Source organism: Lethenteron reissneri, chromosome 29 (assembly GCF_015708825.2).
Source record: "Lethenteron reissneri isolate LAM-NWPU_2019-01 chromosome 29, ASM1570882v1, whole genome shotgun sequence".
Classification (NCBI taxonomy): Eukaryota; Metazoa; Chordata; class Hyperoartia; order Petromyzontiformes; family Petromyzontidae; genus Lethenteron; species Lethenteron reissneri.
Window position 1 is genome coordinate 3,758,453 of NC_083807.1, and position 144,179 is coordinate 3,902,631.

Genomic DNA, 144,179 nt, shown 5'->3' on the forward strand with positions numbered 1-144,179 from the left:
ATTTGCGTTGCGATGTTAACTGCCGCGGCTTTGACTGCTGCTGCTGCGGTAGATGGACACAGATATTTTGCATAGGCTGCATTTTGCCCCGAATGCGCCCGATATCACTGAATCTGAGAAGCTAAGCTATCGTGCTGTGACGATTCCACCTGAAGACGGAGGCTTGTGTTGCCTCCGAAACGTCGTGATTTTTTTTTTATTAATTTTAATTTTTTACCTACGTAACTTTACCGAAAAAACCCAAGAATATGAATCCTATCAGTCACGAAAGCTTCAAATCTAGAATTAAGCTAAGCTGGGTTTGACTCTGGTTAGTACTTGGACCAGGAGGCTCTCTGTGAACAGCAGGCGTTGTTGGCTTGGCTCGCTGTACTTCTGTGAGATGGCGGTACAGCAAAAGATTCCTGAATCCATCCTGTGTGGAGCTTTGCTTGTTATTCCCCTGGCATTCAACAGGTAGACCGACTTCCTCCCACGTGATAAGCACACGATTAAAATCGACCAAACAACACCATCTAAAAAAATCTAAAGACTTCAGTGAAGATTTTCCTGGACCAATAAAGGACACTGCTGTGTTACAATAATCACGCTGCATTAATCCGCGAGGACACTTATCAGACAGTGCTCAAGAGACACCCGTACCTGTTTTCTCGTGTGTTGTTATTTGCGTCGCTTTAAGGCAAATACAAAGACACCCCCTAGAGCCTTAACAGACTTTTTGGCGCAAGTGCTGTTCGCGAACCACCTATGACGGCCGGCACGGCAAGTGGCGATGTTTACTACACACCACACCAGGTATTCATTTGAGGTTGAGTCGACCTAGGGGAGGGCCCAGGACGGGTTCAAATAATCGCAACCGGTGGTGGTCGTGAGTAGAAATCGAACTCGGGTCGCCGGGTTCGTAGCGTAGCGCGCTAACCGCTACACCAAAGGCACTTATACTTGGACGTTTCTTCAAGGTGCTTGGATAGTTTAGACAGTTTGTACAGGGTGGCTTCAAAACAATGTTAACACTTCTGAGAATTTTGCAACAATACCACGAGAGATGTGCCTCCGAGCTCTGGAAACCACCTGGAGAAGATTCCAGGCACGCGTTGACAACGATGGCGAACGAGTGGAGACTCTTTGATTTTTTGAAGCTATCAACATTCATTTGTTATCATGTTAAAGTGTATTATCTGTTTCTTTTCCCATTAAAAACGATAGTCCCATGTACGTGTTAATATTTTTTTGAAGCACCCAGTATAACCTCTGGCTCAGCGGTAGAGTGAGCAGCTTGCAATCTAGAAGGTTGCACGTTCAGATCCTGGTGTCGGGGTTAATCTAACCCACTGTCACTCCGGGATCGATGACATGAGTGCCATGTTATTTCTGTATTTGTGTGTAAGTCAACAATAATTGCTTTATTTCGAGAATCGCCCCTACCAGAGGAATGAGGAATTTCCACTTCGGCCTCAGGACCGTGAACTGGGGAGAGACGCAACCAAGTGCTCATTCGAGCCAGGTCATCGCTGAGACTTTTTATTTGAGACTTTGCGCACACTTGCACCGCCTGTTTAAAAATATGCAACAGAAAAAAACACATTTTTTTTCTGGTGGCCGTTTTAAGATCTCGTCTCGACCACTGACAGCTGCCAGACTTGGCGGGTCGCATCCGCTGCATAAAAATAGCATCGCGGGATTTAAATTACGCTATTTTATTTGTCTTCCGCGAAAAATATAAAAAGAACTGCCGTCTCGATCCACGTTGTAAGCGCCGTACACACGCAAAAAAAAGATTTTACAAGCACACACGCCTCGTTAAAACGATTAATAAATAATCACGACGCCTTCCAAAAACTAAATTAGGCGCTGAGAGTGCGTCACGCCCAGAGTTAATTTCCTCCCAAAAGCGTGCGGACATTCGGAGGCTCGGGAAACAGCTGCGGTCCGAATTTCCTGCGATAAAAGTGACACGCTGCTGTTGTTGTTGTTGTTGAGTCGATGAAAGTGACACGCTGTTGTTGTCGTTGTTGTTGTGTCAATAAAAGTGACACGCTGTTGTTGTCGTTGTTGTTGAGTCAATAAAAGTGACACGCTGTTGTTGTTGTTGTCGTTGTTGTTGAGTCAATAAAAGTGACACGCTGTTGTTGTCGTTGTTGTTGTGTCGATAAAAGTGACACGCTGTTGTTGTTGTTTTCGTTGTTGTGGAGTTGATAAAAGTGACACGCTGTTGTTGTTGTCGTTGAGAGATGTTGTTGACACCGCGGCCTGCTGCAGCAGACTTTGTATCCGGTAAACGGGCGGCTTTGCTTTGCCCGATTTTAATAAATAATAATCTACATTGGTGCCACATTCCAGAAGAGCGTTAGAATTGACACCAAGTCACGCTCCCCTTTGTGTCTTAGATACGCGTGCGCGTTGTCAATGTGTGCAGATAAGTCACGCGTGGGGTACCGTGAACGACCACTTCAGCGTACGGTATCCCAACAAACTGAATCACCAAATTATGAAAGAAAAAAATATCCACGCTTACAAGAGGTTAACATTCCAAAGGTCCACGCGCATTGTTTTCGGGAACCCACTTTGTTTCTTTGTCACCCCCTAGCCATCTCACGCTGCGATTGCTTGCGAGTTTCACAAATCTCCGTGTGCTCCACCTACCCTGGCCTCCAAAGCGCTGTATCGCACGCGTGCCCCACCAGCATGTATCGATAATAATGTCGATAACACTGTGCCGATTATAATTTACCCAGGAATAGCCTCGATTATTCTCCAGGACTGCCTTTTCAAGAGGGTCTCAAATTTGGCATGCTTGGAGCATTTTTCAATGAATCAAGAGTTTGGCTTCTCGCGGAAGGAAACGACTTTACCGAAAAAACCGAAGAGTATGAATCGAGAGGGCCCAGAGAAAAGCCAACACATACTCAGCACGGCCAGCTCCTGGCATAGCTCCAAGTCGCATTGTCTACAGCACCTGCCTGGTGAACGTGGTGGTGGTCGTGGTGGTGGTAACTCCACCATCAGCTCAGGGCGGGTGCGGCAATTGGTCAGGTGTGGTCCCCAAATTGTTGATTTGACTGGCATGGTGGCACCTCGGCTATTGTATATCGCGGACGTGTCTTGCGTTAATCACGTGATTAAGCATTTTCGTGAATGAATTTTTTACCGCGTTTTTAATTTAAAAAAATTGTTATTTTAAATTGGCTGTCAAGGGGGCTCAAACTAGTAGCTTTGGCCACCAGGCTCGTTACGCTACTGGGGTGGGTGGGTAACCGGTCCATGTCACTGACCAGGCTACACGGTGCTTTGCTTCCTAACTTCGGCGAGTTAGGCGTGCCCCATTCCGGTGATATGGTCTTAGGGGCCGTCCATAAATGACGTCACGCACCTGGGGGGGGGGGGGGTCAGACATGTGTGACGATGTGTGACGAGGGGAGGGGGTTTGAGAAATGTGACGTTACATAAAAATGCGCAACTTTTAATAAATATAGACAACACGTTCTACTTCATTAAATAGATGTTTTAATAAATGTTTCTCCTACAACATCAGAATGCAGCGCCACATTAAATACGCATTACAATGACAATAGTTTAAAGCGATTTGAAGCATGTTTTATTTTTGGTGGGGGGGGGGGGGGGGCAGAGCTTTGTGACGTCATATTTGAGGGGGGGGGTCTGACTTTTTATGACGCCGTGTGACGATGGGGGGGGGGGGGTCGTAAATCTTCCAAAATCGCGTGACGTAATTTATGGACGGCCCCTTAGTCTGTCTGTATATATGTATCGAGTTAAGGTTCATGCACAAAAACGATCTTTAGCGACGTGTATATGCAGAACCGGCCCTAGACATTTGGGGGCCCAAAGCAAAATTTGGTTGGAGGCCCCTTTGATGTATGATTTTTTTCACCCACTCGCCAGCAGTGACTCTAGGGGGCCCTCTGCTGGCCACGGGGCCCTTTGCAATTGCAAGGGTCGCTTAGTGGCTGGGCCGGCTCTGTGTATATGTTCATGTGGAGGTTGGTAAGTGAGCCCGTGGAAGACGAGCAGCAGTAGCCCTGGTGAACATCTCAAAGGCTGCCGACGTATGATTGAAGGTGGCAGTGGCGTAGCCGTGTGGTGCGTGGAGTGAGATTGGTCAACGCGGTCAGACCGTGGGTTCCAGGGATAAATCGCTCAAGGAATATGGCTTAACCTATCCCAAATAACCCCCCCCCCTCACCCCGTACGTTGCCCAGGAGTTGTGTGCTGAATATATTACTTTCCAGAGCTCAGCCCCGGACAGCTCCATCTGAATCAAGCGCTGCCGTGGGCTTCTCTGAATTGATTCTAGATTTGAAGCTTTCGTGACTGCAAGGATTCATACTCTTAGTTTTTTCGGTAATGTCACGTAGGTAAAAAAAATGAAATTAAAATTAATAAAAATAAAATAATCAAAATCACGACGTTTCGGAGGCAACACAATTCTCCATCATCAGGTGGGACCGTCACAGCCAGATTTGCTGTATCAAGTGAGGTCAGACCGTGGGTCCCTTGATACAGCAAATCTGGCTGTGACGGTCCCACCTGATGACGGAGACTTGTGTTGCCTCCGAAACGTCGTGATTTTTATGATTTTATTTTTATTAATTTTAATTTCATTTTTTTTACCTACGTGATTTCTCTGAATTGCCCCGAGGCGTAGGAGAGAGCCGCGTCTGTGCTGTGCGTGATGCATCAATTATTGGGTTGGGTGAAGTGGGGGCGTGAAGGGGAAGGGTGGGGGGGGAGGTTGGTAGCTGATCCACTCTAGAATGCAGCGTGTGTCACACCAGCCTCGCAAAGCACTCCAGCCCCCCCCCCCCCCCATTCAATCAACACGTTGCACGCACGCGCGCGCGTATGTTCGTGTGTCGTCTGCGTCGACGAACGGACGGATTGCTGCCAAACTCTTAATCATCCCTCGGCTCGCGAGGCAACACGAAAGAAAGAAGGTTAGGTCGACCGTCCAACGCCGTTGACGTCGGTCCCATTAGGGTGGTGAGGGTGAGGTGGTGGTGGGCAGCTCGATCAAGATGCGCCCGCTTCTAAAGTGTCGGTGCCACGCTGAAGGAGTCAGGGAGGGATGCACATCTCTCCAAATGCCCCGCACATCCCTCCGTGTCTCTCTCTCTCTTTTTTTACGATCAGTGGAAACAATGAGATGCTCGGTGTATTCGGCACTTTGCTTCGTTCATCATTTCGTAAAGAAGGTTTTTTTTTTTTAACTGGGCTTTATGTAACCCCCCTCTCTAGCTCACTCTCTCGCTCTCTCTATCTCTCCTCTCTCTCTTCCCACCGATTCCTCAATGGTCATCTCGTGAGTCTTTGCGCTCTTCGCAGGCCGGCGCGAGTGAGCATTGCATTGAGCCGAAGCGGGTCGCTCTGTCTGTATGTTGAACGGAGCGAGAATTAAGTTTCGATGTAAAGCTTTCGTGACTGCAGGGATTCATCTTCTTGGTTCTTTCGGTAAAGTCACGTAGAAGGGAAATAATAAAATAATAAAAATAAAACATCATAAAATAATTTATTAAGATGCGTTGACCATTTCGATTTAAAGCTTTCGTGACTGCAGGGATTCATCTTCTTGGTTCTTTCGGTAATGTCACGTAGAAGGGAAATAATAAAATAATAAAAATAAAACATCATAAAATAATTTATTAAGATGCGTTGACCATTTCGATTTAAAGCTTTCGTGACTGCAGGGATTCATCTTCTTGGTTCTTTCGGTAAAGTCACGTAGAATGGAAATAATAAAATAATAAAAATAAAACATCATAAAATAATTTATTAAGATGCGTTGACCATTTCGATTTAAAGCTTTCGTGACTGCAGGGATTTATCTTCTTGGTTCTTTCGGTAAAGTCACGTAGAATGGAAATAATAAAATAATAAAAAATAAAACATAATAAAATAATTCTCACGACGTTTTGGCCACAACGCAAGCAGCCGTCCTCAGGTGGAGAACAGGTCTGTCGAGAAGACACCTGAGGACGGCTGCTTGCGTTGTGGCCGAAACGTCGTGAGAATTATTTTATAATGTTTTATTTTTATTATTTTATTATTTCCATTCTACGCGACTTCACCGAAAGAACCAAGAAGAGGAGCGAGAGTTGTTTGTGTGTACGATGGAGGAGTTTGGTGGGAGACAGCCGGATGTGTTTTGAAATAAAAAGAAAAGTTGGTTTCTGTAAAAACTCTCCGTTTTATTTGACGGGGTCGAGATGCTGCCGTGGTTGTAATGATCAGCACACCGGGCTTGGAATCGAGAGGTCGTCGGTGAGGTCATATCTCCCGGCGCGGCAACCGAAATCAATGCGTAAATATCTGCGGACGTGACATTGCCACAGCGAGTCGATCAAAAGGTCCGCAAGTTGTGGGATAGATCGTGGGTGCTCCCATCTCTTCCAAGACGCCCGGTCAACGTGGAAGAGTTGGCCTCTGCAAGGGGCTGTCTAGGGCCTCCCTCTGGTGAAGGCGCCTTCCACTGGCAGGGGCGTGAGCGAGCATTTGCAGGGCTGTACCTTTCCCCCCACATCTATAAACCAGAGGTTGCAACCGGGTACCCGATACCCGTACCTTACCCGATACCCGGCTACCCGTACCCAGCCGGGTACTGGTACGGGTACCCGTTTGCGACCCTGGTGCGGCCGGGTACGGGTACGGGTAGACCGTGAGTCACTGGTGAGTAACTGTTTGTCACTCATTTCCCAACGTCTTGTCTCTTCTCACAATTCAAGGTCCTAGAATCAACCCACCCGCGCCTGCAACATGGCTTCATCCCAGAGGTCGGAATCACGTACCCGATACCCGTACCCTACCCGTACCCGGCCGGGTACGGGTACCCGTTTGCGACCCTGGTGCGGCCGGGTACGGGTAAGGAATCAAAACCCGTTTGCGACCTCTGCTATAAACGGACCACCGTGTATTATATGCACCGCGGATCGCTTCTGTACGCACACACGAGCGAGTGAAATTATTGGAGGTCGATTTTCATGCCCGGGGACATGTGACGCTGACTCTTGTCAGCAACCATGCAAGACACGGGCGGGGTTGGTGGGACACCCAGAGATCGTCGTGCGTTGGGAGCGGTCAGCGCGCAGCGAAGTCCAGAAAGCCGAGTTCGATTCCCACTCACGGCCACCAACACCAGCGACGATTATCTGAACCGGTCCTGGGCCTCCCCTAGGTCGACTCAGCCTCAAAATGAGTAACTGGTTTGGTGTGTAAACATCGCCACTGGGGAGACAAAAACGTTAGGGGCGTGGTGCTGGCCACTTACCCCCTAGTGTGCTCGCTCACAGTACTTGCCCCAACAGTTTGTTACAAGCTATACGGGGGATATTTGTCTTTGTATTTGTGACACCCACCTGCAGAGATAACATATGGCCTGTATGAGGCAGTGACATTAAGTAGTTTTTGTTAACCTAGTTGTGATGATCTGTTTCGTGTGCTCACATTGTATTAAGGCACACTGGTTTTCTCCCGCATGTAAGAATGTTTACTTCAGAAACGAACCATACGTGCTGAGCAGAGCCCTCTTCAAAAAGAGCCTCAGGAATTTCCTGGGGACATGATTAATCGTGTATTGCTTGCACCAATAGTGTTTTCAGGTCATCGCTTGGATCTCCCTGTGCAGAAGCTGAAGTCCATGGGCATGACTCTCAACGTCCCCTATCCACTGTTCACCTTGCAGCGTGGGTGGGTACACAAGTTTGTCGAATGGCAGGTAGCCTATGGTGGGGTGAAGCGTGGGCTACTCCCGTCTCTTTAAATATGTCTGGCCACCGTGGAAGAGTAGACCAAAATACCCGAGCTCCTTCTAGTGCGGTCTCTTTCACCAGCAGTAGCAGCAGCAAGAAATTGCAGGGCTGCACCTTTACCCATTCGCTGCATGAAGCAATACCTTGGTTAATGCCCTTACGAACACACCTATACTAATTACATACAAACTCAGCACGTCAATAACACGAGGAGCGGCCTCTCTAGGTGCTGTGACAAAGGGCCTTTGCCCGAAACGTCGCCTATTATATACATCTCCTTTGAAGGCCACAGTGAGTGTTCATGACGATTGTGTTGAGTTTTTTGTTGTTCTTGCTCGTAAACCACTTTTAATGCCAATATCATCACCGACATGACGTGGATACCATTACAGGACTGTTTGACATCCTGGGAATGTGCGAATGAGCGTCCGCAACTGTCCGCGATGATTTCTTACGGACGTCAAGCCAAGGAGGTGGACTTGAACGACGTGCCCTGCGATGGACCGGGTGACACAGGACTTATTAGTTATTGCCTTCAGTCGCGCCGCGTTTGCGTCGAATCAATTTGTTCTTATAACGCCACGTCGCAGATGTTCACGGTGGGGGGGGGGGGGGAGATTTTAAAATGTAGGAAATATACGGCTGCTTGTCTTGAGCTTTGTAAAAGGGGTAGGCGAATGCACTGACATTCCCCCCCCTCCCCCCTTCATGTCGTTCTGTATTGAAGTCAGGATTTGATGAGCACATTCAGCTCGAGATTTCGCTCGTGTATATAAAAAAAAGTATGTCGAATAATTTAGCAATGGTCATTTATTTGCGTAGCACGAGAGTAGTGGTCATCGTTGTGTGGTCGCTGGGACCACAGTGATCCGTGACGGTCCTCCAGGGGGCTCCGCGGGGCTGTGACGCAAACGCAGCTGGATCCGAATATAATGACGTTCACACCTTTTTGCTTGGGACATTCATATTTTGCTCATTATACTTAATTTAAAAAACGAAGTTAGGCAAACTACCCCGATTAAACTACCCTAACACTAAGATCTAAATGCCCTCTGTGGAAAGGTGGATAAAAAAAAAAACTTTCAGCTGTTAAAAAAAAACGTTTTATGTTTTAGTAATATGAATAATTTTGTAATCGTCATAGGTAGAGAGAAGCGAATGGGTGTTGTGACCAGGGTTCTGGGTGCTGGGTGGTCCGCGGAAATGTTTGCATCGGCTGAGCGGTCCGTGAGGCCTAAAACGTTTGAGAACCACCGCACTTCGAGACATAGAAAAAAAAAAGGCCGTGGGTAAACTCGTCTAGAGCGTGGGTGTGGGTAAGGGCATATCAGCGAATTAGGTATGGCCCCGGTGCAACGAATTTAATCAGAATATTTATTTCTACCAGAATCCGATGAGCTATAAACTTCTTTTTTTACGATAACTGGAGGCCCCCCCACCCCCCCCCCTCCATCGCCCCAATATCCGGGGACGCTTCTGGCCCCGTAGGTCCCGGTGCAGTTTCACCGCCTGCACACCCGATAGCTACGCCACTGGAACATCCTAAGAAGTCGTCGGCAACTGACAATTTTTACCGTCAGTTTTTACTGTCACTCTTACTGTCAACGAGTCTGGTGATTGTGCACTTAAATTTCGATTTAAAGCTTTCGTGACTGCAGGGATTCATCTTCTTGGTTCTTTCGGTAAAGTCACGTAGAAGGGAAATAATAAAATAATAAAAATAAAACAATAAAATAATTCTAACGACGTTTCGGCCACAACGCAAGCAGCCGTCCTCAGGTGAAGAGCAGGTCTGTCAGAACATTCAGACGCTGTCTTTCCTGACATACCTGTTCTTCACCTGAGGACGGCTGCTTGCGTTGTGGCCAGAACGTCGTGAGAATTATTTTATTATGTTTATTTTTTATTATTTTATTATTTCCCTTCTACGTGACTTTACCGAAAGAACCAAGAAGATTGTGCACTTGATTAGGCAATTATTTTGTGTGGGCACTAATTTGAAGTCTCCAGGTCAACGATAATTGCTGTGCTATCAAGAAGGGCTATTGCTCGAAACGTCACCTATTATAAATAGTTTTTCTTTTAAGGCCACACACACAGTACCATTGTCGAATGTTTAAAGTTCATGGTAACTGCTGATTGGCTATGGTACTCGTAAAGAAAAAAAATATCACTGATGTACAAAATGTCACGTTAATTATAATCAAGCACAAAATGTCAATAAAGGACACATGAACATATTTATATTGCCGATCACGATAATACTCAATGCCATCCTCACCATAAAAATCTACAGTTTTAATGAAGTTTGCAGTGCATTTAATGTGTTGTGTGTTTTTTTTCTTCTGCGAGCAAAGCCAAATGTAAGCATAATGTACATGTATTACAACCCTCTGTGATCGACCACGATGTTTGTGTTGTGAACTCAACAGGACTGGTACATACGCGACCTCTGTAGTGCAAGCAACATGACAAAGACTGCTTCGCATGTGACGTTTATACAATAGCCTTTACAAGTACAATGCTCATTTACGGCCAAACTTAACACGTATTCAGTCCACATTTCGGGTATCCTCCTCCTCCTCCGACACACACACACACATAGACAAAGGTCCCCCGAGTAGCATCTTAGACTGCTGGGGCAAGTGCTGTTAGCGAACACCTATGAAAGGCCAGTAGGACGCACGAGGGGTTGGGGGTGGTGGTGGTGGTGTAGTCAGAACCACGCCTGGCCGTCTTCGTCTCCCCAAACTGATGCTTTACACACTGCACACAGGTTGAGGCTGAGTCTGCCTAGGGGAGGGCGGCTTAGGACCGGTTCAGATATCAATCGCCACTGATGTTATCCGTGGCCGGGAAATCGAACTTAGATGGCCGGGGTTCGAAATGCAGTGCGCTAACCACTGCGCCACCGCTCTACCCCTGAGACACACACACACACACGGACACACACACACACGAAGTTATATGTATATATAGTACAAGCCGCAGTCACAGAATGGTCACGTGAAATGAACGATGGTCTATATGGAATATCTTGAGGCTGTCCAACTACCAGAGCGCGCTCGGGAATATTGCGCAACCCCCCGGGACAAGTTGATTAAAAATTTTGTTCTAAATTTTTTCCCATTTAATTTCAACGATTTGGTCGAGGCGCGCCTCTTTCCCGCTCTGCAGTCGCGACAACAACAACAACAAACAGCAAAGAAACAACAACAGACGAGAGAGAGAGAGAAAGAGAGAGCCTCCGCCACTATTTGCCGATATTCTCCATTATTTGGCGATTGGTGTGCGCTTGCTGCGCCAGTTGCTCAGCCTTGGCCATCTCGAGGACTTCTCGCAGCAGGTGAAAGGTCAAGTCCAGCGAGATGGGCGGCTCGTCCGACCTCTTCGCCGGACGCTCATCCGACTCGCCGCCCTCCACCGCCCCACCAGCGCCCAGGTTCGCCACCTCTCCCGCGGCGAGGACTTGGCCCACGCGCCGTAGAATCTCTCCCATCCGATGCTCGTTGTCGTCGTCGTCGGCCTTCGGAAGGACGCCGCCGGCCATCGTCTCGCGATGATACTTCATGCGACTGAGCAGGCGCAGCAGGTGGTCGTGCAGGGACAAGTAGGTCACCTGTGAGGTGTCGATGTGGCTCGGGCTCTCGCCCTGCTGAGACCTGGGCTCAAGCAACTCGAGGAGTCGCGCCGAGTCGCTCTCCGGGAGCCCCGGGGGCCACGGCTCCTGCAGGGAGCGGCCCGCCGCCTCCGGGGCGCGGATGAGCACGAGCAGAGAGGCCGCGGCGAGGACGAGAAGGCTGGTGGTTTTCATGGTCGCGGGCAGGTTCGAAGGAGCCTGGAGAGAAATTCAACGGCACGGAAGAGAGGGGAGAGAGAGGGAACATAGACAGAGTAAGGAGAGAGGGGGTGGAGAGAGGGGGGGTAGAGAGATAAGGAAGGTGTAAGAAGAAGGAGCAGAGCTTTAAATATTTCGTTAAATATTTTATTTCAACGGATGGGGGGGGGGGGGGCACATAAAGCAAAGCATAGAAAAAAAACGAAATGATGAACGAAGCAAACTTTCAACTACTCCGAGCATCTTCTTGTTTCCTCTGATCGTAAAAAAAGAGAGGAGAGAGAGATGAAGGACTGCGTGCAGAACGAGAGAGAGTGAGCGAGAGAGTGAGCGAGAGAGTGAGTGAGAGGTGGGGGTTTACATAAAGCAAAGTTTAAAAAAAAATAACGAAATGATGAACGAAGCAAAGTTTCAACAACACCGAGCATCTTCGTGTTTCCTCTGATCGTAAAAAAAGAGAGAGGAGAGAAAGATGAGAGAGAGAGAGGCGCGGGTGGATTTAGGTCTGCAACGCCAGGGGCGTGCAAATGACATCGCGACTGCGGGTTGACTGAGAGCGAAGCAGGAGAAGGAGGTCTTCACAATTGTGGATGTCGCCTGACGAAGCCGCTTGTTGTAATCACCAGCGAAACTTCGTACTCGGATTTAAAATGAGTTTAACGCGTAGGCTTTCGCAACCAATATTATTCATAGTAAAGGTGTTTGGGGTTAGATCGCGTAAGTATAAATGTTGCGTCGTAACCCTCCACCACCCGACACAGCCAGGAAGGTTTGTCACGTAAACAAAACGCGCCACTTAGTTTACGACTTCAGCCCACCGGTGTGTTGGAGAGTAAATCCACAACATTTACAATTTGAGTAGTACGACGTTTCGCTGGTAATAACATCCAGCATCATCGGGCAATTTGCCAGAACATTCTGCCCGACAAAACCTCACTGGCCGTGTCGGGTGGTGGAGGGTTTGACGATACATTCATACATTTGCCTTTCATTCCGGATATCGGTCCTGAAATCCTACGTGTTAAAAACTGGTTTTATCCACGTTGAACATCATCGCTTCATGCACGGAATGTTTTTATTTTTTATTTGAGAGAATGTTTAATTGGAGTGACGTTTGCGATTTTATCCGAATTACAGCCTCCCCGTCTTGCGCCGTGTTGGTTCACGGCGGTTCGTTTGATCATACTTCACCACGCTGGCATCAGTGCGGGCTGGTGAAGCTTGCGATGATATAACTGGCTTCATATTGAAGTGTAACATTACAGCAATGATAATATTATAGTTTGAAGTTGTTTTTTTGTTCACCGAAAACTTTGGGATCAAAAATCATTTAAACTCCCTCGCAGTCGAAACAACGCCATGCGATGTTTCCCTTTAACTTTGTACAATTATAAAGATCCCCCGTATGGCCTTAAACAGGCTGTTGGGGCAAGTGCGGTTAGGGAGCACCTATGAAGGCCGACGTGCCAGGCTGCCTTCGTCTTCCGAGTGAAGACGTTTACACAACGCACCACAGTTTTTCATTTGAGGCCGAATCTACTTAGGGGAGGCCCAGGACCGGTTCCAATATTCGCCACTGTTATACGCCGTTTGCGGGAATCGAACTTGGGCGGCCAGGTCGTAAATGCAGTGCGCAAACCACTGCTCTAACGCTCTCTCAGTGCATTCATTCACACGCACGTGTGCTAGTAACTCCGTCGCTTTTCTTCTAAACGCAACAAAGCATTCGCAAGGGGATTAAAGCTGCAAAGTTATATCCACGCCCCTTGAGGTTCGTTAATAGGCTATCACCAATTTTCACAGCAATCAACGCAACGGATCGTGACTCTTCACGCACACACGCGTGGATTGTTGGCATATGTTCACGTAAAACGTAACATTCACACACACACAAACACCGACCACACGTCACGAGGTGGAGGGTACACACACTCGTCGCTGAAAACCAAATTAAGCAATGTCGTACGATATGTACTTTAACCATTGCAGCATGTGTTAAAGTGCAAGTACGTATTTAGGAGCAAAACTTGGTCAAGCGTCTTTATATACACACTCTGCTTCTCTACGTGCTGTGAAGAAGGGCCGTTGGCCGAAACGTCGCCTCTTACATACTTTATTTTATATTCGGATCGCCCAATAAAGTTGTGGGCAAGTCCGTGCCATGAATCAAGCACACGCTTGAAAATACTGTATATGTTTCGGGTCGCCGACGCGGGAATAGACACGAACGGTTGGGTATAACTACCTCATTTGCCTGTCTCTTTCGCAATAGACGTCTCACCAAATTCCAAAAACCCCGAAGGTCGCTGTTGGTGAATTTACCAATCATGGAGCGGGTCAATGGGGGCTAAACTCGAAGCGCTGTCCAATTCAGCACCACCGTACGCGCTGTCCAATTCAGCACCACAATTCACGCTGTCCAATTCAGCACCCCCAACCACGCAATCCGCATCAAATTGATCGCGCGGGTTTCCTATCGGTATCGCGAGCCCTTTGCTCGGACTTTTTCTTTCGGGAGAGAGGAATGGGGGGGGGGGTTAGTTATGCATTCGTTTGATGTAACTTTTGCCAATGTATCCAGCTTCGTGAAGTCTATTATAATAATCTTCAACCCCCTCACCACCGCTATGACGTAGAAATGCCCTCATCCAGCAGTGGAGTGACACAAAAAAAGTACTGCACATGTCAATGTTGTAACGTTGTGTAATTAAGCCGCGGATGTTTCTTTAGTGTATTGCTTTGTGAAAAAACATCTCCCTTGAACCATACGTCAGGCCTCATTCGGCTCTCACCTGGTTTTATTTTAATGGCAACAGACGCATATAGGCTTGAGCCATGCTTTATTATCGCTCGGAGTTTCGTCAAGCACGCACAAGGTTGTGACTTCCTTATCCACACAATATTAAAGGCGGCGATCAATGTTGAAGTATGCCTCAATGAGAATGTAGAACAAAAGTAGGTGATGTGGTTAAGCACACATTATATTCTGTCCAAGCACGTTACCGTCATTATTCTCGATTCACATGGTGTTGCCTGGTTGTAACAAAAATGCACGCAATCCGCCACGATGTTCTATTCTGAAGGCACGAGTAATACAATTGCAAGTAACGCCTTCTCTCCAAACGTTGAAAACAAATATTGTAAAACCGTGCGACGCGATTAACTTTATAAAACCGCTCACCTCCTTCCTTTCCACGTTGTGAATGGTGGGTGGGTAGGGGGGGGAGAGAGTCGAAACTTGTCGTTTGATGGTCGCGATTTGTGAGCCCTCTTCCTTCACGCGAAATCGCGTCTCGGCAAGCTTGCAGCGTGGATTCAAAGAGCGCAAGGCGCGGGGAGGCGCGGGCACTTATACCAGGAGCAGCAGCAGCAGGGTACAGGGGACGGACGAGTGACGCCACCACCAACCACCACCAGCGCTTGTACGCACCCGTGACGGGCTCGCTTTTAAATCAAAGAATTCGTCATACATATTTCATTTGACCCCCCGGAGGAGTGGCATTTCCACACATTAGGGGAACACACACGCGCGCCTATTAACAAATAATAACTGTAACACCTGTTCGGTGATGCACAAGTTGTGAGTGGCAATATCTACACTGCATGCACAGCTGAACTACTCGGCTGTTTCATTTACAATCAAGTTTTGGGTGCGGCATTGCTTTGGAAGGAGTCAATGTTGCAATTGGATAAAGTTGATTTTTATTTTACAAACGTAGTCGTGGGGAAAATAAGTTTAAGAGCTGTCGTGTAAAGTACAAATGCTTCCTTGTTGGTGTGTTTGTGCAGCATTCACTGTGTGACGGATACTTAAGGTAAGACTTATCAAGATATTTCAGGAATTAGAACTCATCGTCGCTTTGATAACTGCCCCATTTGCTCTCGCATTATCAGCACGTGTGCAGTTTTATTTCTTAAATTGCCACAAGTGGGGGGAAGAAAATCACTGTTTACGAAAAACTTTGCATCTTCAATTTGGAACTGTTTGACTTATGATTTGCTGTAGGGATGCGTGTTCGGGTAAGCTAATAACCAGATATGAAAGATGCAATTAAAACACTGGACAGAAGACGATATATACAATTACGTGGCTATTAAAGCAACATTAGCGATGTAAGTGAAAAAGCATCAAAAATACAAAAATTGATGATCGAATTTGCACGAACCAAACAACAAGGTACAAATTAATTTCGCAGAATATTTGCAGCCCATGTTCACAGGTACATTTTGTTTTTGAAAGGGTAATTGACTTTAATCAATCCCCCCGCAATGAATAACGCCTGTTTTGTATGCTACACACATTCATTAACGCAGGGCACACTAATAACGCTGTTTGGCAATTACAGCTTCTGATTCGATGTTTACATGTGGAGCCGACATCTGTATAGGCCACAATTGCTTAAATGAGATCTCAGGTGAGTTCGAGCAAACTGCTGCAGTGATTAATTTAAACATGTTAAAGTTATCCCAAACAAAAAGTTTCGCATCATACAACACACTAACTGATTTCGTTCATATTTCTTCCAAAGTTAGTTTTTTTTTCAGTTTTGAACAAAAAAAAATTCCTATTATACATTTGTAAATTGTAAAAATATTTTTAACTTGGGAGGGGGGGTAACTCCGAAAATGTCATAGATATAATTATTATAATGAATACTATCATGAACATTATCAATGTAAAACGAGCATCATTTTTATACCGATAACATCCCCAGAAGTACCCAAACAACCATATACTAAATTGACAATATTTAGTTTTAGTTTACGATGAAATATTTCCTAGATAATTATCACGAGACACAAGACCAACGTGAATATTCACACGATAGCAACTTGTGAGACACTGGGGGGGGGGGAGGTAGAGAGACACGGGGGCCCTGTTTGCCATCGTAACGCAGCAGTATCTCTGGCGGGTTGACCTCACGATGAAAGAAGTTCGCTTTGCTAAACCCATTTTTTGCAAGGATCGGGTGAAGTGCACAGCATGGCAGACCAAGTAATAACTGTCAATAAAAAAAAACACATTAAAGAATGGGCACACAGTTTTGCCCTGTTGGGTTACCGTCAAGGTTCACGCTGAGTGGAGGAGAGGGATCAACGAAGAGACATTTGCAAGGGCACCCGCAAAATGATCGCTGTAGTGAAGGGAATACGGATGGCGGTGATGAACAATGCGTGGTTTTCTACCGTCAAAAAACGCATTGGAATTTTACGTGTAAATATTTTTGTAATACATAAAATTAGAATTCATCAATGGTACTTGTAATACATACATTAGTTCCTGAAGAGGGTTTAACTGTCAAAATGTAAATGCCTGCTCAATTGTTTCTATTAAAAAATAACCTTAATCGATTTACGTCAAGAAACCAAAATGTGTTCCCTCATTTAGCATGTCGGCTTTCGTGACCAATGCCACGATTCATAATTGTTTTGGGTCACATCGAGTATGTAACATGTGCGCGTGTTCGACACACATGCCACTTACGTGACCTAACCCAAGCATCAAATACAAACCCGTTCCTCCAATGTGTTCATAGTAACTGTAACACATTCAAATAAATTGCAGATTTAAAGGTTGTTCGTCCAAAAATGGGGTTAAATAGTTTCGTCTAATTTTATGACAAAATCCGAAAGTTATCATTTTTTTTATTGTCACATTTTAACACGCAGTACAACCCGAAAATTCGTCGCCGGAGCAAATGGACTAGGAAGAGAGCACGGTGGATAATGAAAGCGATGGCCGTCAGAATCGACCCAAAGAGCTTCTGAAATCGGGGGATGAAAAATGAATAAATTAAGCCGATGACAAGCAGTGACCACTCTCTACAGGGGAAACATCTCGTGTGTTTGCTAAGACGACCCTAAGGAAGGAGGAGGGTCTATTGAAGACATTTTAAGTGGCGCTCTGATGCATTCTGCAGCCGTTTGTTGAAGACGGTAAGCTCTGCTTATTGTGGAATATGCTAAGATGTATCGATAATACCTGGTTCAATCATGTACTAATTACAACCCTCGGGCAATCTACTGTCCTTGTCAGTCTCCTAGGCCAGGGGTAGTTTGGCCATAGTTCACCATTGTGTGGGTGGTTAGTGAAGGGGATTTGAATATCACTCGCCACCGATGTTAGCCATGGCTGGGAATTTAATTCAGGTAACCAGGTTCATAATGAACTGCATTACCACTCCCCAGTTTTCAATTAAGTGTCATTACTACTGCATTCAATTCAATTCATTGCATCAAATATCACTGATTCTTAGATATAAACACAAACCCTGTACACAGGAGGCTTCGTAAACAAGTTATTATTTATTTGCATTGCATCAAATGTCATCTGTTCATAGATTTAAATAAAGTCTCACAGTGGCTTAGTAAACAGCATTGCGAGTTACTTTCAAAGCATAGTTGAAACGCTGTTAATTTATGCAAGTCGTAAAAACAAAAGGCTATAGCAATGGAGGCACAATACATCTGTTTTCTTGGTTCTTTCGGTAAAGTCACGTAGAATGGATATAACAAAATAATAAAACTAAAGCATAAGAACATTTTTTTTTGTTATTCTATTGTTTTATTTGTATTATTGTATTATTTCCATTCTACGTGACTTTACCGAAAGAACCAATAAGATGAATCCCTGCAGTCACGAAAGCTTTAAATCGAAAAATATATCTGTCCTTAATGCTTGAAAACAGTCGTAACTTCGAGACTCCTCTTCGGTCAAGTGACCTGTGACATCTAAACTGAAGTGGCTGCTGAGCTGGCACTGCTGAGATCCTGAGAATGAATCCAGGGCGTTCTGCTGCCAATCTTCTCAAGCGTACTGAGTTGATGGTGACCCAATGCTTGCACACTTAAAGCCATTATATTCAATATGGTTTTGCATTCGATTTTTTTTTATTGCAGCTCAAATAAAACATTATATTTGGTTTTGAATTCGATTTTTATTTAATTGCAGCTCAAATAAAACATTATATTTGCTGGACCGTTATGTAACAATCTCACAGCAGAGCCTTTGGGAAAGTGAGGCCCCCCCCCCCTCTTACTGGGTAGATGTTGAAAAGGCCACCTGAAAGATTTTTCACGTCTTGTGAAAAACCCTTTTTGCGGCCAACTAGCTATCAGACTCATAGGGCCCACTGCTCCGCGAGATCTCCACACGGATTCTTCTTCTCGTGACATTTATTTGCAAACATTGTGGGTAAAAAAAAAAAAACCAAAATAATTATTCATAGAACAAAATCAATACCAACAATTGTAAGCATTTGTTTAAGGTGGGCTTTTCTGTACGTAACAACGTGGACGCATGCACATCAATTCCATTTTGGTTGGTGCAATCAGCATTATGGGATGAGCCACATTGACCCCTGGGCCTTGTTAGATTACGTTACGGAGTGGCGTCTTCATATGCAATATACCGCGAGTTGTAATGGCATTGCACAGGTCGTGAATTACTTTGTGATGACAAATGAAGCACAAGTGTTAAGAGGTAAGGCTTGAACCAGAGAAGACTTATTTCTTGTTGGATTTCCATGAAAGGTAGGCATTCCAAATGAGCGCCACGCACTGCACCACAGCAAGCCTGCAAACAACACAGAAAAAAAAACGCATTCGGCACCACTAAATAATTAGAAGCGGGGAGAGATTAATGTTTTAAACTACACTGGCCATCATAATAATATGGCAGTCACGGTACAAAGTGATGCATGTATTTTGTATTTGCCAGATGATTTCAGTTGTGACTAATGCACTCTTTCGTAATCGCCGTGAACTCTCCCACACCTCAATGAGGCCAACGACATCACAATTGATTTCTCTCAATCGTGTCGCCAGGTTGACGAGGTTTGATTCTTCGCGTACATTCCCGTACATTGTACGGAGCCATGGTCAAATACAGGCCGCATCCTCCTTTTTCTTTTACCCAGCGATCCTTGCCATACCTACTCGTACTCCCACCTTCCCACCATCATGTTCGATGAAATCAGTCGCAGGCGCCTGAGGCTCAACTATCGTTGCGGAGAGAGAGATAAGTGTTCATGCTTCACCACGATGGTCTCTCCAACAATCAGGCAAAGACCTTCAGATTTCAAGAGTACATCAGAGTTTCCCAGCCAACATTAAGGCCACGAGGGATGACTGCGAGAGGTGACAACAGCTTGGGGAAAACTTCATCCAGCAGTGGATAAATCACGGCTGATGGAAATAATTAACGCCCCGCAATATAATTCATTGAAATTGTCAAGAATGTTAATAATCGTGGTTTGATCTTCATACAAAAGCCACGATTGCCCTCCGGTTGTCAAGCTCACAACTCGGCCAAAAACTGAAAGATAAAACAATTAATAACGCGCACAATTTCCGGAAAAGGGAAGAACATCATTTCCCGTCCCGACCCTGGAGAGCCAGACTCAGGGTCCCTGCCCGTACGGCCGACGAAGCAATACGAGCCCGGGCCTTTCGACCGTCCTGGAAAAAAGGCGGTGTGGATTTGAAGCCGCTGCGGATGGGGATGGGGGTCGCGGGGGATGAGATCCCAAGCGTTTGGAGCAGCTACGGGGTAACGGCGGGATGGACTTGGTTCGTGGGACAGCGAGCGAGCCGTTGGGACGAGGTCCTTAGTGCCGTGGGGTTGACTGAGGCCCGCGTTTTGAGGACGGTCAGACAAAACTATTGAACGCTTTCAGCTAAAACTATTTTTCATAGTATAGGTTTTTGAGTTAGATCGCGTAAATATGAATCCATATTTAATATAAATATATATTTATTCATATTTGCGTGATCTAATAAAAAAACGATATTATGAATGACATTGGTCGCAAAAGCCTATGTGTTAAACTAAAACTATTTATTTTATTTTACCAGGTAAGGCCTACTGAGCTATAGAGCTATCTATTTGGTACTTGAACATCTTAACACCTTTCTTAGTGAGAAAGGGCAAAACATATTCTTATTTTTCATCAACTCTGTAGCTCTTTTTATCAGAAGTGAACTGGCCACGAATGATAGCTCAACGAAGTGGCTTATAGTGGGGAAATGTATATGGCAGGCACATTCTCTAAACGCACCTTTCTAAATATGGAGGGAAAAACTGGAGGACCCGGGGAAAAATCCACGTGGCCACGGGGAGAGAGACACGCAAACTCCAAATGTACAAGCGTCAGGGTCGCGACCGAACCCACAACCTCCTGTATACCAGGCAAGGTGTTTAACATCTGGCCACTGTGGCGAGATGTGGAAGATCATGTGGAAGGCCGTGGATGATGTTTATTAATATTCGAGTCAATGAATCCGGACTCGGCAATACCGACAGCAAAAGTCGTGCCAGTGTTGTTGGTGCATGCGTGTACGCGCGTGCTAGATGCGTTATCAATTTCTGTGCTTTGTTACAAACTTTTTTGTTACATGGCCAGAAGTGGGGGGGGGGGGGCTACAAAACACAAACTTTTACGATACGTCGCACGCATTCATCTGCAGCAATCCTCGGAGGTAGCAGAGAACCTATTAAACAGCTTCACTTGAGATTAAACAATCGATAGTCTGTGGTCTTACAACCAGATATCATCGATTGCGAGCTCCCCATAGACTGGCCATTGTAATGGATCAGCTCTATATATAGTCTTCAGGTGCTGGTGTCATTCTGCTGTGTGCATGTAATTTGCCTGGTCTGGGAAGGGGAGGGGGACGCTTTTGAAAAATCTCAATCTGTGGATTTTTCGGCGGCTACGGATGAGCAACTGCACACTGCGATGCTCACGGAGTTGGTAAGGTCAAGCCATGGACAATGTTCAATACCTCACCGGTGAGAACAAAGCTGTCCCATTCCCACACACTTATTAACGTGCACTGTCTGGAGTTCAGCCACTAAGTTCATGAGAATCTGATTAATGACTATTATTACGCGAATAACAATTTGGAATCATTTTTTTGTTGCAATTTGCAAATCCACTGCTGAACAAAAGCCTCCCCCCGTACTGCAGCTATCACGGCGTTATTTGACAATACTTCATTACGTTGGTCAGTGCGGGTTCAGAAAAGAGGACTGCCAAATCACCTGCCGCTGATGTCAGCTGTGGCTGGGAATTGAACCCAGGTTGCAGGGATGTTCGCTCGGTGCACTCAGCACTGCACCACTGTTTGTCTGCCCTCCTCTATTAATAATGTGCACAACTACGATGTTCGGCATTTTATTTAGTAGTTTTGGCTGTGGGTTTTATAAAAAATGTTGTGTGAAGCAAGTCTGCAACGCAACACCTGGACTCACATCACTGATGCACAAAGCAAATACTCAACATCAATGCACGCATAGTAGAACACAAGTTAATTCAGGCACCGTAATACATTTTCGTACATTTAAAAAGTCCAAATACATCTAAACCGATCATACAATCATTGTAAGTCCTAACATAATTCTGAACGATTTAGCGAGTAAATCTTGATTTGAAGCTTTCGTGACTGTAGGAATCCATACTCTTTGGTTCTTTCGCTAAAGACACGTAGGTAGCAAAAATAATAAATCACGACGTTTCGATCGCAACGCAAGCAATCGTGATCAGGCGGAAGAAAGATGACGATTGCTTGCGTTGCGATCCAAACGTCGTGATCTATTATTTTTTCTACCTACGTGACTTAACCAAAACAACCAAAGAGTATTTAGCGAGTCAATAGATTTTTTTTTATGTTAAGTTGTTTAAATAAAATTGCGGGAATTTCTTTCAAATGTGTGCGTGGTTACAAACCTGTGTTGTAACGGGATAAAGTAGAAGTTTGCTATTTGGACAGCTGGCCATATCTGTAACAAGATAGTAACAACGTTATTAGTACCATGATCATCAACAGCAACCATGATCGATCACTGCACGTATCGATGTCACAGAGGTCAACACTGCCCCTCAGAGTATCAAGAAAACGAAAGCTCCGGGAGCAGATTATATACCTTTTGAACATCTTCCAAACGGTGGGACAATTTGTAGGAACATAATTAGTGGAGCTATGTATTAAACGTAGACAGTTGCGAGATAACTAAATCATTGCAATGCAACATTGATCATTCGTGGAGGCCCGTAGCCGCACGTGTGGTGACCCACAGACTCAAGGAGACCCTTAGATTGATATAGCTGACCACGAGTTCACGATGTGGTTCATCACCGTTCCCGCACGTCGCAGTCACGTGTGGCAAGATTCCGTATATTGTCCATTTGTCAAGGAGATGACTGCGGCGAGGCGGATACCATGCGAGCCAGCAGCAGTTTCACTGCTTGCAGGGAGGTGGGTGGTGAGCTTCCGGATGGTTCGGTGGTGGTGGTGGTGATTGGATGTTCGGATGAGGGGCTTATTTAGGATGATGTTTGCATTCTCCCAACTGTTCTTCCATCGGCGTTCGATGCTGCCACTCCTAATAAGGGGATGTCTAGAGTCTTTTGGAGCACAGAGGTGGAATATGAATTTTTAAAAAAGTGATCGAGATGCATTTTGAAAATGTGATTTTAAATGCACGCAACTTGGAGGATAACTATTTTCGAAAGCAGGGCTCCTTTCAACTTACTCGTTCGGCATATCCAGAACCCTAAACGGCGAGTTGACGCGCCTTCATTTAGCCGTCTTATAACTTGCTCCCAAAACAGCAAACGAACCGAGAGGGCAACGATCGTCTCCCGTACACTCTGTACGTGCGCGCAGTAAGAATATACAGAATATGCCGATCCGGCACCGCGCGTCACGAAAGCCGCACGGGAAGCCGGCCCCCCGAGTATCTGGGGCGGGCAGGGGGGGGGGAGTTGCGGGGCCGTGCTCTCTCTCTCTCATCAGCGAGGCCACCCGCGCTGAACGCGGTAGCTCCGAGCCGGGGTCACTGCGACAGTGTGAAGCGCCAAGCTGCTCGCCCCGCTCAAACAAAAAACGCGCTCGTGACGTCACCGCCGCAACTCCCCGCTTGAGGTCAACGGCTCGCTTCTCGCCGCACCTCCCGATTGGCACGGTCGGCTACGAACGGCGCAAAAGAAGTTCAACATTCACACACGTGCACAGAATATGTTTACGATTGAAGAGCTGGTGGGATGAGGGCTTTCTCTCGCAAGGGATCACCAGCGGTGCACACGAAGGTTTGGTGCCCTCTTGTCGATTTGCTCCACACCTGACCGCTCCCCACCAATCTCTCCACGTCCTCCGGTGTTTCCCTCCACATTTAGAATCCACGTGCGTCGAGATTATTTGAGATGAATTTGCTGCTATAAACCTCCACGTGGTGATCGGTCACTTCATCGAGCTGTCACTTGTGGCCGGGTCGCTTGTGAAAAATAAGCTAATAGCTCAGTGGGCTTTGCCTGGTAAGACGGAAAGAGTTTAGTTATATTTTTAAAAGTGATTTGTTTACCTTCTTGATTCTTTCGGTAAAGTCACGTAGAAGGGAAGTAATAAAATAATAAAAATAAAACATAATAAAATAATTATATTATTTTTATTATTTTATTACTTCCCTTCTACGTGACTTTACCGAAAGAATCAAGATGATTTGTTTACCTTTATTCTACTTGGCATTTATCGTGTTTTTTTATTGATTGCTGTTATAACTCTCTGACCCGCCCCTATTGGACATCTGTAAAAGAAGAGCTTCGTAGCTCATCGGATTCCTCCAAGCTGAATAAAGATTCTCGATTCTGATTCTTGTCGCTCTTTTTCAACGGTTTTACTTAACTTGACCCCTATGTTTGTCGTGGTCAAATCTTGTAATCAAAAGTTAGTCTACTTCCTGTTGTGCAATCAATTCCAAATTCTGCACAAGTACTCAGATCCGGTGACACAATGCATGTCTGTATCAAAATCGGCATCAATTAATCAATGAATTCGCTACGGTCCCTAAACTCTCGAATCGCCACGCCCTAGAAGCAGGCGCCACGTGTCTCAGGCGCGCCTTGCTCCGTGTGAACGAGTTATGGGCACCCTCACTCCACATTCATTTATAAAGTCATCAATTAATTCAAGTAAGCGTTGATGTGGGAGCAGGCGCCGCATCATTGACGTACTTCTCGACTCGTGAGTTCAACGAAGTTGTGAATAAAACCGTTGTTTTTAACAAACTTTTTGAAAGGAGTTTTTATCTGTCCATCCTGCCTCTCTTCTGCCTCTCTCCCGCTCCCTAGGTCGGGTGACCGCTGGTTATCACAACGATCACACGTGGAGTTCACGTCGATCACTCGGAGGATCTATAACCCAGTTACTCGAGTTCGTTGCTGCGGTTGTTGTTGTTCTTGAAATTGGGGGAGGTAAATAAACAAAATAGCTGTGCATTTCTTATCAATTCTTTCCAACTCCACCCCGTCCATTGCTTTCAAGCGGCCTGGATGCGTGGCTCCGCATGTACATACTCACGTAGTAATTGGCCAGCAGTGCGTCTGGGTAATCCTGCAAGGGCGAGAGAGAGAGGAGAGAGAGCAGATGAAAAAACACGACTCAAAAACATCAACGCCGTGGCAAGCCCAGACAATTTGTATGTAAATTGCAAGGAAGCGCAAACAGGTTTTCCCCGATATTGATGATATGGAGATGAGCACATTGCAGGGTGCGTCCGGTAGCGAAAACCTGACGGTGGCTGGCACCGAGAGCCAATTTTATCTCGGCGATTTGACGTGAGACGGTTAATTAACGGTGCGAAACCGCGCCGAGATCACAGTCCTTTACGGGATTCTTTTTTATTGGCGGGAAAAAGTGTGACCGCGTGTAAAATTGAATTGCATTGGCAGCCGCGGAGAAAAGCCCAATTAGCATTTTTATAGTTAATTAGGAGACAACAAAGCCAACCAGGACCCGGCCGCCCGTCCCGGTGTGAATACTGAGAGCAGAGCGCCGTGCGGCTCTTCAGACGCCACTTCATTACTTACTCTACGGCGGAATTCGGTGGCACAAAATACATTTGAAAAAAGTTCAGAAAAAAAAATCACGTGCAAAACGTGCTTCTGAATGCAAATGAGTATAGACCCCGGCGAACGAGCACTAATTAGCGTCATGTAAACCCGTGACACTCTCATCCTCGCCTGGACATAGGTGACGCATTGAGGGTCACTCGTTTGTACATGCGGCAGAGGCTTTTAAACGCTATTTAGCAAGCAGGCTCGCCCACCCCCACTCAGCCACTTGTAAAACAAGTCGTTCAGATTTTTAGCCACACACTACCGCGGGCATCTTCAACTCCTACCGTGAGCATCTTCGACCCGTGCAGACGCACGCCGAGTAGCGGCGGTGCGAAAGCTCGAGAGAAGAAATCCTCATCCATAATATGGGGTTTTTTCTGGGTTAGATCGAGTAAATATAAATGTGTCTTGATTCAAAGCTTTCGTGACTGCAGGGATTCATATTCTTGGTTCTTTCGGTAAAGTCACGTAGAAGGGAAATAATAAAATAATAAAAATATCAAACAATTAAATTCTCACGACGTTTCGACTGCAAAACAAGCAATCATCGTCAGGTGTGAAATCCACAGCAAGAAAATGTGAAAAAATGTCTTTCTGTGGATTTCACACCTGATGATGATTGCTTGTGTTTCAGTCGAAACGCCGTGAGAATTGTTTTATATTTTTATTATTTTATTATTTCCCTTCTACGTGACTTTACCGAAAGAACCGAGAATATTAATGTGTCGTTAAACCCAACAAACAAGCCGCCGAACGCCGCACTTATTTTGCGCAACTTACTCCGACACGCCCATCGAGGGGTACTAGCCACGACGCTAGCGCTGCAGGAACGAGCTTGTGCAGTTTTGCTTATCCCGCCGCCGTCAAAGGGGTGCAAAGACTACGGTTGGTTTCCTCAGTGGTCCACAAGAGTACTTTGTCTTCTTGGTTCTTTCGGTAAAGTCGCGTAGAATGGAAACAATAAAAATAATAAAATAAAACATAATAAAATAATTCTCTCGACGTTTCGGCCACAATGCAAGCAGCCGTCCTCAGGTGAAGACCAGGTCTGTCGGGGAGTCTGACGATGCTGTCTCCCCGACAGACCTGGTCTTCACCTGATGACGGCTGCTTGCGTTGTGGCCGAAACGTCGTGAGAATTATTTTATTATGTTTTATTTTATTATTTTTATTGTTTCCATTCTACGTGACTTTACCGAAAGAACCAAGAAGATGAATCCCTGCAGTCACGAAAGCTTTAAATCGAAATTTAAGAGTACTTTGCTCGGCCACAATCGCACTAACTGTGCTTCTTGCACCATTGCATTCTGGGGACTGTCCCCCCACGTGAACACTCCACAAATCTGGCTGTCGCCTGATGATGCTCGTTGTAATCACTCGCGAAACATCGTACTCGAATTGTAGATGTTCTGGGTTTACTCTCGAACACACTGCTGTGCTGTACAAGTAACGATTTGGAATGTTTTGTTTAAGTCAAAAACCTTACTAAGTGGCTGTGTCGGGTGGTGGCGGGTTTTAACAACAACTTTATATTCACACGATCTAACCGAAAAAAAACAAAAAACTCTATTACGGATGATATTGGTCACGAAAGCCTATGTGTTAAACTGACTCACGTGGTATTTTGCACACTGCATTTTAAATGAGCCGTTGCATATATATACGAAGTACCTTAAGGCTAGCGCATCGGCAACTGCGGGTTTCAAGGGACCGCAAGGAATTATTTAAATGTTATTGCACGTTAACTGGGAGGAAAATGTTTTAAACATTTTGCGCTCACAGCCAAAATGGTTCATGACTTCAAAGACATATTTAAATTATTCTCAATTATTCCAAAACGTTCCAAGGGAATCTGTGCAAAATTATAAAAAAAATTTGACTAAACATCAGCTGACAATGCGTGACAAAACATTGACTTGAAATCGATGACTTGCAATCAATGAGAATCAATAGGAAGCTATTTAGAATCTTGCTGAACTCTGAATATCAGGGATAAGTCATGCACCTCAGCCAGAGGCGGGGGGGGGGGGGGAGAGAAAGACCTGACAGGTTTCAACGGATGTAGATTCAGCGAGGCCAGCCAAGAGGCACAAGAGGCAATCCACCGTTAAGCAAACTCGAGCAAAAACCCGGAGGGGTGGCGGTCAATACGGGAGTGGGGGTGGTCACACGTGCACATGTGGCAAAGGACGGAGATTAGAACATGAATAAGTAAGTCGCGTTCAAACGGTTAGGGTGACGCAAGCGATCAGGTTGGGGAAACTCGAGCAGCCCGCTAAAGGTTGAGGGTGCCTGTCAAAAGCTTGGGACAAGTGGAGAGATTCTTCAAGGCATCGACGGGGCATTGGGACCGTCACGTGCCTTTGCGTCTCGTTCGGTGGCGTTTCAATGCTGCAGCCTTGTTAGTGGAGGGTGGGGGCAAACAAGTTGGATAAGTGGCAATTTGCCCCAGGCTTCACACAATAGAGGGCCCCACAGCCAGGTCTCGTGTCACGAATTAATAAGGGGGGGGGGGGGGGTCCCTAAGTGGCATTCGGCCCCGGGCCTCCATCCCTGAGCCTCCGGGAAGCTCTGGGCACGCTCCGCTTGTCAGCGACTTCCTTACTTGGTTGGACACCATTAAGCCTGATAATGAATTCCCATAGATGGTAAGAAGCCTAAGGACCCCACGTTGGACAGGGAGAAGAATATTGAATGGAGCGGTTTCTGCCATAGGTCACCCTGCCACCGCGCCGTGATTGATGAAAGTGACGTGCGCCGTGCACGCGATGCGGTGTGGGCCGGAGAAAGGCGAGCGCGAGGCATCCGCGCAACGCATCTGTATACACGGCACAGTGGCAACAAATGAACCACAATGCCTTGCTGATCTCTCGTCAAGGAGCGTAAGTCATCGTCGCGTGAAACCCGGTCATCCTCGCAGCAGCTGCAGCTTTCGGCTAACCGTCGAACAAAGGTCATTTACCGCATCGCGCGATTTCAAGATGCGCTTCTGTGAACGTCTGGAACGCTCTTCATTCCGATATTAGGAAGCCACCGGAGTTATGCACTTTTAAATCTAGTTTGAAAACGAATTTCTTTAGAATTGCTTTTAGTGTTTTAGTTTGTTTCCCTTCCCACGCACCTCCGACTAGCACGGTCGGCTACGTATGGCGCGAAAGAAGTTCAGAATACACAGGTATACGTAACACTTGTGCCGACACACAGCAAGAAGGCCGAGTTTGATTCCCAGCTCAGGAACCCTTCTGTGTGTATGAGGCTCCGCATGGCTCTCCTATCGGTTCTACGTTTTTCCGCGCATAGCTAGAAAAAACATACAACGTACATACGTGTGCTGGACTTCTTTTGCGCCGTACGTAGCCAAACCGTGCTAGTGGAAGGTGCGGGGGAAGGGCGGCAAACTAAAAACGAAAAAGCAGTTCTAGAGAATTTATTTTTCAATCCTAACTGTAACATCCCAATGCTGAAAAATGACCTGCAAATTACTCAATTGGGATTACACATTGCAACATGAAATATTCCCAATCAGGGGGCAATCGTATTTAATGGGTTCAGAGGCGGCAATGAAAGCTGCGTTACACGCACGATCTTTTAAACTCTCAAATAATAGCGCCGGGGGTAAAACATTCGTGTTTCGTGTGGATAAGCATGTACCGATTATAATTATAGAAGTTAAATCAATGGTAGGGGTAAGGGGGTGTCGGGGGCAATGAGAGACGGTGGCGAGGCTAGCGCCGGTTCATTGCACATGCCGGCGTGTGTATCACAAACATGTGTAAAACAAAAATCCATAGAGTCGCCCAATAAATCATCATTAGCAGCAGCAGCAGAAGCATTTGCCTACCCGCCCCTGGGTGTAAATATGGTCGTGGCTGTGCTGTAAAGTTCTACGGTGTTGTACCACGTGATATTCAGCACGGTGTCCAACGTTTCGCTCCCAGCATGTGCAGCAAAGCCTCGGGCATGATTTTACTGTCCAGTGAACGCATTTAAAACATATGCAAAGAAAAACGCATACCTTTTTTTTAACCCTTCCAATACATTTTTCTTTCCACTTTTATTCCAATACACAGAAATTATTGGAAGAGATTTGGACACCTGGAGATGCGTGTGACTCGAGTGGTGTTTGTGAACTGCACTTGTGGAATGTGGGCACGAGAATGAATGGAGCCAGCCACGTGGCTTGGTGGTAGAGCGAAGCGGCTCGCAAAACACGAAGGTGGAAAGTACAAACCCTGGTTGGGGGTCTCACTCAACCCATCGTTCTCCCGAGGTGGACGAAGCGGGTGCCACTTTGTGGCGTCGGTCAACTGGGGTTGTCCCATGGACAGACTCGCCTCTAGCATAGGAATGGGGAATTTGCACCACTGGCTCAGGACCGTAAACGGGAGATGAGCATCGCCTCAATGATGAATTTGAGAGCAAGAAGTCTCCTCTTCTTGGTTCTTTCGTTGTGGCCGAAACGTCGTGAGAATTATTTTATTATGTTTTGTTTTTTATTATTTTTATTGTTTCCATTCTACGTGACTTTACCGAAAGAACCAAGAAGATGAATCCCTGCAGTCACGAAAGCTTTAAATCGACAGAAGTCTCCTGTCGACGTATGCGGGGGCTGACATACGTGGGGCAATATCCTACGAGGGTCAAGCTGGAGATGTGATGAAGAAGATCCTGCAGAGTGAAAAAGTATCGGGGGAAGAGGAAGGGAACGAATCAGCTGGTGGGACAATGTCAGCCGTTGTACGAAACTCTCTCCGTGAGAAATGCTGAACTGTACGATTTTATTTACCAGTTCAAGCCCACTGAGCTATTCGCTATTTTTCAGTGGTGACCTGGCCACACATGGTAGCTCATCGAAGTGGCTTATATCATCATCATCATCGACTTGTGGGAATTCATAGGAGCAGCCAATGTGGAGGGCAAAAACTGGAGGAACCGGGAGAACAATCAAAGTGACCACCACAGGAAGAGCATGCCAACTCCAAATATACAAAAGGCATTGTCAGGTTCGAACCCACGATCTCCTGCTAACCAGGCGAGGGAGATAACATTTCCTCACCACCGCGGCGCCCCTGAAGATCACGAAAGACAATAATAATAGTTAAATTTATAACGCGGGCAAATTTGCGGACGTAACCGCCGCAACTCAGAGACACGGAGCCAAGCTCAGAGTCGCTCGAAAGCACGTGGTTGTAGAGGTGAGTTTTTAAGTCTCTCTTGAAGGAGGCGATTGAGGTGATGCTGCGAATGTGCAGAGGGGTGATGGCGTTCCAGACTGTTGGGGCTGCCACCGAGAAGCGGCGCATAGACGTGACCATCCTGGATCTTGGTATCAAGAGGAGGTCGTGAGTCGCGCTGCGCAGGCATCTGCCGTGTGCTGAGTTGTCAATAATGAAGAAATGTAAACCTTTCGTCATGGACATCAACCCACGGTTATGAAGATAGTTGTGGGTTCGTCTTTTCAACGTGACATTGCCTTGTTATTTACAAGAACATCACCATTTTGTTTTGAACATTCGATTATCATTTTCAATTTAACTTGCATTGTTACATTTTTGTTTAATTTTATTTTACTCTCGTTTATTTTATTTCGCATTTTAAGTGGAATTTCTGCTCTTTTTTTAATTTAAATGTGACCTTTCACTCAATTAGCTGTGCTTTCAACAATTGTTGTAAATTATAACCGGTAATGTTTGTGTTTGATTAACTCAGTCTCTCGCTTGAAAGATAAACTTTTAGTTTTGATGAGCTCACACCTGGTTTAAATTATTTACATTTATAAATCATGAATATTTAGACCATACTTTTATTATCATTTATTAACGGTACCCTTCCAGGGAGTACACACACAGCATCATAAGTGGCCACCAATTGAAAGCTCTTTTTTCAATCCATGTCAGACAGGGTGAATGGGTGTGATGAAAAAACAAAAGCTAATTAATTCCTGAAAGTACAGCCCTTATGGAAACATTACAGGTACCAACATTTCTCGCGACTATTGACATTAGCAGCGATTGAATAACTTGAGCCAAAAAAAAAACATTTCACGTACAAGGGCGTTCCAAATTGGATGAAATCCTAATTGAGCAATGTGGAGTGCAATGACGACAAAAACGCGTGTTGCAGCGAGTGGCAGCCGCTGGCAGCTTTGCGGGCATGGCGAGGCTCTCGTGTTCCCGTGTTGTCGCGTCCGCGACAAACACCATTCTTTTTCTTCTTGGTTCTCTCGGTAAAGACACGTAGAAGGGAAATAATAAAATAATAAAAATAAAACATAATAAAATAATTCTCACGACGTTTCGGCCACAACGCAAGCAGCCGTCCTCAGGTGAAGACCAGGTCTGTCGGGAAGACAGCGTCTGAATGAAACACCACCAGGCTTGGCAGCGTATATTTAAGCTGGGTTGGAGGGGGAAGAGCGCCTTGACAAATGCATTTGCATATCAAGAGGAATTTAGCATATTTATGGGAAATGCAGATATGGGATTAGTCACTACTTGTGGAATGCGTAGGAGGTGGGCGGGGGGTTTCAAAGTCATATTATGCCCGTGCATTATGCAGGATTAGCAGCATCAAAGGGAGAGAGTAGGGTTAGCATTAATAAAGGCAAGGAATGTTAATAGTATGGAGCTGCAGCACCATTCTGCGATGGAGCCCTTGGCAGCAGATCTCCATCTCCCCGGAAAAAGGCAAAGTGAGGTGTCGGTGGGAATATCGGGCTGTCAGCTCCCTTGCCATTGCTCCAAACTGAACCAATAAGAATGTACTATCGCACCTTTTTTGTTTGTCCGATGTCGAGTTGCAAAAGAACAAAAAACATCTCCACGCTCACTTAAAGTTTTTGTTACTTTTTTTTAAAGCAGCTGGTTCAGCCGTGTGGCTGTATATAAGCTTCATCATCCTCAGCCATGATCGATCCACTCCTGGATGGTCTCCCAAAGTCCGCGATGTAACAATCCACCGAGCAACCGTACACGAGTCGATTTCGACGCTCCATCTCCTCGGTGGATGTAAACCCTCAGGGGCGTTCGACTCCGTGGCTGCCACTCCGTCTACTTTTCTTTGACCGTCGGCCATCCTATCGTCCCTTCGAAAAACGTGTCCCGTCAAAGCCCCCTCACTTTTCTTCACAGTCTTAATCAAGTCCTGTGTGTGACCTCTAATCCACGTGTCCCTCTTCCTGTCCGTCAATCTAATTCCAGCCGTGCATCTCTCCACGCTTTTGTGCACTTTCAAGTTTATCTCGCATTTTTCACAAACGAACGTGTTTCTGAGCCACATCGGGCAGCAGGTAGTTCCTACGCCGAATAAAAACTTTCTTCTTGAGGAACACTGCTACGTTACTTCTCATTATCAGGTTCAGATCTTCAAACGCGCACCTCTTTCCCATTATTTTGATCCCCGTCTGTCATCTTCAACAGCTGTTCCAGGTACACGCACTGCTGCGCTTTCCAATTTGTGTCTCCATGGCTGACATCTCCAATTGTTTAGCACGCGACCTATGCACCGCTCGCGTTTATTGCCCGGCCCAACTTCTCAGCCTTCGTGGCCGACTTCTTCCAGATGAGCCTTCGGTTCATTTCCATCAGATGCTACGATGGCCGTGTCGTCAAAAGAAATCCGAGACGGTTCGTTTTCTACGCGATTCATATGTATGCCTTAGTTTCTCAAACCCACGTATCAAAATTAATCAACAAATCCATCGGCTTCATTGGCTCCTCATCCGAGGTAGGGGGCGACGCTCAGCAACAACATGAACAGAGATTGTCTACAGACTACAAATGCACGCTTTTATAAAAAAAAGTGGCAACAAAACATCTGGAAGAGTAGGCCAAATACAATCTAAATGGGTTTTCTAGAGCTCTTTCAAGTGCAGTCTCTACTCTGCAGGCAATTTCAAGCAATAACCAAGCTGCACCCATACCTACCTTTTTAAACTATAAACGATGTTTTTATTTGACCAGGTAAGGCCCCCCGAGCTATGTAGCTCAACGAAGTGGCTTATCATCACGTGTGTACATTTATAGCAGCCAAATACCCTCAACGCACGTCTCTAAATGTGGAGGAGAAAATACCGGAGGACCCGGAGAAAAATCTACGCAACCACAGGAAGAACATGCGCACACTCCACATATACAGGCGTCAGCGTCGGGATAGAACCCAGGACCTCCTGTATACCAGGCGAGGTAGTTAACATCTCGCCATCGTGGCGCCCATTAAATGGGGGCCACCAGACATCTGGACCACCCTGAACAGTACATTTAAATAAATTCAGATTCATTTCTGGTGAACGACAAAGCGAATTAAAAGTTTAATTGTTATACACGTTTGTCTCGAGCAATGGACTGTGCTCGCTTGATGAGCAACCCCCATGGTCAATCCACTGCTGGATAAAAGGCCACATGTGCACGAGATGACATCATGGCCCCTTAACGGATGGAGGATATTTAGGAATGCTATAGATGCGGTTAATCATATATCTTGCTCTACCTCTCCTCTTTCAGAAGTCCAAATGCTGTGTGAATATTCGAGAAGCATCTATTGACAATTTGCCAGGACAGTGTCGGCACCAATTACATTAAAGTAATTGGTGCATTGCTAAAATTGCACTCACATCAATTTGCGTGCCTGAACGTAACCGTGAACATCCGCGATTCAAATAAATGGCTCACGTGCTTATGCTGTGTGGGTTTGACATGCGCGATTTAATCGTGGTTTCAGGTCGTGCCATAATTTTACCCAATTAACCCCACCAGTTTCTATTTTTCTCGAGGGCAAAGCAACTGCTCTCAGCTGGGAACGGCGCACTTTAGAAAGCAATTGAGAATTCTGCGTTGAGCGTTTCTAACATTACCGGGTCACGGCGGCAGAGGTAAACTCGCAGCATTAACACAAAACGTGAGTTGCCTCAGTAGTTGCTGGTTTCATGCCCGATGCAATGCGAAGGCACTTTCAGTGGTGCAGAACCTGCCGATGACTCAAGTCGCAATGAGGCAACTCATTCTCCCGCTTACTCCTAGCAAGCAAATGCGTTGCCGAGCTCATCGCCGGCTCCGTTTTCAAATTCCGATTATTCCACGTGACTCGAGGGCGATGGTCGACACACGAGAAGAGTCACCGGGGCGATCGCTTGGAGAAGACAATCGCAACGGGACGGCGCGACGAAACAGAACGGAACAAAACCAACGAGCAACGGCGAAGACTTGCACTCCGTGGCCGTGGGGCCGGGGAACTGTTCGGTTAAATTGGGAAGGAAAAAAAATAAAGTAAGCGGTGGGGGTGTCAGGAATAAAGACGTCACTCGCCCCGCTGAGCTGAAAATGTGGAGAGGCTGGCAAGGCCAAGCAGTGTCACCTTGTCACTGAGAGAAATGAGGCTTTGAGCGTCGGGCCTGCCCAGACAACTAACATCTTGAGCAAGTCTGCCGTGATGCACAAACAGCCCGTGGCGGTGCGCATATCGCGCGGAAGCATTTCGGTAAAACCTGGGACCAACGAGTATCACTCACAGCCAGCCATTAGTTTCAATCTCCCACCGTTACCATTCCATTAACTTACACGCCGTATCGCTCCCGCGTCTCATCTCCGCATCAGCCCTTGAAGATAAGGAAGCAAAAAGCAAAGCAATTATTTTTTAAATTAACGCTTTGCAACTTAAGGTTGTGAAGCGTGAATGCGTTTTCTTAACTCGCTCGCAACCGAAGCTTTTTCTCTCCTGATGTTTCTCGCCAGGCATTACTTCTCCCCCTTGTCGCGTGATGATATGCAGCAGCCTCTGCAATTGGCTGTTCAGATCATGCGATCGTCGTCACAATACCTATCCCCCCCCGACTTCATATCTGATCTTGTTTACATTCCTTCCACCAATCTTTACATCATGTTCAGCAATCACCAATTTCATGATCAATTTCTCCACACAAATCAAACCATCCGGATAAAATAAACGCAAACACCGCCTGCCCGACCCCCTTTCTGACAACTGACCCAGCCACAGACTTTTCCCTTTCATCTGTACTATTGCAACTTGGTCCAACTGCAGATTTCGCAAGAATCGTAGGTTTGAAGTAGATTTCACTGCATAGGAAAAGATCGGTCTTCTCCTTCTTCCCCCTCCTGTCAACTTTTCCCACTTTGGAATAAATGGGTGTTGAGATCGAAACATTTAAATGGGGTGATGTCGCTTTAAAGGTGTCCAGCGACATGCGCAAAAAAATCAGCAACCAAATGAACATTCGCTTCATCATACTTCTAGAATAAATTAGCCTTCTTTACAAGGACACACAACTCAATATTTTAGACCGCACAAGTGTGCACACGTGCATTTAAAATATCCTCCGCGCGGCCGTGCGTCGGACAGGAAGATGAAGATTTTATTATTCTGCAACAGAGCATGCTATTCCCAGCTTTACAAACTGCCTCCGCAGATGACGAGCAGCCAAAGTGACAGGTTTATTTCTGCGTGCAGAAATGTGTGCATGCTGACAGGGATTGAAATAGCCATGCAATCTGTCGGACAAGGATAAAAGCTGACGATCAATTGGCAGCGCAAGGGCAGAGGCACTGCGACACGGGGAAAAGCACCCAGGGTAATTTTGTTCAGGTAATTATGCGAGTAATTCGACGCTGACGAATAGAAAAGACTCGGGGCAATCATGCAAATGCGACAACTTTGGGACGTCCAAAATTGAGGATCCACAGAATGAGACGAGTCGCGTATTAAGCAGACGATCATCACGACGCCCATCACCTGTTGCCGACTGGGCTCAGTACTTTTACGTCTTACATGCGATGGTTCCGAGCTGCCGTGGTGCGACGGTTAATACTGGACTTGCAATCGAGAGGTCGCCGGTTCTATTAAATCTTTCCTACACGGAAGGTGAAACAACGGTGCCAGGTTTCTTAAAACGCCGCCCCCCCCCCCAACGCCTCTCGTCCACCCAGCAGTATAAATGGGTACAAGCAAATTTGGTTGAACGGCAAAAGCTCGCGTAGCGATGGGGTAAAGTGTCGGTGATGTCACCTCTTCCAGGACCTCCGGTCAGTGCGGAAGAGTTGACCAAATATGAGACGGGACAAAGGATGGTGGGAGACGTTGAGGGGGGTGTGGGGGTGAACTGTTCCATGGTTTGTAATAACAGTGTCCTGATCAGACCGTGGAGGACATTGTGAACCACTGCGAACTTCGGACACATTCAGCGAAGGCAATAAAGACTTCCATTCTGCTTCCACCCCCCCCCCCCCACACTGAGGTTGTGCTTTGGATACAAGACCTGGATATGAGTTGCGATATAAAGCCATAACTGGGCAGGGTGGCTCAGTGGTTGAGCCAGCGGCTCACAAATGGAAGGGTCTGAGTTCTAATCTGGGTTTGGGGGTTGCCTCAGCCCATCGTTCCTGTGTGGTCGATAAAATAGGTACCACTTTGTGGTCGGGGTTAGCAGTGGTTGTCTTGTTCAGAAACGCAGCCACTGTCGGAGCACTGGCTCAGAGCTGGGATGAGTTTCGTCTCAGTGTATATATTTGACATTTTTTATACATGTCAGTATGCATGTTAAACTTCTATCGCACCTTACGTAACCAACCGTGCTAATCGGAGGTGCAAGTACAAAGACACATGGAATAAGAAGGAAACGTTAATGACTGTATGGGCATTGAGGTCACTGCTAACACGTGTCCATAGTTGGGATATTTTAATGGGCAGTGCGTTGGGTATGGTAATTGCCATGTAAAAAATGAGCGTTGTTCCAATGAAAATCCAGGCCATAGGGGCCTTAACAAGCAGTTCTAATTTTAACGGCTCTCACTCCAACCCTTCCGAGACGTCCCGTAAATAGAGAAGATTTCGCACCACATAAAAAAAAATATTAAAACCACCGTTGAAATTTGCATCAGCATTCACGTCAGTGTCCGAATTTAAACATACAGCAGTGTACGAAAAAACTACGGCCTTGCTGCAAACCAGGCCGGCGCCCCCCCCCCATGTAAAATGACCGCTGATGAGGCGGTCACTTTACATTGACAACACGGCATCTGTGACGATTTTCCGAGAGCCCCAGTCGCTCAGCGCGTTCAGGCTGCTGCTAGAAAGCCGTGCCACCTTTGCCAGCAACGTTTCTTAACCGGAGTAAGTTCCGGCAAACGCGCGGAGCCCGAGTCTGAGGAGCTTGCCAAGCGCGTAGCCAGGCCGTTCGTGAACGAGCCCCTGGGCCTCCCGTGCTCTCCGGAGTCTGAAAGCTCACGACGACGGCACGAGGGTCAAAGGCATCTCACTAATGGTCCGGCTTAAGTGCCTTCAGTCAAACATTCCTTGTGTTATTCATGCCTACTTAACAATAAATCAAGCGCTCTTTAACCTTGACGCTGCGATGTGTTAAAACTCCCGGAAAAAAAACCGATTATAGCCCACTACGTATCAACTCGTTTTGCTCAGGGAGTTGTTCATTTAAATCAACTAAAGAAAAGTTGTTGGTTAGCTGTGATTTAGAACCTCGTCTCGAATAACCGTTACAGTTCATGGACAGTTATCGTGGGCTGGACCGCTTTCGCCACGTACTTCACGAGTCGAATTAAACAATGTTTATAGCTAACGATTCAATCTATCAGTTTAGAAGTGTGTAAGTCATGGGGGGCGGGGTGACTATACCCGGTGATCGGTTTAGAGATACCCCACAAATAACATATAGAGGAGGGGGGGGGGGTAGAATGTATAGGAAAAACATTTCATCTCAATGCCTCTCTGCATGTCTCCCACAAATCCCAATACACGCAATGCATTTTTTAACACTCTCCCCTTGACAAGACACAGAGCCGTCACTTTCACAATGCTCAATAACCCCTTGAGAAGAGGGTCATTAGAAATCAGTGGGGTGTTTATAAATGGATCGCCTCCGTACCTTAACACGCTGCTACTCAGCGCGGGTAGGTGAGGTAGATTGCCAGCCGGGGGGGGGTTAGGGCCTGGACTAGTTGAGTTATCACTCGCCGCTGATGTTAGCAGTGGTTGAGAATGAAACGGAGGTCGTCGGTTTTTCTCGGAGCGCTAGTGCAATAACCACCCGCGTCCACTCCTCCACCGTCCCCCGCTCAAATACTTGGTATAAATATCGCTCTTTGTAGCTTTTTTTTTCTCTCCCCCTCGGAGCAAATGTTTTCTTCCGTAAGATGTGATGAGCGTGCGCCGCTGAATAAACCATTGCGGTGATGTTTTCCTGTCAAGGTGTCAACCACACCCAGGGTGGTTATAAACTCAACCCTTTTCACACAGGATTTTGGATTAAAGCTTATTTTTACATATTTTGTGTACTCACATGCACTTCTGAAAGATTTCACGCCTGATGATGATTGCTTGTGTTGCAATCCCTTCTACGTGACTTTACCGTAAGAACTAAGAATATGAATCCCTGCAGTCGCGAAAGCTTTAAATCGAAAAATTAACACTTATTTTATTTGTTGCCCAATGCAAACGGGGAATTCTTTTAAATTACGACATTTACTGTCTATGCGTATTTTGAAGTGTAATTAAGTTAACTGCAATTGAATTAGTACCAGGTATCATAATCAGGTTAATTAATACCAATTAAACATCGGCAAATATTAAACGGTTAAAAATTGTCTCCAATTATATAATTACGCTTTAACATAAACTGGGAACATAGGGATGAATCAGGGAGCACACACAAGTTCGCAGAGTATTGACTGTTAAGTAATAAGAATAATGAGAGAAAGGTAGGTTATATTTCTTGGACATGTAATGAGAACACAAGAGACTGAAAATGTAATGTCTTGACTGGGTAAATTATAGGTACGAGAAGCCTGGGAAAACCGCAAATTAAATCACAATTTGAGCAATTGGATGCTACTGGGAGACTAATGCGAAGTTCTTGAGCAAATATCATCGGCAGAGATAAATGGAAGGGAGGCCATGATCGCCAAACATTTTTTGAGATAGCATGTGGCGCACACACAGACAGAGAGATTGACTGAAGAAAAGTGGGTTTGGGTGGGACACAGGGCGAGAGGGGACGATGATCAACACAAATGATGAAGCGGTGGTCGATAGAAAACGCCCAGGAAGATGTCCACCGTGAAGATGGAATGATAAAATCGGCTCACGTGCAGGATGGATATGGATTGTTGCATAGCAAGGCCGTGAGAAATGGTGATGGCTGAAGATGACCCTCATCAAGATGTGGACAGATCATGGCCGATGACGATAATGACGATGACAATTGTGGCAAGATTAAGTGCTTGCGTTGAAGTTACCAACTAAACCACAAGTAACTAAGTTACAAGTATGCACAAAATCCTGGTCTTAAGATAAACAAAAATACGCTTACTCAGTAACCGAACACTGGAATTTTGTAACAGAAGCAATACATTTACCATAACGTAAACATCTAATATTACAAAATTACGTTTATAATTTACAAATATTCAACTGTAATACATTCCGTAGATCCACTCACAACACTCACACCAAATGCACACACGTGACTATAAAATAATAACAATAGCACGTCTGTAAATTTTGATTTGAAGCTTTTGTGACTGCAGGGATTCATATTCTTGGTTATTTCAGTAAAGTCACGTAGAAGGGAAATAATAAAATAATATAAATATAAAACAATAAAAATTCTCACGACGGTTCGACTGCAACACAAGCAATCATCATGTGGATTTCACACCTGATGATGATTGCTTGTGTTGCAGTCGAAACGTCGTGAGAAATTTTTTTTTTTAATATTTATATTATTTTATTATTTCCCTTCTACGTGACTTTACCGAAAGAACCAAGAATATAATAGCAAGTCTGTAAAATTAAACACATGCGTATGCTATGTGACAATATTTATCACGTATGTTGATCTTCTTTCGCACCGTACGTAGCCAACCGCGCTAATCGCAGGTGCGGGGGCAGGACGGCAATAGATGTGGATGTTGTGATCAATCCTTGAGACAGTGAATATATTGGATCGGCACAGCACCATACAGGGTATGACTCACACCACCAGAACAAATTAAAAGAGCAGCACGTCCTGTAAGCCTTTTGAATTTGGCAGTCTAAGGCCGTGTGCCCGGTATAGTATGCGAGAGTCCAACGTTCATCGGAATGAATCTCCAAAGGCCATTCGTAATCGCGGGACACATTTCTTGAATTCAATTGTGGTGTGCAAAGCAAGGTTATTAGTGTGAGTTAGTGGGCATGCAAAGGCAACCTTTAAACTGCCGAGGGTCAGGCAAGGTTAAAATTCATGCAGCGGTGCAAGTTGCACCGACGCCGGAAGACACGCCGGCACAGAGAACATGGCTTATACCTGGTGCTCGGGACAGCAAATCCATTTGATGAATGTTGGTCCATGCTCTCCAATCAATGTTGGAAGCCTCATTTTAAAACCCGCCGCGTTCCCCAAACCAAACGGTGGCAACTCCGCCGTAGACGTCACGTTGCCGAGGCATTCAGACTTCATCTTCTTGGTTCTTTCGGTAAAGTCACGTAGAAGGAAAATAATAAAATAATAAAAATAAAACATAATAAAATAATTATCACGACGTTTCGGCCACAACGCAAGCAGCCGTCCACCTGAGGACCACCTGAGGACGGCTGCTTGCGTTGTGGCCGAAAGGTCGTGAGAATTATTTTATTATGTTTTATTTTCATTATTTTATTATTTTCCTTCTACGTGACTTTACTGAAAGAACCAAGAAAGATGAATCCCTGCAGTCACGAAAGCTTTAAATCGAAACATTCAGACTTCAGCAAAACGTGTCGTCTTGTTGCGATACAAGTTGCCCGCGGCAAATTTACGCCCGTCGCAAATGTCTGCAACTCTTTGACTACTCTGCCATCGTTTTTTTCCGCGGTTGTGAAGTACAGCTCAGAGTTTAGATACAGAAGAAGCTCCCAAGCAAGTGGAGCGAACACGTCGGAAAATCGTGCCGAACGAGACGTGGCACGACCCGAAAAAAGCATCGCGCAAGTGAAAGAATATTTCCACGTTGCCGGTACATCAATTACTGTAACATTGTTTGTGAATTTGTCTCTACCGTGTGGAATGAAAGTCGGGGTGCATGGTGAAGACCCACACACGTGCAAGCGGAGGACTCTCCAACTCTACATCGAGGCAAAGCTCTGCTACAATGTGGATGGAGTAGGCAGCATCCTTTAACTTAGTCATCGAATTTGTCCAGTAGGTCACAGCCTTTTAAAGTTTTAGTCTTGTCTCTGGATTCATGTCATTCTCTTAGTTTTAGTAGTACGTATGTACATATTATGTATGTATGTTGAACTTCTCTCGCACCGGAAGTGGCCAAAATTGTTAATCGGAAGTGTGGGGGAAGAACAACAAACTAAACACAAAAAGCAGTTCTAAAATCAGCCACTTAGTCAAACATGCCGACTTATTCAATATTGGCGTGAGGGGTAGGCAATTGCCTTTCCCCTGAATATTAGCCACGTGACCTCGGTAGATTATTTTACACATACTCGACAGCCAATTGCCATTTTTGGTTTTCCTCAATGCAGTCTCTCCAACGACGTTACTACATTATTCTGCATTTCCTTTCGACTCGTAAATTTTGTCTCGTCGAGCTCGGTCGCGCTTAGGTCTCTGGCGTGTCGCTCGCAGTTTCGTCCGCTCACCGTTGACGGAAACCCGTTCGAGAAAAAAAAACTCCCCGGTTGACGAACGCACTTTCGTCGTCAATTCCGTTGACGAAATGAACGCTGCCGTATCGAGTGAAAGGCTGGACGTACTCTGCGGAGCTTGTCCAGGATCTGGGGGTGCGTCAGGCCGTTCAGCGTCCCCACGATGGACATGAAGCCCACCAGGAAGGGCGGTGCAAAAGCTCCCTGCGGGCGAGAATTGAAAAAAAGGTAAAGTCGCAGCCCTGCAATTTCTTGTTCGTGTCGCTGCTGGCAGGAGGGCCGCCAGTCGAGGCATCTTTAGAGCCCCTCGAGAGAGTATTTGGCATCCTCTTCCATAGAGGTGCGAGCACCCACGCTTTACTCCACTCCACAACAACTGTTGATCGACCAGAGGTCGCAAACAGGTTTTGATTCCTTACCCGTACCCGTACCCGGCCGCACCAGGGTCGCAAACGGGTACCCGTACCCGTACCCGGTCGGGTACGGGTACGGGTACCCATTCCCTACCCGTACCCTACCCGAAATGAGTGACAAACGGTTACTCACCAGTGACTCACGGCCTACCCGTACCCGTACCCGGCTGCACCAGGGTCGCAAACGGGTACCCGTACCCGTACCCGGCCGGGTAGCTGGGTATCGGGTAGGGTACGGGTATCGGATACCCGGTTGCGACATCTGTGATCGACTAACTGTGGTCTTTCCCAGATATTCTGCTGGGTTGGATGAAAGTCTCTTGCACCGTCGTGTGAACTGCCGTGGTTGGAGATTGAACCGGCGCGCTCTGGATTGCAGGTCCAGTGTGCTAACCATTACACCACCAATAATAAAAATAAAGTACCATGCTGTCTTGTGGCAGCGTCGGCACTAGTCAGCCATAGGACTTGATGCCGACTATTACGCCCCAGGCTTATTAAGTGCTCGTTAACAGCCCTTTCCTATGCAGGCTACAGAGCTGGATCAGGTTTTCTTCTTGCAGAGCGTTGCTGCTGTATGTGCTACACCCTGGAATGTGCCCGACCTTATTAAATCTTGAAAGCCAAGCAGGCCGAAGCCAGAATTGCGGTTAGATGGGCGACCACCATGCCTCGAGCAGGTTGTTACGTTGCGAGCGACAGTGGGCGGTGCAGAAAAAGCCGTACACGCACGTATATACACTCTTCACCTTCACAAACACGTACTGACCAGCGTTGTGTATACGGAGCGGTGGTTCGGTGATTGGAGGTGCTCATCTAGCAGTCGGATGGACGTGTATGAGCTAAACAGCATATTAACCAAACCACGAGAACCGTGTTACCTGGTCAAGCGCCATCTTCTTGAGGGCAACAGTCTTGGTGGTGCCAGGAACCAGCCGATCCAGCACCCGGTACCAGCCCCCAATCACAGGTCCCTGCGAGCAGTGCGCGTCGCACACGCACAAACACAACGAGCGACACAAACCCACACACGCATACACACAAAAGACGACGGAGGCTTGTTCAGCCCCAGAGACCACAAGGGAAAGGGCTACTACTGGCAAGCGCTTATGAAGGCGGGCTCCAGCAAGGCACATGAAGAGCAGTGTGTCCAACTTTGTCCTCCCTCGAGTGCTGACGTTTATATATAAACAGGTGCTCACTTAAGGCCGAGACGACGTTGCAAGCGAAGTGGAACGGGGGTGAGGTGCTCACGTAAAGCGAAGTCCGACCTCGGATGCGACGTCAATCTCTGTTAAATCTGCGACTGTGTACAAGTGGCGAGGGGGAAACAAAAAACCCCAAAGCCTTGCTAATATAATTCGATTTGCAGAAGCCGAAGAGGGGGGGGGGGAAATTAATTCCGGGGGGGGGGGGGGGTACAATCTCTCTTAGAAATTAAAAAAACCTATATTCGGGAGCTCCGAGGGAAGGCAAGGCTCTCACGCAGGGTAGGAAGTAGTTCACCTCCGCCTACTGTACATGCTACTATTGATATGGAAGGCTCACCTTGATTAACCCCGTCTCTTCTCGAGCGCTGAAGTATAATGATCCACGGGATGACGTGACTTAAGGACAATGATTGATTACGCCGAAGGATCTTCGACGTTACATCGGATCTGGTTCTCGTTTCTCTCCAGCCCAACATGCCAAAATGAATGTCATCGCTAGCTCGTTGAATACAATTATCGGTCTTGTCCACACTCCCTCGACCCCCTCACCCCAACCCAACTCGTCCCCAGAATTGCTTCTGGGGGTGAGTTCACCAACTTGTGGAATTCCTTCTGGGGACGGGTGACTTCTTTCTTCAAATCGGCATTGACTACACACACAGAAGAACTTCCTCTCCACCCCTTGATTTCCCTGTAGCCTTCCTTTTTTTTTACAGTTTACTCTTCAATCAGCTGCGTGCATTAAATAGGAAAAAACTGATTAAGACAGAAGCCCATACTATTGCATTCGTGCAACCTGAAATCGGATCTTGAGTCAATTTCTGCACTGCAGTATTTCCATATATTTACCCAAATATAAAGATCCCCCGTATAGCCTGCAATAGACTCTTGGGGTAAGTGCTGTTAGTGAGCCCCTCTGAAGGACCGCGCAGCACACAATAAGGTGGGTGGCCGGGAATCGAACTCGGGTCGCCGGATTTGTAGCGCGGCGCGCTAAGCGCTACACTACCGCTCTCTCCGCTTCATACACACACACACATTATTATTTATACAAATTTCAACAAGACAGAAGCCAAAACAACAGCGGTTTGATAATTGGACTCGTGCAAATCTCACCACAAACGCAAAGCCAATGAGCATCATTTTGGCCGTCCGTGCTCCATCGTGATTCGGGAGGCCCTTGCGCTCCACCACTTGCTGGGAGATTATGTCACCCACACCGACAAGGCTACCTGGTGTGGTCAGACGCACAAGCCATGATTAATGACAGATCAGATCGTTGCTCTTGCCCAAGGTCACAGTGTCAGGTTATTACAAGCCGCTATCACCTGACATATGGCCATGGGTTCTTCATTTCTTCATTACCCCAGGGGGTGAGGGGAGGTATTCTACAACTACGGAATTCAACTGAACCTAGTTTTATTTTCTTTCTACCCCATGCAGCGGGCAAGAGCCCTTTTGCCCGGTGCGCAGAGCGTTCTTATACAACACGGGGCTGGATATTGCTCTCTGCGATAAACAAGTCTGCCTTGTTTATGCCGTGAAATTGTACTGCGGCTTGGACTAAAACTTCCTCCACAGTGGCTTTTCATCCAGGGCTTTTGCGCTTAAAAATGAACATCGACTCTCGTGGTGAATATTGATGCGAGAGATTAATATTAAATCAAATTTCAGAAATATTACGTGAAAACAGCAAATTCAAATTCACAATGGGCTTTTCCTTTAGTGATACCGTGCGTCGTGAATTTGATTGACAGGCATTTAAAGCTGACAATTTATACAACGAAGTTATATTGTAGCACTTTAATATGAACGCAAACAGCCTGAGAGTGAAAATTATCTAAACATTTACGGACCCAATTGCATTAATTTAATCATAGTTTTGCTTCAAACGCAGCGTGGAGCCTTTAGCACACCCACGCACATAATGCCGTACCTGAATTCATCCTCACATTGAGACAAATCAGATCAAATCAATTTGTACTTAACTCGCAAAATCACAGCTCCCGCAGAAGTAAATGACACGTAATATGGGCAAAATATATAAAAATATACAATTAGACTAAATATGGATTTACCTAACATATGGCTGCTTATCTCAACTCTGCAAACAATGAATGCTAATGTGAAAAATGTGTCTCATGAATTTAGGGACTTCATAAGTAAGGGCTGATTACACTCAATTCCTGCCACAAAATGATGAATCAGAATTATAAATCTAAGTCTCAATTACAGCACAGGACATCAAAATGTAAAATTTAATATTTCATGATGAAATATGGAAAACCAATTAGCAAAAAGTTAACAACTTTGCATATCACTTTTATCTTTTTTCACATTTCAAAATGCTCTGTCTGTTTAAAAGGACATTTTTAGTCGCAGATATGAATATGAAATTCAATTACCGGCCATGTGTCTGAATGCCCTGGCATGACACAAAGCCTAGATTTCCACGGATTAAAGAGAACTTGCCACATTTGTCATTAATATTGGCTCTTAGCATAGACAACTCTACAGGGGCCCTCTACAGCTCCCTCTAGGAAGACACTGGAGCTATGCACTCTAAATCTGGATTGAAAACTAATTTCTTTATAACTACTTTTCGTGTTTAGTTTATTTTCCTATCCCAGCACCTCTGATTAGTACGCTTGGTTACGTATGGTGCAAAAGAAGTTGAACATGAATACAAAAGATATATATTGTACTAGGCTAACGTATCGAGCAATGGGCCTTATCCATTATTCTTCGCTCTGCAAAAGAAACACTGCCCAAAACGTTAACATTCGGGATGGAATGACGCATCGATTAAGTGATGCATATCCATTCTTAAGTTCATGATACATGAAGTGCACCGCCACTCGTCATTCACTGGAATGTTAAAAAAGAGAACCGATTTTTAAAATTGAATCCTGACAATTTGTGGAATGCCTAGAGGCGCGCAGGGTGAATTGTTCCACCGCAAAATAACCTGCAAAATATTTTAAAGTTATAATGACATGAATGATGATGCATTCAGTCGTTAATTAGAATATTTTTTGTTACATTTCAGGCCACAAGCTTATCATATCGTACATATGTTGGTACCAGCTGAGCTGGCCCTGGATGGCAAAAGGGGACAATGGTAGATTGTAAACAAAGCCCAGGTTTTTTTAAAAAACTTCGCGACCAGCTCGCAGACACGAAACAAAATTTGGCGTGACATTCAGAAAATGCGCAAGAATGTGACTGACGCCACTCACTGTGACACCCTGCGTGCATGCATGCATCACAAATGGCATGCCACTTTCGTTGCAGGGCAAATCGATAACCACTGCAGGGTATAGAGTCCATGCATTTGGAGTTTTTTGGAGCAAAGAACATGGTCTCTGCAAACGGCACGAAGGAGATTGAACTTCACGGCCTCGCAATCGTGGCATTTCGTTAGTTTCAACAACGCAAATAACAATGGGGTGGAGCGGTCGCGCAGCGTATTAGTGCTGTGAACCCGGTGACTTGGGTTCGATTCTTGGCCACGACTAACCAAGTGGCGAGTGAAAACCGGTCATTGGCTTCTTCCTCTTCACTAACCCGCACTGACCAGCGTGGAGAAGTATGATCAAACGCCCCCCCCCCCCACCCCCCCCCCCCCGTTGACTGACACAGCATGCGGAGGCTTTCATCCAGACAAGGGCTCTAAATTATTCTATAACTAACTAATGAACGGTGTAAGTGGCAATCACAAAAACTCAAGTATTAAAAAGTATACGATTTCTTCAAACACATTTGCATATATGTCCCATGTAAATAGAACTGATATGCATTCCAACTTGTTTAATTTTTCTGAAACTCTGAAAAGTTTATGAGTCATTAGCGCCATATGCTAGCAGTGCAATTATGCATTAATTAATGTTTACTTTAAAACTCACAACAAATGCATCTCATCGTGAATTTACAAATAGATGTTATTTATTTGTGTATGTTTTGTGGAATGGGTTTACATGACCCAGGCCACGATTGCAAATGTGACTATCCTCATTGTTTTCTTGAGTTGTCACCTGGCTCAACAACATAAACGTGACCCCTGCAGCCAATCGAGGCTGCTGCATTCACCACAATAAAAAAACAGAATTTATTCCCGAGTCGAATCGTGACCACAAATCACGACCATTCATGAAACCAGAAAGGAGGGGATCAGGGTGTGAATCATTACACGCCTCACTATGCGCACATACACAACTAGTAGTAATAGGTTTTTACCCTTTTAATTGGCAACAAAACTGACACCTTTATACAAGAGATCATGTCTGCATTAACCACAACCGCATGTGTAACGAAGACAACCGCAATTGTTGTGGTTAATGCAAACATGATCCCTTGTATAAAGGTGTCAGTTTTGTTGCCAGTTGAAAGGGTAAAAACCTATAACTATATCTTGCTACTGGCAAAGGTGGTCTCATAACATACACAACTAATACAGCTATATTTATAGAGTATATATATATACAAAGATCAAAGATCCCCCGTATAACCTTAACAGACTGTAGGGGTAAGTGCTGTTAGCGAGCACCTATGAAGGCCGGAACGGTACACGAGGGGGTGGGTGGCCAGCACCACGCCCGACCGCCTTTGTCTCCCCAGTGGCAATGTTTACACACCGCACCAGGTACTCATTTAAAGCTGAATCGACCTAGGGGAGGCCCAGGACCTGTTCAGATAATCGTCACCGGTGTTGGCCGTGTTCGGGAATCGAACCCGGGTCGCCAGGTTTGTAGCGCAGCGTGCTAACCGCTACACTACACTACACACACGCATGTGCACACATGTAAGTATATGTACATACAAGAATGCTTCGTCCATATGTTTATGGATACAGTAATGCTCAATAGTTCACAACGAGTATAATGTTATGAGATATTTCACTTCTGTAACGAAGACTCATCAATTATACTCCCCTTGCATTGTGGGCAAGGACAATGTAGGTTAATTCAGCACCTGGAGTTTTGTTCAGTGAATCATCAGCAAGAGGCAGAAAACCCACTTATCACATTTCATCATCATTTGTGGCCAAGCGCGGAAGTTCATCCTGCAGCAGCCACAACTCAGACATCAAGCGAGCGTGTGTATTGTTACAGGGCAAACTTTGCACGGCATTTTATTTTTCACAGAAAATTTTCAAAACCAGAGAAGCAGAAAGGAGATATACAAAGTGTGGTGGCTGAACGGCGGTGGGAAACAAAACAAATGAAATAGTTTTCACCGAAACATCTATGAATCTATTTTAACTCCACGCAACGGGAAAGTAAACCCCCCGCCCACCTCCTACGCATTTCACAAGTAGTGACTAAGCCCATATCTGCATTTCCCATAAATATGCTAAATTCCTCTTGATATGCAAATTCTTTTGTCAAGGCGCTCTTCCCCCTCCAACCGAGCTTAAATATACGCTCCAAGCTTGGTGGTGTTTTATTCAGACGCCGTCTTCCCGACAGACCTGTTCTTCACCTGAGGACGGCTGATTGCGTTGTGGCCGAAACGTCGTGAGAATTATTTTATTATGTTTTATTTGTATTATTTTATTATTTCCCTTCTACGTGACTTTACCGAAAGAACCAAGAAGAGAATAAAAAAAGTAAAACATGTCACAAACGTACGGGGTCAAGAGACAGTGGCTGTGGGGGTTAAAACGGATAAATCTCACTTATTAACAATTCCGCCGCTCCCTCCTTGCCTTGTGAGTCACTGGCGCGAGACGCCACGAGGGACGACGGAACAGGCAGGTGGAGGAGACAGATGGGGGTCAAGCCGGCAGCGCCCACTTGTTTAACGTGTCCTTATCCATTACGCACAAAGCCGATTTACAAGCGAAACCATTGCCCACTTCTTCAACCGCTGACATTTGTATGAGTTACGACGGCTGAATATTAATACGTCGGGCGCTCGGTTCCGCGGGACGGGGCCGCGTTTGCTGCTTGCGCAGGAGCGTCAAAGTGGAAACGTTCCCCCGAGGGGTAACGATGTCTCCCTCCCATACGTGTGTGCGCCGTACGAAACGTGAAATGTCACCGGGTCACCGACGGTCTGGCAAACAAAGCGCGGTGCGAACCCCCGAAGGCCACGGAGGGACGCAGCCCCTCCCGGCAGGCGAAGAGCGCGGAGGTCGTGACGAGCAATTCGTTTCGTCGGCTCCGGGAATCAATCTTCCCATTGGAGAGCTCATTAATCGATTTAGCGGTGCTTAATTGTCTCTAATTGTGCCTTAGGTACGCGTGTAGTAGTAAAAAAAAATAAAGACGCGTCAAGACACTTAGGTAAATGAAGTGATGAAACTGTTAGGGAAAAAAACACGTCATTACCTAACAGTTTATTTTAAAGTGCGTTTAGTGTAATAGTGGAAGCTATTATTGTAATAATTGTGGCTATGTTGGAGTGTCTAAATATTCTACTGTGATTTGTATGTCATTTTTTTCAGAAATCTGTGTACGTGTTGTACTTTTGTTATTAATAACTGGATAAAATACCCAGACTAAAAACATGTGACCCATTAATGTAATTACGTTACCCATTAGTTACAGCTACATGGTATTAAAAAACCGCCAAATAATGTACAGGCCTTGATTAATGCACAACTGAATGAAGGCTTGCACATGCTGTGTCTGACATGGAGGTTGTTAGACCATGCTTCAGCAGGCTGGTCAGTGTATGTTTGTAAAGGAAATGCAAAGACCAATTCATCAAGAACGGTACTTTACAGTTAACGTTAGCCATGGCTGGGAATCGAACTCGGTTCATCAGATCCATAGCGTAGTGAGTAAATCCTTGCAGCGCCCTTGGGGAGGGTTCCATTTTCATAGCTGTTTTAGGAACCGCATCTGAGATGGTTAGTCACACCCTGATGTGTACTCGAAACAAAATATTAAAAACTAATAAATGCACTTCGTCAAGAAGTTCCCAGCATGTGGAGTTATAAGACCGTCAGACAGGCATCTTTCCGCACATACCAGTAGAGTGATACAGCACGACCGTGAAAACCCACGTGATGGTACACAATGCACTTCATTAAAGCAACGTGCTCAGAGCTGATGAAGACGTAAACTTTGGCAAATATGCCAATTGATTTTTTTTTTTTTTTGAAAACTGGAATGCTGAAAGGCAATCTGGAGATTACATCCAGCAATTCGGCATCATCGGGTGTCAGCGAAAAACGGAGCTCTCGCATGTGAGAGAGAGAGATTGGCTTTCGCTTGCTATTCAACATTTCTCCAGTTTGCTGAAACAAGACGAATCAATTTGCGTATTTGCCCATGTGACAACGCTATTTGATTTGCTCTGTCGGGTGGTAGAGGCTAGTCATTAAAAAGTGACATTATACCTGTAAGATCTAACCCAAAATAAAAACGAATTATGAATAATAGTGGTTATGGAAGCTTACAATTAAAATGTAACCAAGTAGAAATATCTATTGAAAAATTGGCATCACGAGCACAATGTAAAATTACAGCACTGTTGTGCGCTTATCATTGTGCTATCGGCTGTAGATTGCTTTGACAAGAAAAACATTTCTGGAATAGGTGTATTTGAACGCCATGATAAACTACTGTATTAATGAACTACAAGCAGACAAGTCATAATTAACCCAGCACCCGATAAACACGCAACGTTGGCCCACCGCTGGTATGTGGTCGGAACCGTTGCACCAATGTTGGTCCATTGATAGACCAATGTCCCATGTTTAGTGCGAACATAAGAACTCAATGGCCACACACTAATATTCTTATATGAACATTGATTAGTTATGTTAGTTAATTGGGCAACATCTGTAACAACCATATTAGATATGAAACAGCACAGGACATTGCCAAAACTAATTCATAATATAAACCATGGTTTGCATCAAAAAATATATATATTACACATTTTCAGCCATTTGTGAATCCACTACTGAATGAAGGCCGCCACATGCTATGTCAGTTATGGAGGTTGTTTGACTCCACTGCACCACGTTGGTCAATGTGAAAAGGTAAAGGTGGGGTGACCAGGACCACTTGGACGTTAAGACTCGTCCGGGAATAAAACTCAGGTTATCAGGTTCGTTGCGCAGTGCACGAGCTACTAACACCACCACTCGCACACCTTCACGTTCGCCTAATTGCTTTTGCAAAACTTTGTAGGCACGCATGGGAACACATGAATGGAACCAGCCGGCAGGAAAAATTCATTCATAAAAACAGATGCCACATGTACCTGCTCGATGTGGTAATAAACCATTCCGCTCGCCATCAAAAGGAAATTGTTTCACTCTGGCATAGCACAAATGGTAGCAGCAGTAAAACAGGTGAGGATTTATGACCCCACTTGTGTGTGTGTGGCGCTATTACCAACTGCGCCAATTGCTCAGGATGGCCTACTCTGGGCACTAAATTGGGCAGAACAAAGAATATATGGATGGATCCATCAGCTTGATTTGTGTGTTGATCCGAATCGTGACACAACACACCGCATTAATGACACATTTCTGGATCATTGCAGTTATATCGCCAAATGTGTCCAGTTCAATAGATGTTTGTATGTATTTTGAAGCTTGGGTCAACACAACTTCAAGGTGCCTTTGCACATCCGCCCAACTATACTCGTTGAAGGTTTTAGTACAAACAGTGAGCGTTCCTTGCTCCACTGTTTTATTACGCACCTGAGCAAAAATAAACAATTGGGCACGGAACAATAATTATCACACATAACGCGTAGGCCTTCGCGACCAATACCATCCATAAGAGTTTTTTTTTGTGTTAGATCGCGTAAATATATGTGTCGTTAAACCTGCCACCACCCGACACAGCCAACTAGTAAGGGTTGTCGCGTAAACAGAACATGCCAATTCGTCACAAAAAAAAAAACTTCTTATGGATAATCACACATCTCATACAAAATCTTCAAGGAGCATAAAAGCACCATTGCTTGTGGTGAAAAAATTGGTTCACATTTGCAAAAGGTTTGGGCCACCAAGCCAGATCTACGAAGCATTACGCCTAATATCGGTGGCCCCAATGGAGACACAAAATAAAATTATCCAGAGATAGTTTCTTCTTAATTATTCACACATTTTTCAGATATGACGCATCATCTGCTGCGGTGGCAGAACATTCTGCGCATTTATTTGTAAGTAAGCATTCCTTAGTAGTGGTCTTCCAAAAGTGCTAGTTTCATGCTATCACCCACGGTTTTTAGCAGATAAAGGGAAGTGATGCACACATTGTGACAAATGCATCGTATTTTCCCACATTTATTCACAGATATCAGTAGTTATGTTGGTGGATAGGCACAAATAACAGGATCTGGCAAGTGCATACACCTCCATGTAAAAGCAGATAAGAAGTGTGTTTTTATCTCTCACTTCATTTAATTTTTACATTTTTTTCAGAAGCAAACGTTTGAAGTTTGTTTCTCAGAAATGCATTAAAAAAAGTAGAAGTGATTTACTGCTCAAATGAGCAGTGAGGTTTTACTTATCTCCCGTTTACAGCCCTAGGACAGTGATAAAGAAAAATCCACTATCTTACAGCAGGGGCGAGTCTCTCCATGGGACAACCACTGTTCACTCTCCCCACAAAGTGGTAGCAACTTTATCGACCCCTGGAGGGATGATTGGCTGAGTCAACCCTCCAACCAAGATTTGAAATTGCAACACTCCATTTGAGAGCTGCTCGCTCTTCTACCGCTGAGTAACCCAGTTGCAATGTCAATAAGTCAGGTGAAGACGGTGGGGGGGGGGCGTGATTAATTGACAGCTTACCGGCAGTAGTGATCTGGACCTTCCATGGATGTCTGACCATGAGGCCTTGATACCACCTCCACATGTAAGCCATGGCACCGACACTCGCCGGTACTTTTGTCGTCAAGCACCCTGGATGAGTGCACAAAGAACAGGCCGTGTTTATTCGTTCACATATACCACGTGTACATTTTGTTGGTCATGCATGAAAATACAAAACAACCAATTTATGAACGCTGTTAAAGTCTTTAATTAAAACATTTAGATTTTCAATACTGTTGCGGGAAGAGAAGTGGCACACTGCTTAATGCACTGCACTGTGAACCTGGTGACCCGAGTTTGATTTTCAGGCTCGGCTAAAGTCTGAACTACCCCTGGGGGGTACTCTTCATCCAACGAGCAATGACCACCATGGTCAAGAAAGGTAACACAACCGTCAAGACCAGCACAGTATAGGTAGATCATTATTCCAGCAGAGGTTGACATAAATGATGTTCTCATTCTGCAGCACATTGAAAATGTACATGTGGAGATTATACAATTCTTTTTTTACACGCTATTAAATGTCACTAGTCAATCTCCAATAAGATTATGGGATTAGATATCTGATAATAAATTATCCATGCCTGGAGATGTACTACATAGAGGAGGTGTGGTATAAAAATAAATGATGATAAAAAATATATGTTTATTCTATTAAATGTAATTTGAAGTTAAAATAGCAACTGCCTAATTAGTAACTCATAGTAAGATTACATAAGTGGGCAATTACCCTTCTTTAGACACATAAACTTGTAGTTTAACACGTAGGCTTTCGCAACCTTCATCATCCATAATAGTTTTTTTTTATTAAATCGCATAAATATATAAAAGTGTCAATAAACCCGCCACCACCTGACACAGCCAATTAGTAGAGGTTTGTCACGTAAACAGAACATGTCAATTCGTTACTTGTGTAGTGACATAAATTCGGTCACATAGCAGCATAGTGCTGGCTGCTGGCAGGGAAGGGGGTCTGCAGCTTACAGCAGCCCTGACTTGACAGCAGGTCACGTGATAGACCAGAGGGATGTAGGGCAAAGGTTACGGAAGGGGCACACCGAGAACCCGCTAGTAGGTTCCGGAAGGGGGCGTGACCGGGGGCGGAGCCAGGCCATGCTGACAGTATAAGAGGGCCCCTGGGAGAGGACCTCGGGGCTGTTGTTTTGAGTAGGCCTCGGCATGGTAAGGTAATTTACCCTTTTTACCAGGTAAAAGGGTAAAGGTGTCGACATAAAGGGTAGGGTAAAGGTAGGCTCGTTGCTTTTTACCTTTTACCTTACCTGCTAAAGGGTAAAAGGTAGGGTAGAGTGATTGTATTGTGGTAAGGTAAAAGGTAAGGTAAAGGTAGGCTCGTTGTTTTTACACTTTTACCTTACCTTGCCGAGGCCTAGTTTGGAGTGGGATTCCATTGTGCTGCTGGAGTCTTCACCACCGTCTCTGTATTCACCATCTCGGCGTCGCCAGTCAGGCAGTCTACCAGCTGTCCTGACTGGGAACTGTAGTTACCAAGTGTTATCTGTTAAGGCCGTCTTAATAAACAGAGTGCCTCCTACTCTTAGTGTCTCTGAGTCAGTCACTACACTAGTACAGCACACCGGTGTGTTGGAGAGCAAAGCCACAACATTTATAATCTGAGCACGACGTTTCACCAGTAGTTACAACTAGCTTCATCAGGCAACGGCCATATTTATGGAGAAATCCTCCCGTTTCGTTCCTTAGAGGGAGATGCGATGTCACTTGATGACGTCAAGAAGGGTACACAAGTGAAATCATCACATATCTCCCTCTAAGGAATGAAACGGGAGGATTTCTCCACAAATTTGGCTGCTGCCAGATGAAGCTAGTTGTAATTACTGCCGTAACGTTGTACTCAAGATTGTAAAAGTTGTGGCTTTGCTCTCCAACACACCGGTGTTCTACATTAGTAACAAATTGGCATGTTATCTTTACGTGACAAACCTTACTAATTGGCTGTGTCGGGTGGTGGCGGGTTTAACGACACTTTTATATTTATACGCGATCTAACCCAAGAAAGCTGTATTATGGAGTAAATATTTTCCATTGCACCAGTCAGCATTTCACAATGGGGTCCTTATATAACCCATGGTACAATACTGCCACCACAACATCCTCCAACACCCACTTGCAGATACGGACCCCACGTAGACTTGTGGTGGAGTGGTGCACACATTCCAAACGCTTTATATTATCAGTAAGCTCACCGAGCGCCTTATTCAACGTTCCACCTTATCTGTTTTCATGCCAGTCTACGTCTTGCAAAAAATTCTCATAGTGCAATATAATTTTCATTTCATAGCATAAATAAATGTATGTATGTTGAACTTTTGTCGTACCATACGTAGCCAACTGTGCCAACCGTAGGTGCGGGAAACAATTAAGTTGAATCTCAAGTAAGAACAAGCACACCACGGCAAACCTACGAAAACGTGGAGATACCGTATACATTTTTACATGAGATGGATCAGTTATTGACAGAAGAGATGATACAAGTTTTGAGCTGTGATTGAAAAGAGGCAAGTATGGCTATTGGCAGAGAAGTCTAGTCCACATAGGCAGCAGCAGAGAAGATTTCCATTGAGTGAAAGTTGATGAAGGGTGTAAATCAGCGTTCTTCATTGCAAGGCCCGTAGCACAATGGCGGCCCCTGGTGGCCTTTAGTGCGGTCCCCGACAATACACACATGTCAAAAACATCCCATAATGCTGTCAAACCCAATGCTTTCAAATGTGTGGCATGGCAGCCCTCAGACTGTCGGCTCTAGATAGATGGCCCTGGTCATTGCAGAGGGGAGCACATGGAGGAGAGGATAGAAAGCTACGAAGGGGAGATGACACGAATCCATGTAGGATCCTGAAGATAGTACGAGGGTGATTTTGTAATTGACTCGGGACTAAGTTGGGTGCGACTGAAGGGATCAGAGGACTGTGGTGATGTGGCGATGCGGTGAAGATCTTTCAAGTTGTACCACTGTCATTAAATCTCAAACTATTTATGAGCTGTGCTATCCGGTTAATTAGGTAATCAATCCCTCCAGTAAATATCAGTTTGATTACTCGACTTATCGGATACAACGAAAACAGTTTAAAAGTCTCGCATCTGTTCCCACGTGTGCCGCTGGATGGGAGGTGATGGGCGGGGCTTGGTGACATCATCAGCATTGGGGCGTGGGTTGTAGGGGGTTTCCTGCCTTCACGAGGAAGGATGTGGGGGGGGGGGGCAGCCACAATTTTCAACTGGGCTTGAGTAATCGACCACTAAAATGTATCCGATTACATTTTAACGTCAATTAATCAACCAGTGGGTATCTTTTAAGTCTGTACACTTAAATTTGTATTTAAAGCTTTTGTGACTGCAGGGATTCATATTCTTGGTTCTTTCGGTAAAGTCATGTAGAAGGGAAATAATAAAATAATATAAATATAAAAAAAATTCTCACGACGTTTCCACTGCAACACAAGCAATCATCATCAGGTGTGAAATCCACAGCAAGAAAATTTTCTTGCTGTGGATTTATATTTTATATTTATATTATTTTATTATTTCCCTTCTACGTGACTTTACCGAAAGAACCAAGAATATAGTCCGTACACTGTGATTTAATCCCCAACTGGACTGCCGACGATTGTGTTCTTCATTGCAAGGCCTGCGGGCTACTGGGGGCCCTTGGTGGCCTTTAGTGCGGACCCTGACGTGCGGGCCCCCGACAAGACACGACACATGACAACCCCAACATCATCATCATCATCGTGCTGCTGTCAAACCCCCAATGGTTTCAAATGTGTGGCGGCCCTCACACTGATGATGGCTCACAGGGCTATACCTAATAAATGAACTGAACTGATGTCTTTATCAGCGAAAGTGCTCTCCCCCCCACCAACCTCTGAAAATTAGTGAAGAACAACTTTCCTCTATGATAACTGCCGGTTGGTGCCGTGTCATGTCACAGCAATGCCACCTTCTGGCCAAGACCTGACATTGCCCAGCCATGTGCGTGTACACGAACACAAACAAACTAAACATGGATCCGAGATTTGAAGCTTTCGTGACTGCAAGGATTCATACTCTTTGGTTTTTTCGGTAAAGTCACGTAGGTAAAAAATAAAATTTTAATTAAAATTAATGAAAGTAAAATAAAAATTATTAATTTTAATTTATTTTTTACTTACGTGACTTTACCGAAAAAACCAAAGAGCATGAACATGGATCATCTACGGCTCCCAAACAAATCCGGTGCTCACCGGGGGAATTCGTGACCTTGACCACAGTTTACCAATGCCGCCGTGTGAACTTTGTACGAGGTTGAAAACACAAACGAGGGGCAAGCGATAAGCAAAACTTGCAAAAAAAAAGCTTCAAATAAAAAAAAGACATGTTCATTCGACGGCAATACCCAATCAGTGAAAACAAAAATTACAGTGACAATTAAAATTAAGTTACAACTCCTTTAGTCAGTCCACTGCCGGATGAAGGCCTATGGAAGGCCGTGGTCTTGAACACAATTCGCGTTGTGAGATTCATATCAAAGCCACCCCCCCTCCACACTAAAACACATTCCTGCAGAGGGAGCTGGTAGGAACGTTGGGTTGCTCGGTCAATGGCCAGGGTCAACGGCGGCGTGGTGTATTCCGCAAATATGCCCGACTGTGAGGGCGGGCACAAGCCGGCGTGAGTAGGTTAAACGTTGAGTTTTATAAGGGCACCACGGGGTGACCAGCCCCTCCCCACCCAGCCCCACACCCTCCCCACCCAGCCCCTCCCCACCCAGCCCCACCCCTCCCACCCCCACCCAGCCCCTCCCCACACAGCCCCACACCTCCCACCCCCCACCCAGCCCCACCCTCCCCACCCTCCCTTCTCCACCCAGCCCCACCCCTCCCATTTTTGGATACACGACGGACGGACGGACACAATAATCCCCTGTGGGCTGGTGTAACCAGAAGGTTCCTACCAGCATTACGCACTGTGTGGTATTGTGTAGGAGAGTTCCATTTGGTTTCAGCAGAGGGCAGTGCGGCACAGTTAGTTTGGTTGCAAGAGTACTGCACAGCGTTGTGCTGTACACTGCGTAAAACGTCTATGCTCCCCCGGCCTCATCAGCGTGGTGAAGTATGGTCAAACACCCTTCATCCAGCAGTGGATTGCCTTCGCGATTTAAATTAGTACCGCGTTAACGGAGCACTTGTAAATGTTGTTAGCGGGCATCGTACAGAGTGCTGCTTATGCAATTTTTTACTTTATAAGATGTTCGGATATTGTACGGTAATTTGACAAGTGCACAGTATCCAACACGAACTCTGAAGTAGGACCATTGCCCGAATCGTCAGCGTGATAGGACGTACGCATAACTTGATAGCAACGCGAAGCAAATGTTTGGGTTGTTACTGCTTCGTCTTTCGGCATTCGTGTCCGACGTTTCGCTGCACTTGGAACATCAGCGCGTGTCCCCCCCGCCCACAACGCGATCCATCCAGCCGCAGCACGTGCATGGTGCGAAACGTCGGACACGACGACGAGCTACACCACGCAAGTTACAAAGATCCCCCGTGTAGCCTGAACAGACTGTAGGGGCAAGTGCTGTTAGCGAGTAGCACCTATGAAGGCCGGCACTGTGGCACACGAGGGGCTGGGTGGCCAACACCACGCCCGGCCACCTTTGTATCCCCCCCGTGAGGTTTGCGTTGGACGAAGTGACAACGATCCCCCCCCCCCACTACGTTACAGCCTCTTTGGGGGGGGGCGGGGGAGCAAGTGGGGGGGGAGCAAGTGGGACGGGGGAGCAAGTGGGAGGGGGGAGCAAGTGGGGGGGGGAGCAAGTGGGGGGGGGAGCAAGTGGGGGGGGCAAGTGGGGGGGGGCAAGTGGGGGGGGCAAATGGGGGGGGGGGGCAAGTGGGGGGGGGGCAAGTGGGGGGGGAGTAAGTGGGGGGGGGAACAAGTGGGGGGGGGCAAGTGGGGGGGGGGAACAAGTGGGGGGGGCAAGTGGGGGGGGGAACAAGTGGGGGGGGCAAGTGGGGGGGGCAAGTGGGGGGGGAGCAAGTAGGGGGGGCGGCAAGTGGGGGGGGGCAAGTGGGGGGGGGAGCAAGTGGGGGGGGAGCAAGTGGGAGGGGGGAGCAAGTGGGGGGGGGAGCAAGTGGGGGGGAGCAAGTGGGTGGAGCAAGTGGAGGGGGGAGCAAGTGGGGGGGGGGGGGGGGGGAGCAAGTTGGGAGAGCGAGCGACAAACCTACGGGGTGAGACCAGCCAACATCCACAGCGCGCACGCGGTTGTTGTGTTGGTGGTGTTGGTGCGGTCGGCACCGAGTGGCGATATTTACACAACGCACCAACAAACGCGTTCGATGAGGCCCCCCGAGAGAGACGACCTTGCCACCTGACAAACACACACACACGTAGCAGCAGCCGTCGATCTTCTTAAGACGCTGAACAACAACCAGGGCCCGCTCCACGCGTTACACAACGCGGCTGACAGGCTGTAGTTTGCCTGCCACGCGATTCCACATTTCGTAGAGCGCACAAGGCGATCCGAACATCGCGTCCGGAGCACAGCTATTGGACGAGCCAATTGAACGGGGGTCTGCCCCCCCCACACACACTGAGTTTGCTCGAGGGATAATGACATAATATCCTGGTGACTTGGAAGCTCTCCCCACCCCACCCCCCGTGCCAATGCGGTGTGGGAATAGAGAATGGATCGTGATTCCACGTGCCCTTAACGCAGAGCAAGAGACACCCACGTGGTCGGCACGTGGCCGGCGTCCTCGGCGGCGGTCAAAGACGCTGAATGTGTTTATAGAGGGTGGTCCAGATGTCTTGTGACACCCCCTCCCTCCATAATTAAATGAGCCCTATTTTTTTTAACCATCGCGTTGCAATATATATTAATTTATTTTAGGGGCCGTCTATAAATGACGTCACGCGAGTTTTGACACACGGCGTCACAAAAAGTCAGACCCCCCCCCCTCAAATATGACGTCACAAAGCTCTTCCCTCCCCCCCAAAACCATATTTCCATTTTGTAAGTAAAACATTCTTCAAATCGCTTTAGACTATTGTCATTGTAGTGCGTATTTAATGTGGCGCTGCACTCTGATGTTGCAGGAGTGTTATAACAATTAGTGTTGTTACCGAAAGAACCAAGAAGATGAATCCCTGCAGTCACGAAAGCTTTAAATCGAAATTTATTTTCGACCATAAAGTCAAACCGATGAATGAAAACGTTTGGTCGCTTGTGGTGGAATTAAGTGTTGGTAGTCAAAATCCCATCAAGAGCTCCGTCTAGCGGAGGTCCTTCCGCCAGCAGTAGCCTGAACAAGTAATTGCAGGTAAAGTCACGTAGGTAAAAAAATTTAATTAATAAAAGTAAAATAAAAATCACGACGTTTCGGAGGCAACACAAGCTTCCGTCTTCAGGTGGAACCGTCACAGCACGCTTGCTGTATCTACTTAGTAAAGAATTTTTTACCTACGTGACTTTACCGAAAAAACCTAAGAATATGAATCCTTGCAGTCACGAAAGGTTTAAATCTAGAAGTAATTGCAGGGCTGCAACGTTACCTCTTACTCTCAACCCGATGAGCTACTGAGCTGCACAACAGGTTGAGGTTATAACTCGTTTTACCAGTTTTTCCTTGCAAAAAGACTTGCATGTCCGTGAGCCATCGCCTAATGTACGCATAAAAACCAATAACCTGGCAGAGGACGTTATGTTTCGAGATATTTCTGTAAGAAAGTAATCAAGTGGCAGCATCTGAGAGAACGTTAAAACACCACGTGACAATGCGTGACGTAAGTTGATCGGTTCTGTGACAAAGAAAAATATCACTGGCAAAGAGTAAACAACATGAGACCTCCTTTACCAGTGGCAAAATATAGTAATAGGTTTTTACCCCTTCAACTGGTACAAAAACTGACACCTTTATGCAAGGCAACATGTTTGCAATAACCACAACAAAAGCAGTTAAAATGCAAACAAAAAGAAACAACACCAATGGAGACTAGGCTCTAAGAAAAGCTGTCTCGGGTGTGGACCAATCAACTTCAAGGACAGTGCATATCAGGGTAAAAACCTTTTACTATAAAGAGTAAACAAAACAATGCTCCCCCAAATTTTGATTACAGGTCCCCATTGCAGATAATTTCTCTCAAGCTAGTTCCATTAAGGATCGCAATCTGTGGCTGCCGATATTAACAGCTCTTCGTCATTAATTACATTTTCTCTAAATTGCCCATGCACTCAATTCCTTATCAAGATGTTTCAACCCAATATCTCCTTTTCATTGGATGAAAATAAAGATTTCTTAGATGAAATTAGATATCAAGTTGTATTTAATTAGTTTAAGCCAGTTCACTCCAATCTGAAATTAGTTAAATGTTTTAGCATTTAAAAATGAGTTTTTATTTAAATTCTCCAATAGCTTGTTAATAATCTATATTTTTGAATATGAAGTTCAAAGTGTTATAGTTTGCACTTGCTCTCAATCTAATCACATTTCGAAATACATTTCTAGGGAAAGCACAAATGTTTTAAAATGAATATCAGCACAATCATATATTCCAAACCTTTTTTTAATTAAAAATGCAATACATGACTTGAGCACAATGTATCTTAGTCGTTTTGAAAATTACTCAAACCAATCCACCAGCAATAGCAACATTTCAGTTTTAAAGCAAAACAAACATGCAAAGTGCTGCAACAGTATACCACGTACCAATGCTAAGTGAAGGTAAAATGAACAGCCTCTGAAACCAGCAAAATGTATAAATACTATAACCAAACAGCATGCTTATAAATTACACCCTATGAAGAAAAATATTATTTACAATGCTATGCTGAATATGCTGAGCAGACATCATCGCAAATTAAAACAGGTCCTATTTTAGGACAAATGAGAAAGCAGACCAAGGGAACTCCATAGTATATTCTCAAGACTCTTTTAACTAGATATCCCCTTTTTACCTGGATTGAAAAGATCACAAGTTGGAGGATGGAAGAAAGCAACTCGATAGCAATATACTGGGCAGCAGTAGAGTGCTGTTGACGGACTGTGATGTAGCTTGACAGGGGAAGTGGGTAATGAGATGAGATGGTATGGTGCTACATCGTGTTCAACAGTGAGAGGTTTGAGTGTGAACTATTTGACTTGACAATGGACTTGCGTGTTGTTTTTAGGATTACATAAAACACCCTCCATTGTACTTGTCAGTGGCAATCATAGCCCCTTCACGCAGTTGCTTGTGTGTTCTGTTTTTGTTACATACAAACATATTCTTGGTTCTTTCGGTAAAGTCACGTAGAAGGGAAATAATACAAATAAAACAATACAATTATCACGACGTTTCGATTGCAACACAAGCAATCATCATCAGGCGTGAAAACCACGGCAAGAAAATTTTCTTCTTGCTGAGAATTTTATTGTTACATTTTTTTCCCTTCTACATGACTTTACCGAAAGAACCAAGAATATGAATCCCTGCAGTCACGAAAGCTTTAAATCGAAACATACAAACATGTTATGGTTGAATTGGAACAGAGATGTAGTCGACGCCTTGGATGATGCAGTGTGCTTGTTTCATCTTTCCCTTTAGAAGTCTTGCTCGTCATCATCCTCGTAATATCCACACCAATCGGCCGGCGCATCCGTTCCAAAGTACCGATCTCCAAAGTTACCTGAAACCCACAACGATGACACAGACACATAAGGACACGAAGGAGGTGACCACTCATGATTTGGTAAAAACAACACGACATAACAATGGCCCATTAAGAATTCTAATCAATGTGTAGAGAAGTTCCCACGGACGTACTCAGAGACGGAGGTAAGTTAAGGGCTTTCGCCATGGTTTATTAAAGCTTATCAATAATACACAGCAGGGTACACAACTCCCAGGGGCTAGGGGTCCTACTCTGAGTCCGGGTCCCTGCCGGCTAGCTCCGGTCTCTCTCTCTCTCGTGTCGGATCGTGGACTCTGCCGACTCCACCGAGCGGAGAGAGAAGCACCTCTACGGCTACCACCGGCTTCTCCCCAGACTCACCACTCGATCCCTCTCTCTACCCCTGGTTCCCTCTTCACCCTGCTTACTCTACCCGTTCCCACAGTGACCCCGCTTACGTCACGGGGTCTCCCTTAAGTACCCTAGGAGACGTGACGTCATCGCACTGAACGGCACACCTGACGTCACGTCCCCATTTTACTCCTCTACAAATGTACTATTTTTCTACATTTACCACAAAAAGTCCATTAACGCTACAGTGGAAGTCTAATAAAGCATGAACGTAATTACACAACGCACTTTGCAAACAACATCAGCAAGGCAGGTCCACATGTACCCGGGTCACAAAAGTTACCCACCTATTCCGGGAATGATGTGGAACTTGTCGTTGACTTTCTTGTCCACGGCCGTGGTGATGATTTTGACGCTGGGGAAAGCGTAGGCCACCGAGTGTACGCCCATCTCCGCCATCAGCAGTGACACCAAGAAAATCTTGTCCTCACACACATCGTGATCCTGTACATCAACAGCACACGGTAACAAAGATACACACTTGCAAAACGCACAACTGATTTAACAGTGCAGATGTAATAACAGCCATAGAGGGTTCGCGTGGGGATTGGCTTGCCGGTCCTTCTCGTAGCCAATAAGGGTTGAGATAGGGACCATGGCCCATGCGTCATCACGACAGGTCATCAGAAGTGATTGGCCTAGCCATTCGGGGCCCCAGCTAATGGGGAGCCGGATGAGGGGCGTGGTCCCGGGATTGACAGGGAACCATCGAGAATGGTCGAAGCTGTCCATACACGATTGGCTGGGGGAACCACGTGACGAAGGTCTTAAGAGCGAGTGAGAGGGAACGATCGAGAGCAGACTGAAACTAACAAGAGCAGGGTCACGCGCGGACGGGGCCTCGGGTTGCCACGTGCGCGGAGGGGACTTAGTGCGTAGTCTGTCCTCTCTCCGTTGTCTGCCAGCAACGGAGAGTGAGTGAGGAAAGTGTATGGTGGAGTGGAAATAAAAAGGACTGATTCCGAAGCCGTCTCCTGGAAGATTATTACACAATAATACACAAGACTGGTGTTGCTTTTTGCATCGAATAGGGCCCCAGAGTATACATGGAGTGCTTTTGTCAAAGATGTCTGGCAACTCAACAACATTTGTTTAACACGTCTATTTCTGCTGGTTACACCCAGAAGGTCAAAACCAGCTCAGAGTTTGTTTTCTTTAAACAATTCTGCTGGAAGATGTTGGTCTCGAAAGCCAGTAGGCCCGATGGACTAAAGCATATTTTTACATGTGCAAACACAAAACAGAGTTCTTATATACGCGAATACACTTTGGGGCTGGACACCTATGAAAAAACACTTCATAGATCATTGGGTTCTACGCGAACAAATAAAATGTCTACGTCGAATCGAAAAGCAAGGTGCATTGTTGGTATTACCAGCAGAACGCGGATGGCCATCAATGCAGCAGCTCCCGTGGAGACTGTACAATCCATGAGCATCACGTGGTCTTCACTGATGTCCTTGGGAAGCCTCAAGTAGTGCAGCTTGCAGAAGTAAAGTGGCGAAGCAACAAAAGGCTTAATCATGAGCAGAAGGCAAGTCATGTTCAGAAGTCATATAAACAGCGGTGCTGTTGTTGAAGAGTTTATATATTCACGAAACGCTTTATTACGTTATTGGTTAAATTGCCATTGTTTGTAATGATAAAACAATAATCAAGCATTATGAAATGTACTGCAACCCAGAAAAAAGTATTGTACACTATTCAAATTTGTATACATATGTAGGGAAGTATAGGCGTGTTTTACGGTCAGCATCAATACCACTGCATAAGTTTGATGTCCGACGTTTCGCTCCGTCTGTTGGGGACTTCTTCAGGAACTTCCAGCATGCGGAGCGAAACATCGGGCGTCGTGCCGAACAACAAAGCATTACAACACGAAAACACATTGAGGAGTGGAAATGAATGTCGATGTTTTCTTAGCAATTTGGTTACTGGCAGTGACTTGTGCCCAGAGGTCGCAATCGGGTACCCGATACCCGTACCCTACCCGATACCCCGCGACCCGTACCCGGCCGGGTACGGGTACCCGTTTGCGACCCTGGTGCGGCCGGGTATGGGTAGGCCGTGAGTCACTGGTGAGTAACCGTTTGTCACTCATTTCCCAACGTCTTGTCTCTTCTCACAATTCAAGTTCCTAGAATGAACCCACCCGCGCCTGCAACATGGCTTCACCCCAGAGGTCGCAATCGGGTACCCGATACCCGTACCCTACCCGATACCCGGCCGGGTACGGGTAGCCGGGTATTGGGTAGGGTACGGGTACCCTTTTGCGACCCTGGTGCGGCCGGGTACGGGTACGGGTAAGGAATCAAAACTCGTTTGCGACCTCTGCTTGTGTCACACCAGCTCCAGGATGAAATGCGCGTGGGGTCATGTTGGGTACCTCGGGCTCGCCTGTGGCGTGGTTGGTTTGGATGAGGATCTTGCCGAGTCGGATGTCCTTGCACACGGCTCGCAGCGCCGGCTCCATGGTCTCTCCGGCTCGCAGGATTGACACCCCCGTGATCTGAGAGAACATAAATTGGTGGCACATCATCTCGTTCAGGGGTCGGCAAACCTGCGGTTCCGGAGCCGCATGCGGCTCTTTAAGGACGGCAGTGCGGCTCTTAAAATTCGAAAAAATATATATTTTTTTGTTCTTTTGGTTCCCGACCCCTGACCATGGAAGTCCAGTTCACCGTGGAAGTCCAGTTTACCATGGGCAGGGGTTGCCAACCTGCGGCCTCGTTGCCGAATGCGGCTCATTAATGACTGATTCGAAAAAAATGTCTCGTCTTGTTGTTTTGGTTGATTTTATTACACCTAACAATTGTGTCAAACTGAAAATTACTGTTCGTCATTTGATATCTAACACATGTTATCATACTATTTGTCCAAATTGTATTCCTATTGTGCCATAGGCATCATATCATGAGATAAAGTATTCATTCTGAGCTTTGCAGAGCTGTGTACCACCCATTGTATTTTAGAAGGCCCAAAGAGAGTGACATTACTGAAATGTTCGAGTCCTGCTCATAAGACAGCACATACAAATATGCAATGCTAGAGAGCGATGAAGCCATCAAACCGTTATTTTAAATTCTCAGAGCTCGAATTTATCCAAAGTAGCAAAGCTAATTAATTGTGATTGGTTTAACTAGTGTAATCAATCAATTTGGACTTGACTGTGTTGTGAAAATGTAACTTACTCGCTTTCCATCAAATTTGCGCCCTTCGTACATTGTTTGTTGGTACGTTTCCACAGACATGTCCTGTGGATGCAGAATGTTAAGAGAAACGGTTTGTGTGCATTACAACAAAGATGTCAAGTTAATGTGCACACATTCAAAGTAAGCCTGGTACCAGGCATAGAGATATATTAAATGTACGATTTTAAGACAAAATGTAAATCTTCGTGAAAAACATAAAATAACATTGCTACATTGTCCTCCATGTACCTTTACAGAGTGTGCATGGTAACTTCATGCAGTTAACTGTGCTGCCACGCAGTAAAAATAACGGCCAAGTTCGTACACCTACCCGAAATGGTAAAAATGACAAGGCGTGCTCTATTAACAGTCGCATGAGTCTCTTGGAGTAGAAAATAAACTCGTCTCGGCTTGTATCCTTGCTTCTGTAAAAGATAACATGGTGCAATAGAGGTACAGATTAAGCATAGGTTATAAGTAGAACTTGCATAATTACATGGTAGGACCAATGACTTTAATAATAACAGCCGTTAGGGGGCACTGCAATACTTGTCATGGTGACTAGCACATATTTCGTCTTCAGATTCTCAGTGACACTACCTAGAGCAGGGTCTCCAAACTCCAGTCCTTGCGATCCACCATCCTACGTCTTTCGATGTTTAGCAATGTACTGTATAAAAAAAAAATTACTAGTTCCACGCCGCACACGCCCGTTGATAGTTAAGCACGTCCCACATCTGCTTTAACAAAGCCACTTAAAATTAACATTGAGATCTATGTATGAGTGTGTGCAAGTGTGTTCCACGCCGCACACGCCCGTTGATAGTTAAGCACGTCCCACATCTGCTTTAACAAAGCCACTTAAAATTAACATTGAGATCTATGTATGAGTGTGTGCAAGTGTGTTCCACGTCGCACACACCCGTTGATAGTTAAGCACGTCCCACATCTGCTTTAACAAAGCCACTTAAAATTAACATTGAGATCTGTGTACGAGTGTGTGCAAGTGTGTTCCACGTGTGCATGTACGCACGTGCTCCACGTGACGCAGACGGTGTTAATTGCTTAGCGCGTCACGCGGGACGTGTTTAACAATCATCGGGCGTGTGTAGTGGAGAAGAAGTTAAGTTGTATTTGAATGGAAGTAAATTTGTAAACGTGGAAGGATGTAGTGCGGTGGGTCACGAGGACTGGAATTTGGGAAACCCTGACCTCGAGTGGGAGTTAAGAGCTCCAGCACATGGGGCCATCAACACATGCAAAACCCATTGGGTACAGCTATCATCACATGCATCACCCGATCCATTATCACCATCAGCCGTGATCAATCCACTGCAAGATGAAGACGTTCCCAAGCCATTTGGATCTCACACAGTTCTGTGAAGTTAATTCGTGTCCATTATATCACCTTAGATCAGCGAACAACACTTGTAGGCATAGGCCCGAGCGCAGTCAGTAATTTTGCTTCACAATCATAAGCTGAGCACAGCTCCTCTAACAGATGTGGGCATCGTCTACTCTTCGCCGCAGTTCTGTGATGTAACAACCACCTAGCATCAGCACGCGAGCCGATTCCATTGCTCTATCTCTGCTATGGAGGTACCATGGGGCACGTTCTCTCCCTTGGTTGCCGTTGTGCCGATATTCTCAACATTTTTAAATCCTTTATATTAAGTTCACTTGCTTGCGCGCTTACGACCGTGCAAATCTTTCGGTCGTTTTTTAACCCACTTCCCGTGATCCAAACGAGCTGACATTTTGCACACAGACTCGTTGTGCGTGACAATTTATTTTCGTGAAATTTTTTTTTCCAAAATTTTCCACTTTTTAGGATTTTTTTCTTTTCATATTTCATTTAAAATACCAATGTGATCAAAATGAAACTCTTACTCAAGAAAAACTGAAATGAATAATAAAATAAAACCGATGCCACGCATATAAAGGATTTATAGTGAAAAACTTTGTTTTTACGGGTTAATTTTTCTGTACCTCAATGTGGGGTAATTGCACCACCTTGAATGCGACAATAATTTTATAAACCGCAGAAATCTCACCCACTGCACAGTTAACGCGCTGCTGCTACGCACTGTCGTCGTGTGTCCGCAGGTTGGCATGCCGATGGTGGAGTTGGTGCGGCACGCGAGGACCGTACCGGATGATGGTGTGCATGCCGCGGACTTGCGGCGAGTTCTCCAGCACGTTGAGCGTCTCTGGAAGAGGCTGCGCTTGGTGGGCAGACGCCAGTGCTGCCCTAAGCGAAACCGAAAGACAAATAATGCAAGTGAGCCATCCACAGGCATGGCCAGTTGCTTAGGACAAGGGCATCCTTGTTAAAAACTTCTGCATCATTCGGAAGCACAAATAGATGTTTTATTTACCATACACATAAACCTATAAGACCTGTGTCAATTAAGAGTACTTTTTAAAAAGTGGAATGTGTATCAATTAAAAGAATACTAATTCAAGTCTTCAATAAAATGGAAATTTAAATGATTTCAAAAGTGTTTTTATTCTAAACAAGATCATTTTCATTACAAACTCTATGCCATCAGCAAAGCTTTAACGCAGAAGTTTTTAAATAGGATGAAGTTTAAACCAACATTGTATGTTCAGTCTGAAAAAATGTGTTTGGACGTCCAATCTTTACAGTGAAAATCGAAACATTTTAAGAATGTTTGGATGAATTTACTCAGAGAAAAATGCTGCTTATTTAATGATGCAATTCTCGCTTGAGATAAAATTTATATTTCACAATTTTCTGCTCAATTTCATTAACACGTTTTTTCAGTTCTACAATACAAAATAAAAAAGTGTAATTTAAACAGAAACTTATCCACATATTTCACATGCAATCTAACAACATTAACTTCACCCATCTGGTGGTGCATTGAATACAAATTGTTCACGGTTATAATTATTTTACGTGTGTTTTTTCAAACAATGTAAAAATATTTACATAAAGTAAAAATGTACTACAGCATACACCATAGATACGATTCACCATACCAACATTTTATTTACTTTGCGCATCATGATCCTGATCCCTGTCTCGTTTTTCCCAATAAAAGCCTAAATTACAGACGTAAATTCAAACTCACTTGAAACAACGAGGCAATGTACCGCCAGATGAGTACCATGATAATTTAAAATGAAACCTTTACACAAGTGTTCTTCCACAAGTGGGTTAACCATAATGCCATGTCATTTTTTAAATACTAAGGCGATGACTGCTCTAACATAAAAAGCTTTACATTCAAGGGAATTTTGTTCAAACGCAAAGTGCCAATGGCAGGCCGTTAATAAGGTGAGCAGTAACCTATTGCAATCTATTAATACGTTGAAGTAAATGCAAACGGTTTATAAAATAACAGTGCACATGGCTATCCCACTTGTTTATATGGAGAACACATCTCGGTTACTTTACTTGTTTTAGTTCGATGAAATCAACAATGGAAATAATCAAATGTCATTTATTATTCGAAGATAATCTTGATTTGAAGCTTTCGTGAATGCAGGAATCCATACTCTTTGGTTCTTTCAGTAAAGTCACGTAGGTATAAAATAAATAAAATAGATCACGACGTTTCTGGCGCAACACAAGCATCCGTCACCAATGCATTCCCACCTGATGACGGATGCTTGTGTTGTGCCCGAAACGTCGTGATCTAATTTATTTTATTTTATACCTACGTGACTTTACCGAAAGAACCAGAGTATTCGAAGATACTTAAAAATGTGCGCTGGTAGGTTGACTTGCAACACAAATCCATGATTAAGTACGGCACTGCGCCAATTTTGCACAACGCCCACCAACTTTTTTTCGTAAGGTAAAACCACATGTTGATTTCGTCAGCTCTTACTTAACTACCAAACTACACAGCATACAACACAATACAACACAGAAAGATCGAGTACGAAGATATTTTGTAAAGATAATCAATATTGTGGTAGGTCACAAAAATAATAAAGGGGCAGAGAGATTATAAAGAATTAGTTATAATTGTGGAATTTAAGGCAAAAACAAAGTATGGTCACAGGAATATGTCTCACTGAAGGGGGGGGGGGGCAAAATCAGCAATCACAAATCTCTTGCAGAGCTGTTAGCATGTTCAGGCAAGTCAGGAACTGCAAACCTTTACCAACATGTGCAGTCATAAAAAAAAAAACGCTAGATGGTTAATTTGTTTTCCAAATCAACGCAAAAATTACTTTCCAAATTAGTTAACGATTACCAAATTTCGTGATGTGATTAATTCATGCGCCTCGTTAATTTAGTGCACAAGGGCCATAAAGAGAACAACCAAAAGGGCATTTGTGTAGTATTAAAGAATATGCAAATTCTCTCACATATCCCAGCGAAGTTTCCTCTGTTCAGTTGGGTAATATTCAGAGCGGGGTTATGGAAGAAAATATTCATGGTAAAAAACAAACACAGAGAACACAAATAGGACAAATACATTAGGCTGCTGCCTGTACTTGACCAACAGAGTGAGGTGGTTCTCCTCTGGAATTCCAGGTGGATGGAACACAGCTTGATACAACTATTTACATGTTGCACTACCGATTAATTCCCCACCACCACACCCATGCACCGTAGTGATGACGCTTCAATTTGAGACATAAATTAGCGTGTGTTCCATTTAAACCTGAAACACCCGAAGAGAAATACTGGGAATCCCCTATAGGCAGCAACATTATACAATTACTAAACAGCACAAAATGCAGGCAGATGTAGTAATTATTTCATTGGAAATGCAAACGGGATGTTGCGCGGTTATTTTTAGCATTGATGATTAGTATTTTTTAAACCAGAGCTTGTAATTGAATGAAATGAAAAAAACTACAAAAAAACAAGACAACTTGGGTGAAACTGCTCATAAATGCATTTGACCTGCCAACATTTTTCACTGGTTTTTCTAGACAAAAAACACCTCGGAGAAGACAACCAGGAAAAGAACGTGTCTTCAGGTATGCTCTCCTTATGCCACAAATAAAATCGCACTTATCGCTATGAATCAGGTGCAGCGTAAGTGCGTTTTCATATTTTCACCCAACATTCTTTAACCATGTTACGGCACACCTGAGGACCAGTAATTCCTAGCTATCCTCTCTGCCATATCGCAAAGGTAAAATCAATTCTGTACTTTACCATGGTAGCATACCTCACACTGCTCTCACGCTGAGATGGTTACAGAAACAATTCGGTCAGGGTTTAGCAAGTGTGTCACACATCACACATGGGGAGAAAGAAAAAAAATGAAAAGTTGCACTAATTATTTACGGACTCTTTCACAGCACACAGTAGTTCAATGATCTGCCGTACTTTGTATGCAATCACGTAACAGCAATTTGGATTTAAATACGTACACACTAATCCAAAGTGTAGCATATTCAAAATCACATTCATAATCTGTAAACATGTCTATGCATGCCTGTACACATGCTCATATACTGTATTATATTACGACTGCATATGAGAATTTAACTTTATGAAAATTTACATTTTACGCATTCAATTCTCAATATACAACAAAGTATGGCATGTGCTGAATGAGTGTGCAATGCATAGGTAGTACAAAAAAAGATTACACTTCGACATTGCAAATAAGCGAGTCAGGCAAAATATGATCATTTAGATTCCACTGCTGCAGAGGCTCAGGGTCTCTCCTTGCACAAGAGCTTTTTAAAATGATATTTGTTCGCATTTCTATCCAATGAAAGAACGTATATTTAAAATCGTAATGGAAGCTGGAAGACACTAACCATGTAAAGTAAAACAGTATGAAAATAACATTCGGTGTTGACTACAGTCCCTTATTTATCATAATAATTTCAAATTATAACGCGCATAATGTTCACTTGCTCTCAAAGAGAGAGACTACTCAGGCGAGGGAACCACAGACAAGTGGCAGAGGCAGTTAGGCGGTGAGCTGCTTCCAAATACCCCCAAGGTCTGCGGCCCTCTATAATTACCAGCGAAACGTCGTACTCAAAAACTGTAAATGTTGTGGATTCACTCTTCAACACACCGGTGGGCTAAAGTAGTGAACTATTTTTCTTTTGTCAACGTGACACTTTTTTGCTGATTGGCCGTGTCGGGTGGTGGAGGGTTACGACACATTATAAATAACGCGATCTAACCCAAAAACTTTATTATGAATAATATTGGTCGCGAAAGCCTCCGTGTTAAACTGGCCCTCTATTCTACACAGTATATATATATGTTTTAAAGTGTCATCAGCCATTTAATGTTTACATGTGGGAGGAAAGCGGAGCACCCGAAAAAACCCACGCATGCCAGAAGGCAACACTCTCTATCCCATACAGAAGGAACAAGTGGAGTCCACGCATTGCTCTACTGCCTTCTCCTGGCAAGCGAGGGTATGACACCTTCATGCCCACACAAAGGGAGTGTCACAAAATTTGGTTGATCCACCGAATCTTCGCCTCCAGTGTTGGATTAGAAGCATGCGCCATCACCGCCCGGCAGATGACAGCCCATTGGGACTTAGTGTCTCTCTATGTGGACTAGTGGCTAAGGACATGGTATTTTAAGCCAGTTTCAGTTTGCTTTTACTTTCTATGAAGACACAAACATAATGCGTTTTTCTGTGGTATGCCGATGTCAAATGGCGCACAAAAATACGTGGTAAAATACAATTGTAATTAAATGTCCTTTAAAATTGAACAAATGCAACTTCCACGGTGATAGTGAACTCACATCTCATTTCGATGCAAGGCAAAAGCTTTACACAAACAACAGGGAGAGAACTGAAATGTACTACATCTGCAGCATTTTAGTGTGGCCTTTAAACACAACCTACAGCAGCCCTATCTACTTTGTCAAACAGCAATTAAAAAAAGAACAACAACATGCAACTGAAGATTACATTGTCGATTTAAATTTCAAAGGCATGCAAACGACAACAATTAAATTTAAAAAAATCAACTAATTATCGCACAATTACTCAAAGGCATCTTAATCTAGTGTGAACTAAACTGAATTAAATTACAGAGAACAGCATGTTAATTATTCAAAGTTGCTTTTCAACAAAATTTCTAAATCAAGGGATTTAATTGCGCGCAAGTAAAAAAAACGACCGGGTTTTTGTTGCTTTACTTTGCCCGTGCGTACCTTCTCGAGCTGACAGTGAACGTGCTGTACGATGAGTTCAAGGGCAACGTTATTCTCACCACCTGCAGAAAGAGGGGAGTGGGGGGGCAGCAGCAGCATAGTGAGATCACAATCCATTACAGTGCTGGCTAAAGCTCCCAACACGAGGCGGCTAATCCACATTCTTCTTCTGGGGCTCAAGGTCAGCGCTATCAGCCACTGCTTAAAACAACGTGAGCAGCACGATGCTCCCTGTGGTATTATGGTTAGTACACCGATTTGCAATTCGAAGATCCCTGGAAAGCGCAATCCCCCCCCCCCCGTCCGCCTTTGTCCACACGGCACGACCAGTGGGTACATCGTAGTTAGTCGATCGGCTGGTTGCGTGCAGTGGGGTAGAAGTGTGGGTTAGTCCCAACTCTTCAGTAGGGTAAGAGTGTGGGTTACTTCCAACTCTTCAGTGGGGTAAGAGTGTGGGTTACTCCCAACTCTTCAGTGGGGTAAGAGTGTGGGTTACTCCCAACTCTTCAGTAGGGTAAGAGTGTGGGTTACTCCCAACTCTTCAGTAGGGTAAGAGTGTGGGTTACTCCCAACTCTTCAGTAGGGTAAGAGTGTGGGTTACTCCCAACTCTTCCAAGACGTCTGGCCAGCATGGGAGCGTAGGCCATCATAACCTCTTGAGGTAATTGCAGGGCTGCACATTGATCTTTGACCAACACGATAACCAATAGAATGGGGTTCATCCTAAAACACAAAAAGTATCCTTAGCTCCATGCTCATTCAAGTAAAATATCATACCATACCGTCCAGTAATATGTTATTTATACAATAATATATCAGCGTAGTCAGCATATATTAACTAAGCTATCAAGACCACTGTATTATGGTTTAACATTTTAAGTGTTCTATGTTTGAAATTGCTGTTTTGGTTCATAAAATGCCTCATGAATTGCAGCATGTATGGATCGGAGTATTTCATTTTTTATTGCCAAAAAGCACCATTTAGTGAAAGTAAAATTTTACTCGTGTCATTTGAGTCAAAACCATGTAAAAAAAAAACAATGTAAAAAAAAAAACAATGTAAAAAAAAACACAATGTAAAAAAAAACACAATGTAAAAAAAACACAATGTAAAAAAAACACAATGTAAAAAAAACACAATGTAAAAAAAAACACAATGTAAAAAAAAACACAATGTAAAAAAGACTGACTTTATTGAGCCAATGAAACGTAAAATGAAACCCATTTACTTAATATGATGTGGGCTTGTTGTGCACCATCATTTGTGACCACAACAATAAAATATGGACCATATCTTGTGACGCACCAAAGAGGCTCCTGATGTAATCAGTAAAATGTGTCCGTTATAATGACTTTTATTATTTTGCTTCATAAAAAACATCACTGTGCTGAAGTGGTTATGTGATCACAGAGAGCAATTTTACATCATCCTTTGAATACAACAAAAAGATAACAATTTTGCCCGAGGGATGAATCCCTGGCAATTATTCCTAAAATGCTGTTGACAGCATAGGAATATAAACGTGCTTACAAGTAACCAGAGTAAATACAATTATTTGAAAAATAAATTAGTGGTTCAAACCAGTAAGACTATACAATCAGTGTAAAATAGTATAAAATGAATTGTTTTCTGGTAATGGAGACATCTGCATATGTAAAGCACAACACAATACAGACTGGAAAAAGATGACGTGTTAAAACAACCTCTAAGGACTCAATTGCACGCTATCTCCTAGTAACTGGCTGGACAAACGCTGAAGCAGCACAATTCTTTGAGAAGCTATGCTTGTCACTGTGCTACTGTGCTGAATTACATAAACTGGGGCAGGTTAGTGACAGCCTGCACTGTGCACCACATATGACTTGGATACATTTCATGCCCAAAGTATGTACATTATTGTTGCATATTCTGCACAAGATGAACCAAAGATGTACACTATTTATAACCACTCAGTTTTTTTGTACTCTTGAGTGTTAGATTCACACAAAGCAAATCAACGTTTTTCAGACTGCAAACAACTTACAGCTGTGATCGGAATCACATAATCCCCTCCCCATTATCATTGGCACTGTTATACAGTAGTAAATACAAAAACAAAGGACAACAATAACTCTTACGGCTTAGTCTGAGGCGGAACCAAACTGTGTCGGCTGGGGCTTCACAAGGGATCTGAATTCTGGTTTGAAGCCAAGCAGGGCCGAAGGCCCTGCTTGGCTTCAAACAAAGTATGTCTCACTGTGCGAAAGAAGTTCGACATACATACATGTTGAACTTCTTTCGCACCGTACGTAGCCAACCATGCTAATCGGAGGTGCGGAAATATATACATTCCATAACCAATCTCCGCCATTGGCCATCAACCCTTTCGAGCGACGAACCTGGGTGCACAGAGCTTTAGCTATGACAGCAGCAAAGCAGCCTGTGACCAAAAGCACCTTCAATATTAAATCTAGAATGAAAACTCATTTCTTTAGGACTGTTTTTTGTGTTAAGTTTGTCCTCCCTCCCCCGCACCTCCGATTAGCGCGGTTGGCTATGTATGTCTGCGGTAAAAGTTCAACGTATGTACATACATTTCAACCCCCAACAGGTGGCCACAAGAAAGCGAGAACACAATTTAGAGGGTAAAAAAAGAGTCCAAATAGCGTGCCCTGCGTGCCCACCTCGTGGCACGACGATGTCGGCCAGCTGCATGGTGGGCTCGATGTACTGCTCGAACGCCGGCTTCACAAACTTGTTGTACTGCTTGATGACGCCGTGGATGTCCCGCCCGCGCTCCGTGATGTCCCTCCGCAGGCGCCGTACGAGACGAATGTCCGAATCGGTGTCCACAAACACCTTCATGTCGAGCAGCTGGGTAGCACCGAGAACGAACGGCATGAGCCGATGATTAATTTGTGATGGGTCGTTGCCGTACACGCGCGTGTACGTACGCCGTGGAATCAATGTGATGTACGGCCATTTTGTCAATTCACTGCGGAATAAGTTCCTCTGTGCAGGGTGGTGAATGCAGAAAGCTTAGATGTTGGAGTATAGAAATACAGTACAGTTCTATTTGCACTGCCCAACACATAGCCCCATGAGCCCTATTACAACCTGTCTCTTCACAGCAGTCACCCATTTAAACACTAGGTTTAACCCTGCTGAGTTTCCAATATCTAGCGCATTCTGGGTTATTTGGTCATAGGCTACACAAGAAATAGGTTCAAATGGATGATTTCTATTTTTTATGTTTCCATTGAACATTTATGGCACGTGAATAACATTTACTCATGAGTCCAAAGTCCACCTGAAATAAATTCTGCTAAACTTAGTCGATTACGTGCAGTATATGTTAATTAACTAACGATTGTGAATCAGTGGACTACGAGTAAGCTTACCTTCAGGAGCTCTTTGTTTGCAAATGACAGGATACCTTCAAATATGATTACATTTGCTCCGTACACCGTTTTCTAGAAAACATTAAAAGTACAAGTCGTTAGACATTTAAACCATCTCTCGGTGTAAGAAAGATTCAAAACATAGTTACATATCATAAACAGCCTGTAAGTGTAGGATGTTTTTTTCCTTCTATCCTCACTTCGTTGGCATCTAAGAATGACTACTTCATGAAATGCTGTGGTATGCATCTGAGCATGGCACGGTGTGCAATGTGCAACTGGCATACCGATTCTTTCCTCCGACTGTGCGTGGTGAAGTCGTAGATGGGCACCTTCACACTCTTTCCCTTCTTCAACTTACGGAGAGTGCTGATGATGAGTTCAAAGTCAAACGCATCTGGGTGGTCAAAGTTGTATTCACTCTTTGCAGCCATCTCCTGCTCCTCTTTGCTAAAAATCTGCGACCGTGAACAATGCTTTTAAGTAAAATGTCAAAGTGCAACAAAGTTGGCGATAGTAATAGGTTTTTACCCTTTCAACTGGTACAAAAACTGACACCTTTATACAAGGGATCATGTTTGCAATAACCACAACACAAGCAGTCAAAATGCAAACAAAAAGAAACAACTCTGATAATGATACGCCTTTTGCCGTCATCTGGTCCAACACCAATGGAGACCAGGCTCTAAGAAACGCTGTCTCGGGTGTGGACCAATCAACTTCAAGGACAGTGCATATCATCATTATCAGAGTTGTTTCTTTTTGTTTGCATTTTGACTGCTTGTGTTGTGGTTATTGCAAACATGATCCCTTGTATAAAGGTGTCAGTTTTTGTACCAGTTGAATGGGTAAAAACCTATTACTATATTTTGCCACTGGTAAAGGAGGTCTCATAGTGTAAAGTTGGTGATGTAAAAGTGACACAAGTGTTACACCGCACTATCTATACGCACTAGGATGAGGGTCACCTGGGTAACCACAGATGAGCGTGTAGAACCAGGATATAATGGAACAAAACCTTGGCACGAAAGCTTGTTTACACTTTTGAATATTCATGTCAGTTACAAAGTAACCATTAACTTACTCAATGGACTATTAAATGAACATTTGAAATAACTATACACATTGGATAATATTAATGATACTTTGATGTATTTAGAACTTTGGAGATTGCACAGAACGTTTGAATTGAGTTGCTGTTTAATCATAGTCTTTGCATTGAAAGGGCGCTTTATGAGTATCAACATCTCAAAAGCGCTTTCATCGCAATCTCATCTCAAGCAGTCGAAGGAGACCTCCCCATGGCAGCTGTCCCTGTACGGCACAAGTTTACTCGGCAAACGGTCAGCAAATGAGCATTGGTCTGCCAGTAGGTGCCAAAGATTGCTTTGTGTAGTCCCAAATGAGTAATTTGTGGCCAATATTTTAATCGACTATAAACCTATACTAGTAAAATGAATTCCACTGAACAAGCATAAAAACAGATGCACCATTGAGCAATACCTCCGATTAGCATGGTTGGTTACGTACGGTGTGAAAGAAGTTCAACATACATACAGTAAAACCAGGCTAAATATGAAACCTTACAATCAATTGTGATAGACCACACTGCACCTTGTAGAAAGAATCCATGGAAAGCAGGGCGACCCATGGCACATCCAGGGCCTCTATGATTTTATTGGCTACAGTGGTCTTCCCAGAAGCACTCCCACCACAGAGGCCTGCATACAGACACACTCACACGATGTTAAATGAGCCAAAGGCCAAAGAGACCTAAATACGAGAGCTACTTATGTTTGTTTGGTCACAACCTGCCTAGAGATCATGCGGTGTTAAGGTTTGGCAAATGTATAAGTAATTCAACAGCAGGTTAAACAAATCAATGTTTGTTCCAGATAACTTTTTACATTAAGGCTCAATTTAATGTTTTTCTCACCCGAACCTCGAGTGTTAGCACCTACGAATACGTTAAAGTACCCGTAATTATCTGAGAAAGGTGGCAATGGTCGCATTGTTAACTACAGTAACTCCAACTTTGCTGGGTACAACGGCAGGTAAAGGTAAATCGCATGACAAGCATACACATTCACCAATGACTGAAAAAAATGCTTATCCTTTAAGTGATTGCTGTTTTACCGTAAACGGCAACATTTACTGCTCTAGTTGAACACACCCTAATAAGTAAGCAAACTTTATAGCACCAGCCTTTTGCCCGTCCTTGGACGGGTGTATTTCAGTAAATCTGAAACTTGCAAGCGAAAAGCAGACCGCGACGTGACATTGATTGCATCAATTCGTGTGCAATTTGTAAGGCCGCGGTGACACAGACTTATTTCATTTAAAGGTTATAATCCCTTGCTCATCATGACGTCCTTTTTACTTTGATGTCTCAACAGCGTGACGGAGATCGTGTGATGTGAGGGTTCTGCCTTTGTAGTGAGGGTTGTAAGTTGACGCCGAGGAGGGGGGAGGAGGCGCCTCGCCCCCCATGTGGAGTGACGTCACCTGCTAATTATTATTAATGGCGGGGGTGTCCATTTGGAAGACGCCACCTCTTCATGATTATTAATGAGGGGGGCTGTTCGATGTGGAGTGACGTCATCTGCTCATGATTATTAATGAGGGCGGAGGGGTCCATGTGGAGGACGTCACCTGGCCATGATTATTAATGAGGGGGGGGCTGGCCGACATGGAGTGACGTCACGCGCGGGACACACAGACATTCTTGCCTCATTAAATTTGTTTGCAAATCTATACTGTTTTGGCATATCCCCAGGGCAATCATACAATCAGAACTCTGTATAATAAACTAAATGCTTTTAAAATGCCAAAAATATAATGTATGCATCAACAAAGCAGTTTTTTCGACTCCTAACACGTTGAATTATTTACAGAATCTCACAGCCTTCCATTTTAGCTAATCCTACGACCGGACCGAGGGCAGAATTGAGAACAAATCGGTTCAGCGTGAAGTGCGGTGGACATAAATCTGTCGAGCTGCCAGATAATGTACATTTTTGGTGAGGACAGTATTACCTATGACAAAAGCCTCCTTGAACTGCGCTCCCTGCTCGTTGTACCAAGGTGGCCGACCGGCCGTATAGATGGTGCGCTTGCTGGTGCGCAGCAGCGGCGGCTCAGTTTTGCTCTGGCTGGTCGTGCGCTTGCGTGGCGCCAGCGGTGGCCGCTGGGGCAGCTTTTCCAGCAGGCCCTGTAGCGAGTCGTCATTGCTGAGGAGGGTGGCAAACACAAACGGAAAAGGAGAACGCAACGTCATCGACCCGGTACTAAGCGGCGATAAATCTCACGGACTTTTCTAAATATGCGGTGGAAGTGTTTAGTTTTTGTGACCGATCCAAAGCGATCACACAATTCTAACTAAATATTCCGGCATGCTGGAATTTTACTCATCGCTTTCGGTCAAGATTTTTTTTTGTTTAAACCAACAAGCATGTGTCCAAATGCAGTCAGTCACAAGGGACAATTAAATACACTCAATAAATTAGAAAAACATTGGTATTATGGATTTAACATATCCATAATACAGGTTTTTTTGGGTTAGATAGTTATAACTTCAGCACACTGGTTTGTTGGATTGTTGGAGAGTAAACCCACAATATTTACAATAAGAGTAAGAAATTTTGATGGTGATTACAACCAACGAATATTAGTCGCGAAAGTCTACATGTTAAACTGCGTTTAAAGTAGGTTTGGAATGTAGAGGAAGTGATGTTAAAACTAATAAGAATGTCATAGGCACCACTGTACACCAGTACAGTGACCCGAATCATATATTGAGATGCAAAATTCCTTTAATTGATTAATTTCGACATCCATTTCCTCACCCTTTACGGTAATTACGCAACACAGTAAGACTTTGCTTGACGCGTGGTGCTCACACAACGCATTTTCGCGATAACACAGTTCTTCCATTCGGGAACACATTGCACAATGTGGAACGCGCCCGTTATAACTCGGTTTCTGAGTGTCAGACGAACTACTTTCTTGATTTTACGCAGCTGAGCGGTTTGATACAGTACGCGAAATGATACGGTAACGTGGCAGCGCTCAAAACAAATCAGTTCTTTGTTCTGCCATAGGATGACAGCAGGCTTATTTTATAGTGCAAATGCGATTCAGTAACAGTAATTACTCGCTTAACCTGGTTTTTTCTTAACGCACCACTTTTCAGGAATGCATCTACCATGTTAAAGGAGGAACTACTGTACATGTAAAAATGTAACACGTACAAATGAGCCCTCGACCACGGTAAGTCATGTGACATACTTGTTTGTGTTGCAATGTAGTAAAAATGTTCAGTATTCAGACGTGTTTAAGGAAGGAACTCAAATTTGTGGCTTGATAAAAAATAATTCGGGCAAAAAAATTTTTCATTTCATGAGTCCGCAATGTGGATGCTACGCTTCTGAATGTTAAAAAAATATATTTTATTTTTTACTTTTAAATCCCTTAATGACATGAAATGAATAACAGCACATGATCTATCCAATTCATTATATATTGTTGACAAATAACGTTGTACGTTCACAGCCTTGTAACAAAATACTTTGTAAGAACTAGAGCACTATATTGTTTGATAAGCAGGATGGAGAAAAAACTGCAGGAGAGTACTGCACCCATAAACGGTTACACATTTTCACAAGAATATAATTTTAAATGTTGTTCCTAGAAAGTACAGTTTTGTCAAAGTAATAGTCTCTACATGTGTATTAAATTATGGCAAAGCAATCATTAAAGCAATACTCCTAATAGGTAGTGAACTACAAGCGCCGGTTTTCAGAAATCAATGAAACCGTGTGACTTTTTAGGCCCAGAGGAATGAAAATAATATTTAGTTAAAACTTTAATATACTGATTACGACACATTCAAACAATGCCATGAGCAAAAATGTTCATTAGTTATGAAGCCAGTTTAAATACATTCAATTAGTTGGTGAGCAATGACCCAAAGCAACCAAGGTCAACGTTTGCTTTATACCTGAAACAAAAACAATATAGGCTATAAAAAGGTCACTATGTATTGCACGCAATTTATTACACTCTAATACAATCCTTTTTGCCATCCTACAAACATCTCTGGCATTTACCAGCAGTAGCGGCATGTGCTTAAAATTGCGTCACGGTCGACGGTTCCCAGAAACCAAAATGCACAAACGGACGGAGAGCATTTTTGGGAACAGCGCCCTCGGTTTAAATGACGGGGTGAGTTGCCAATGCAGGGAGGAGCCAGGTGAAGAAACGTGGACAAGTTATAGCACATTGAACATAATTACGTGAATTTAAAGTTTTACATTTTAATTGCTGGAATTCCTGTTAGCATCGTGGTGTACGCTGTAACCATTAACCATTTGCAGTTAGTTCTTGCCCAAAAGGCAACTGCAAAGGCTTTCCTGTTAATCTAATTTCAGATCATAGTATGCAGTCAGAAACAAAACATTCTAAGAGTCAAAAGTATATATACTATTTAACGCTTGGAAAATCGGACAATATTTGACAGCGCATACTGAAGTGGATGCTTTATTAAATGCCAATAATGATTTCAATTATACTCTATTCATCTGCACAGCTGTAACATGACACCCCACTCTGTTGCATATACACAACATTTTCATTAAAAACCATACATCGAAAACTTTATATTTCCCGACACCGATTCAGTTTTTCACACTAAACTTCACGCAGTAAGTCACCAATAACAATCGCCAAAAGTTATTCACGTCAAATTTAATTGATCTAGAAAACAAGGCACTATTAAACATTTGCGAACGTTATCTCTCAACAATTAACTAAATATTCACTCGAAACAACGTTAAATCAAATAAACTTGAATAGCAATAGTACAGCAGTTCAAAGGAAGACTTACCTAGGATTAAAGCGAAAACTTGACTGTCCAGAAACAATAGCACCAAAGTAAATTTCCTCTCCATACATATTCGTTTTGTATTAAATAAATGACGCTCCAGCAAACCAAACAAAAACAATCTGGGCAGCCGCGTTAGCACTCATCTGGGCAAAACAACATCATCATATGTTCAGTAAAAAAAAACCCGTGTCAAAACATTGATAGCCTACTTTTTAGTCACGCAAGTCATTAATATTGCCCCTCTGTAACAAGCGCGGACGAAACGTGCCCATTACCCAACGCCTATTTATTTGCCTGAAAGGAGTTTGTTTGGCTTTGGGGCAAACGGAGATTTCTGTTTGTGGCTCGTATCAACACGAGAAGCTAAAGTCGTACGCGGTGCGGCTTCAGTCCTGTCCGTTTATTAATAGCACGCCCCTCCACCGGCTTGCCCCTATTATGTGTCAGCAGCTGTGACGAAGGCACGCGTCTAGTGACGGCAATGGTAGGAAAAGGGGCTTGTGGTGTGTGTGTGTGTTTATATATACATACATACAGAGGCACTGTACATGCGTGAAGCTTTTTTTAAAAACGCGAAAGGCAAACAAGCCAGAACGATGATGTTGGGAGTGTCACTGGCAAGTCTAAGGCGTGCTATAAAATTTTTTATTACGCTACCGTGGAAAGCAGCTGCAAAACATGGTGTTACCAATGTGCCCTGCGTGACAAGTATGTGCTTGAAAATGTATTGCAATAATCCCTCCAACCATTATCCCGAGGCGACGTGTACATGTTGTGCACAATGCATAAGCGGACCTGGATTACATAAAGGTGCTTATGTAATACACTAGCTGTACTACCCGGCTTCGCCCGGGACTTGTATCCACCACGCCCGGCCGCCTTTGTCTCCCCAGTGGCGATGTTAATAGGCCACACCAGTTACTCGTTTTGAGGCTGAGTCCCTCCCTCACCACTCTCCCTCCCTCACCACTCTCCCTCCCTCACCACTCTCCCTCCCTCACCACTCTCCCTCCCTCACCAGTCTCCCTCCCTCACCACTTTCCCTCCCTCACCACTCTCCCTCCCTCACCACTCTGTAGAGGACGTGAAACTTTGATGAATTTACCTCAGAGTCGCGTGGTGGGTGTCGAGGCCTAGCACCGTGCAGAGCCTCCGGCCTCACCTAAATTGCCCACCCGGCTGAGGCTGGGTACGGGTGGCGTCCCCCCCCCCCCCCCGCGCTACAATAATACTGTCTAATCGTTATAATTTTATAATCTACCGACCCTATAATAGTAATTGCACACATTGTGGTGGGGGGAGGAGTGAAGAGGACGTGAAATTTTGATGAATTTACCTCAGAGTCGCGTGTTAATGCGTGCGCTTATTTTTAACGGGAATTAAAAATGGCGTCCACCCCGCGGCAAAGGCGTCGCTACCCGTTGCCAGGGGCAACCGCCATCCAATGAAAGCGGCGAAGGCGTCGCTACCCGTTGCCAGGGGCAACCGCCGTCCAATGAAACTGCGTATGGTCCGGCGACCCACAGACAGACAGACAGATTCGCGATTTTATATATATAGATAAGGTACTTATGTAAACGTGACAAAACATAAGACTTGGGAAACATTTCACGTATGTATTTTCAATAATGGATCTGTAAAATATCGTTTTGAAACAAACACTCCAGCCGCAATGCCCGTTAAATTAAACCGAAATGTAAAGAACAAACCTCATCCGTGCAAAAACCGGATTACCTCTGCATCCGATTCCAGAAGACCAATAATTACACTGTGTAACACAATTTTTGTTCCTGGGTAGTAAGTGTTATTTCGTAATTGCTTATGCCCAAAAAAGTATAGAAAATGGCTATTATTCCCCACAAACTTTGCTTTGGTGACCAGGACAGTGATATTTTGAAAAAACAACATATGAATCAAAATGAACATGTATTTATACTAAAGTAATATAAAAATGACTACAAAAGATTAAGTAAAGCGAGTAGTTTTTTATAGATTTACGATTATACTGTAAATCACTTTCACAAATCAGCCCCCAAATGTAGTCTCCCATCATGTTCTTGTTATACTGTCCTTGGTAGCGGCGTTCAAAGTTGAGTATATCCTGGTGGAAGCGCTCGCCTTGCTCCTCCGAGTACGCTCCCATGTTCTCCTTGAATTTATCAAGATGAGTATCAAGGATATGGACTTGGAAGGACATCCTACAGTCCATTGTGCCATAGTTCTTCACCAGTCTCAACCAGCTCCACAGTTTTCGACCTTGTGATTGCCCAGGAAACCACTGCGACAAAGCTGTTCCAAGCTGCTTTCTCCTTACTAGTGAGCTTCTTGGGGAATTCATTGCACTCCAGGATCTTCTTTATCTGTGGTCCGACAAAGACACCGGCTTTGAACTTTGCCTCGAGACAGCTTAGGGAAGAAGTCTTGAAGGTACTTGAAGGCTGCCGACTCCTTATCTCTAGCTCTGAAAAACTGTTTCATAATGCCCAATTTTATGTGCAGTGGTGACATCAGCACCTTCCGGGGGTCCACCAGTGGCTCCCAGTTGACGTTGTTCCTTTCCACAGAGAACTTGGTCCGCTGTGGCCAGTCCCGCCTGTGGTAGTGCGCCTTGGTGTTCCTGCTGTCCCAAAGGCAAAGATAGCAGGGAAACTTGGTAAACCCGCTTTGGAGGCCCATCAAGAATGCTACCATTTTGAAGTCTCCGATGACCTCCCAGCCGTACTCATCATACGCCAAGGCATACAGCAAGGTCTTGATGCTGTTGCAATCCTCTTTGAGGTGCACCGAGTGAGTCAGGAGAAGAGACGGGAACTCGTTACCATTATGGAGCAGCACGGCTTTGAGGCTCCTGGATGAGCTGTCAATGAAGAGGCGGCACTCATTCTGGTTACAGGCGATTCCGATTGCCTCGAACAGACTGGTCACATTATGGCAGAAGCAGAGCCCATCTTGACGGGTGAAGAAGCTGCAAAAAGGTTGGTGATGCATCCTCTGATCTGCGACTTGCACACTTTCATCCAACAAGTTCCACTGCTTGAGCCCAGACATCAAAAGCTCAGTTTTTGGACTTGGTGAGACCAAGATCTCTGATCAAGTCGTTGAGGTCTTTTTGGTTGGGGTAGTATGGGTTTCTCTCCCCAGCTCCACCTCTGAAATTTTCATCTGGTTCTACGTCTTCCTCGCTCTCTGACTTGCTGCTCTCTTCTAAAGAGGGCTGCTCTCTCTCCGGAGGAGTGGGTACGGGGAGCTCATGGCAGTGTGGCACCAGGGCGATGGATGAAGGAAGGTCCGGATACGTGATAGCAGGTGCATTCTTGCCAGTCCGACGTTTGAAAGGGTCCACCATGCAGAAGTAGCAGTTACTTGAGTGGTCAGTGGGTTCCCGCCAAATTCTTGGGATAGCGAACTTCATGGCTCTCTTTTCCCCGCTGTACCATCCTACAATACATTTATTTCACCCATGACTAATGTGTAAGAGATTCTCGCAACATTTTTCATATACGATATATTTTTTTAATAACATTGAAAATTGTAAAACATTTTAAAATAAAAAATGTTTACAATTTTAAAAATGTTAACAAATTTTATGACATAAAATTCTGAGCAACAATTGTCCATGTTTTTTTGCATTGCTCGCAGGTGAAATGAGGTGCCCAGGGTTTGTCTTGATCCCAGACAGGCATGCCGAAATATGCCTTGTAGGCCTCACACATTTTAGCAGATGCTTCCACAAAGTACTTTTTCGCTCGTCTTGATAAATTGGCCGCAGACATAGCAAAATGCGTCTGCCAGATGCTTGCAACCTCTTGATGCCATCTCAGAAAAATGCAGATGTGTATCCACCTAGGCAGCTGGAACTAAACTGAACTGGTGGGCTTAAGGCCCCTGTATTTAACCTACTATTTATATTACTGGAAAGTTCTATAATGTTATAGAAGTTACTCCAAGTTTACTCAGCACTGAATCTATCTGGAATGTTCTGAAAAATAGGTAAATTTCAAAATATCAATGTCCTGGTCACAAAAGCAAAGTTTGTGGGAAATAATAGACATTTTATGTACTTTTGAGGCATAAGCAATTAGGAAATAACACTTACTACCTAGGATCAAAACAACAAAAAATGTCGTTACATAGTGTTATATAAATGCCTCTCCAATGGGGCTTTTGAAATTCGAGTGAAAAGGAAATACTCCGACATCAACAGAGCAGGCATTGTACTTGCTCAAGCCTTCACACACCATGGTAACCGTGGCATGACCGTGCACATTAAGCAATAAAACTGGTGTTGGTAGCTACCACAAGGCACATAATTAGATACGGAGAAGTCAATACCGAGAAAGGGAAAAACAAAAAAAGCAGGGTAAGACATCGTGCGATGAAATAAAAAAAATGTGGAAGGTCACTACGAAATAACTGAGGCATGAAAAAATGAACGGGCGAGCTTTTTACTCGCCTATGAAAAGTTACAGGTTGAAATTTACTTTAAAAATATTCGATGCAGACTGCAGTAGTTAACGCTGATCTACTTGGACTACAGATCATAAGCACCCGGGTACAGCCCACAATGTTATGCTGGCGTTCAAGGGCAAGCTGCCTGGAAAGTGGCCCCTGTCACAAGTGAAAACTATGGTCACCTGTTCAGCTCACACAGAATACTGTACTTGTGGGGATGGGTCGTAGAGCCATCTCGTGGGCATACTGCGTAAGTGCATAATTACATTCATTTTAAGCGGCCGGATATGTTGAACTTCTTTCGCGCTGTACTCAGCTAACCGTGACGCTCGAACCAAGGTTTCTCGCGACCGACCACATTTACCGATGTACTCCCCATCATTCAAATCAACTCGCTGCACTCGCCCGATGATTGTTAAACACATCCCACGTGACGCACTAAGTAATCAACGCTCTCTGCCCCGTGGAACGAGTTAGTTTGTATTTGAATGGGGAAGGACATTGGTTATACTTGTAGGGACCGCCAGGTTACACCAGCCCACAGGGGATTATTGTGTCCGTCGTGCAGGGAGGGGCTGGGTGGGGAGGGTGGGGATGGGCTGGGTGGGGGGTGGAATGGGAGGGGCTGGGTGGGGGGTGGGAGGGGAGGGGCTGGGTGGGGGGTGGGAGGGGTGGGGCTGGGTGGGGAGGGACTGGTCACCCCGTGGTGCCCTTATAAAACTCAACGTTTAACCTACTCACGCCGGCTTGTGCCCGCCCTCACAGTCGGGCATATTTGCGGAATACACCACGCCGCCGTTGACCCTGGCCATTGACCGAGCAACCCAATGTTCCTACCAGCTCCCTCCGCAGGAGGAATGTGTTAATACTAGCAGCTCGCACGACCTTGGAACGTGACCATCCGTAGATCCTTCCAGCCAAACGTCGATTCCTAATATAAGTGGCTGCATGTTCTTTGTACAAGACCCATCCGTTCGTCCCTCCAGCAAAACTTGTTTCTAATACGGTATGACAGAGCCCTCTCCACCTTTACCTTCTCTGTGCTGTATAGCAAAATGTATCTTGATTTCTCACTTTGCCCATTTCGATATGTATCTGCCCCCCTTCTGCTACATCTCCCTCCCTCTCCATATCTCTCTCCTCCCTCCACTGCATCTCCACCCCCTTTACTCCCCCCTATCTCTCTCCTTGCGTCTCTCTCAACCTCTATTTCTTGATTTTAAGCTTTCGTGACTGCAGGAATCCATACTCTTTGGTTCTTTCGGTAAAGTCACGTAGGTAGAAAAACAAGTATAACCCGTAAAAACTAAGTTTTTCACTATAAATCCTTTATATGCGTGGCGGCTAGAGTCCTCTCGTCCTCTGGCTTGAGATGGCTGCCACCTATGGGTCAGATGATTGCATTGCACCATTAAGCAATTGGTAATTAAATATATTTTTGTCCTAAAAAGTGTAAAATTTTGGGAAAAAAATTTCACGAACATTAATTGTCACGCACAACGAGTCTGTGTGGAAAATGTCAGCTCGATTGGATCCCGGGAAGTGGGTTAAAAAACGACCGAAAGATTTGCACGGTTGTAAGCAAGCAAGCGAACTTAATATAAAGGATTTAATAAAATAAATCACGACGTTTCGGGCGCAACACAAGCGTATGTCATCAGGTGGGAAAGCATGGTCTGCTGCTGATGCAGACTGTCTACATCTACGGCCTTGGTGAGAAGAGGCCCCATCCAGCATTGAACTGAGACGAAGGGCTGTACATGCACACTGCACGTGTAAGAATGACAGATAAGACACAATGAGGATGCTGTAATGTACACAACTGTGCTCAAATCACACTCATTGCTAGTTCAGAGGTCGGCAACCAAAATAACGAGACGTTTATTTTGAAATTCGGTAAAAAAAATAAACCTCAATATTTCAAGAGCCGCAATGTATGTGATGGATACGAGGTGGTCGTTAATAAATAACGTCATAAAATAGCGTCCTTATAAAGAACCGCATGTTGCCAGTTAATGATTTCGGCACGGTCATCAATAATTGCACAAAAACAGCATCGTATCAAATGTGTGTTTTCCCATCCACATTGGGCATCACCCAGCTCTGAGGAGGCAAACACGCTTTGCTTGACATTGAACTTAAGACCTTTGATAGAAGGGATCGACTTAAAAGTACACCACCAGCACCACCTAGTGTCGAAATTGGGACATAAAGGGAACTTTTACGAGTAATGTCTGACATCTTCCGTGGCCGTTGTTGAGTCATACGAAGTGGTATTTATTTTAGCTCACCCACGGATAAAGGCCCACCGAGCTAAAACATATATTTGTCAAAGGTGACTCCGACGAAATGGGGTAAAAGCGTACGGCAAATGTTTACGCTGACAAGCAAAAATGTAACAGCGAACAATGTGAAAGTAATTCAGAGCAATGTATTGTATCACACGGCACGATGCCGAAACAAACAAACTAAGCCGAATATAAAGGACAATACGATTGTCCTTATATGGTGAAACATGCATTTTCATGTCAATATTACAGACAACCCGATGCCACACAAACCATAATTCCGAGGGAACTTTGTGCAAAAACACAATTTGCAATATCCACGATGATCCACGTGCGATCAATCCCATCTCACAATCGCCCCGTAGTTAACGTTTTAACTGCGAACGTTAAATTGCGTTTTATCTTCCTAAAAGATTATTAATCATTCGGCCTCCTCGTTACCGGAAAGCCTCGGGGAGGCATAGCCACCCGCCTCGGGGAGGGCCGGAAAACGGCACGCTTTCCAGGCAAGACACGCGCTTCACATCGCGGTTAGGCCTCGATAAGGAAAACAATTAAACAAACACAAACTCTCATTATAATAAGCGGCGACACACAGTGAGCGAGCGATCACGCGAGCCCACCGAGTGTCGTTGATTGTTGTTTACCTGTCGGACAGGGAAATTATTTGCGAGAGATCGAAGTGAACGCCGCTGGTCGCCGTACACGCTGCCACGCTGTCCGCCATGCCGGGCAACGATGAAGGTTCACGGCGAGAGAACGAGAGGCGGCACTTTAATAAAACATAAAAAAAAAATTGTTGTCGATGCTGCAGATTGCGCGGGCAGTTGGGCGCGTAGTTTAAACAAAATAAAATATACTGAAAAAAAAAACAAATTCGTCAATGACACTGCTTTAAAAATAATATATTTTTATGCGTGAGCCATCACAGCAGCAGATGGTCCACTGCATCGTCCACTGGCGCTTTATTTGGCCGTCTGGAACGCTCTTGCTTCCGATATTAGGAAATAATGCACGTTCATAATACTGGATGTACAAAAAATATATATATATGTGCTTCCACGGGGTGGGGGGGGGGGAAACGCATGTTGTAAATTTTTTTTTGAGAAACCAGGCAAATAAACCAAAAAACGCAACACAGTTCGTAAATAACATTGCTTTAAAATTATAATAATAACACATCAACCATCACGCAAACTCCGGTCATCCTCGCAGCAGCAGCTTTTGGTTCACGTCGAACAAAGGCGCTTTCAGATGCGCCTTTTTGGCCGTCTGAAATGCTCTTCCTTCCGATATTAAGAAATAATGCACGTTCATTATATACGCAAATAAAAATGCTTCCAAGGAAAAACGCATATTATAAAATGTTGGAGAAACCATGCAAATGCTTGATTTGAATTTCTCGTTTTTGCATTCTCTCGAACAAGAGGTTGGAGCGCCTTTGGGAAACTGAATGTAATCTTGAAAATACAAATACCTACGCATCTAAAAGTTTCACGATTTCATAAGTGTATTCTAAATGCTATGACACAACCAATGGAACAAAAGGGGAAAAAACGTGCGTAAAGAAGCGTGGAGTAATGTTTTGAATTATATTAAAACTTAACTATTGTTTATTTTACCAGGTAAGATCCACTGGGCTATATACAGTTATTTTACTGGTAGGAACCTCCTGGTTACAACAGCCCACAGGTGATTATTGTGTCCGTCCGTCCGTCCGTCGTGGATCCAAAAATGGGAGGGGTGGGGCTGGGTGGGGAGGGGAGGGATGGGAGGGGTGGGGCTGGGTGGGGAGGGGCTGGTCACCCCGTGGTGCCCTTATTAAACTCAACGTTTAACCTACTCACGCCGGCTGGTGCCCGCCCTCATAGTCGGGCATATTTGCGGAATACACCACGCCGCCGTTGACCCTGGCCATTGACCGAGCAACCCAACGTTCCTACCAGCTCCCTCCGCAGGAATGTGTTTCAGAAGCAACCTGGCCACACGCCATCGCTCAACGAAGTGGCTTATCACGTGAAAAGTTATAGCAGCCAAATTCCCTAAACACATGTTTCTAAATGTGGAGGGAAAAACCGGAGGACCCGGAGAAGAAAATCCACGCGACCACAGGAAGAGAGACCTGCAATCTCCAAATATACAGGCGTCAGGGTCGGGATCTGGATCGAACCCACGAACTCCTGTAGACCAGGCGAGGTAGGTAACATTTCGCCACTACGGCGCACAATGGCGAGAAGAGACATACATTGGAACAAATGCATAACATGTAGCATGGAGAGGTCAAAGATATAATTAGCGATATTTAAATCATTTAAGTGGGCTTGCGTAGGGCACATAATTGCTGTAAGGGATGTTAGCCGATGGTCAAGAGTTGCGCTGTAGTGGCAGCCAAATAATTGAATCCGTACAGGAGATACATTCACCGAGGAGATGGATCGATTAAAATCAGCTCTTGCGTAGATGCAGCATGGATTATTCAATCGCGCTGAATTTCGGGATTAGGCGGCGGCTCGCGGGGGGGCCTTCATCCAGCAGTGGATTGACCATGGGTGATTATTTTTCTGCTTCAGATGAAATAGACCCTTACATTGCTCCTGCGCGGATTTCCGCGGTTGTGCAATACAGATCTCTGATGTATTTTCGGGTTGTACCGTGCGTTGTTCGGCATGATATCCGACGTTTCGCTTCTACGTGCCCGGGAGCTTCGCTGTGAACTGAATTCGGTCAGACCTTTAGAATGCAGCAAAGCACGCCAGCAATGCGAGTGCAGAATAACACACACACACATGCGTATACCCCAGTGGATTGGAAGGTCCCGTAGGTGCAATCATTGCCCAATGATCACACCTCCCAATCCTCTTGCTCCTCCTGCTCCTTACATCACCCCCTCCTCCCCCGGTCCCATCTTGTGCTCTTCACACACTGACAAATTTACGAACCGCCTTTGCGTCCTGGCGGTCAGATTGCATAGGCTGTGCGATGCGGGGGGAAGAAAAATAGGGGAATGCCTATATCCTAAATTCATCGGGCATCTACGTTTTAAGTGCACGCTTAAAGGGCAGTGGTTTTTAAATATATATTAATTCCATCTGTTGACTGCGGCGTAAATCCGTGGTCGTTTCGTGCCAGCTTGCTTTAGGAGCGCGGATTCATAAATCCCCGCTGCGGTTGTGCGTGCGTGCGTTCTTTGTGCGTGCGCGTTTGTGCGCGTGTGTACACCGGCGTTCGGGGCACTGCGTGGCACATCGCCACCATGGATGCAGAAAATATTCAGCTCCTGGAAGAAAGCAAGAAGAAAGCGTTTTATTCCGCGGGCTTCATAAGGTAGGGTTTATTTTATTGTTTTTGTAAAAAACACTTCTGTTAATATTCTTAGGTTTTTTTCGGTAAAGTCACGTAGGTAAAAAATATAAATTAATAAAAGTTAAATAAAAATAAAATAAAAATCACGACGTTTCGGAGGCAACACAAGCTTCCGTCTTCAGGTGGAACCGTCACAGCACGTTCCACCTGAAGACGGAAGCTTGTGTTGCCTCCGAAACGTCGTGGTTTTTATTTGGAACCGTCACAGCACGTTCCACCTAAAGACGGAAGCTTGTGTTGCCTCCGAAACGTCGTGGTTTTTATTTGGAACCGTCACAGCACGTTCCACCTAAAGACGGAAGCTTGTGTTGCCTCCGAAACGTCGTGATTTTTACTTTACTTTTATGAATTTTAATTTTTTACCTACGTGACTTTACCGAAAAAACCTAAGAATATGAATCCTTGCAGTCACGAAAGCTTCAAATCTAGAACTTGTGTTAATCTACTGCTGGATGGAGGCCATCAGCACGTCGTGTGGGATGTTTGACCACACTTCGCCTACCACGTCGGTCAGTGTGCGGGTTTGTGAAGTGCTTGGGGAAGTGGGTACGCAAAGCTGGCTTCAGGTGGAACGCGCCGCTCGTGGTAGCCACGGTTGGGAATCGAACTCAGGCAGTGGGGTTCGTCGTGCAGTGTCCGAACCGCTGCGCAAGACGTATGTGGTTCACTTTGAATTGTGTTTGGTGCCGAGGAGCGATTCTGATAGCGTGTAACGTGTGAGTGATGTCAAATGTTGAGATTTTATTGTTATAAAAATGTATAAATAATTTCGTCAGATTTATATGATTTAAAAGAGATGATGTTAATTAGAACATTCGGTAGTAAACGTTTTATTGAAATAAAAATAATGTTACGGACATAATGGGGATATTGAGAGGTGGTCACGTGGTTCGCGCCCTGCGCTATGAGCCCGGCGACCCGAGTTCGCTTGCCGGTCACGGCTAACATCAGTGGCGCGTGATGTCCTGGGGACTCCCACCCCTCCAACTAACCAGCACTCACCTGCGTGGTGAAGTATGGTCATAGAGCCCCATGACCGACACGGCATGCGGAGGCTTTCATTCAGCAGAGTATATGCACTCAGTTTGTTTTGATGTGTGTTTCGTAAATATACACAACGACTGGAATTTATATTGTATACACTATTTAGATAGTGTACAGTCGACTGAAATATCATCTCGTCACAATTCACAATCATACGTCAGATGAATCGTACGGTCTTACATTTCAACACGTTTCGATTACCCTTGCCATATAAACGCGCGTGTGTTTGATTATCTTTAAAGTAATTTCTGGCAATGGCAAACACCACCTCCACCACCACCAAACACGCGAAATTATCGGAAATATTAGAAGCCTTACACCCGCATTCGTTCGTGTCGAGGCTGGTAGGACGGATGTCGCACGCAATTCGATATTGAAGGATATTATTTCGTGTTTAAACAAATGCGATTAAAAATCCGCTATTCTATACGACATATAGTACAAGAAGAAGTGTCTTGAATAACAGTAATATTCATGCAGATAGGCATACGCATTGCTTGCAGATAAAACCCTGTTTAAATATTCAAGAGTTCATGAACAAATGATAAAATTCAATTAACGTTCAACCCTTCAGATGTCCCGATGGTTGGCATCATAGTGTGTGTATATATGTATAAACCCACCACATAAAGAAGGCATTACATTGTCCGCTATTTAAAAATATAATAAAACATGCTGAAGCTCTACATGCACGTGGACAACCCTTTTGTTGCTTAACAGCTGATAAGGAAGGCCCCGCGTATTTGGGTGTTATATGACATTGTAGGGAATAATTTTGACCATATTTCACTATGCTGCAAAACATACTTATACAAGTGTCATTTCTATAAGCATGTCACAAGCAGTTAAATGTAACACAATGATATTGACAATCGCAATTGTCGAATAGCAAGACATCCACATCGCTTGCTAGTCGCTTAAGTTACACCCAGCGCAAATGCGGTTGTTGGATGTGATGATAACGGTAGGTGCTCTTAAGGTGCGGGGTGTATATGTATCTATATACATTACTTCAGACTTCAGAGTATATCACGGACATTGCATTTCATCTGGAATCTCGTCATTAGCATGCAAACCATCATTAACGATGTTCAACTGTAATTTATTTTAGTTGCATTATAACACGAATAACGCAAACTGCGTTTAATTTTTCGTGACAACAGCAATGGGGCTCGCTGATGTTGATGTAGACCAACAACGATGTTGTTCCATTGCAGTGGGTGAACCACGTCATTGCGTCAGGAGTAGCGGACTGCGTCGCTCTGATGATGCCTCCGTCGTATTTGTGAATCGGGCATCGAGTCGCTCATGCTATGTTCCATACCGTGGCAACCCATACGGTTTACCCGTATTCTTGTACACGCAAATTGAGTTTTCAGGCCCTTTCGGCGTACAGCCGTTTCAATACGGGCAATTTTTTGTCTATTTGTTTGTGTTCCTCTATTGCGATGGGACTTTGTAGGATGAACATTGAGATTTCTAAGGGGCACGCGGTGACCAATAAGGTCTGAATTGGTCTGTACTAAGGCAGGCGCTGATAAGGGGTTGACAGGTATGATGCCCCGTGTTCTGTTATGGGTGACCACATTCGTACACCAAGAGATTTGCATGTATTTAGTTTCCATTTGATTACGTGTGTAATGTCGTCTGTAACAAAAACACTCAAACTCATTCGTCAATAACAATGTCTTAAAAGGGAACATTATAGGCGACTGTTCTTTTTTCACAGCAGAGAGATTGCTACGAAGAAGGGCCATGACGCTTTAGAGCAGAGAGAGAGAGAGGGAGAAATCCGTGCTATGAAGAAGGGCAGAGAGAGGGAGAAATCCGTGCTATGAAGAAGGGCCGTTTTCCGAAGCGTCGCCCATTAAACATTTGTTTTACATTTCAGGGCAGTGTTGGAGACAAATCCCTCGAGTTAGATTTTTTTGTGCTTGTGCACAACTACCAACGCAGCGTCACAATGTTATATACCTTTTTTTGGTTACTATAACAAATACCCGTTTGTACATTCATATCGTAGCGTGCGGTTGGAAAATGTGGTAAGAGTCGAAACGTCCAAAAGCGCTGGTGGCGTGGGCGGCAATGATGTTTTTTTTTCGCCCGCACGCACAACCATCGCTGCTTCGTATTGTCTAATTCAATTACACGCTGGTGCACGGAGTGGGCATTTCCGATGTCACGCACCGCTTAACCGCATCCTCTCATCAGTGCCTGCAGCGATGGGCGTCTCTTCGGACTACATTGACACTCCACTGCCGCTACTGCCCGATCGGATATCAAGCTCACATTCCCACCCACCACGTAACAAAACGTATCCACAAATAGATGTTGTGCTTACCGTTTGCCTCTCCGCAAAAAATATAAGATGTGTTTTTTTTTTGTGTTTTGTTCGCGTTCACCAACCATCGCACTGACCAGCGTGGTGAAGTATGGTCAAATAACCCCCCCCCCTCCCCCGTGGAAGGCACTCGGTTAACATTTAATTGACAAAAGGAGGCCGTACATGTAATTTTGTATCATAAATAACAACGCAGAGTGCTTCGCTTATCGATGATGCAAGGGCGTTAAAGTCTACAGTCTATACTACGCTGGCATTGTCTACTACAGTATGTAATCGTCTTCTTCGTATGACTGATGTTGATGAAGAGCAACAGCTATATCTTGACTTAAAGCTTTCGTGGCTGCAGGAATTCATATTCTTTGGGTCTTTCGGTAAAGTCACGTAGATAGGTTCAAAGAAAATAACAAAAAATTACAAAAAAACCACGACGTTTCGATCGCAAAACAAGCGTTCGTCATCAGGAAGAAAAATAAGGGGAATAGCAACAGATGCAATCGGGCATTTGAGGCGTTATATGTTCCATGTTCTATTCTGGGTGACCACAGTCGCACCCTGGGCATGTTCTAATCGCATTATTTAATAAACGCGCGCTTCGAGAACACAGCCACCTTCTCCTCTGCTCTTCCTGTGATCCGGAACCGTCTGCCCAGCAATCTGTGCTGCTTCTGTCCCTTCTGGGCGCGAGATCTCCCACTTCTCCTCTGCCTTCGGCTGTCTTCCTCTTAAATGCGAAACAGTTCGCGCAACGACGACTGTTGCCTGCACGCTGCATGGAACGCCCTGAGATTCGATTGCATTAGACGCCCTCGTCGTCATTGCCAGCCATGGTCTTATTTACTGCTGGATGAAGGGCCTCCTCAAGCCGCCGATCCTGCGATGTAGTAATAACACTGGTCAACAAAAAAAAACATTTTTTCTGGCCTGGACTTTTGCAGCTGTTTTAGACTAATTTCAGGGTGCCCGATTCCAAATCTGATCTCAGATTTGCTCTATCACATCATTTTTATGCTATCGGCATACCCCATTTTCATTGATTTTACCCGAAATTAACTCTGTTACTTATGATTGCAAGTTGTTGCGAGTCAGTGACTGCTTTAGTGTTAAAATATGGTGCTGTATTTTTAGGATAGTGTGTTTATAATATCATTTTATGTAGATATCCACATTTATTTAATATTTTTCTTCTGCACTTTTTTATTGAAAATTCAATATTTGATATCTCAAAAACCTGATGCGATAGACAAAAACTGACGCCAGATTTGGAATCAGCACCCCAAAATTACATTAAAATCGTTGGAATACCTTATGCCAGAAAAAGTGTGTTGACCAGTGTAATCCACCGAACACGTGTACACGAGCCGATTTCATGATTCCATCTCCCCGGACGGACGAGCTTCCGCTCCTTGGCTGTCTTTCTGTCATCATTCTTGAACCATCGGCCATCCTCGCTTCTAGCCGTGACCGTGTCCTACCCAAGCCCCCCCCCCCCAACTCGCTTAATTTGTCTTAACGGGTTGAACAATGCGATTAATCGTTCGCAACCTTCTCTAACGCGACACGTGTTTCTCTTTAGGTCTGTCGGTGTACGATTGCGCGCGCCGTACACAATCCACATGGCGATTGTCCACCAGGGCTATTGTCATTCTTCATCAGGGTTCCGCACCTCCGAGAATCACATTTGGCTACGTACGGTGCGAAAGAAGTCCAGCGTGCATACGCACAGCGAGCGGGAATCAACAGCGCGGCAGTTGAATCCGCGATGGCATAGCGCTGTGATATTTCTAGATTTGAAGCTTTCGTGACTGCAAGGATTCATACTCTTTGTTTTTTTCGGTAAAGTCAACTAATGGCATTATCCGAAACGTCGTGATTTAATTTAGTTGTTTGCATTTATTTTATTTTATTTTTCACCTGCTATGATATTTGTTTTACATTTGTCTCAACACATTTCTTTGAACATGTTGGGCTCAATCGAGACAGCGCAAAAAACACATTAAAAAAGAAATAGTACAGTAGTAGTAATAATAGTAACGATGAGTATGAACCAAAGGCGTGAGCGAGGCCTCTTTATCTTGCAGTCGATTGATGAAGGGCTGCACATTACGTTACATTGTATTTATCCAGCCAAGGCTTAACGTTCTCAACGTTATTTACAATATAATCAATAGCTTGGATGTTATACAGCGTTTAAATACAACCGCGTTTCAAGACGCCGTATAGAAACAGTGTGACGTAATATATAGAGTAATATATAGAGTAATATATAGAGTAAGTAAGTATATATTCTAGAGAAGAGGCAGTCAGTCATAGACTGAAGATAAGAAAAAGGTCTTGAGCCTGGACTTGGCTGGGAACTTGGAGTCGAAATTCCTCTGCAGCATGGTCTCGAATAAGGATGTCTGGCCGATTCGTTTTTTTATTGGCCTTTTTGCACGTATGTATGTACGTATGTTTAACTTCTTTCGCACCGTACGTAGCCAACTGTGGTAATCGGAGGTGCTGGGGAAGGACAACAAACTAAATGCAAAACGCGGTTCGAAAGACATTCGTTTTTTATTTAAAATATACACTGTATACGATATCGCTATATTCAATGTGTAATGCGGGCGTAAATGGGCGGGGCGGATATGACGATCCGAGAGGGAGGAGTCAGGGTGACGTGGGGGAGAAGTTATAGCGGGGAGACAGGAAGCTATCTGGGGCAGTCGGGGGAGTGAAGGGTGGTGAACACGTTGGGTGGTCGCCGTGCCTCAGCCTGGTGGCTGAGGGGCTCATGACGGCGCCAGCCAGCGGGGTGGAAGAGAGAGTGGAGGATTGAGGTAGGAAGTGGCGAGATAGCCACAGAGGCCACGAAGGGCTGAGGTAGGAAATGGCGAGATAGCCACAGAGGCCACGAAGGGCTGAGGTAGGAAATGGCGAGATAGCCATAGAGGCCACGAAGGGCTGACATTGGGAGGTGGCGAGATCGCCACGCACGGAGGAACAGGGAGCAGAGATGGAGCTGCTGGGGGAGCAGCCAGAGGGCTGTACCAAGAGCCTGCAGCGGAGCTGCAGGAGCGTGGAAGGCTACGGGAGCGAAGGCAGATGTGGGGCTGCCAGGGAGAGAGTCTCAGGAGGAGTGCCGTGTGGGAAGGAGAACGCGAACCCCAAATAAAGGACACGGAGTCAGCAAGAAGTGTCTGAGTCCCTTTTATTACAAATGTAATAAATAATACACTATATGCTATAGACAGCACTTACTGGTGAGTAAGTTTCTTAAACATTGCGTTAGTTGTGGTAGAAACAATTAGACATTGTTTAATTGCCAATGAATTAATGTTTTTTTAATGCTCACGCTATTTATACACAGCACACGGGTTCGTTATTTATAAAGTCGTAAATTAATTATCTTGTTTTACGATAAATAGACCTCCGTTCTGATATCCGGAATAAAAAAAAAATCAGCATACGGGCTTTCCGGACCAATATTATCCAGCAGCATTTGTCTAAGCAAGCAAATCCTAGACATCTTCTTGGTTCTTTCGGTAAAGTCACGTAGAAGGGAAGTAATAAAATAATAATATAACATAATAAAATACAATTCTCACGACGTTTCGGCCACAACGCAAGCAGCCGCCCTCAGGTGAAGAACAGGTCTACACTGCCAAGCTTGGTGGTGTTCATTCAGACGCTGTCTTTCCGACAGACCTGTTCTTTACCTGAGGACGGCTGCTTGCATTGTGGCCGAAACGTCGTGAGAATTGTATTTTATTATGTTATATTATTAGTATTTTATTATTTCTCTTCTACGTGACTTTACCGAAAGAACCAAGAATATGAATCCCTGCAGTCACGAAAGCTTTAAATCGAAATCCTAGACAGTCCGAATCTTGATTTGAAGCTTTCGTGACTGCAGGAATCCATGCTCTTTGGTTCTTTTGGTAAAGTCACGTAGGTAGACAAAATAATAGATCACGACGTTTCGGTCGCAACACAAGCGTCCGAAACGTCGTTATCTATTATTATTTCTACCTACAGGGCTTTACCCGAAAGAACCATAGACGGTCTTGTAGAACAAATACTGCGCGTGCCATTGGCGAGGGCTATTGCACTGCGCTAATTGCGCTGTGAAATAGACCCCACGAGCGAGAGTTCGATTCCTGGCCACAGCTAACATCAGTGGCGAGTAGCATCGGAAGCGGTTTTGGGTGACCCCTCCCCCATCCTCCTCCTTCACCAACTCGTACTGGCCAGAGTGGTTGAAGTATGTTCAACCAAACCCCATGGGGAAGGTTTCATCCAGCAGTGGATTAACGAATGCCTGTATAACATCTGTTATACTCGCTGTACACCGATCCATCTTCTGCAGCCTCTTATTCAACTCTTTCATCTAAATATGCAGGGTACCTTAGACAGCTCCCGGGCGTTTAAGTGTTTATAGCTTTGCATATTTAACATTAACTTGCTAGACCCCGGGTGAACACAGTAACATATAAATAATATGTATATGAAACACATCATTTACAGCCCTTTGTCAAGCCACTGCTGGATGAAGGTCTCCCTACGATGTTTCGGTCATGGACATTATTTGACCCAAACTCGCCACGCTGGTCGGTGCTTGGTGGTGAAGTGGGGGCGGAGGCCAGGACTGGTTCAAATATGAGTTTAGCCGTGGGCGGTAATCCAACTGAGGTCTCGCTGGGTTCGTAGCGTAGGGCGCTGACCACTGCACCACAGCAGCACCCGGCAATGCAGTCTATGTCTATAAGTGAATGTTTTTTTTTTGCGAACCATGAATTGGATATGGGTTCATGCTCATTATTTATGTTTGCGCAGCGATTTTTTACAACAACAATGACAACACCATCACCACCGTATTGGCTGCTACACCACTCGTTCAATATATCTGGAATAGATGAGCGGCAATTTGGAGGGCGTGTTGCTTGCCCGGTGGGAGAGGGTGAGATGATGTCACGGGTATAGGATCCTATAAATCCACAGCCCTTGTGAAGCCACTGCTGAATAAAGGATTTTTCCTGCGCCTTGTCGATCATGCGAGGTGTTTGACTATACTTCACCACCTGGTCACTGCGGGTGACGTGAAGGACTGACGTTAGCAGTGTGCCCGATATCTAGTTAGAGTTTCCAGATTCGTAGCACAGTGCGCTAACCACTGCATCACTGCTCCCCCATAGATATAGATCCGTATAGAATATATATAGGCTGCACGCAGATGATATCTTCAAATTGCAAGTTACCTATTTGCAGCACCATTAAATGCAACCACTCGCTTTAAGTTGCCACTGTCGATATAATTTATGAGCGGGTCTGTACATGTGCCACTTCAACGCACAACTCTGCAAATCTAAAGTTAAATTGTGCACGGAGATAGCATCACCTTTTGTGGAATCATGGCATCGTGAGGGTGAAATATAAGATTCAATTGCTAACGGTGTGGTGTGTGGATTGCTGGAATGGCCAAAACCATGATGTTTAATGCAGCACAATAAGATTAAACAACCTTAATCAGCTCCATCTCCTCTCTTTAAATGCATTGTCCATACAAATGTAAAGGTGATAATTTTACCTTTGTAGTTATTGTTGTTTGCCTACGGACATGGCAATGTGTTTAACATTTACATTATATGCACACGTATGGATAAAAAATACCGTATGAAACATAAGCTAATGATAATTAAGGTCATTCCAGTAACTGGTCACATATAAATACAATATATAATGTCTATTTGAAAATAAATTATAAATCCAGCACATTTTTGGATGTTTTAATTTGAAGATAAAATGTGGTGCTTCCTGAACAGCACAAATGTGATTGATGACACATCGTTGATTGTGTTTTTTAAACATATTTTGTAGAAATAAAATCACACAAAGCCGATACGAAGTTTCAGATTTCAGTAATGGCAATAATGTACTGGACACGTATTGATTGATGACGCAGGGTAAGCAATTCATATTTACAAAACATAGGGCGTATTTAGCTGTCTGCTGGTTTTCACTTGTCTGAAGATTAATGTGAAATGGCAATGATTTACTTGCACACGCATTGATTGCTGAACTCGGAATTGTGGACATGGAGTATAGACCAGGAAAGTTGTCTGAAAAGCCCAGCACTATCGTGCACTGGCCATGGCACTTCATTACCTGTAAACATTTCAATAATTGATGTCACTTCGTTAGATAGACAAATGTTTAATTTTAGCCGGAACAACCTGATGAGCTATGAAGCTCTTTTTCACACGTTTCCCAGCCAAAATCTGGAGTCGGCAAATGTGGAACCTTACAGGAAAGCAAGTCAATAATTTAAACATTCCAACAATATTTTCAAATGATGCAAAGAAAGGATAAATTACACTTGTTAATTTGGTCATTAGCAAGAAGCGGAGCATAACACGCATTGAAATTCAGCCGTGGTTTAAAGGGCGTAAGAGAAAAATGACGGTGTTGACGACGATCGCTGCATTGCGCAAGCTTCACATTTGCATGGCACGGGTAACGTTTAACTGGTGGCCGATTGAGCTGGGCTGATGCTCGATGTGAAATGGCAATAATTCACTGTGCACGCGTGTCCGTCCGTTGGCGAACCGGCAAGCGCAGAGAAGCGAGGGAAGTTGTTTGAAAAGCCCAGCGTGATCCGCGCACTGAAGCAGTGGCACTTAGTGGTCAACACGATTTGCAGTCATTGATGCCACCTTTGTTGAGGTCACAATCAAGCGGGAGGTCATTAAGACGAATTCATCATTTGCAGGGCTACGATCCGCAGCCGGTTTGGCACATAGGCTTTCATGACAAATATTATCCATAATGCCTCGGTGGCGAGATGTTAACTACCTCGCTTGCCTGGTATGCAGAAGGTCGTGGGTTCGATCCCGACCCTGGCGCCTATATATTTGGAATTTGCATGTTCTCCTCGTGGTCGTGTGGATTTTTCTCCGGGTCCTCCGGGTTTTTCCCTCCACATTTAGAAACATGCGTTTTGAGAATTTGGCTGCAAATACATTTCCCCATGATAAGCGGCTTGGTTGAGCTATCATTTGTGACAGCGAGGTCGCTTCTGAAAAAAGAGCCACATTGCTCAATGGGCCTTACCTGATTACATTTTTTTTTTGTTTTGATAATAAATGTTTATTAATTTATTTTCGAGTGAAGACGACCGCGCATCGGGTGTCTCCTGCAGCCCAGCACCAATAAGCGGGCTCAACGGCGCGTTCAGGAGCAAACCGTCGGGGCGAGCTGCATCGGACCCGGGCTTGGAGGGACTGCACCTGGAGACGCTGCGCACAGGTGGCGGTGATGAGGACGAGTTTGGGGGCCGCCACTACTGCCACGCGCGCAACACGGATCGCTCGGAGGGAGAGCGCAGGCACGCTCGTAGGAAACTCTGCATCGCCGCCGTGATCTGCCTCCTGTTCATGGCCGGGGAGATTTTCGGTGAGAGCGTTAGAGTGGAGCCGAGGCCTCTCTCACTCGTCACGTCCCGCTGCTGAAACGACTCGTGCGGAAATATTCATCGCACGTTCTGGCATTTTTGTTAACGCAGCCTGTGAAGTCTGCCACATCGTCTGGAATGTGCCGTAATTCATCCTTATTCGGTGAACCCAGAAATGTTGTTTGTGAAGAATGCTCCTGCCACTCAGAATATATTTAGCATCAGAATATTTAGTTCGACTGGAGGAATCCGATGAGCTATGAAGCTCTTTTCCACAGACGTCCAGTAGACATCTGTGAAAAAGAGCTCACACCGCCACAAAGTCTACCCCTGTTATCTTCCCCGAGCCATCACCATCTTGCATGGTCTAGCAAAGCACCAATTGCTTCATTTCCGTGGTGAATGTCTTCTTGGGTGTGTTTTTCCTACCTTTGGTTGCCACTCCGCATAATTACTCTTGCCCACTGGCCATCAGCCCTACTCGTGACGTGTTCTTCTCTCGTCCACTATATATATAGTTTAAACAAGAGCCCGAGTACAGAGCGCGAGCGACGGATGGGAAGACGAGAAACCCGACGCCAGGAGCCCACGCGACAGGGGAGAGGGAGGGGTGATTGGCAGTGCCCGATTAATTATCCTAGCAGCAAAAGTAGCTACGGGCCCCGCACTTTCAAGGGCCCCGCGCTAAATGCTTTCAAGCTATAAATTCCGGTTCAGTGAGTCTGCACTTGCTCTATTACTATAGTACTATACTGCCTTCAACTTTTATGAACGACCGGGTGTTTAAGGTGAGCGATTTGTCGCATTATCTGGCTGCATAGCAAATGAAATATGCAATTACTTTACTATGCAAGAAAAAAATTGTGTTTTTATATTTACGTGTTTTTTTTTTATTTAGGGCCCCTTTATAACATATGCTACAGGCCCCGCATTAGCTTAATCCGGCACTGGTGATTGGGCTCACTGCCCCCCCTCCCCCCACCTACTCACGCAGTGGCAACAATCGGGAATGTGGCATTTCTAGGGGAGAGGAAGCCTAGCCCACTCTTCTTAACATTCTACATTATTCTGATCCACGTGCTCCTATTTCTGTCTCACTGGAATTATACGCGTGCGTCCCCTCGTGCGTTGCTACACACTTGTCAGCGTTCAGGCCACTCGATCACATTCTGAAAAGTTCCGTATTGAATAAGCATGAGGCTATGACACATTGCGAGTATGCATTGATTTATAAATGAGGCGAGGGGAGGTGCAAAGACTGGAGTTGGATAAGACTCGCTTTAGATCACAAGCCATGCTGTCCTTCAGAATTTACACACACACTTATTCTGCTCCATAAATGCTGCTTTGGTCTGACTCGGGTGTTAAATTTAATGCGATCCATAACACGACCTTGCGTGGGATACATCGTATCGTTTTGATTTGCACATTGAGGGATTTAGCTGCTGAAATGCATTTCACTTCAAGCAAAATGTGGACATTAAACTGCAACTCTTACTGTACATCATATTACGGTAGTTATATGAATTGAAATGGAAACACAAGAAGAATGGACGAACGCTGTGTTTCTCAAATGCCAGTCCTCGAGACTCCTTGCGGTGCAGCTTTCCAACATAAAAAAAACGATCAGGTGTGTGAAACATGTAGTGTCTGGATTTGCATGTAAATGTAAACGATTTGATAATCAAAACTATCTGCAATATGGTAAGCTATCAGGACTGGAGTTTGAGAAACGACGCACCCAATAGTGCAAAATAGTGGATGCCTTTGAAAGCGTAGGTTTGCACAGCATAGTAATGCGCCCTGCGGTAACATCCAGAGGAAATGGGTGATAGGAAAAGTGCTAAATAATCCCCCTTATGAAATGTAATCGAACATCTTGTTGCAAATTGTGAAAACGTACCATGATGTGTAACTATCGAAATGCCCACGGCTATTTTTCTGAATTAATTCAAAACTGGTTGTGTACAGGAAGGCTAGCCACGATATATATATTTTTTGACGATACAATGTAAAATGTAACACTATGACGTTATTGCATTATTGGGTTCCCACAAAGTTATAATTGTATTTTACATTTTGATGTAATGTTTTTATACGTTACTCTATTGCCAGTACTGTATGAATAAAGATTCAATAAAAGTACGTCATCTGCAGTTCGCTCAACAAATCCCTGAAAAAAGGACACCATCTAACATGCTTATGAAACACACATGCTGTCGGCTACGTAAGAAGTTAATTGATTATTTGAATTATTTAACAGATTTAACAAATCACTTGGTTCAAATTATTTGGTGATCCTGCGTTGGTGGCAGTGGCGCACAAGCACAAGTCACAACATTGTATTTTATTTTTGATTTATTTAAATTATATTTGATTTCTACATAAGTGACTTTACCGAAATAACCAATCAGTATAGTAATTTCTGCAGTCACGAAAGCTTAAATTCGAGATTAAGTCACAACGTGTTGACTTTTTACTCCCCACATAGGTCTGTTTCATCGACACACTTGCTAATCTTCTTGGTTCTTTCGGTAAAGTCACGTAGAAGGGAAATAATATAATAATGAAAATAAAACATAGTAAAATTAAATTTTCACGACGTTTCGGCCACAATGCAAGCAGCCATCCTCAGGTGAAGAACAGGGCTGTTGGAAAGACAGCGTCCGAAATTCGGATGCTGTCCAACCAAGAAGATTAATCCCTGCAGTCACGAAAGCTTTAAATCGACACTTGCTAATATTTTCATTTTCTGTGCATATTTCACGTCAGTTTGATTTCCCCACCCCAAAAAGAGATACAGCATTCTCTTTCCAACATACTACGGCACGCACCCTGTATTTTACAATATTTGTTCACGTAGAGAGCCACTATGGCTGCGCTCGCTTGGTTATCATAAATATTTGTAATCCGTAATGGCAAAAAAAATCAAGAAAATAATTTACACCATTGGAACCTCCTTTGCCAGTAGCAAAATATGAAAAAATTTTTACCCTTCTATCTGGCAACAAACCTGACACCTTTTTTTTAGTGCGCGTTTTGGCGTCATCTAGTCCAAAACCATGTGAGACTAGGCTCTAAGGAAAGCTGTCTCGGGTGTGGACCAATCAACTTTAAGGACAGTGCATACATTATCAGAGTTATGTTTTTTGTTTGCATTATGACTGCAGGTATTGTGGTCAATGCAAACATGACTCCTTGTAAAAAAGGTGTCAGTTTTGTTGCCAGATAGAAGGGCAAAAAAAATCAAGAAAATAATTGTTGGCATTTCCCACCCTGCGTGTCACTGATGAGCCAACGTTGGGCTCAAGGACGGGCGTGTGATGTGCTTCAGGAGGCTTCCTGGCGCACAGCTTGGCCATCATGACGGACGCGGCACACCTCTTTGCCGACTTTGCCAGCTTCTCCATCAGCCTCTTCTCCCTGTGGGTGTCGTCACGCCCCCCCACCAAGACCATGAACTTCGGATGGTACAGGGCTGGTACTGAAGGCTTTTTTTCCCTGTGTTTATCAAATACACGTATCGTTTGACACGTAGGCTTTCGCGACCAATATTATTATTCGTAATAAAGGTACTTTTTTTGGGTGACATCGCGTCTGTATAAATGTGTTGTTATCTCACCGCCACCCGACAAGCCAACCAGTAAGGTTTGTCACTTAAATAAAATGTGGCAATTAGTTACTACATCAGCCCACCGGTGTGTTGGAGAGTAAATCAACAACATTTACCATCTGAGTACGACGTTTCGCTGGTTATTACGTCGAATTCTAGCAAAAACACCCGATGATGCTGGATGTAATTTACATGACAAACCTTACCAATTGGCTGTGTCGGGTGGTGGCGGGTTAACGACACATTTATATGCGATCTAACCCAAAAACACCTCTATTATGATTAATACATCTATATAAAAACACAAACATTTTCCCACAATTTAGTCCAGGCTTCGATACTGATATAATATCATGAAATGAACAAAACATCATCTCTGGAACTACAGCGTCATTTTGCGCGTTAGAGAATCGCCCTTTGCAAGTGGGTGTGACAGAACCACTTTTGAGATCTCTTCTAGTGGCCTGATCTAGCCACACTGGGGGCCCTGTACTTTTCTACCAATCCTGCTGCAGAGAAACGTTTCTACACACGGCAGGTGAACTTAAATTATGTACTGCTCTGCGTTGGGGTTCTAATTGACATACTCTTTGTTTTTTTGGTAAAGTCACGTAGGTAAAAAATGAAATTAAAATTAATAAAAATAAAAGAATGAAAATCACGACGTTTCAGAGGCAACACAAGTCTCCGTCATCAGGTGGGACCGTCACAGTCAGATTTGCTGTATCAGCATTTTTATTAATATTAATTTCATTTTTTACCTACGTGACTTTACCGAAAAAACTAAGAGTATGAATCTTTGCAGTCACGAAAGCTTCAAATCTAGAATTCTAATTGACAATCTGTCTCAAAAACACAAAATAAAAGATGAGCATAGCAGTTTCATTTTGTGTCGCATTTGTTTTCCTAAAAAAAAAGTTAACCCTTTTGTACGTCCAGAGTTCAATTCCCTGAGTGCGCCCCTGTGTGCTTTGGAATGCCAGAGATCCTTGGAGCCCTGCTGTCGGTGCTGACGATCTGGGTGGTGACGGGAGTCCTGGTCTACCTGGCCTCCCTGAGGCTCATCTACAAAGACTTTGAGATCGAGGGGACAGCCATGCTCGTCACGTCTGGCTGTGCCATCGCTGTAAACGTCATGTAAGTGAAAATGCGAGATTTGATCAGACCCCATTGGCGCCCATGATTGCCAGTTGTGGTTGACAAACGGTCCTTCTTGACTTTGATAAATAAACCGCTGTGGATTTCCCTATCCATGGCCTCTGCTGCTGCTGTTGTGTGACAGCCTACCAATGTAATAGCTGGATACGGCAGCAATGGGTGATCCCCTTCTATTTGCAAGCCAGTGGCATGACTATAGATTGTGCAGGCGGTACAACTGCACTGAAACCCATGGATCAGAGGGTGCCCATCTTCTGGGCTAAGAAGTGAGGGTGGGGTGGGAATTGAATACGAATCAGAATCTTTATTTATACAGGAAGCTCTTTTTTTACAGATGTCCAATATGTGGACAGGGACCCCCCTTTTCATTCCTTACACCACGGCAAGGAATTAAAGACCTACAAATGCGATGTTGAATTGTGATCTACGCAGACACTGCAAAAACCGTACTGGTTAAAACTGTGTTTAGTTAATATCACCAATAGTTCAACAAACGTTGAGGAAATGTTGCATTGTGGATCTGTATAATAACGTACGACATTGTGTAGTCGGCAATGTTTTGGGAATTGGACCTTCTTTATAGGAGGGCCATATTTTGAAAGTGCTATGAAGAAGGGCCATTTCCTGAAGCGTCGCCAATGATGTGTTTTCCTCTTAAGAGCAGTGTTACTGACGAATACGTGGAGCTTTTTGTCATCTGTAATTGTGCAGCACTGTCAACAGCGCTGTCAACAAATAATGTGTTTAAATAACCAAAACATGCACGATATTATTTGCAGTGGAGTGGCAGTTCAGTGATCATCGCACGGTGCAACGACTCCGATTCTCCTGAGTTCAGTTTCCGGCAAGGGTCAACTTCGGTTGCTAATGGGAATCGGAATCAGCCCTAGACCCATCCCTTGACCAACCTGCACTCACAGGCGAGGTGAAGGGCAGTGAAACAACATGTAGATCCATACAGTGACCTGTCGATTTTAAATTCAGTGCGTGAACCATTTCTCACCGCAGCAGCAATCCGTATGAATCTGTACGGACCCAAATTTCCCCCAAAAAACGTTTCACAAACACCAAAACCACACGGTAAGTGCCTGTTAACGTTCGACCCCAAATATCATCGTTGGTATAAGAATAGGTTTTACCATTTTTGGAAATGAAACAGGTGTTAAGATGTTAAAACGCCAAACTGAAATCTTTCGCAAGGAATCCTATCTGCATTAACCACACACATACTTGTGGTGAACATGCAAACTAAAAAAACATGCTCTTGCAATATATGCATCGTCTTTGAAACTGATTGGCCCACACCAGAGACAGCTTTCTTGAGAACCTAGTCTCAATCATCGTTGGCTTAATCTTGATTTGAAGCTTTCGTGACTGCAGCAATCCATCCATACTCTTTGGTTCTTTCGGTAAAGTCACGTAGGTATAAAATAAAATAAATCACGACGTTTTGGACGCAACACAAGCGTACGTCATCAGGTGAGAAAGCATGGTCTGCTGCTGAGGCAGACTGTTGCACCCAAAACCTCGTGATTTATTTTATTTTATACTCACGTGACTTTACCGAAAGAACCAAAGAGTATTGTTGGCTCAGTCAAGCAGAGGTCGCAAACGGGTTTTGATTCCTTACCCGTACCCGTACCCGGCCGCGCCAGGGTCGCAAACGGCTACCCGTACCTGTACCCGGCCGGGTACGGGTAGCCGGGTATCGGCTAGGGTACGGGTATCGGGTACCCGGTTGCGACCTCTGCAGTCAAGTCTCCACTGCATAGGAAAAACGCATTGGCCGATGACTGATTTACATTTTTTACATTTCTTCTGCCGAATGGTGGTGGTGGTGGTGTCGGTGGTGTTGCACAGAATGAGCTTCACGCTCTACCAGGCGAACCACCTGCACAGTCACGGGGGCGCGACGGCCGACGCCACGGAGCCCAAGCCGACGACGATGGCGGAAGGCCCCATGCCGGGCCCGCAGGCGAACCCCAGCGTCCGAGCCGCCTTCATCCACGTCATCGGGGACCTCCTGCAGAGCATCGGCGTGCTCATCGCCGCGTGCGTCATCTACGCAGAGGTGCGTCCACGCAGGGACGCGGTTTCTTTTCCGCGAGTGCAATGCTGACGTGGGCGCAACGACAGCGGCTGGAGGTGCACTGTTTCATTGCTTTCATGGCTTTATTTTGGTGGTTTTTGAAAAGTTTTTCGGTTTGGCCATGTTTGTTTGTTTGTTGTAGTACAGAGTTAGACTGATTGCCTTGATCTAAGTTGTCTTGTGGTTGTTGTTGTTTGACTTGCATCCCACTGGGATTTTTGTACACAGTGTTGGTGTACGGTGCTTTTCTGCAATATTTTGCTGTCTTTTTTTGGATTTTATGTTTGCACATAGTCACTTTAAGATGTTTTCTTGTTCATGTTTTTTTGTTTGTTGCGGTTGCAACCCGATTCAAGAGCCGAATGGCTCACAGGGCTATACCTAATAAATGAAACTTGAAAACTTGAAACGAGATGGGAAACTCTATTTTTGTTCGAACTGCTTGTTGCGTTCAGTTTGTTGTCCTTACCCCCCCCCGCAACCTCTGATTAGCACGGTTGGCTATGTAAGGTGTGAAAGAAGTTCAACGTACACACAGCTCTTAGTCCGTCCACTGTTGGATGAGGGCCTCCCTACGCCATGCGTGTCTTGGATGTGATTGGACCTTACCTCGCGAATGCTGATGGTGTGGTTAAATAATAACAAAATAAAATAATTAAAAATACTTACCTATGAGACGTGTTTATACGTCCTTTCCGTACGTATTTTCCCATTATACATTTGCGAACGTTGGGGCAACGTTGTATGTTTACTGGGGTATGCTTATTAGACATTAGATAGAGAAAATAAACAATAATTGCAATTTACATTTAAATCGCTAGTTTTTACCGAAAATGTATTAAAAATACATTTACATTGTTAATGTATTTAAAATTCCCGTAAAATTGCACGGAATAATTGCATGGTACGTTAACCCATCTATGCCATCTGTTCTTTGCTCTCCAGCCTGAATACAAGATTGCGGATCCCATATGCACCTTCGTATTCTCATTCTTTGTCCTCTTCACGACGGTCACCATTTTGCGAGACGTCCTCCTCGTGCTCATGGAAGGTGGGCAATCTCCACGCACACTGCCAGATCTTAACGACCTCGCCCGGTACACAGGCGGTCGTGGGAGCTCATGGTGCAGGCTCTACGCCAGAGGTCGCAACCGGGTACCCGATACCCGTACCCTACCCGATACCCGGCTACCCGTACCCGGCCGGGTACGGGTACCCGTTTGCGACCCTGGTGCGGCCAGGTACGGGTACGGGTAGACCGTGAGTCACTCGTGGGTAACTGTTTGTCATTCATTTCCCAACGTCTTGTCTCTTCTCACAATTAAAGTGCCTAGAATCAACCCACCCGCGCCTGCAACATGGCTTCATCCCAGAGGTCGCAATCAGGTACCTGATACCCGTACCCTACCCGATACCCGGCCGGGTACGGGTAGGGTACGGGTACGGCCGGGTACGGGTACGGGTACCCGTTTGCGACCCTGGTGCGGCCGGGTACGGGTACGGGTAAGGAATCAAAACCCGTTTGCGACCTCTGCTCCACGCACACTGCGAGATGTTAACGACCTCGCCCGGTACACAGGCAGTCGTGGGAGCTCATGGCGCAGGCTCCACACACGCTATACCACCAGCAAGGGCCGTTTCACCTCACAGAGGGTGCAACGGTGACTGGGAGATGTTGACTACCTTGCATGGTATACAGGAGGTCGTGGGTTCAATCCCCGACCCCGATGCCTGTGTATTTGAAGTTTGCGTGTTTTTCTCTCCCTGTGGTCGCGTGGATTTTTCTCCGGGTCCTCCAGTTTTCCCCTCCACATTCAGAAACATGCGTTTATATATGTTTACATAAACATTCCACATGATAAGCTACCTCGTTGAGCTATCATTTGTGGCCAGGTCGCATCTGAAAAAGAGCTATAAGGCTCAGTGGACCTTACCCCCTCTCTCTCTATTTAAGGCCTCGACACAGAGGCATTGGGTCTCCTTGTGTCTATGTTGTGTGTGTCTCTCTCTGTGTGTCTCTGTGTTGTCTCTCTCTGCTTGTGTATCTGTCTGTGTGTCTCCGTGTCTGCGTTTTGTCTCTCTCTCAAATTTAGTTCTACCTGATGACGTTTGCTTGTGTTGCAATGGAAACGTCGTATTCTATTACTTAATTTATTTTCTTTCTACGTGACTTTACCGAAAGAACCAAAGAGTAAAATAAACATTGCTTTAAATAGTTGTCTGCATAGCAGGTATTCTGTGACAAAGAGCTTCGCAACTCATCAGATTCTTAGAGTGTAAATACAAATTACTTTGAAACGCACCATTAACCCCACTATATTTAAGACGTGAACTTCCAGCAAAGACAGAAGATTTATTTTTGTTCAGACACTTAGCATCAGTCAAAGGTGTAAAGCCATGAAATGGGGGGGGGGGGGGGGGAATTGGACAAATTCCATCGTGAAGAAGTGTTGAGATTCAATTCAATCACAAAGTAATGTGGATTTATATACCATTGACTTGTGACCGTTTCGTAAAGCGCTGTACAGAAACAGTAGGATCATTTGTTTTGTAGACACGGCGGCAGGCAGTCATAGGCAGTCTTGAGTTTGAATTGATCAGAGGCAGGGGGTTGACAGCGCAGACGACTGGAGGAAGGGAGTTCCAGACAGTGGAGACAGCAGAGGAGAACAAGCGACCTCCCTCTGTATGAAGGTTGCCTGGGAAAGTGCAGAAAGTCTTTGTTGCTGGAGTGGTGAGTGGGGTGAGTGGGATAGAGTGAGATGAGAAGGAGGAGGTAGAGTGTGTAACGGGGATTTAGAATGAGCACATGGAAAATCTTGTTTTATTATTTAGGTTTTATGATGAATTGTTTAGGTTTTCCTAATAATAAAGGTTTTAATACTTAGGTTTTTTCGGTAAAGTCACGTAGGTAAAAAATTTAAATTAATAAAAGTAAAATAAAAATAAAATTAAAATCACGACGTTTCGGAGGCAACACAAGCTTCCGACTTTACCGAAAAAACCTAAGAATATGAATCCTTGCAGTCACGAAAGCTTCAAATCTAGAAATAAAGGTTCTTTCTGGGATAGGTCGCGTACTTATTGATGTGTCGCTAAACCCGCCACCACCTGACGCAGCCAATTAGTAAGGTTTGTCTCATCAACAAAATGTGCCAATTAGCTACTACATCAGCCCACCTGTGTGTTGGAGAGAAAATTAAACAACATTCACAATATGAGTACGACCTTTCGCTGGTGATTACAACAACCAGCATCATCAGGCGATTTATCCAGAAATATTAATAAGTCTTCCTGTTTAGGTAATAAATCTCAGAGTAAATGTAATGTCATCACTGCAAGCCTATAAGGTGTGAAGAGCAGAGGGGGGGGTAATGTAGTCATATAAATTGCAACGGATCATGTTAATCTGTTAATATTCCGTACCTATTATTGGTTGGGTTATTCACGGTTAATCAACATACAGTGGAATGATTTTAAGTGATTGTGCAGGTAGTCTTGTATGAGAATGTAGGCACCCAATAACAAACATCTGTTTTAAAGTTTGTGCGCGATGCGTTACGGAGAACATCACTTTGCGCGTATTTTTTATTATTAATTCCCATTCTGCATTCCAGTTTCATTCGAGCATAAAATAGAACAATAAATATTAATCTGAACTGCTGCAATTTAATGAAGTGCTTCATGGCCTGTCACGCTTTACTGTGCTATATAGGCTATCCAGCTGCTGCTGTGGAAGCGTAATTCACATGTGCTCATTGGGCCATGTAATACCCTATTACGGGGTCTGAATCACTAAAGGGTATAAGGGACACTTCCAATCCCCACTGTTTCAGGTCATGAATGAATTGAAACTGAATGCATCGATGTTCGACGTGCGATACCCCTCCTCCCCCCACCTTGCATTACTATCAATGATGGTGTGAAATGAAGACTGGCAATAGAATTACGATTTGCATGGTCGCCATGATAAAGCCACGAACTAAATAGTTTGCGGATTTACCGATTGTGGATATAACCCCCGCGATATTTTTCTCCTTCCTGGACACATTGAAACTTACGTGAACATAATGTTTTTATTTTAGGTTTAATAAATATAGTCGCTATTTTACTTATAAGATAATCATATTATGCATTGAAATATGTTAATTAGCAATTGCAATGTGCATATTTAATGCATATTAAATGTCACAGTTATTTAAAAAAAGGTAAAACCATATTTAAAATCTTCTTGGTTCTTTCGGTAAAGTCACGTAGAAGGGAAGTAATAAAATAATAAAAATAAAACATAATAAAATAAAATATAATATTATTTTATTATATTATTTTATTTTATTATGTTTTATTTTTATTATTTTATTACTTCCCTTCTACGTGACTTTACCAAAAGAACCAAGAAGATGAATCCCTGCAGTCACGAAAGCTTTAAATCCATATTTAAAATGTTGCCACTTTGCACATTTCCCTTAAGTAACGTTTAGTTTAATCCCTATTGACACCACTACAGTCAATTAGCCCCAAGAGTCCCACATCTGACATTTGAATCGGGCAATTTGATTGAGGTTCTGCTGTACACAACAATATGTTTTCAGGTTTAACTCTTTCCTTGAAAACTTTGCCCAATTGTAATTTAACTTTATATCCGACCAACAGATAGTGTGGCTGTATTGTTGTAGTACGAGTAATTTAGTTGAACACGTAGTACGAGTTGTTTAACACGTAGTAACACGGCTTTCGTGACCAACAGCTAGGACTTCGCCACAAATCTGGCTGTCCGCCTGATGAAGCTGGTTGTAACTACTGGCAAAACGTCGTACTCAGATTGTGAATTGTTGTGGCTTGGCTCTCCAACACACCGGTGTGCTGTACTAGTGACGAATTGGCCACGTTCTGTTTACGTGACAACCCTCACTAGTTGGCTGTGTCGCGTGGTGGCGGGTTTAACGACACGTTTATATATTTACGCGATCTAACCCAAAAAAAAAAAAACTTCTTATGGGTGATATTGGTCGCGAAAGCCTACGTGTTATGTGTGATAATCATTGTTCCATGCCCAATTGATTATTTTTGCCAACCAAAAAAAACCACCCTGTATACCGACTGATTTAAATTACCACTTTTTTTCTTGGTCACCTCATGCCGTGGTTCATCTGGCCAATGTGGGCCGACCGTTTGTTAATCTCCCTCCGGCTGTCTGACCGGCAGCTTCATTACACACATGACTGGCTTCATTCAGTTCATTGTACTTGCAGCATGAACGCAATACATCTCTGCTTTGCCCCAAATGGTGCAAAACTATGCGCTATTTACACACATATATTCACCTACTTTCCCGTTAATGAACACCACATGACTGGGAACGAGCAACACACATCCATTCTTCGTCACCGCATATGCTTTACGACGCATCAATTAATTGATTTCAATGAATTATTGTGCTCGTAATGCGCATATATCGAATTGTTCATTTGACAATTTGGTATGTACAGCTTCTGTAAATTCTACGTGAATGTTGAGCTGCGACGCAATGTTGAGCGCACTGTGCGATAAATCCGCTCTCCTGAGTTCGAATCTTGGCCACGGCTAAGTTCAGCGGCAAGTCACATCTGAACCGGTTCTGTCTGTCTTGCCCCCCCCTCCCATCGTCCCGCACACTTTCCTCACCCGCACTGACCAGGGTGGTGAAGTATGTTCAAACAACATCCCCTAATGGCATGACAACGGGAGAGACCTTCACCTAGCAGAGGCTTGACATGGAGCTGTGACTTATGTGCAAGATGTTATGCTAACGTTAGCCTAACGGAACCGTACTCATGAGACTGAAAATACAACGACAAAACAATACGAGCGATATGGTAGAAACGACACAAAAAAGGATCGATTTGTATTAAAATACATAATTGTGAGCCTCGAATAATGCCAATTCATTGCAACCCCGGGGAGCTGAATCCTGAAATAATTTCATGACTGTTGCCTCGCATGGGTAGCGGCTCATTCATAATCGTGATCCCGATAAAGAGCCACATAATCAGTACACTGGGAAGATACTTAGGACCGAGGGACACACTAGGCTCTAAATGGTCACATCATTTAATTGGGGCCCGTGGCTTTTATAGGTATGCAGAGAATGCTTATAAGCGGCACTGGGGATGAAAATATCAAGATTTATATTACATTTTCCTTCTATGAAATATAACCTGCAGTAAAATTCCGTGTGTCCACGTTGCAACTGAATTTCGACTTCGTTACTGCTGTACGCAAGTGGGAAATGTTCTTGGTGACCAACGTATGTGACGCCACACGGAAGGCATTTTTATATTCTTAGGTTTTTTCGGTAAAGTCACGTAGGTAAAAAAAATAAAAATAAAAATTAATAAAAGCAAAATAAAAAGTAAAAATCACGACGTTTCGGAGGCAACACAAGCTTCCGTCTTCAGGTGGAACCGTCACAGCCCGACAGCTGTATCAAGTAAATGAGAGATTACAAGAGATACCACTCCGTATATATAATGGTTGAGGTGGGGGGGATGGGCCAGGAACGGCTCACTTTTCATTATTATGGTAAGGTGCGGATTGAGACTATGAATAGACTACATTTATTTTACTTTTATTAATTTCAATTAATTTTTTACCTACGTGACTTTACCGAAAAAGCCTAACAATATGAATCCTTGCAGTCACGAAAGCTTCAAATCTAGAATTAACGGAAGGCATTCCTTCTCGCAGACAACGGCCGACACTTAAGATTCAGCTGCTGAATCACAGCAACAAAAAAACACACACAACGGTGATTTGTGTGGATTGGTGCAATGTCCTTGCAGGTGCGCCGAGGGCTGTGAGGTTCGCCGACGTGCAGGAGGCTCTTCTTGCATTGCCCCACGTGTGCTCTGTGCACGATGTGCACCTCTGGTCTCTGACCATCAACCACTGCGCCATCTGCGCTCACATCTGTGTCGGTAAGTTCCCCCCCCCCCCCCCCCAGGGGTTTTAGAAAACTGGGAAGCCACTGCGCCGTCTGCGGATAAATAAACAAAGAAACAAGCCGTCACCATGCCAAGGGTGGCACAGTCGGGTTTTTTTACAATCGGGTTTAATTGTCTTTTTATATTAAACCCGATCATCTGAGATTGGGAGAAATCCGGTTTGATTGGTTCTAATTGTAGAACCGCACTTCGCCACTTCTCAACGATGGGCTTCGTCCATTCCAAGCTAAGCAACTCACTTGGCGCCCACGATTGTGGAGGAGAAGCTCGTGTTCATCACGACCAACCTGCCCGCCGCATTCTACGACTACCCCATGCCCGACGGCCCCGAGTACGATAGCAGCACCGACGAGGAAGCAGCCTAAGCCTTGGATCAGAGTTTCGTATTCATTAAACCAGGTTTTAATTCCCCGAAATCGGGTTTAATTGTATTAAAGAAAAAACCCGATGCCTGCCGCTGGAAAAATCTAGTTTTTTCCACCCATGTCCCATGCTGGCACGCGAGGGTTCGTGCTGCTGTGTACGTGAGCAGGATATTGATTTTGTTGTTGTTGCAGCGTGCCATACTTTAAAGGCGTGGGTACTGGAAATGCAACCAGCTCCGAGTACAATCAATTGCCCAGCCTCGTCATGAATGAACCCCATGGACTTTGTGCTAAACTATTGCCACTTAATTTTCTACTCGGATTTTTTTTGGGGCATTTCAGGTATCCACGTGGAATTTTTTTGTAGAAATCTGGTTTACCAGAGATATAGAAATGTCTGGAGAAATTCACGTTTTTGTTTATATGGTGCAACGGTTCGATTAATCCTCCTGGCACCCAGTGTGGCAGTTCAGACAATGGTGCAAGTTTCTCCAATCCCTCTGTGTCTGTCCACAACCCTGTTTCTTTTTTTTTCTTTCAGCTTTTACCTACTCAAGATTTAGGCATGACTGTTTTTTTTTATTTAATCTGAATAGTCTATGGCCCGTAACATTAGACACTGTGTCGGAGCCATTGGCTTCTCAGTTCACACGTCGCTGGCGATACTCGTCAATTGGAAAATGGTTAACTCCGATCGTCTTCAAAGCAACAGCGGATTTTGGTTCAGCCATCGAACAAAGGATGCGGTCACCACATCGCCCGGCGCTTTCAGATGCGCTTCTGCGGCCGTCTGGAACGCTCTTCCTGCCGATATTAGGAAGCCACTGGAGCTATGCAATTTTAAATCACCGAGACTGAAAACTCAGTTGTCCTTCCCCCACACCTTCGATTAGCACGGTTGGCTACGTACGGTGCGAAAGAAGTTCAACATGCATATACAAAGGCAACGTGTTTGTACATTTACAATCACAGTCCTTGTGTCAATGCACTGCTGGATGAGGGCTTCTGCACGCCATGCAGAGTATGTGGGTGTTTGGGCATACTTCACCACACTGGTCAGTGTGGTTTGTTGAAGGCGATGAGCATCGCCATTGGAGCATAGAACAAGAATATTTTTTGCTGCACTGCCTTCTGATGATAAAAGTGCCCTGCAGCAACCTACAAACAAGCATCAGTCTTATGCACAATGATCCTTCATCGAAGCACAATCAATGCAAGATCGAGCCCGCTTGGAGTGTAAGGGCTGATGAGATCGGGTGTGTTCCTGGTGATTTTGATCTCAGGCTCAAGTCAGGTTCACACCAATCCTCTTGGGATGCAATGACCTGCGATGTCAATTATTATTTTTCATATACAAAGAAGGAACAATCACGCCCATCCGTGTTTTTCCTTCGAAAGACTACAAATGTAATTTTTTCTCAATGACATTTAAATTTGTGTTTTTCCCACGATGCTGATTTTACTTTTGAGCAGCCTTTAAGCTCATTCCAAATCCCTTGGACTTTTCGGGCCGTTGGGGCGTGACGCTTTCCTTCACCGATACATCTCCTCGTGGTGGCCTCTCCACTTCTCTCTCGCCCATCGCTGCATCTGTCAACCTGAGACAGCTTCCAATCCCGTCCAGTGGTTGAACTTTGACACCATCAGGTTGTGATCCTCCCCTTGCCTGGCACATTTCGAGTGCTCCATCCCATCACCGGCCATCCATTGTAGTCGGTCACGGTTTACTGCCTTTAATCTGTACTCATCGGCCGTTGGCCCGTATTTGCGGCGCTAAAGGTGTGCCACCCGCTGCACATATTTGATTCTACGCTTACTGCCTGGACTCACATGATCAATTGGACTCTCATGGTAAACTGGATTTCCATGGTCAACTGAACTTCCACGATAAACTGGACTCCCATAGTAAACTGGACTCCCATGGCCAACTGGACTCACATAGTAAATTAGACTTCCATGGTAAACTGGACTCTCATTGGCCATGGTAAACTGGACTCCAGTGGTGAACTATACTCCCATGTTGAACTGAACTTGCCACGAGACTAACTCATTGGTCCGTCGCTATTATTTTTGCGTGTGTGTGTGCAGACGACATCGGGAAGGGAGAAGAAGTGGTCAAAGAAGCGACGGTCCTCCTCCAGACGCGTTTCTCCTTCAGCATCCTCACTATCCAGGTGGAGAAGTTCACCGAGGACATGCACAGCTGCCGTGACTGCCAAGAGCCCAGCGGGTAACAACCCCAAGGGCGAGCTGCAGAGGTCACTCAAGTAGCGTGTGGGCAACGGAGCCCATCGACGAGAGCATTCAGTGAAACTCTCAATTATCCGAAGTTATGGGAGGGGAGGGATGGCCCCGGATAAAGTAAAAACACGGGCAATTGCAAAAAAAATGTCATTAGGCTATACAATAATTTGTTCATCTTCTAAAATAATAAAAATAAAACATATTTTATAATAATAATAAAAATAAAACATATTGTATTATGTTTTATTTTAATTATTTTATTATTTCCCTTCTATGTGACTTTACCGAAAGAACCAGAAGATGAATCCCTGCAGTCACGAAAGCTTTAAATCAATAATGTGTTGTTTACCTACACATACAATTCCCTCCGTTAATATTTGTTTTGTAAAAGCAATCAATTGACTTACCAACCTTTCTGTGGGCACATGGGCACTCAGTAACCGACCCCTCGATGGACTAGGAGCAGACAATAAAAACAGCGCGTGTTAAAAAGTTTTCAAATGAGCACTGTCCTTTTGCAAACCGGATAATCTGCCCACCGATAATCGCGAGTCAACTTTCGTTGCCATGCAGACAATAATGCTGGGACGGGTCTAGTAAAAAAAATGACCAGGCAGCCAATTAGTGAGCAGGGATTTATTGAGAAAGTTTAATTACTGAGAGACATGTAACGATAGACCCCCCCACCACCACCACCAGCGAATCGGACAATTGTCGTTATTCGAGGTTGTGATTGTTTCCTTTCTCACATTTTTCCATCTCGCTTGCATTTTCTTCTTGATTGTTCCGCCTCATTTGTGCAATTCTGTTTGCTTCGGTATTCTAAATGTAGCACGAGCAAAATCACGCAACCAATCGTGAATGACAGGTTGTCACGCGCATGTTTGTATGCACGTCTGCATGTATCGTTATTGTGAAGAATCGATCCATCGTTAAATGCCTCGCTACTCCAGAGTGGCATTTCGCCCAACAGTTCACCTGTCGGCAAGGTTTTAGTGGGGCATGCGCTTGGCTGGGAAGGTTGAATTTCTGCGAGTTTGTATTTTTTTTCTGGAGTTCACAGCGCCACCGTTTGTGCAACGATAAAATGCCGGCACATCCATTGAATGGTCCATGAGATGCATAACATCAAAGTGTCAACAGCTGGCAGATAGGTAACACATCCTGCTCTTTAGCTCGCCGATGTATTGTCAGGTCCGTACCGCATGCTGTTCTGCATGATGCCCGACGTTTCACTCTGCGTGCCGGGATCAGCACGCGGCACAGCCCGATGACGCACGAGAGAGCCACACAGCACGACCGCGAAAACCCACGTGGTTGCGAATCCGCTGTCCAACTCACCCGATGCTCCGACTGAACAGATTGTGAATGCGCACGGCATTAGAAGTTGAATTGACAAAGTTCTCAATTTTAGCCGATTCTTCGTGCAATGAGCACTTCAATAGCCATCAAGGTTGGTCTCAGGGCTAGGGATCACCCTCACCCTCTTATTCGGTGTGTTCCTGGTGGGCTGTCATCGTTGTACCAAAATAACTCACACAACGATGATCATCACCACAACTCGTGTGATATGTCAATGTCATGCCAAAACTTCGTGCATCACAAAGTGATATAATGGGCGGTGTTTTGGTTTGCATCGTCGTAATTGCGTTAGGGCGGTGGTAACAATCTCTTTGAAAATGTTCTGTATGTGGACCTCATCTTTTGGATATGCACGGCCTTAATTATAATTCAGACGAATAGACGCGTGTAATATATTGTACGCTGGATGTAATATCTGATTTAGAACGTCAAAAACATCTGTACATTAAAACGTGTGTTTACTACTGATGATGAACATTCCAAAAAAAAAAACACATTTCACGTTTTGCATTATATAAAAAAAATTTTTGAATGGCTCGCTCCAGTGCGTAATTGCGCAACCAATCTGTAAATATCAAGGTCTGGCACACAACAAGTAAAGCATTATGACAGCAGTTTGAGCACATGGCGCTTGACAAATAGGCCAAATGCGCACAGGGGCTTGGAACGAGACGCTGCAAATTGATGAAATGGAACAGGCAGTCCATATGGCCCTCCGTGACCCATGCACATGATGGGGAAGCTGACGGGCTCGGAACACAACGCTAAACATCGCTCATAAAATAGCTCTCTGTTGAGTCTAATGGGTCGTGCCGCTTGTTGTTCTGCATGATGACCGACGTTTCGCTGCAAGTGCTGGGGGCTTCTTTAGGAGCTTCGCGAGCGGATCCGACAGACGCACATCGGAGGGCTGTGTACAGCACAATCGTGACAACCAGCCGCAGTAGGGTCCCTGGTTAAACAAATATGAAAAAATGAATGTTATACTCTTTGGTTCTTTCGGTAAGTCACGTAGTTAGAAATAAAATAAAATAAAACAAATCACGACGTTTCGATCGCAACACAAGTAGACGTCATCAGGCAAAGGAGTCAGCCTCTAACCAGCCTCTAACTACGTGATTTACCGACAGAACCAAAGAGTATGGATTCCTGCAGTCACGAAAGCTTGAAATGAATTTTATGCTAACGCTTTTGATAGACTGCGTCTCTGAGTTTTAAAATACCATCACTCAGAATGTTAAAACTGCTGCAACTGGTTGAAGGCACAGTTTATTTTTCAGTTCAAACAGTGTAGAATTTATTATCCACTCGACGACCATAGAACGTGCCCTGTATAAGAACACACTTCTCAGTATACCTCGAGACAACAACAACAACAAAACCCTCCACTATGTATTTCTGAATATTCCATTTAAGCGTCCCATAAGTTCGGATGCCAACGATCGTGGTGGTAGCATTTCAATATTCTCGGCATGCTGTTTTACCGTCCCAGTGAGAGATGTGTTTCTCTCCAGCCCTGGCATCATCACGCCTGCCGTCGCAAGCTGCTCCCGGCAAATGGAATTGTATTTATGAGTCATCTCCACGGTTAAGAATTCATACGCGACACTGCGGGAATTTCGAATTGGATTTCATAGAGGCAGTTGATGCTCGGTAATAGATGGCAGGCTGACTTGTGTTGTATTGACAGCGTTGGCAAATGGTTTTGTATTTCAGAACGCTAGCTTCAGCACAGTGTGAACATAATTGCATCCCTTTGGATAGACATTTCACGATAGTTTGCCGTGGGTAAACAACAAAGTTACGTTTTTTTTGCCTTATCCCTGCCGAGTTTGTGCATCCCGGTAATGAGATTCGTGTGGCAGTTCTGCATCGTTGCATTGTGAGTATTGTGTCTCAATGTCCCGTGACTTGCTGTGGCTTTTTGACGGAGACTTCCAACTGTGATCTTTGGTGGAGTTTTGTTCACGCGAAGTGTGTTTTCAGCATCCACATTCGTAATGCCCGCGATGCATTCTGTTTGGTAGTAGGTCCGCTCTCAGATAGTGAACCTTCTCTCTGCTGGTGCGCGTGCATTGACTAACCAGACACTCCTCCCTTCGCCTAATGGTGGGAATGCTAAGTGAAATATATGCTGTAACGCTGTGAGCCGTTCTTCACGCCTGTCCAAAGGGTTTTGAATTAATTGTTAAATCTCTCTTACGTCTTCTAATGCTTTCCCGTGAGCCTGTCGGTGATGTTTAAGGCACTCAAGGGAACTTCAGTGTCGTGTCCGTATGGGCAGATACGTGGAATAGTCAGATATGTAATTGCCGAAAGCAATGACAAGTTGCACCACGCTCAAATACAGCACTGGGCGTGGGCAGTTAAATGGTCAGTGAGGATATGTAACGGTCGGATATGTGACGTCTTGGAATTGTGTTATATCACTCTTTCGTCTTCGAATGTCATCACGTGTGTAATCCACTCAAGGAGTGTAATGTTAACATTTAAAAATTGCCAAAGCTTTATTGTCACTTGTATAAGCAGTACTAGAAGGTGTTATGTAACCTGATTTGCAAAAAAACACAAGCAAATCTGTTTGAACATTCCATTGGATCAGGTTAATCATGACGATAGTGCAATGGTTATCTCTGAAAAGCGGTTGTACATCGTGCAAAGCGAATTTTGAGCGTAAGACTGTCTATTTCTATACACTTGACTGCCGCTGTGTTTCTGCATTCGTTTGTGTGGCAAATGTATTTTGAGAAGAGTGATTTGTATGGAAAAAAAACGCGTTTATTTTAGATGTCTTTTGTAAAATAGTAAGTGTCAATCACAAATGTGTTACGTGAATTAAATACGGTATCGGTGCCGATACAAGCTGCACATTGGTGCAAATAAAAAACAAATGAAAGCCTCAAATTTGTGGAATTACTCGATCTCAACTGCGGCGACACGCGGAAACTTCTGAGAAGATCAACGCTTTTGCACACGTGGGATTACACGTTTTTGTGATATTTTTTTTTCGAGATATGATCCAAGGATCCGAGAGGACGCAAGAGACAAGCAAGCCTAGCCTTAGGGGTGGGCAAACAGGGCGTGTGCCTATTCTTAGGTTTTTTCGGTAAAGTCACGTAGGTAAAAAATTAAAATTAAAATTAATAAAAGTAAAATAAAAATAAAAATCACGACGTTTTGGAGGCAACACATGCTTCTGCCTCCGAAACGTCGTGATTTTTATTTTACTTTAATTAATTTTCATTTTTTACCTACGTGACTTTACCGAATAAACCTAAGAATATGAATCCTTGCAGTCACGAAAGCTTCAAATCGAGGGCGTGTGCCCCCTTTGTTACAAAGTCACAAGGGGCACAATCAATACAAACAATGCATTAGAACAGAGTATTTGTAAGACTTTTAAAATCTTATTCAAGGTCTTTATGCTTCCATTAGTCCATGAGTCGGGTGGGGGGGGGGGGTACAAATAGAGAAAATTAAGGACTATGGTACGAGCAAATATGCAAAGGAATTTTGCCGTGGTGGCGAGATGTTAACTACCTCGCCTGGTATGCAGGAGGTCGTGGGTTCGATCCCGACCCTGACGCCTGCTGTAAATTTAGAGTTTGCATGTTCTCCCCGTGGTGGCGTGGATTTTTCTACGGGTCCTCTGGTTTTTCTCTCCGCATTTACAAACATGCACCTAGAGTATTTGGCTGCTATGAATTTCCACATGACACGTCACTGCGTTGAGCTATCTATCATTTGCGATGGTCAGGTCGCTTCTGAAAAAGAGCTAAACAGCTCAGTGGGCCTTACCTAGTTTAGATACCCGTCATCTTCCACACTGCTAGATACTACAGAGGGATTGCAGCAGGGTGAAATGTGTTATTACATAATCCGTGCATATGCATTGTTTATCTAAAATTCGTTTGTGGTTACATGGGTTTGTTAAAATAGTTTTAATTTCCCATTATCAATAACTGAATGAAAAGAAAACCGGTCAAAAAACGGTCACTGGTTTACAGCAGCCCACCATAACATCTTCACCTTTTTTTCTTGCTGTGGATTTCACACCTGATGATGATCGCTTGTGTTGCAGTCGAAACGTGACTGTCGAGAAGACAGAGTCTGAATGACCTGTTCTTCACCTGAGGACGGCTGCTTGCGTTGTGGCCGAAACGTCGTGATAATAATTTTATTGGTTTATTTTTATTATTTTATTATTTCCATTCTACGTGACTTTACCGAAATAACCAAGAAGATAAACAATATTATTTAAAAAGTTAAATAATCATACTTTAAATTTCGATTTAAAGCTTTCGTGACTGCAGGGATTCATCTTCTTGGTTCTTTCGGTAAAGTCACGTAGAAGGGAAGTAATAAAAAATTATGTTTTATTTTTATTATTTTATTACTTCCCTTCTACGTGACTTTACCGAAAGAACCAAGAAGATAATCATACTTTGTAAAGCCCTTTGATTTAATGTTTCCAGCAAGGATTTTTATATAGACTGGCAAGTAGTGATTTGAGCATATTCCAATGCTGTTGTATAAATGCAATCTGGGCTCTTCATGGCTGTTGGCTTCAAGGCACACTGGTCTCTGCTTATGTAACACTATGACATTGGTCTTCTGCCTGGCCGAGATGACTCGTGCAAGAGAATGCCTGATCGTAAAACACGAGGATATATTTGTTCATATCGTCAGGCTTATGTGCACTTTGTTACTTTTATAGTGCCCTGGTCCATCTCTACTGCAGGTGTTTAACGGCTGTATCAGTGATCATGTAAATCGTACTGCTGCTGCTGTTGCTGGTGATTGCAGGTTTTGTGTATGCAACATCTTATCTCGGTGACATTAATTGCGGGGTGGGAGTGGCGGTGCAGCGATTGACGCGCAGTGCTACGAACGCAAAGCGGCATTTAATTATTATTTAGTATTTAAAACACAGTAGCTGGGCCCAGGGCAAAAACGTGAAGGGACCAGCGGACAAACAGCACCTGTGAACGCTGTAACAGACCAACGTCACGTGAATAGACCGTACCACATCCGTAGACCTCTGCCCATCGCCCAGCAGTATCGACGGGAACGCCGGTGGGGCAAGGCGTGGGTAACTCCTAACTCATCTCGAGACGTCTGGACCAGCTTGGAAGAGTAGGCCAAAGAGTGCCATCTGCAGGCGGCTCCCTCTGCGGCGGTCGCCCTTCCACCAGCGGTGGCATGGGCAAAAGTAGCGAGGCTTGCAGCTTTTTATCCTGGAATTGCATTCCTCGACTTACGAACACAATATGCCGGTCCCGACCAGATCGTTAAACCAACCGGTAAGTAAGTCGAGGACTATCATTGGCTACCATATTCTGATAAGCTCCCCCGCCCCTCCTCCACCTTAACTTGTATTTAAGAACTTGCATATTGAAATCCCTGCCTCACTTGATACAGCAAATCTGGCTGTGACGGTCCCACCTGATAACGTAGACATGTGTTGCCTCCGAAACGTCGTGATTTGTTATTATTTCTATTATTACTTTTATAATTTTAATTTCATATTTTACCTACGTGACTTTATCGAGAAAACTAAGAGTATGACTATCAGCACCTTTACGTAGCGGAGGAGGGGGTGGGTGGTCAATAGCAATTCAGCTTGGAAAATCCCTCCCTTGAGTCCAGATTCACCCTCGACAGAGCACGTGAATGCCGCAAATAAACTCGTGACAGCTCGGATGAGGGACGCTACTTGACAGACCTAGTGAGTGATCATCGACGGTGACACGTGTATAGCGCTCCACGTGTTTGATTCCGAACGATTTTGATATTAACTGTTACGTCCGCAACAGATCACAGTGTAAACATAAACAATGGCGATGTCTTTGGCCTCATTCAGATAAGGATGCGTGCCATTTAAACACCATCAACGTGTAATTAATGTTCCAATTATCCACTCCATGCAATGGAAAGACATTGTAGCTTACGAGATACAAATATGCCATGAATACCGTTTTAAGCAATTAAGTTGGAGGTTGGAGATTTGGCGCAGCGGTTGGTGCGCTGTGCTATGAAATCGGCGAGCATGGGTTCGATATCGTGGCAATGACTAATGACAGCCGCGAGTGATATCCAGGCCTCTCTTGCAAACGAGACTCACCGTGCTCTCTTCGAGTTCTCGCCCGACTAAACAAAACAAAGTCGAACCCTGATCTGGACCGCTCCTGAGCTCACCCTCTTCACCGACACACACTGACCAGCAAGGGTGAAGTAGGGTCAATATGTTGTGGAGAGGGCTTCGTCCAACTTGGGCAATAAAACGTCTTGATGGGACACTCGGAAATGTGTGGGCGTTTCCGAATATGTCAACCTCGTTTGCACCGTTCGTAAGCAACCATGCAATGGCCGAGACAGGATTTTTTGGTAGGGGGGGGGGGCAACCCCTTTCAGCAATGAAAAATGATAGAGGAGTTTTGATTTAAAGCTTTCGTGACTGCAGGGATTCATATTCTTGGTTCTTTCGGTAAAGTCACGTAGAAGGGAAATAAAAAAATAATATAAACACAAAACAATAAAAACATTCTTGCTGTGAATTTCACACCTGATGATGATTGCTTGTGTTGCAGTCGAAACGTCGTGAGAATGTTTATTGTTTTATATTAATATTATTTTATTATTTCCCTTCTACGTGACTTTACCGAAAGAACCAAGAATAAGATAGAGGAGTTGTTCGTGAGTAAGAATTTGTCCCTTGCTTTTGATTCGACGCGTGTGCGGCGATGGCGCAGCCATCGATCGAGGGTCGAATCTGAACCGCGTCGTGTGATCGGCATCGCGCTCGCTGAAGCTGTTGATGCCTTCAGGGAAGTCGTGTGCTGTAGACGCAACTGCGCACAATTCTGTGAGTCACTTATAACTGCTTTGCCGTTACTTATTGTCAATTATGAACTCGGACTTTTGTCCTATCATCTCATAGAGTCCCTGGCACGTAATAATATGCTACACAGTGGCAGTTGGGGTCGCAAAATGCCGATTTATTACTATTAAACTCCAATGATCCGATCGAATTTCCTAATGTCGATCGCCAGTGCAACCATGCCTGCCGGAGGTGCGATTACAATGAAAATCAATCGTGCAGTATCCCTGGAGCGCACACACGATGCAAGCAACATATAGGAGCCGCATGGAGTTCAATAACAAGAATGATCCTTGCAATTATATGGCGCTGAAAAGTCTCGGCAGCTCAAAGCCTCACGTCTCATCTCAACACATTCGAAGGGGAGACTTGTGTTGCCTCCGAAACGTCGTGATTTTATTGTTTTATTTTTATTAATTTTAATTTCATTTTTTACCTACGTGACTTTACCGAAAAAACTAAGAGTATTCGAAGGGGACCCCAAGTGGCAGCTGTCACCGTGCAGCAGAAAGGTGACTCGGCACTGGCCTGCAAGTGGACATTTGGCTGAAAGTAAGATGACCGTGATTGCTGCTACGCGTTACTTTCGAATTTTGCCAAATGTTGACCAATACTGCCAGCATGCAATGGCCTACTCATATCAAATAGTTGTCGCGGGATATTTCCGTTACTGCATACCAGGCGAGGCAGTATGTTTGTTGAACTTCTTCCACACCGTACGAAGCCAACCACGCTATTCCGAGGTGTGGGGGAAGGACAACAAACTAAACACAAAAAACTGTTTCAAATAAATGAGTTTTCAATGTAGATTTAAACGCGCATAGCTCTAAGTGGCTTCCTAATAACGGAAGGAAGAGCATTCCAGACGGCCGCAGAAGCGCATCTATTCTAATATAATACAATGTTTCGATTTAAAGCTTTCGTGACTGCAGGGATGCATCTTCTTGGTTCTTTCGGTAAAGTCACGTAGAAGGGAAATAATAAAATAATACAAATAAAACATAATAAAATAATTATCATGAAGTTTCGGCCACAATGCAAGCAGCCGTCCTCAGGTGAAGAACAGGTCTGTCGGAAAGACAGACAGACCCTGTCTTTCCGACAGACCTGTCTTTCCGATAGACCTGTTCTTCACCTGAGGACGGCTGCTTGCGTTGTGGCCGAAACGTCGTGAGAATTATTTTATTATGTTTTATTTTCATTATTTTAGAATACAATGCTTTCTGATTCGCTTCTATTCGAATAGAATGCAGACAACGAAATGTCGAAACATTTCATGCGCAGTTCCTGCAGCAAACCTATATTGATCACTGTGTGTTGGAGCCAAGGAAATGTCGCTCATGTGAATGTGTTCAGGCTACCATTGAACGGCATTAACCCTCAGTGGTACACACTTAGCAGGCGTCGACTTTTAGACCCCAACTACACTTTACATGCATGCCATTTATCAGTTGAACTGGCAAATAGAACATCTTGCGGAGAGGGCATCCGTTTTTTGTGCTGACAATTTAATTCGAACATCATTTTCGTTTAATGAATCTGTAAAAGACACGTGCAACACTTAATGGGCACCATCGCAGCGTTTATGTTCTCACACGCCCCGAGGCGCTCTGAATGACAAATTCCCCGCTGTCAAGGCAGCATCCCAAGTTGCCAATTCTCAGAGCTGTCCGCTTTTGTGTGTGCGCGACTCCAGACGAGCTCACAACCCTGGCCCAATCACACTGCTTGACTCAAAAGGACCTTCAAGTTGGTGTGTTTGTTGTTGTTGTCAGCCTGTAACTTACATTTTCCGAAAATGGGAAAAGGCCACCCACATTTGATTCCTTACCTTACTTGTTCTTGATTTAAAGCTTTCGTGACTGCAGGGATTCACATTCTTGGTTCTTTCTGTAAAGTCACGTAGAAGGGAAATAATAAAATAGTAATATAAAACAATAAAACATTCTCACGACGTTTCGACTGCAACACAAACAATCATCATCAGGTGTGAAATCCACAGAAAGAAAATTTGAAAAAAGTGGCGGTTTTTCCTAACGTCATTATTTCCCTTCTACGTGACTTTTCCGAAAGAAACAAGCATATTACTTGTTCTTGTTCAGTAGCGGCCTCTGAATTCTTTGATTTAATCTCACTGCTGACATCTCTTCCACCGCCTTCCTCTGCTTCTCTTACCTTTGCTCTCAGTCTCCACTCCGTAGTTATATTGGTAGGAACCTCCTGGTTACACCAGCCCACATGGGATTATTGTGTCCGTCGTGCAGGGAGGGGCTGGGTGGGGAGAGAGGGGCTGGGTGGCGAGGGGAGGGTGAGGAGGGGCTGGGTGGGGCTGGGTGGGAAGGGGAGGGTGGGGAGGGGCTGGGTGGGGAGGGGCTTGGTGGGGAGGGTGGGGAGGGGCTGGGTGGGGAGGGTGGGGCTGGGTGGCGAGGGGAGGGTGAGGAGGGGCTGGGTGGGGAGGGTGGGGCTGGGGAGGGGCTGGGTGGGGAGGGTGGGGAGGGGCTGGGTGGGGAGGGTGGGGCTGGCTTGTGCCCGCCCTCACAGTCGGGCATATTTGCGGAATACACCACGCTGCCGTTGACCCTGGCCATTGACCGAGCAACCCAACGTTCCCCTACCAGCTCCCTCCGCAGGAATGTGTTTTTTGTGTGTCTCATCTTCTCACCAGTCGTTCTCATGACGTGGTCTGCCCATTGCAACTTAATTTACTTTTGCTTTCTTTGGCTGTAAAAAAAAACCACAGGAATGTGATGCTACAAATTTGGTAATGGTGATGACATGAGACTACTCTTCATTGGTAATTTAATTTCGATGTGCCGCGGTGGCGAGATGCTAACTGCCTTTCCTGGTATTCAGGAGATCGTGGACTCGATCCCAACCTTGACGCCTGTAGATTTGGAGCTTGCATGCCTCTTTCTTTTCCTCCCTCCCCGTGGTTACGTGCGTGTTTCTCCGGGTCCCCCGGGGTTTCCCCTACACATTTAGAAATACGCGTTTAGAGTTATTGGCCGCTATAAATTTCCACGTCACTTATTTGAGTTTCATTTTTATCACATTGGTATTTTAAATTAAATATGAAAAAAGAATTTCCTAAAAAGTGGAAAAAAAATTTCACGAAAATAAATTGTCACGCACAACGAGTCTGTCTGCAAAATGTCAGCTCGATTGGATCACGGGAAGTGGGTTAAAACACGACCGAAAGATTTGCACGGTCGTAAGCGCGCAAGCAAGCAAACAAGCAAGTGAACTTAATATAAAGGATTTAAAAAGAGCTATCCAGCTCAGTGGACCTTACCTGATAACATAAAAAAATAGTTTAGCTCATAGTTTATTAGATGTGCTCTTGCCACTGGAAATAAACAAAACGATGATACGTTTAGTACAAACGCATGGCAGATGGATACATGCCTTCACACGTGGAAATGAGAGCATGCGTATCCCATGGGCATGCCTGACATATACACGTCGCCGCTGCTGAGCATAGACTTTCCTCCTAAAAAACTAAACATTTCTTACAGGATTCTTTTCCAGAGACCGCATTTTCCAGTCCATTCAGCTGGAACACATCATGTCTTGAAATATAAAACGAAAGTAAAACACGGGGAAATGTTCGTTCGGCTGTTAACAATTAGCGTAAAGTGTCGGCTTCGATCGGTTGTTCGCACAAATATTTTCAAATCATGACGACCCCTTGCCTCTTCCTCTTAATTTAGTGAAGAGTAAGGAGTTATTTGTATTTCAGTTACTAAATATGAAAGCATTGAAGAAGAAGACACAAAGGTTCATGTTGAATGGTAAAGGTCGCATGTTTTAACACGCAGGTCGTTATATTATAAGTATAATAATTGGTTTAACCCTTTCTGGCAATTAAACATGCGTTAAGATGTTGAAACACCAAACTGAAAACCGTTATATTATAAGTATAATAATTGGTCTTTAATTTGGAGCTTTCGTGACTGCAGGAATTACTCGTTGGTTCTTTCGGTAAAGTCACGTATAAAGATAAAATAATAAATTAAATAATAACATACGACGTTTCGATTACAACACAAGCAATGATCATTTTTCTATCTACGTGGTTTTACCGAAAGACCCATAGAATATGTATTCCTGCAGTCACGAAAGCTTTAAGTAAAAATTCACACATCTTGAATATATCTACAGATGTAAAAACGCGGAGTGTGATGTCGAACACTGCAACCACACAAGTGTTGCCCTTATCAAATCACAAAGTGATGTCCGACGACCTAATCGGTGTAGTAATTCCACAATCGAACAAATTACAAATTTATCTTCATGGTTCTTTCGGTAAAGTCACGTAGAAGGCAAGTAATAAAATAATAAAAATAAAACATAATAAATTTTATTATTATTATGTTTTATTTTTATTATTATATTACTTCCCTTCTACGTGACTTTACCGAAAGAACCAAGAAGATGAAAATAAAACATAATAAATTTTATTATTATTATGTTTTATTTTTATTATTTTATTACTTCCCTTCTACGTGACTTTACCGAAAGAACCAAGCAGATGAATCCCTGCAGTCACGAAAGCTTTAAATCGAAATTACAAATTGTAAATGTGAAAGAATAAAATAGCAATATCGTCCAAGCTGCAATATCGGCCAAACCGGCAATTGCACAAAAGGTGGACATTAATCAAATCAGGTTGCAGCCCTACGCATGGGCGAAGGTAAAAGGGTAAATTTCACTTTAACGCGTCATTAGCTCAAGCTGCTACTCTCGGCTAATGCATCTCGCCTCCCCCCCCCCCCATGGCCTAACTGGAGCTCTCACTGTCGCCTGCATCTGCCACGAGACGCGTGCATCATCCCAGCCAGCACCCGGACGATGGGGGTTCGTTTTTTTTTAAAACGCCTCCAGATCCCAAACATGTTTCACTTCCATTTGTCCGCGAGCGTTCGCGATGTAGCCCAGTGAAAAGTTTGACGATCCAACCAATTCTCAACTTGGCACTTGCAGGCCATCGAGAGCATTCACGACGTAAATCTCTCCCCTCCCTTTTCGTACCACGTAAACAGAAACGGACTATGACCGTTACTTGTTGGAGACAATGCATTACATCGAGGGTGTTACGTAGTCACTCGCAATTTCACAATTTTGACGATGACGCTCACGTTTCAAATAGCACGCGTCAAATATCTATAGTTATCAGTATATAACAAAGCACGGTTGGCTACGTGCGGTGCGAAATAAGTTCAGCATCTATGGTAGTACAGTAGTTAGAGCACATGAGCATATTTTAATATTGGGGGGGGGGGGACCCACCCCCCCCACCCCCCCCAATATTCAAATATGCTAAAAATATCTCCCCCAATATATTGCTATAAAATAGATTTGGTCCCCCCCAATGTTGACTCCATGGCTACGGCCTTGGCCTGAACAGACTTTTGGGGCAAGTGCTGTTAGCGAGCACCTGTCAAGGCCAGCACGGCACACGAGGGGGTGAATGGCCAGTACCACTGCCCGGCCACCTTTGTCTCCCTAGTGGCGATGTTTACACACCACACTAGGTGCCCATTTGAGGATGAGTCGACCTAGGCGAGGCCCAGGACGAGTTCAGATGTTCGTCACTGGTGTTGGCTGTGAACGGGAATCGAACTCGGGTCGCCGGGTTTGTAGCGCAGCGCGCCAACCGCTACACAGGGGCACAGGACAAAACACAAATTCCCCGTTTAGCATGAACAGACTTTTGGGGCAAGTGCTATGAGCAAGCACCTATGAAGGCCGGCATGGTCAACAACACCACGCCTGGCCGCCTCTGTCTCCCCAGTGGTGATGTTTACAACACCACACCACACGCACTTTCATCACATTGAGTTGACACAGCTCGTGATCCATAACAAACGGAACGCCTGCTCAGCATATTAGGAAGATCGCAGGCAGTGGATGAATGCTCAACCAGTTTTATATTTTACCGCAAATGCCAATAATGGCCAGGAGGCAGCAGCAGCAGCAGAGATATTCAGCACGAGTATATTTTTCTGCCGAGGGTGACTGTGAAAATTAAACTTCCAGAAAAGAAGTCTGTCAGTTCGTGCAGTAAGGCAACTGATCAAAAGAGCTCAAACATGAACATTTTCCGTGCATAATTGGTTCTTTACCCTATGGGGACCTCATTTGCCAGTAAAAATATGATAATTGGTCCTTTACCCTTCTATCTGGCAACAAAACTGACACCTTTTTGCAAGGAGTCATGTTTGCATAGACCGCAATACCTGCAGTCATAATACAAACAAAAGAACATAACTCTGATAATGTGCACTGTCCCTTCTATCTGGCAACAAAACTGACACCTTTTTTGTTGCCAGATAGAAGGGTAAAGAACCAATTATCATATTTTTACTGGCAAATGAGGTCCCCATAGTATTTTCCGTGCAGTCATGGCAATTTGAAACGTGACAATAACTCTCTCGATTGGGTTGCGTAAATTAATGTGTATATTCTTGGTTCTAACGGTAAAGTCACGTAGAAGGGGAATGATAAAATAACAAATCTAAAATTTACATCTTTTTTTATATTTGTATTATTTTATTCTTTCTCTTCTACGTGACTTTACCGAAAGAACCAATAATATGAATCCCTGCAGTCACGAAAGCTTTAAATAAAAATTAAATGTGTATAGTTAAATAACGAATTTTAAAGAGATTTTCATTCGAGGCAAGACCCTCCTTTAAAACTTTCACAATAGATGCTTGAGATAATTTACCGTCCTCTCCGTCTCGCCAGCCTTCACATCGGCAGAAGCAAAGCGAGCCTGCGCGATAAATCTGAAAGTGTTCCGAGACTGATAAGCAAGTAGCACCGATAGGGTCCTTGCATTCTCATAAATCATGAGAGCAGACAACGAACGTGGCATCTTTAACAAAACACGATGCAGGGGGAGTCAGCGGATGGGGGTGGGGTGGGGGGGAGTGAATCGCTAAACATTCACAAACGCTAAATATTCCTTTCTATAATTACAAACACTCTGCACACTGATGTATGGCTTCTGCCGGAGCATACAAAGGGGCTGTGCGATTGCATTTTTGGCTCAGGCAGCAGTTTCCAATGAGTCTTTAAAGCGTCGCTCCATTATCTTGCGGTGCCAGCCGGAGCGAGGAACGGTGCTTACTTATCAGCCTGTGGTGCGCAGGCAACCACCGTAGTGACGTTAATGAATGCACGCATGCATCTGAAGGCGCATTCTTTCATTTCGTTTAAAATATTTGCTGCCCGAAGCATCTTCAACGTGTGTTGCGCAGCTAGCGGCGGAATTTGATTCCGTTGACATTTTAGAGGGCGACGACTTTGTGACGATTGCGTCCGTTCCGCAGGAGGTTTCACCGCGAGGAAGATGCCTATTGACCGTTTCAGCGGAGTGGTAACGAGCATCATTGTGTAAAGCCGAGATTACGGCGCCACAATGCTAATCGTATTGGATAATTAATTGCCACCATAAATACTCATCGATACTCACATTCGTTCAATAGCGCGCTTAACTTCAACCTGCTTTTAATGTCCTGTGATGGAGGGATGAAGGGAGACGCTGAATTCGGTTTCCTGAAAAAGGTCCTCACAACGTGGAGCGAAACGTCGGACATCACGTCAAACAACGCGCGGGACAACCCGGAAACACGTGGGAGAGCTGTACGGCAATGAAACGTGTTTTTTCCCCATCGCAATTGTAATTAAACACACGAAAATGAACGGAGAATGTGGACTTTGCTACGAACTTGTGACATCTCAAAAATGTATTTTTTTCTTCTGGAACCACCACACTGACCGGTGTGGGTTTGGGTGATTTAAGGTGGCAAGGTTATTGGTTAAACAAGCCTCATGACGGACACTGCTGGCCTTCAGCCAGCAGTGGATTGGTAAATTTGAGCAACATTTTTTTTCCCAACAAAAATTTTCGACAGAAATATTAGAATAACCAAATTGCAACAAAAAAACCACCAGTATTTATTCTATGTATGTATGTTGAACTTATTTAGCACCGTACGTAACAAGCAGTGCGAGTCCGAGGTAATGGAAGCTATCCGAGAGTAAGTCCACCGAGGGCAGGGAGAGGTGAATCAACTTCGGGGCCGTCCATAAATGACGTCACGCGATTTTGGACGATTTTTGACCCCCCCCCCCCTCGTCACACGGCGTCACAAAAAGTCAGACCCCCCTCAAATATGACGTCACAAAGCTCTGTCCCCCCCCCCGCCCCCCCCAAAATAAAACATGCTTCAAATCGCTTTAAACTATTGTCATTGTAGTGCGTATTTAATGTGGCGCTGCATTTATTAAAACGTCTATTTAATTAAGTAGAACGCGTTGTCTATATTTATTTAAAGTTAGCGCATTTTGATGTGACGTCACATTTCTCAAACCCCTCCCCCCCTCGTCACACATCGTCACAAATGTCTGACCCCACCCCCTCCCCCTAGGTGCATGACGTCATTTATGGACGGCCCCTTACGTGTAGGTGCTTCGTAGATTGTTACATCCCAGAACCACGAGGGTGATGACAACTCCTTGTAGAGGCCTCCATCTTGCAGCGGGTGGATCATGATTTGCACGGCTGGCTCCGTGCGGTGCGACAGAAGTTGAACATACGTAGTACATGCGTAACGGGTTCCGGAGACACTTGTAGAGGTAACTTCTTTATTACAATACAACACTCCAACAGTCCAACTCTCCAACAGTCCAACTCTCCAACAGTCCTGATACTCTGTTACAGCCTAGGTACACAGCCTAGATACTCTACTCTGGCTACGCTCTGGAACTCGCCCTCACAAGGTCGTAGAGTCGGGAGTTCCAGAGTCCCACCACTCGCTCTCACAACATCCCAGGGTCTTCAGATGGCTGGTCGTGGGTATTGGGTCTTGAGTTACAACTGGGCCCTGATCGTCCAGGGAGCTCCGCTTTTATGCCTAGTCCCCAACGAGGGGTGGGGCCGTGTGCGCCCCCAGATATCCCACAGAGCACACACAGCCCCCCCCCCCCTTTGGCGGCGCCAAGGGGATTAAGCGCCTGGGAACTCAACGCCTGACGCCAAGAGGCTTAAGCGTCTGACCCGCCCAGGGACCCAGAGCCCCCAGAAGCCCCTCCCTTCTTATGTCACTACACATGCATGGCTGATGGAGACGACGAGATATCACAACTAGACATGCATCCGCTCCTCGTAACAAAGAGGATTGAGGCTGAATGTCCACTAACTGTGAGCTGTGAAATGTGATGTCGTCGTCTGGCATGCTGCCTCTGGAATATTCGTGTTTGTTGAAAGCAGGCGTAGAACTCCTGACAGATGTTGCACTCCGTTTACTCGAGACACGGATAAGAGGAGTATGCGTGCTTTGCAAAAAAAAAAAACATCGTGTAGCTGCATATTAGTTCCAGTGAATGGACGCTCGTCCGTTTTTCGTCAATGCGTAGATTGCTGTTTATATGATTGTGGTTATGGTTGTACTTTATACTGGTAGGAACCTCCTGGTTACACCAGCCCACAGGGGATTATTGTGTCCGTCCGTCCGTCGTGCATTCAAAAATGGGAGGGCTGGGGCTGGGTGGAGATGCCCAGTGGTGGCGCGGTCAGAAAGTTATAACGACGAACAACACAAAAAGAACGATAGGAGTGCATTATAGACAAAAGGTAAGCAAGTCACTTAAAATAAATACGTGAAAAATTTAACCCGTATAAACAAAGTTTTTCACTATAAATCCTTTATATGCGTGGCGGCTCGAGTCCTCTCGTCCTCTGGCTTGAGATGGCTGCCACCTATGGGTCAGATGATTGCATGGCAGCATTAAGCAATTGGTAATTAAATATAATATTTTTGTCCTAAAAAGTGTAAAATTTTGGAAAAAAAATTCACGAACATTAATTGTCACGCACAACGAGTCTGTGTGGAAAATGTCAGCTCGATTGGATCACGGGAAGTGGGTTAAAAAACGACCGAAAGATTTGCACGGTCCTAAATACACATGAATAAAGTAATACCGTATAAGTACAAATTGCGTTAAGTACATACATTCCTGGCGATGTATCACCAGCAAAAGGGTGCGAGGGGTTTAAAGATGAGATCTGCCCCAGCCACAAGTGCAAATGTAGGTAACTCGTCTTCTCCCGTGGACGACGACGATGATGATGATGAAGATGATGATGACGATGATGATGACGACGATGATGATGATGTCTTAAAGGACACGAGATTACGTGATACGTCCATTTCAAATATGTAGGACTAAAGGAGAAGTGGGGACGATATTAAAAATAAAACATAATAAAATAATTCTCACGACGTTTCGGCCACAACGCAAGCAGCCGTCCTCAGGTGGAGAACAGATCTGGTGGAGAACAGGTCATTCAGACTCTGTCTTCTCGACAGACCTGTTCTCCACCTGAGGACGGCTCCTTGCGTTGTGGCCGAAACGTGAGAATTATTTTATTATGTTTTATTTTTATTATTTTATTATTTCCATTCTACGTGACTTTACCGAAAGAACCAAGAAGATGAATCCCTGCAGTCACGAAAGCTTTAAATCGAAATTTAAGGGGACGATATTGTTCACGAAGCATTGTCGGGGTAGGTGTGCGGTGAGTGATGTGAGTGATGGTGTTTCTCGGAGTGAAATTGAACCTGTTGAGCAAAAAGGAGAATTATGAAGCGATTCGGAAAAAAAGAATCAGAAACTAATTCTGATAACAACGACAACGCAATATATAAAATAATGCTTTGTGAACAGCCGTCAGCAAATGATTTCCAATGTTTGTATGGTACTGCCATCTGGTGGTTCAAACTGAAATAAAATAAACGTTAGTGCAAAATGTCAGTTTTCAATCGACCAATATGGACATTGATAAACCCCATACCTGCAAATATCTAATGATTTCGCAATACCCTTTGGTGCATTTTAACATCGGCAAATTCTGTCTGGAGTCTAATAAGAAGTAGCAGTTTATCTGAATCAGTTTCTTCAACCGTATTGAAATGATTTCATTAAATGGTTATGATAATCGGGTTATTTACGTTGAAATGTAAATCTGTATCTCTTGCGAAAACAATCAATTTCTTTGGAATTCCAAAATGTCAATTTCATAATAAACATGTGCGCACAGAGGATACTGTACATGATTCAGTATTACGAGTAAATTGATTGTAGATTTTTGGGGTTATATCGCGACACAGCCAACTAGTAAGATTGTCATGAAAACAGAACATGCAAATTCGTCACTAATACAGCAGGCAGATTTGGCTGTCGCCTGATGAAGCTAGTTGTAATTACTGGCGAAACGTCGTACTCTGATTGTAAATGTTGTGGCTTGGCTCTCCAACACACCGGTGTGCTGTAACAGTGACGAATTGGCCACGTCTTGTTAACGTGACAAACTTTACTAGTTGGCTGTGTCGGGTGATGGCGGGTTTTAACGACACATTTATATATTTACGCGATCTAACCCAAAAAAGCTGGATGATATTGGTCGCCAAAGCCTACTACGCGTTAAACTTAATCGTAGTTCTTTGTCCAATCTCTTACTGAATGATGGCATTCCCATGCTGCGTCAGTCGGGGACTTTTACCATAGGGGCTGTCCATAAATGACGTCACGCACCTAGGGGGGGTCAGTAATTTGTGACGATGTGTGACGAGGAGGGGGGGTGAGAAATGTGACGTCACATCAAAATGCGCAACTTTAAATAAATATAGAATTGTTATAACAACACTAATTGTTATAACAACACTCCTACAACATCAAAGTGCAGCGCCACATTAAATACTCAATACAATGACAATAGCTTAAAGCGATTTGAGGCATGTTTTATTTTAAAAATGGAAATATGGTTTTGGGGGGGAGGGGGGCAGAGGTTTGTGACGTAATATTTGAGGGGGGGGGGTCTGACTTTTTGTGACGCTGTGTAACGAGGGGGGGGGGGGGGTAAAAAATTGTCCAAAATCGCGTGATGTCATTTATGGACGGCCCCATACTTCACCACACTTGTCAGTGCAGGACGGTGAAGAGGTACTCGGGACTGGTTCAGATATCGCGTGCCACCGATCTTACCCGTGGCTAGCAGGTGGTCTCAGGTCACAGGGGTCATATCGCAGTCACGAGTCTGCGCTCCTTCAAAATGTGGAGTAGCGAAGCGACACGAACTCTGACTCACAGATCCCTCTCGTGGCAAGCAGACCTCGACACGTGGAATTCAGCTCCTGAACACGTTACCATCATACGCAAGAATAGAATAGCATCATTGTATCTTATTGGTTCTTTCGGTAAAGTCACGTAGAAGGGAAGTAATAAAATAATAGAAATAAAACATAATAAAACAATTCTCACGACGTTTCGGCCACAACGCAAGCAGCCGTCCTCAGGTGAAAACCAGGTCTGTCGAGACCTGTCGCCTCGACTGCTTGCGTTGTGGCCGAAACGTCGTGAGAATTGTTTTATTATGTTTTATTTTTATTATTATTATTTTCATTATTTTATTACTTCCCTTCTACGTGACTTTACCGAAAGAACCAAGAAGATGAATCCCTGCAGTCACGAAAGAAGCTTTAACTCGAAAAGCATCATTGTAGTGCAAAACCACTGCGCCACCAATCTGACTAAACGTCTTCCTTGCGAAGGTGACCTGGGTTAAGCGTGTGCTGCAACTTTTACAAAGGAGTGAAGGTCTCAGCAAAACAAACCTCAGGCTACAAATCCCCGGTGACCAGAGGAAAAAAAGAGCGATAGCTCCATAAGCTACTAAATCAAGGAAAGATATGAGGGACTATGTTGTCAGTGATCTGTGATGCGCTTTTTGGGTTGTACCATGTGCCGTTCGGCATGATATCCAGAGTTTGCCATTAAAAAAATAGAGCCAGAGTGATTTTCTGCTCCAATGAACATTCAGGCGTTGCTCATATCCCGTTTACAGCCCTGAGCCAGTGGTGGCAATGTAACATTTTTATGGCGGGGGTGAGTATCTGCATAGGACAACCACTGTTGACTTGCCCACAAATTGGTATCCGTTTTATCGACCCCCAGGTACGATGGGCTCGCTCTACGCTAAGCCACCAGGCCCAGTAGAGTAGCCATTAACTGTCCCAAGCCTTATCAGATATACATTTTTCGGCTGTAATGTGTGTTTATTGACGGACGTTAAAAGTTGAGTTTTTTTCCTTCCAAATGTGTATTTATCCATAAACGACTGCAGTTAACCGATTATAAATATGTATATTACCACTGAGGTGGCATAAAATGACATCAGCACGCATCTCCTCAATGGGAATCGTTCGAGGTTGGCTGCTGGCCCCATCAAGTTCTGCTGAGCGCTGAGAACAAGACAACTCATTACTGAAGTTGGTGAGTGAAGACGACACGCTGAGCGGAGAACCCTTGCCAAAGCAAAGCAAGCATCATGCGAGTGGAAACTCATTATGCTCTATTGTAACAGAATGTGTCTTTCTAAAATGAGCGCTGGGCTCTGCAAGATCTGCGTGGGTACTCAACCTCATGGCACGATGGCGAGAGCGCAATCGGGGATAACATTGTGAAGAACCGGAAAAATAGATCGCTGTTAGCAAGCGTTTTTGAAGGCAGGGACGGCAAACGAGGGGGTGGGTGGGTGGCCAGCACCGTGCCCGGCCGCCTCTGTCCCCCGAGCGGACGATTTGTACACACCGCACCAGGTATTAATATGAGGCTGAGTCGACCTAGGGGAGGCCCAGGACCGATTCGGATATCATCGTCACCGGTGTTGGTGGCCGTGAGCGGGTGTTGAACTCGGCTGCGAGTCTACGCTGTGGTGGCCGCATACTCCAAGCACTGTCCAGGCATTTACACCATTGGAACCTCCTTTGCCTGTAGCAAAATATGATAATTGTTTTTTTACCCTTTTATCTGGCAACAAAACTGACACTTTTTTTTTACAAGGAGTCATGTTTGCAATTGACCACGATACCTGCTGTCGGAATGCAAACAAAAAAACACTCAAATTGTAAATGTTGTGGCTTCAACACACCGGTGGGCTAAAGCAGTGAACTATTTGTCTTTTGTCAACGTAACACTTTTTTACTGATTGGCCGTGTCGGGTGGTGGAGGGTTACGACACATTTATAAATAACGCGATCTAAACCCAAAAACGTTAATTATTAAAAAACACAACTTTGATCATGTATGCACTCTCTTTGAAATTGATTGGTCCACACCCGAGACAGCTTTTCTTAGAGCCTAGTCTCACATGGTGTTGGACCAGATGACGCGCGTCATATGATAATTGGTGTTGGACCAGACTGTCCAGGCGTCGAAGATTGGATGAGATTGAGCTCATTCCGGTGGATTTGGTCGTAGGCAATGGGACGAGATAAGTTTGATTTAAAAAATCGAACCGTTTTCACAGCGAGCTCACGCTGTTATCAACACGAGTTTGCATGGCGTCTGGTTACTGGCTGTGAAGTAATCAGCTGTGTTTTCCGACTGAAGTGGGAACTAAACACCACGAGTTTATTCATTGCACAAAAGGCAACAAATAATTTCGTGACAATGCGTTGGCAGTGGTGCACAAGCAACACAGTGACACGAATGCAAGCCTTGAGTTTAACAAAAATAAATCTGTAAGTTGCAAACGAATTCCCAATTCCTGCTTTCCGTGTGTAAAAATGATGTCTCCAATAATTAAGCAATTAACACCTTACCTCGTATATAGATAAACAAATGCAAGCGCTACTTAAAAAATAAATAAGCAAATTAATTGCATTAACATTGTTCCTCCACAATTAGATTTTAAGAAGCCGAAATGCAGCATTTTCACAATATATTGCTTTATGTTCTGATTTAAAACACTGCAGTTGTGCCGGAGGTTAATTATATTTACCAAACAATACATTTGATGTAATGGTTTTGCAGCCTGTAATGACATCATTAAGTTGAGAAATGTAATAAGCTATAATTACCGAACATTGCATTAATGAGAATTAATGGTGCGTGCACTTACACGTACACACGGAAATACTGTAAAAAAAAATATGGGTTAAAAACAATACTGAGTGCACACCTACACAAGCACACCGAGTCTCATTTCATTAACCTACAGGGTCCCTCCAGCCAATTATGTCAGGGCACTTCCTCTTGCTTTCATCTATGATTTACAAGGTTATTAAAACTGTTATTATGGCAGAACTGAAACGGAATAGGTTATCGGTGATGAATGGTTCATACACGGGCTCCCATTAATGAGATTTCGCACGTGAATCAGATTTAGAAGTGAGTGCCACACAAACTAATAAAAAGGCTAATGGGATACAGGTGAAAAAAAAACACCAAGAATCTCAAATTGACAAGATAGAACACATTGACATTCGAGTTTAATTG

The 144,179-nt window shown here is 44.5% G+C and overlaps 4 protein-coding genes across 6 annotated transcripts; 1 reads left to right on the top strand and 3 right to left on the bottom strand.

Moving 5' to 3' along the window:
- Positions 1 to 10,242: 10,242 nt before the first annotated feature.
- Positions 10,243 to 15,254, bottom strand: LOC133349301 (corticoliberin-like). The gene is made up of 2 exons (XM_061562677.1): positions 14,780 to 15,254; positions 10,243 to 11,598 (listed from the first exon to the last, which is right to left on the bottom strand). Exon 2 carries the CDS (start codon positions 11,572 to 11,574, stop codon positions 11,014 to 11,016), a length of 561 nt encoding a protein of 186 aa, XP_061418661.1. The 5' UTR covers positions 11,575 to 11,598; positions 14,780 to 15,254; the 3' UTR covers positions 10,243 to 11,013.
- A 2,302-nt stretch (positions 15,255 to 17,556) lies between these two features.
- Positions 17,557 to 60,076, bottom strand: MPV17 (mitochondrial inner membrane protein MPV17). Its single transcript, XM_061562433.1, has 8 exons — positions 59,887 to 60,076; positions 53,528 to 53,638; positions 44,878 to 44,993; positions 43,432 to 43,524; positions 42,246 to 42,341; positions 24,958 to 24,990; positions 22,329 to 22,381; positions 17,557 to 19,174 (listed from the first exon to the last, which is right to left on the bottom strand). The coding sequence occupies exons 2-8, from the start codon at positions 53,598 to 53,600 to the stop codon at positions 19,105 to 19,107; spliced, it is 534 nt and encodes a 177-aa protein (XP_061418417.1). The 5' UTR covers positions 53,601 to 53,638; positions 59,887 to 60,076; the 3' UTR covers positions 17,557 to 19,104.
- Positions 60,077 to 62,112: 2,036 nt separating this feature from the next.
- Positions 62,113 to 90,859, bottom strand: UCKL1 (uridine-cytidine kinase 1 like 1). Of its 3 annotated transcripts, none has more exons than XM_061562434.1 (15): positions 90,605 to 90,859; positions 80,370 to 80,563; positions 78,948 to 79,054; positions 77,621 to 77,791; positions 77,334 to 77,405; positions 76,617 to 76,806; positions 73,953 to 74,014; positions 71,165 to 71,184; positions 68,970 to 69,068; positions 67,149 to 67,242; positions 66,818 to 66,880; positions 66,013 to 66,135; positions 65,002 to 65,109; positions 63,914 to 64,070; positions 62,113 to 63,230 (listed from the first exon to the last, which is right to left on the bottom strand). In XM_061562434.1, exons 1-15 carry the CDS (start codon positions 90,682 to 90,684, stop codon positions 63,145 to 63,147), a joined length of 1,626 nt encoding a protein of 541 aa, XP_061418418.1. In that variant the 5' UTR covers positions 90,685 to 90,859; the 3' UTR covers positions 62,113 to 63,144. The 3 variants fall into 3 exon arrangements, with proteins under 3 accessions (XP_061418418.1, XP_061418419.1, XP_061418420.1); XM_061562435.1 differs by lacking the exon at positions 71,165 to 71,184 and adding an exon at positions 71,980 to 71,996 and having other exon boundaries at positions 90,605 to 90,843; XM_061562436.1 differs by lacking the exon at positions 90,605 to 90,859 and adding an exon at positions 83,218 to 83,916.
- A 2,059-nt stretch (positions 90,860 to 92,918) lies between these two features.
- On the top strand, positions 92,919 to 124,829 carry LOC133349170 (proton-coupled zinc antiporter SLC30A2-like). The gene is made up of 8 exons (XM_061562438.1): positions 92,919 to 93,281; positions 103,886 to 104,139; positions 107,472 to 107,618; positions 108,734 to 108,887; positions 110,769 to 110,979; positions 111,943 to 112,048; positions 117,819 to 117,953; positions 120,434 to 124,829. The coding sequence occupies exons 1-8, from the start codon at positions 93,211 to 93,213 to the stop codon at positions 120,577 to 120,579; spliced, it is 1,224 nt and encodes a 407-aa protein (XP_061418422.1). The 5' UTR covers positions 92,919 to 93,210; the 3' UTR covers positions 120,580 to 124,829.
- Positions 124,830 to 144,179: the final 19,350 nt, after the last annotated feature.

What these genes read in the sequence shown, in the direction of transcription:
- LOC133349301 (XM_061562677.1), bottom strand. Translation starts at nt 11,574, where the DNA reads ATGAAAACCACCAGCCTTCTCGTCCTCGCCGCGGCCTCTCTGCTCGTG.
- MPV17 (XM_061562433.1), bottom strand. Translation starts at nt 53,600, where the DNA reads ATGGCTTACATGTGGAGGTGGTATCAAGGCCTCATGGTCAGACATCCA. An exon ending in GGTCCAGATCACTACTGCCG is followed by an intron (nt 44,994 to 53,527) that starts GTAAGCTGTCAA and finishes TGACCACACCAG; the next exon opens with GTAGCCTTGTCGGTGTGGGT. An exon ending in TTTATCCCGTTACAACACAG is followed by an intron (nt 19,175 to 22,328) that starts GTTTGTAACCAC and finishes TGTTGTTTGCAG; the next exon opens with GCTTGCTGTGGTGCAGTGCG.
- UCKL1 (XM_061562434.1), bottom strand. Translation starts at nt 90,684, where the DNA reads ATGGCGGACAGCGTGGCAGCGTGTACGGCGACCAGCGGCGTTCACTTC. An exon ending in ACAGTCGGAGGAAAGAATCG is followed by an intron (nt 77,406 to 77,620) that starts GTATGCCAGTTG and finishes AATGTTTTCTAG; the next exon opens with AAAACGGTGTACGGAGCAAA. An exon ending in TGGCCATCCGCGTTCTGCTG is followed by an intron (nt 64,071 to 65,001) that starts GTAATACCAACA and finishes GTTGATGTACAG; the next exon opens with GATCACGATGTGTGTGAGGA.
- LOC133349170 (XM_061562438.1), top strand. Translation starts at nt 93,211, where the DNA reads ATGGATGCAGAAAATATTCAGCTCCTGGAAGAAAGCAAGAAGAAAGCG. An exon ending in TATTCCGCGGGCTTCATAAG is followed by an intron (nt 93,282 to 103,885) that starts GTAGGGTTTATT and finishes TGTCTCCTGCAG; the next exon opens with CCCAGCACCAATAAGCGGGC. An exon ending in CTTCGGATGGTACAGGGCTG is followed by an intron (nt 107,619 to 108,733) that starts GTACTGAAGGCT and finishes TTGGAATGCCAG; the next exon opens with AGATCCTTGGAGCCCTGCTG.